Source organism: Lotus japonicus, chromosome 6 (genome assembly GCF_012489685.1).
Source record: "Lotus japonicus ecotype B-129 chromosome 6, LjGifu_v1.2".
NCBI lineage: Eukaryota > Viridiplantae > Streptophyta > Magnoliopsida > Fabales > Fabaceae > Lotus > Lotus japonicus.
In genome coordinates this window covers 52902749-53045414 of record NC_080046.1, presented here as the reverse complement: position 1 = coordinate 53045414, position 142666 = coordinate 52902749, and the positions used below count along the sequence as shown (strand labels likewise).

The 142666-nt window shown below is 34.4% G+C and overlaps 15 protein-coding genes and 1 long non-coding RNA gene across 30 annotated transcripts; 8 read left to right on the top strand and 8 right to left on the bottom strand.

Annotated features, from left to right (window-relative positions):
• Positions 1-5085: 5085 nt before the first annotated feature.
• Positions 5086-5973, top strand: LOC130721856 (auxin-binding protein ABP19a-like). The gene has a single exon (XM_057572437.1). It carries the CDS (start codon positions 5127-5129, stop codon positions 5757-5759), a length of 633 nt encoding a protein of 210 aa, XP_057428420.1. The 5' UTR covers positions 5086-5126; the 3' UTR covers positions 5760-5973.
• Positions 5974-19966: 13993 nt separating this feature from the next.
• Positions 19967-24365, top strand: LOC130724578 (MOB kinase activator-like 1A). The gene is made up of 8 exons (XM_057575846.1): positions 19967-19985; positions 20084-20180; positions 21068-21116; positions 21229-21337; positions 21690-21783; positions 23086-23219; positions 23345-23508; positions 24041-24365. Exons 2-8 carry the CDS (start codon positions 20155-20157, stop codon positions 24110-24112), a joined length of 648 nt encoding a protein of 215 aa, XP_057431829.1. The 5' UTR covers positions 19967-19985; positions 20084-20154; the 3' UTR covers positions 24113-24365.
• A 1707-nt stretch (positions 24366-26072) lies between these two features.
• On the top strand, positions 26073-31115 carry LOC130722188 (uncharacterized). Its single transcript, XM_057572840.1, has 6 exons — positions 26073-27482; positions 28300-28733; positions 29042-29203; positions 29779-29854; positions 30360-30515; positions 30683-31115. The coding sequence occupies exons 1-6, from the start codon at positions 26271-26273 to the stop codon at positions 30827-30829; spliced, it is 2187 nt and encodes a 728-aa protein (XP_057428823.1). The 5' UTR covers positions 26073-26270; the 3' UTR covers positions 30830-31115.
• Positions 31116-31263: 148 nt separating this feature from the next.
• Positions 31264-33787, bottom strand: LOC130722189 (GCN5-related N-acetyltransferase 6, chloroplastic). 4 transcript variants are annotated; one of them, XM_057572842.1, is made up of 9 exons: positions 33470-33786; positions 33143-33383; positions 32905-32957; positions 32541-32577; positions 32388-32453; positions 32178-32282; positions 31940-32093; positions 31768-31844; positions 31264-31690 (listed from the first exon to the last, which is right to left on the bottom strand). In XM_057572842.1, exons 1-9 carry the CDS (start codon positions 33577-33579, stop codon positions 31625-31627), a joined length of 909 nt encoding a protein of 302 aa, XP_057428825.1. In that variant the 5' UTR covers positions 33580-33786; the 3' UTR covers positions 31264-31624. The 4 variants fall into 4 exon arrangements, with proteins under 4 accessions (XP_057428825.1, XP_057428824.1, XP_057428826.1 ...); XM_057572841.1 differs by having other exon boundaries at positions 31768-31847; positions 33470-33785; XM_057572844.1 differs by having other exon boundaries at positions 31617-31690; positions 31768-31833; positions 33470-33787.
• Positions 33788-35575: 1788 nt separating this feature from the next.
• On the top strand, positions 35576-42219 carry LOC130723098 (uncharacterized). Its single transcript, XM_057574031.1, has 15 exons — positions 35576-35925; positions 36029-36265; positions 36494-36618; positions 37182-37398; positions 37707-37832; positions 37936-38192; positions 38503-38610; positions 38950-39091; positions 39198-39363; positions 40024-40181; positions 40438-40761; positions 40902-40976; positions 41105-41174; positions 41298-41455; positions 41780-42219. Exons 1-15 carry the CDS (start codon positions 35638-35640, stop codon positions 41927-41929), a joined length of 2601 nt encoding a protein of 866 aa, XP_057430014.1. The 5' UTR covers positions 35576-35637; the 3' UTR covers positions 41930-42219.
• Positions 42220-42727: 508 nt separating this feature from the next.
• LOC130725550 (uncharacterized) lies at positions 42728-43342 on the bottom strand. The gene has a single exon (XM_057576768.1). It carries the CDS (start codon positions 43340-43342, stop codon positions 42728-42730), a length of 615 nt encoding a protein of 204 aa, XP_057432751.1.
• A 6447-nt stretch (positions 43343-49789) lies between these two features.
• Positions 49790-50456, bottom strand: LOC130725932 (cell wall / vacuolar inhibitor of fructosidase 1-like). The gene has a single exon (XM_057577125.1). The coding sequence runs from the start codon at positions 50391-50393 to the stop codon at positions 49857-49859; it is 537 nt and encodes a 178-aa protein (XP_057433108.1). The 5' UTR covers positions 50394-50456; the 3' UTR covers positions 49790-49856.
• A 9993-nt stretch (positions 50457-60449) lies between these two features.
• On the bottom strand, positions 60450-61053 carry LOC130722082 (cell wall / vacuolar inhibitor of fructosidase 1-like). Its single transcript, XM_057572701.1, has one exon. It carries the CDS (start codon positions 61036-61038, stop codon positions 60478-60480), a length of 561 nt encoding a protein of 186 aa, XP_057428684.1. The 5' UTR covers positions 61039-61053; the 3' UTR covers positions 60450-60477.
• Positions 61054-64522: 3469 nt separating this feature from the next.
• Positions 64523-65842, bottom strand: LOC130724269 (uncharacterized). Its single transcript, XM_057575465.1, has one exon. The coding sequence runs from the start codon at positions 65323-65325 to the stop codon at positions 64711-64713; it is 615 nt and encodes a 204-aa protein (XP_057431448.1). The 5' UTR covers positions 65326-65842; the 3' UTR covers positions 64523-64710.
• Positions 65843-65963: 121 nt separating this feature from the next.
• LOC130724268 (protein FIP1) lies at positions 65964-73306 on the bottom strand. 4 transcript variants are annotated; one of them, XM_057575461.1, is made up of 15 exons: positions 73122-73306; positions 72867-72958; positions 72630-72734; positions 71718-71780; positions 71438-71487; positions 71136-71202; positions 70886-70958; positions 69531-69586; positions 69054-69150; positions 68728-68809; positions 68559-68621; positions 67572-67631; positions 66590-66682; positions 66439-66501; positions 65964-66347 (listed from the first exon to the last, which is right to left on the bottom strand). In XM_057575461.1, the coding sequence occupies exons 1-15, from the start codon at positions 73178-73180 to the stop codon at positions 66234-66236; spliced, it is 1137 nt and encodes a 378-aa protein (XP_057431444.1). In that variant the 5' UTR covers positions 73181-73306; the 3' UTR covers positions 65964-66233. The 4 variants fall into 4 exon arrangements, with proteins under 4 accessions (XP_057431444.1, XP_057431445.1, XP_057431446.1 ...); XM_057575462.1 differs by lacking the exon at positions 71718-71780 and having other exon boundaries at positions 73122-73303; XM_057575463.1 differs by lacking the exon at positions 73122-73306 and having other exon boundaries at positions 72871-72946.
• A 1204-nt stretch (positions 73307-74510) lies between these two features.
• On the top strand, positions 74511-79080 carry LOC130726906 (uncharacterized). 4 transcript variants are annotated; one of them, XR_009015050.1, is made up of 5 exons: positions 74511-74586; positions 74721-74883; positions 76021-77846; positions 78057-78294; positions 78447-79080. It is a non-coding gene; the product is annotated as an uncharacterized LOC130726906 (long non-coding RNA). The 4 variants fall into 4 exon arrangements; XR_009015049.1 differs by lacking the exons at positions 74511-74586; positions 74721-74883 and adding an exon at positions 75317-75715 and having other exon boundaries at positions 76021-76561; positions 76887-77846; XR_009015051.1 differs by lacking the exons at positions 74511-74586; positions 74721-74883 and adding an exon at positions 75320-75715 and having other exon boundaries at positions 76021-76151; positions 76887-77846.
• A 1043-nt stretch (positions 79081-80123) lies between these two features.
• LOC130723337 (pentatricopeptide repeat-containing protein At2g06000-like) lies at positions 80124-84566 on the top strand. Of its 5 annotated transcripts, none has more exons than XM_057574342.1 (3): positions 80124-82251; positions 83952-83962; positions 84049-84566. In XM_057574342.1, exon 1 carries the CDS (start codon positions 80431-80433, stop codon positions 82054-82056), a length of 1626 nt encoding a protein of 541 aa, XP_057430325.1. In that variant the 5' UTR covers positions 80124-80430; the 3' UTR covers positions 82057-82251; positions 83952-83962; positions 84049-84566. The 5 variants fall into 5 exon arrangements, with proteins under 5 accessions (XP_057430325.1, XP_057430324.1, XP_057430322.1 ...); XM_057574341.1 differs by having other exon boundaries at positions 83869-83962; XM_057574339.1 differs by lacking the exon at positions 83952-83962.
• Positions 84567-86798: 2232 nt separating this feature from the next.
• On the bottom strand, positions 86799-89325 carry LOC130723218 (serine/threonine-protein kinase RIPK). The gene is made up of 5 exons (XM_057574186.1): positions 88728-89325; positions 88492-88627; positions 88249-88385; positions 87925-88048; positions 86799-87799 (listed from the first exon to the last, which is right to left on the bottom strand). The coding sequence occupies exons 1-5, from the start codon at positions 89121-89123 to the stop codon at positions 87219-87221; spliced, it is 1374 nt and encodes a 457-aa protein (XP_057430169.1). The 5' UTR covers positions 89124-89325; the 3' UTR covers positions 86799-87218.
• Positions 89326-101823: 12498 nt separating this feature from the next.
• On the top strand, positions 101824-106006 carry LOC130726909 (N-terminal acetyltransferase A complex auxiliary subunit NAA15-like). Of its 2 annotated transcripts, none has more exons than XM_057578231.1 (6): positions 101824-102356; positions 102470-102575; positions 102870-102934; positions 103125-103232; positions 103854-103985; positions 105634-106006. In XM_057578231.1, the coding sequence occupies exons 3-6, from the start codon at positions 102917-102919 to the stop codon at positions 105772-105774; spliced, it is 399 nt and encodes a 132-aa protein (XP_057434214.1). In that variant the 5' UTR covers positions 101824-102356; positions 102470-102575; positions 102870-102916; the 3' UTR covers positions 105775-106006. The 2 variants fall into 2 exon arrangements, with proteins under 2 accessions (XP_057434214.1, XP_057434213.1); XM_057578230.1 differs by having other exon boundaries at positions 101830-102356; positions 102870-103042.
• Positions 106007-127394: 21388 nt separating this feature from the next.
• On the top strand, positions 127395-130422 carry LOC130722367 (subtilisin-like protease SBT1.8). Its single transcript, XM_057573070.1, has 2 exons — positions 127395-129165; positions 129369-130422. Exons 1-2 carry the CDS (start codon positions 127509-127511, stop codon positions 130049-130051), a joined length of 2340 nt encoding a protein of 779 aa, XP_057429053.1. The 5' UTR covers positions 127395-127508; the 3' UTR covers positions 130052-130422.
• Positions 130423-132255: 1833 nt separating this feature from the next.
• LOC130723660 (guanine nucleotide-binding protein subunit gamma 3-like) lies at positions 132256-135075 on the bottom strand. The gene is made up of 5 exons (XM_057574771.1): positions 134580-135075; positions 133552-133604; positions 133388-133432; positions 133255-133299; positions 132256-132778 (listed from the first exon to the last, which is right to left on the bottom strand). Exons 1-5 carry the CDS (start codon positions 134733-134735, stop codon positions 132574-132576), a joined length of 504 nt encoding a protein of 167 aa, XP_057430754.1. The 5' UTR covers positions 134736-135075; the 3' UTR covers positions 132256-132573.
• Between the last annotated feature and the right edge of the window lie 7591 nt (positions 135076-142666).

Sequence of the window (142666 nt, the reverse complement as noted above, 5' to 3'; positions counted from 1 at the left end):
TGCACCTGAAGATGAGTGTTCTTTTTTACCTATGGTTGGGTTAAAGTTGCAGGAAAAATATGATCATGAAGTTTGAATATTCTGGTTCTTAGATGTGCATATTACTTGATGATGTATATTTCATACTCTGAATGGAGAAATCAATTAATCTGGTTGTTATCTTTTTGTATTATGTAGGACCTTTTTTTGTATATGTATTGTGTCATGGTAGTAAGTATTGTATTTAAGCAAGGGTGATATTAGATTTCTTATGTTACAACTACATGTTGTGTGGATACATATTTGGTAGTTTGTAATATTTTGAGAACTGTGATGTTAAAAGCTGCTGTGGAAGTAGCTGTATTATCAATATTGTTAGAGTCTCACATTGGCTAGAGATGTGGCCAATTAAGTGCTTATAAATGGTAGTGCAAACCTAAACTCTTGAGCTAGCTCTTTGGTTGAGTTAGGACTCCCTAATTCTAATATAAGTTGTTATTTTTCTATTTATGGTGATCTTATTTTGTTATTTAAGAAGACGTTTTTTCCCATGTGTATGCTTATTAACATCATTGAATCAATTTGATTGTGATATGTTTTTACATAAAAATAAACTTCTATTTCGTTTTTTTGTTAAATCTAAGGATTGAATCAAGGAACTAAAACGTCTAGAAATAATCCTTATCCTGTTTAAGCAATGTATAATCGGGAGAAGAAAATAACTTCCAAAATCTGTGGTGCTTATTTTCTTTTGTGTATTATATATGATTGTGAACTTTACGAAATTATTTAAAGTCTCATAAATATTATACAGTGCATTATTTATAGATTGTGCAATGAGTTGTGAGTATTTCTTATTCAAAATTTAGTGTATAGTTTATTGTAACAAAATCAAAGTTGTTTCGTATTAATAATTTTTTTCTGATTAATTGTTACTGATAGAGCATTAAATCATATGGTTTGATGGATTAATTGTATATTAAGATTATAATTATTTTATTTGGCTACTACAGTCCCTTAAGTTAGAATAAGGTGTAATATGTAAGATGATGTATACCAATTAAAATAAATTCTTTGATTGAGTTAACATTCCTTTTATAAATTTTTTGTTAAAATGATTATCATTATTGTTCTAAGTAATTCTTAAAACCAGTTTTCAACCATTCTCTTCTCCTTTTAATCATTAATTCTTTGTTTCAAAAGAGAGGTTTAGTAACCTATAGAATTATTTTCGTTCGTTACCCATGATCTTCAAATGTTATTTTCTTGGTTGTCAATGAGTTAGATATCTACACCCTATCACACATGGAAATAATTTACTGAACTACTTAATGTATGTATCACACGTAAAATAATTTATGGGCACTACAGAGTTTAACGTATTTTTGTTGTTGTTTTAATCCATTGAAGGGTGTTTCATTATATTTAATTGACTTAAATATGCTTTTGGTCCCTCTAAAATTAGGGTCTTTTGATTTAGGTCTCTCTAAATTTTTTTTTGGGTATACACCCTTATTTTAAAAATAATATGGACGGATAAGAGCATGTTGTTACATTTACATAACGGACATTGACGTGACATATTTTAGAGGTATCCTATCTTAGGTCCCTCTAAAATCACAATTTTTTTGTTTAGGTCCCTTTAAACGATGTAAGGTGAAGACAGAATAATTTTGTATTCAGTATGATTTTTCATTTAGTGATATATACCTTATTTAGAGGGCCTTAAACAAAAATATCCTAATTTTAGAGGGAGCAAAACATATTTAAGCCTAATTAATTTAATGTTTTAGGGGGTTTATATAAAAAAAAATGTTTGCATTCAATTTTCCCTAATTTATTTTTCTACCATTAAAGAAAGATATTTTTTGTGTAACTTAATAATATGGGTAACGTTGTGCCATTAATTAAAACAATGGTCAATCATTGTCCTAGATAGGCTAGATAGATTGATGTGATGTTGGATATTGTTTTTGTTTTGTTTGACCATTTACAATGGGTGAGTTGAGTGAGGTGTTTAGTGTTGAGTGGGTAGTGTAGTGGTGTTTAGGGGTGTGTTGAGTTTGAGGAGAGAGGAGAGAGGTGTTGAGTTTATTCAACATGTTGAGGGTGGACCCGACAGACCACGTGGCGATTCCTGATTGGGTCGCTGGATTTTTATTTTCTTAATCTTTTGAACTCAATTATTTCATTGGAAAAAAAAATTCTGGAAAATTTTTTTATACCAAAATTCATAATTTTTTTTTCTCTATAAATAGAGACTTGGTTTGTTAGATTTGGATACAGAAAAAAAATCTAAGTTTTTCACCATCTTATTATCTTTCTCACCATCTCATTATCTTTCTATTAGCCTTTGTTTTGAAATGGATCCCAACAATTACCATTTCAAATTCTTCTAACTACTTATTTAGCAACCAAAATCCCAACAATTTTCCAAATCCAAATCAATAAAACAACTGAATATATTATTTTCTATATTTAAAAAAAAATAAATTGTTAAATATTTATTGTTTTAATTTAATTTAAATCGATAATTGTAATTTTATGTAATCATAAAAACAAAAATATAAAATTAAATAAAAATATGAAATAAAAAAGTGGTGGGGTAGGGTGAGTGGTGGGGTAGGGTGTTGAATGAAAAATTATTGGAGTTGATAAAAGTTGAATGAGTATTGAATCGGAGAGAGAAGATGATGTGGAGTGTTGGGAAGAGAAAAAGTAGTGTTGAGTGTTGAAAACCATTATACATGGTCTTAGAGGATCATTGTGTGATCATGCTATTTATAAGAAATATAGATGTGGTCTAAAATAAACCTTCCTCTTATGACATTTTTTTTCCAGATTGGGCTGTCTATGTTTCTTGTTTTGGTGACTATTTCTTATTTACATATTTTTATTTCTTTTATGGTGATTACTTAATTAGTAAATCATATAAAACCAAAAATAATAAAACACTAAGGTTTCTTATTGTTGTATATTTATTATTTCGTATATTTATAACAAAAACTTTAACATTATTGTATATTCAAATATCTTTTAACAATTAACATTGTTGTATATTCAACTATCTCTAGACTTATAATTTTAGCCTTCGTATATTTATAACAAAAACTCTAACACTGTGTTCAAGTATAATTGACAAAGATAAATTAAAATAAAACTTTGTTATATGTTTATAATTAGTTCATTGACCCCTATGTTTCGGTTAACCCATATTTAGGTTGTAATTATTAAAGATTACAATAAATGGTATGTGAGTTAATTAGATGCAGTTAAATAAATTGATTGAATAAATATGATAAATAACAGATCTGCTCGTTCGTGCATTGCACGGAGACGGGCTATAACCCTAGTTTGTACATATGCGGAATATATCTCAATCACAACCTGTGTCTTTTTTCTCGAAATATCAAGATCAAAATATCTTACAATTACAATCCCACAGTCATGCAAGGAGTGACTCAAAGACAACCATCACTATGACAAAGATAGTGATTTCAAATCAAAGACACAGCCTTATGGCTATGTTATGGAACAAGTGGCCAATTGTGATTGGCAACACTGAAAAACTTATCTTTAGCTGCGGAGTTTCGAGCATCCAACCGAAGCGTACGAATTGGGAGCTATGGAGGGACCAATAAGAAGCTAGCGCCAGTGACTGCAAAGAGATATATGCTTAAGACAGAATACAGGACGGTGTTCATGTCAAACATGCAAAAGAACAACAAGACCTTTTACCTTGTTCAGTAAAAATAAGGTTCCCTAAAAGATAGGGAATTTCAGATGACCACAAATCACCAAGACTTTGCAGGAGGGGTCATTCTAGTTGGCAAAACGTCTTCTTATGTTTGTCATTTCTTGCTGAATGTGTGTGCTTGTGGACCATGTTCTTCATTTTGTTTACCTTTTTTCACCATCAAATTCCATGACTAATTTTAGTTGAATGTACACAAACTTGCTCTGATATGTGCACAGAGCATGAAGGAGTTGTAACACTAGGAAAACTATTGGCTTCCTTCTGATTTAAGGGTTCACAGATTGATTACAGGATATCAAACAATCTCATTTCTAATGCTTGAATCATTGATTCTTTGTCACCATGAACTAATTTTTATCTCAATCAATAAAAAAAGTTATTTTCTATGTTTATAATATTTAAGTGCGTTTAAATGTTTATTTACACCACTGTCAACAAATATCAAAATATAGCCTTAGGCACTAACTTGAATTGATAGTGACTAGCTAGCTCAAAAATTGTATTGGTAACGATATTTAGACATCTAAACTAAACAACAAGGCAACGCACACATATATCATACTCATTAGTTCTATCTCACTTCTCTTTTTTTCTTATTCCGGTGTCTTTGCTGCATGTTTGCACTATGTAATTTCTATTAATCATTTTCCAAATCGTATTGTCTAACGAAAAAGGTAGGTTGGGTATAGATATGTCCTCATATGATTTATACCAGCTGTATAAATGTAATACCATAATATATGGTTTCAAATTGTGATACACAATCGTAATTGCAATTGCATCAACTCGCATTTATCTGCAATTTCACAACGTAGCGCAACCGCAAGCACGACCGCAATAATAATTTAAAACCTTGATTACCATATATAATATTGTAACCAAGGTTTTAATATGCCATGATTTATACCAGGATATCTATTGCCATATACCCATATTCATTGGTTTATTTTATCTATTTGCTCACTCCTTCATAACACAAGTTGAGCTTTGTTATTTGTTAGAAAAACTGTAGATAAGGAATGGCATTAGCATGTGTGGTGCAATTTTGACCATCTCTACTATTTTATAGCTACATAATAAGTTACATAAACAATCACTTTTAATGCCTGGGCTTTTTCCTTTTACTGTTAGCATAAAGAGATATCCAGAAGATGATCCGGTTTTTGACAATTCAAACAAAAAGAAGCTTCTTGTCGTTATCGAAGGAAAAAAAGTAGACATGTGAATTGAATCTGTCTTTTCCTCACACAGGTAAGAAAAAATCTCTCCATGTTTAACCACATTGAATCAACTGAGTGTCAATAGTAAAAATAGATCATATCCACACTCCCACTCTCCATATATAGTGGAACTAAACTCCATCCTTACACACTATTATCTACAACAAAAAATGAAGATGGTTCTCACAATCTTATTCATCTTATCTCTTCTCTCCCTCTCCCATGCCTCTGTAGTAGATTTCTGTGTGGGAGATTTAACTTTCCCCAATGGCCCTGCAGGGTACGCATGCAAGAAGCCTTCCAAGGTCACTGCAGACGACTTTGCCTACAGTGGCCTCGGCATTGCAGGCAACACCTCAAACATCATCAAAGCCGCCGTGACCCCTGCATTTGACGCCCAGTTTCCTGGTGTCAACGGCCTCGGCATTTCCCTCGCCCGTTTGGACTTAGCATCCGGCGGAGTCATCCCACTGCACACCCACCCTGGCGCTTCAGAGGCCTTGGTGGTCGTGCAGGGGACAATCTGCGCCGGATTCGTCGCATCCGACAACACTGTCTACCTTAAAACTCTCAAGAAGGGAGATGTCATGGTGTTCCCTCAGGGATTGCTGCATTTCCAAATCAATGATGGTGGCAGTTCTGCGCTTGCGTTTGTGAGCTTCAGCAGTGCGAATCCTGGTCTTCAAATCCTGGACTTTGCTCTGTTCAAGAGTGATTTTCCCACTGACTTGATTGCCGCGACCACTTTCCTTGATGCTGCTCAGATTAAGAAGCTTAAGGGTGTTCTTGGAGGCAGTGGTTAAATTAAGACTGTGAATGTGTCTTTTTTCTTGTGTTAGGTTTGTTGGTGTGGTTTTCATTTTTGGATTTGGCATTCATGTAAACGTGTGGTTTTCTTCTGTTCTTTTTCTTTGTTGGCAGGCTTTGGTTAACCAGATGAATGATCTGGTTTCGTTGTGTGCTTGTGTTATTTCTTGATGTCAAGTTTCTTTTGAAATGGAGACAATGTTTGGCCTATATTAAGGACGTTAAGTATGAACTTATAACAATGAGTAATAATCACTTTTACTCTTACAAAAGTATGGAATTCATATATGGACACATTCAATTATTTCATGTAATTTCGGCTTAAACTAGGGGTTTAAGCGGACGTGGACGGATTAACCCTTGAATTCGGGGGGCAATTACCCCACAAGATTTAACTATTTTCTTGAAATACTAGTATGCATGTGTATGAAATTATTCCAATAAGTTTTTTCATAATATTTAGAGGAATTATGACTCATTCGCACCTCTACTTCTTTTTCATCTATTTATTTTTCTCTTCTTTTTCAACCAAATAATCTATTTTCTCTATTTCTATCATCCTTCCCCCTCTTTCCATTTCAATATGAAGTGTAAACAAACAAAACAATATTCTACTTAAAGTGCACGTAGGCTATGCCAGTACACTCAGGGTCGTGTACAGATAATTTGGGGCCTAAGGCGAAAATGTTAAACAAATTTTTTTTACAAAAATCTTAAAGAGAGACTTAGTATATTATATAAAATATAATTTTTATATTAATGTTTTAGTTTTTGAGCTTCAAAATCATTTATCAAAGTGATCTTAGATATGATTTAAGTAATTTTAATTTTGAAAAATTTCTATAACAATAACGACTGTTATAGGGATGACCAGTAAGTTTATGATAAATGAAATATTTTAAATTGTATTAATGATAATTTTGGATAATTTTAAAAGAGACGATAATATTAATGTAACTTCCCTTTTAAATTTGCTAATTTTTAGGGTCGTGTACATATAATTTGGTAGGGGTTTCCAATGAATCTTCCCCCAATGTCATATACACTAATTTTTTTTTTTTTGTCAATACGTGTGTCATATTCACTGCTTTCTTACCAAATTTGCTAATTTTCACTCTTTAATTTTGTTACTTTTAAAACAGTTCTATGATGAAAAGATTTTAAATATATATATATATATATATATATATATATATATATTGTGCTATCAATTTTGTCACATTTTTTTTCTTCTTCTTCTCAAAATTATCAATTATTAAAGTTGTTTCTTTTCCATATATTTTTTTTAATATGTGGATATCTTTTTATTATACTCATTGATTCATAAAGGAATATATTCTCAATTTACGTTTATAATGAGTGCTTGATTTTAAAACTAGATACTACGGAAATTTTTTATATGATATCAATTGATTTTGAAGCTCTTAATAAAACTAGAATCGAAGGGTAATTGTAGAAACATTTGTATGTGGATGTACTATTTTATTTAGTACATAAATCTTTATTAAATCTTAAAGGATTTTTTTTAATGTGTAAATATTTATGAGATCATGAAGAGAGTATATTTAGGAATAATTCTATGAGTTTGTTATAAAATTATTTTCGTTATTTATGACAAACAAATTTATTTACATGTATTTGAACTTCCTTTTTGTATGATAAAAGAATATTTAAACAAACTTAGTTGTTTGAAATAAACAAAAGAAGACCTTATAGTCTTTTGTCAATACATTATAGTTCCTGAAGAACTATATCGTTATCATTGATCAAGTTGATTGAAAGATATGTATCTATCATGTAAGCTACAGAAGTAGCTATATTAAGGAAGGATTGAGATATTCCCTGAAGTGAATATCTCAACAAACATGACAAAAGTTATGATCATTTATATCAACGCATGGTTAAATGTCCCTGAAGGACATCCAATGACATATATGGTATTGTTTCATGAAATGGAACTTTTGTGGTGGCTCTCTAGAAGAAGCCTATGAAATTTCAAAGCAATATTTTAAAATGGATCATTGACACTCTTGAATAGATCCATAGATCAATAATATTATATTTTTGCAAGAAACAACCCAAATGCGGTTGTAATCATAGAAGTGATATTTGAATCAATGGTTGATGTGACCATGATAATGACTCCTTATATCGGAAGTCTTCCTGACACAATGTGGTGGTCAGTCGACGTGTCCTATTGGCACGGTGATGAAGCAAATTGCAGTGCAATTGCTAATAGCTTGCTGAGGGGGAGCATAATAATGTGTTTGTGACTCACACTTAGGGGGAGAATGTTGAGAATTAAAGTGTGAGTTACAGTCTCACATTGGCGCATGATCTCATGCTTTCTACTCCCCTTATCACCCCCTAAATTGATATCAAAGTATACAAATATGATGAGCATATATAAACATTGTTGCTAGATATTGCTTTGATCGGTAGTAATCCAGAGATGTCAAACCTATTGAGTTTTTTCATGCGATGGATATGCGTTAAAGGAAATTATGAGATGCAATACTCATCTTGTGACACAACTGTCATGTACACAAATTCCTTATTAATTTGAAAGTCTTGAAGGACTTTATTTACATCTAATTGATGTAACGATAAACTATGGGTTGAAAATATCAAAATCCTTAAAGGATTTAAAACGTCAGGAAATTTTACTTCAAACATTGAAGTATTATTTTGAATGAGAAAGTTCTATATATGGAACAAAGTGAATGTGATTGGCATGACCGGTTAGACCATCCCGAGTCTTATGATGCGAAAGTATATGAATTCATATGAGCACTCATCGAAGAACCTGAAGATTCTTCAATATAATGAATTCTTATATCTTGTTCTCATGACCAATTAATAATTGGTAAAATATATGGGTTTGAATCCCGCATACTCTTGAGTATATTAGATGCGATACATGTGCACGTATTCACTCTTTTTATGAGTCATTTAAGTATTTCATAAATTTATCGATGCATCGACTAAATGACCAAATATATGTCATCAACTCTCAATATTGATAGAGTGAAAATTCCAACCTTGATCAAGTTGGTAAATGACATGATTTTGAATATCTAGTTGCACATGTTCGTATTCAAATGATCTAGCTGATTTGTTTAATTAAACGCCTCATATTTATGGCTAGATAATTACATATGAGAACAAATAGCCTTATTTATGGACATGTGATTTTGCAATTAGCAGCATTGACACGCATCAAGCCAACAATTCATTAGAATTCTCCCCATTGTAATTGGTTCATGGTCAGGAACCTAATATCTCTCAACTAAGAATTCTCAATGTGCGTTATATATTTTCAATTGCTCCACCACAACGCACTAAGGTGATACCACAAGGAAAGCTGAGATTATGTAATCAATTTGAGCCATTACCGATAGATATTTCATATCTTACTTGTTGTTTCTCAGCATTAGGGGAGATGAAATTAAGCAGCTCTGAAAATTTGTAAAGAATGCATATGTATACTCGCACTATGAACCAGAAGTTCAAAAGATGCATTCTCTGACCTAAAAGGAATTATTAAATTCCTTATATGCTGCAAATACCCTTCTCTAACTTGATATCCTAGTTGGAAAATTTGTCATTATTATTAGGTTAAGGCATGCCTAAAACTTGGTTCAAAAATATATATCCTAGAGAAGGATGATGGTCTTGTTGAGGAGGCAAACTATCTTGAAAAGTGTAGAGACTACAAAAATGTTTATTCCTCCTGAAGAGGTTCAGATACCTGTAATTATTTATTTAAGAGATCTCATATGATTATGTCTCTACAAGTTAACACAAGGAACCAAGAACATGAAGAATTGTCGACATGGTGAAGTAGCGCTCAATATTAGAAATATGTGCGAGAATCTTGAACCCGAAAATGAATGGGTGTGATTGGCCATAAATAGAAAGAAGCAATTCATTTGCTGAATTTAAGGGTCTTTGGACCTCATATCTATACCCTAAAGGTATAAAAACGATAAGGCTTAAAGAGTCTTTGTTGTAAAGTGAAATAATGTTGTCATATTTAAGTCAAACAAGTGACAATCGTGGTGGATACTTGGAGTTACAACTTATTGGTATGGCTCACTTGAGATTGATATCTCTATAAAACTCCTTGAAGATTGTAAGATTCCTAAAGCACACAATTCATGTTCTCAACAATGAACAAATTACTAGATTGAGACAATCTAGATGATTATTTTCTTAAGGACGGTCACAAAAATGACCCAACAAACTCATGCATATTTATGATGAGATATGAGATTGTTTATGTCATAATTAATGTTTATGACAATGATTTATTGAGACTCTAGAAGAGCTCACAAAAGCTGTAGATTTGCTAAAGAAAGAATTTGAGATAAAAGAGTTGAGAATGAAACTTTTGTCTAACCTTATCAATTGAGTATCTAAAGGATGAGGTATTTATTTACCAAAGGACTTATATTGCAAAGGTACTAAAAGGATTCTATATGGACAAATCATGTCCACTGTGTACTCTATTGATTTTAAGGTCATTAAATGTAAATAAAGATCCTTTTAGACCTTGAGAAAAGAATGAAGAATTACTTGATCCTGAAGTACTAATCTTAGTGCTATCAAAGCATTATTGTATCTTGCTAGTCATACTCGACTTGATATATCATTTGCTGTTAACTTATTAGTAAGATATAGTTCTTCACCTACACAAAGACATTGGAATGGAAAACAAGTGTTTCGTTATCTTAAAGGCACATTAGATATGAGTTTATTTTTTCCCTTTATGTCCAAGCTTAATCTAATTGGTTATGCAGATGCTGGATATTTGTCTAAATATCTCAAACAGGTTACTTGTTTACATGTGGAGGAACAACCATTTCATGGAGATCTGTGAAAGAAACTATGATAACCACCTCAGCTAACCTTGCAGGAATATTAGCATTACATGAGGCAAGACGAGGATACGTTTGGCTGAGATTCGTGATTCAATGCGTACTTGATATTGGTGATTTGTCCTCTTGAAAGATGCCGCCAACAACTATATATGAAGATAATACTACATGCACTACTCAATCAAAAGAAGGATACATCATGGGAGATGGACAAAGCAAATATCACCGGAGCTTTTCTTCACTCATGATCTACAAAATAATGGTGACATAGACATCCAACAAATTCGCTCAAGTGATAATTTGACAGACTTATTTACGAAGACTCTTCCAACTACAACATATGAAAAGCTTGTGCAGAATGTGGGAGTTCGTCGGCCTAAAGATTTCATTTAAAATGCATTGTACTCTTTTTTCCTTAACCATGTTTTTTCCCATTGGGTTTTTTTATGGTAGGGTTTTTAATGAGGCAATGTACAAAGACGAACTATAGAATGATGTACTCTTTTTCCTTCACTAGGTTTTTTATCCCACACTGGGTTTTCCTAGTAAGGTTTTAATGAGACACATTCTTAAGGGATAGTCATCCAAGGGGGAGTGTTATGAATATTTGGATGCCCATCAGAGTTAGGAGTCCATGGGCCAGGCCCACATGTATACTTGTTCAACACTCTAAACCTAATAGTATAAATACAAGGGAGTCTGCACCTAGCAGAGCATCCCCATCACACTATTTCTCTATCTCTTGTTCCTCTATTCTCCTCTTATTTACTTGCTTACTCTTTATTCATAACAGTTTCATTAATAAAGGCCAGTGGGATTGGATAGAATTGACTCTCCCCTCTGATTCTATTTGTTTACATCTGTTTGATTCCCATGTCCATTTCTCGGTATAAACCTTGGGCCGTCCAGAAAAAAACTATATAATTATGGTTTAACAAAAAAACATAATAACAATTTTTTGGGCCTAGTTTTTGTTTGGGGGCCTTAGGAAGCAGCCTTTTTTGGCTAAAGGGCTGCATACACTCTAAACAATCCATCATTTTTACTCTTACAAATTAAGTATGGAGTTCATATATGGACACATCAACTATATTTTATACTACATCAGCTTGAGTTTAATTAGGGGTGTAAACTGGCCGGGACAGATCTACTCTTGAGTTGGTGGGACAATTGCCTCCATAAGATTTAACCATTTTCGTGCCCCAGCATATGCCAGTACATTCAAAGAATCCAACACTCTAATGGACACCTATCTAAAAAAAAGTAAAATTGTTCATAATAGCTATGCCCAAAATGTTTTCATCTGCCCAGTGCACGAAACTCTTTAACAGATCTTTATTTTAGTTATTTTTAGTAGTATGAAATTAGTTAATTATGAATTTTAAGTAGAATCTAGAAATGGAAAATTTTCTAAAAAGAAAATCATCATCAAGTCAATCATCTTCTAAATCTCAAACATTTGATAAATGGTTGAAGGGTTGCTTAGTTATTTTTATAAAGAGAAATATTTAATAAGGTTAAGAATGAAAAAAATTATATACAATGTTTCCAAAATCTAAAAGCTCACATAGATGAATCATGAGGTGTATTCAAATTTTTAATAGTAATATGTGAATTCAAACTTGTAATATGTTAAGTTTTTACCGCTTAAAATTTGTATGAGTATATTGCCCCACAACACAAACTTCCTTAATCCATCTCTGTAGGTGAGTATTGTCTGATCCGCGAACCCAACCAATCCAAATCAAACCAAACACATTTTAGTGGGTTGAAAACATGTTAAATATGTGTAGTCTTTGGATTTTTTACTACTCTCAATCACCGTTGATGGGGATTGAATACTCGCTGAATCCGAACAACCTAATGTTACAAAGAACATTTCTTTACCATTCAACCCAAAAGTTTGAGCCCGTCACTTTCAAGACTTCTCTTTCTCGCTCCCGCTCACGTACTGCATGATGATTCTTAAGTAAAATGAGCAAATAATTTTTATTAATGTATACAACTAAAGAATAATTGTAACTTTTAGTATTGATTATTCAAATTAAAATTGTAATGGTGTTGGTAAAAAAAAATATGAGTTACCAACGAAAATGAAACTGTGAAGGGGATGAAAAAAAGTAATTGATGTCATTGTAAGTACTAAGATAAAACTTTAGAAAATGTTTTGCTTACATCACAACCACCTCCACATTTAGAGAGACATGAATAAAAGATGAGGTATAAAATAAGTGATGTAATGAGAAAATGAAAAATAAATCAAATAAAAGAAAAGAAAATTGAGTGAAAATAAGATGGAAAAAAATGTGTAAAAATAACGATGTGGAAGGAAGAAACCCTTCCAAGAGAAAATAGAAATTAAGGAAAGAAAGGAAAATTGTGAGCAAGCTCGATTTTTCATTAATTTGCAAAAAGGGAAAATTACATACTTATACGACTTACTACTGGCCTCTTCTTTACTAAAGGCCCAATTCTTACTATGAGACTCTTACAACCACAATGTTGTGAACTTTTGTGGGGGCAATACTTATATATGTGTTGTTAATGGCATATAGCTTATCATAGCAACAAGTCCAAAAAATACTATAGCGCTATAGCATGAAGCGTTATGGATGCTACGCTGAAGGAGGATGAAGAAGGAAGGAGGAGATTGGAAGGAGGAGGAGGAAGAAGAAGATGATGACAAAGCTTCATAGAAAAAGGAGATCGCACATAGACTCCAGGTTGAAGAATGAGTGAAACACAATGTTTCATTAAATGGTAAGAAAAATCCAAAATGCCCTAAAAAAGTTTGACCTAATGTTTAAATCTAGGGTAAATTTGGTGTTTTCACTCAAATGAGTATGGTGTTTTATCCCCCCGTCCCCCTCGCACTACAATCGCGGGGCACCAAATTTGATTTTGGGCGCAATTGTGGTCGCTACCACCACTACGCAATTTCTGCGCCGCTACGACCTCCAACATTGTTGTCAACCACCGTGCTATCACGCTCTGTTGCTATTGCGCTGCAACATCGCGCTATTAACAATCTTAACTTATACTAGGTTCTTATTTTAAATCACTCATACTAGGTTACTAATAAAATATCATATTATTATTTATACCATTAATTTAGCTTCCTCTTTTTACAATAAATTTTCACATATTATAGCAAAGAAATATCTAAAAAGGAAGACAAAGAACAAAAAAAGGAAAAGTATATATGCTATAAAAAGAATCAATATCAATATATATTAATATATATTAGAAAAGAACAACTTCTAGAATGACGTGTCGCTCCCACAGACCAAGTTAATGACGTGTCGCTCCCAGATTAATTCTCACTTGATTTTTTACACGTGTCTAAGCAAGGCTCATCCTCCTTGGCCCTACTTGCCACATGTGCCCGGAATTCTCCTTACCTTATTTCTCCTCATATTTCACACGTGATTGAGGTGCATTTCCTCTTCTAAAACTTAAGAAATGTTGTTTTTTGTTGCTCTTTAACTTACTTTAAAGTTTAAATGTCACCCTTAGTTATCTATCTTGGAAGATTTCAATAAACAAATAACATGACTTCCTTAGAAACTAATCCATATTAGCAAAATAATGGATTTTAACAGTTTTCAGCCAAGTATCTGCAATCAACAGCAGGAACTGTATTCTGTAAGTTATACTGAATCACAAGTTGATAAGCTAATGCACCTTACCATTATGTTAAAAAATTCATTATTTTCACTGTCTCTTTAATCATGATAACTTGCATTGTAACATACATTCCTGCATTATTCAGTGCATTATTTATGTTCTCTCCTGTGATATTCTTCTGCTGCTATGGGTCTGATTGCAGCTGGTGCTTTTGTAGCGATTGGGCAGCTTTCTAAGCCATTTACTTCTGTGTTTCTATATGACAAAGAGTTCCATCGTCCCGCTCTTCTGTATGCAGTGTGTTTTGTTAGTTTTCCCATGATTCTCTCTTCCTTTCTTTCTAATTCTTTGAGCTGACTACAAGAAATACTTACAAGCTTCCTTTGTTATATGCAGGTTGCACGACATGAAGAAGAAGAAGAAGAAGCACGAGCATGGCCATGACCATGACAGTAGCAGCAGCAGAGACATCGATTATGTCATGTGTTTCTGCTTTCTTAAAACTTAACCATATAATCATTATGTGACATTTTATTGCTGATTTATAAAAATGGTAATATATTACTTGCATTTTCTGATGTGTTGATTGTTTCTCATGCTACCTGCAGGTTCAGCAGTACTGCATAAACACTGGAGTATCCATGGGCAAGTACTTTTGTGCTACATGCAAATTATTTGATGATGATGTAAGTTCTCTCGCGAGATAGAAATTGAGTTATGTTTCCTTCTTCGTGGATGTTTGAAAATTCACTTACAAATGATTTCGAAGTCAAAATCAATTATGATTTATGAGAGTGGCATATTTTGGAATATTCCTCAATCATCCCATTATCCTATATTTTGGCTGTCAAGAGTAAGAGTCAGTGCATTCCGTAGGTGTCTATGAATGGTTTTTATCATTCTTCTATATATCTTTCTACATAATCTCTATATGTGTATTCTTAATGATATCACCTTTACATTTTTCTACAGTTTCTTCTTTATAAAGTGAATTACTTATATGATATCTCTGTCATGAAGCTATGCATAATTTCTATATTCCATCATAGTCAAATTTTTGTTATTATATATGTGCTCCTAGGATTCTATGGCTTACCTGCACCTTGGGGATGAGAAAGCTCAAAGCTCACACCATCCCTCATTCTGTAATAGCTCCATTGGCAGTTAGTGGCGAGTACTCTCTCTCTCTCTCTCTAAATTATAATCTTTTGTTCAATCTTTCAGATTTCAAAATACCAATACCACTGTGATGAATGTGGCATCTGCAGGTAAAGATCCTCAATCAGTTTTCTAATTGTTATATTTCCTACTCCACATTGCTCATATTTTGGAATATTCGTCAATCATCCCATTATCCTATATTTGGGCTGTCAAGAGTCAGTGCATTCTGTAGGTGTCCATGAATGGTTCTTATCATTCTTCTATATATCTTTCTACATATGCATGGTATTTTGATTTTAACATTTGGGTCTGTTTTTTTTTTTTAGTTCGTTTCACTTATTCACAGCTACTCTTGACAAATGTGATGGGTTGTGCCTGCACATTTTTCCCTCCAACGACTCTGCAGGTGAAGAGTTTTCATTTTCCTGCATCAGTAATTCAGTACCAGTCTTCCATTGCAGCTGGAGGTACAACCTTTATTCTCTCACTTTCTATTCTCATCAGTTGTGCTAAATGTATCTGGTCAAAGGCTGTTATTTGTTTTCATATTATTATTGCAAGGACTATTGTAATCTGAAGGACTGTTTGCATTTTCTAAACTTTATGGCGTATTGTTCCATTGTGATTATTGACAATTTATTTATCCTCTATAATTATGTAATTTATGCTCAACTCAACTTATATCCTATTTATATAGTTAAACATCAATTCTCACTATTTATTAACTACAATTTCTTTGAACTGAGTTCGGGAATAGGAGATTTATAGACATCCTTACTGACATGTGCAGGTTTGATTTGATACCTTTATTCGTGTTCTACAAGAGCCACTCTTAGTCAAATATGGAATTGGTAGAACTAGATTTATGGAGATATGATTTGTTTCCTGTATTCCTGTAACTTGGGTGTAAAAATTGTAGACTTACATATAGTTTTCTTTGATTACATTCTATACTTTATTTTTTGAATTGATATTATTTGGACTTTTAAATTTTCCTTTCATTCCATTTGTCATTGGAATTCTAGAATTTGGCATTTCATTTTAGGTTCAGTGGAAATATATGATGGCAATGAGGATGTTTCAAGCAAAGTGTTTAGTTCATTTCACTCATTTTATGACACCTCACATGGCTGAACTTTCATACCTGAAAAGATCAGTTCTGTATCCAGATGCAATTTAGACTATTTTTGTTTAATCTTGGTTAAAATGTGCCATGCACTGTGTACCAAAGACACTCTTGGAGCACCTGATTAAACTCATACATTTTATTGGACTCGATGGTTTTTTATTATCTTGGATCTTTATTTTATATTCCTGGTGAATTGGTGTGGACGGAGTTTTTCATTAGTTGTGTGTTTAATTTCCATTTATGATTTTCAGCGCTGGTGATATACCTTTCCAAGTATGTGGATCCAGGGATAGAGGAGATGTAATGGGGATTTGTGGTGATGAAAGTGGCTCCCTTGGCTGTGGAATTGGTACTCTTACTGATTGCTGCGATCCTCCATTGCCAGAAGTTCCTGAGGAGGATTGGTTCTGTCCAAAGTGCAGTAGCACCCAAAACTGCTTAAACAATCCAGCTAGAAAGAAAAAGGGTGCACTGTCTTTATCTAAGAGTAAGTGATATTCATTCTCCCGTTTTAATCCGTCACCGCATGCATTTTTGAGATTTGTTTATTTTTTTTCAAAGCATCCCACACCCCAAGGGATGATTCTGTACAATTTTTCTATTCTTTTTGTTCGACCAAGTTGAGAATTAGTTATGATCTTAGCCCACCTATGACAAGTAATTAGGCAGTACTAATCATTTATCACTTGATTCATGAAATATGGTGTTTTCATTTTTGTGTTTTTCAAGTGTTACCATCAGCTGCCATTAGTTACTTTGTATACGAGTTCATGAAGATAGTCCTCAAAGTAGAATCAACATAGATGATTATTCCAACAAATTCAAACGCCATATATAATTTGATCTTTGAAGATGAGAATTTCCTTCTCATTTCGTCTTTCTCACCCATCATTTTGGGCACTGGATGTTGTTAGATGTAGGACAGAATCAAGGATGCCTCAAACGGATAATTTAGTGATGTTTTCAGTTTGATCTGTTACTGACTTTATACGGTTTACTTAAGAATAATCTGAAGAAAGAAAAAATCAGGGGCTGAAATTTAATGCTTTTCCTGTTCAATTGGCGTGATGGTTTGGCCAAATATGTTTCTCTACTTTTGTTTCTTTCTGTCCTACTCTTGAAAAAAGAAATTACAATGATTTCTCCTAATGTATTGTTTATAAAATTTGCATAACTTAAACTGAAGTGTGTCAATTATGATCCAAAGTTAAGGCATGTAACCTAACGAGGTTGATAACTGAACTCTTTAAGTATTAGCTGAACTCCTTAAGTATTAAGTGTAGGGTTTGATCTTTGGAAAGTGTGTATGAATAAAGATTTGTTGGGTGAGACTTACCCATTTAATGTGATCTCTAAGTCTCAGAAGAATTAGTCTCATAATTGTCGGTTGTGGGAATATTTTGGAAAAAAAAAGTTGAGACATGTATCAGTATATACAACATTTGGGCATTGGTTAGAGCATGAAAATTGTAACATCTAGAATTTTTGTATGTGCATTGAACAATGAAATTGACTATACTATGTTAATTTTCTAAGTCAAATTTGCTTATAAACAATTTTTTTTTTAAGAAATCTCAATCATAATCAAATAAGCATGATGACTTTAAAAAATCTTTGATTTACACAACTGAAAACAATATTTGAAGTCAAAGCAGGAAAATTGTGATATGTAGAATTTTTGTCTGTGCGTTGCACGACAGAATTTACTACTATGTTGATTTTCTAAATCAGAATTGCTTATAAACAAATTTAATTTTTTTGAAAGAAATCTCAATCATAATCAAATAATGATGACATTAAAATCTAACTCTGATAAGTCAACTTAAAGAGAATAAAATAAATCGACATTAACATGTTCAATAATTCAATTTATTCCTTTGTAGTTTCCTTTTGAATTTCTCTGCATAATGATGTTGCTTCGCATAGTGCAGAAGGTTTAGAAGGGAGAGGGAGAGGGAGAGTCTACGTTATTCTTTCTCTACTATCACACTTCTCATACAAACAACTTATATAATTTACCCTATATCACACGTATTTCTCTCTACCCATAACATTTTGTTATACTTCTGATTAATATCAACTCTAACAATCAATTCGCCGTGTAAAGGCAATTTACATGCAGAAGATGGTTGATTTTTTTGCCTGGAGCGGGTCTCGGTTCATAGAAAAATAAGATCAGAGTCAACAATAGCAAAAAATGTAAATTTGGGGGTCCAAAAGTGCATTTAAGCCATAAATCTATTGTGTCCCCTACCATTTTCCTTCACAATATAAAAGTCTTTTTAGAAACTCATATAATAATCTCAAATGACATAAATGAAACGATGTACCTAAAAGCGAAACGAAGTTTATGTTTCTCCATTAAATCCATGTAATGAGTTACACATGCATTTTTTTATAGGCACATAGGCGTTTTTTAATAAATAGAAGTTTTCATTAAAAACTGAACCATTTAATTTAAGGATAACCTTAACGCCTTCTGACTCTGGTCTTCCCTTTAAATTCTCTCAAAGGCAATTTCCAGTGACTTTACGCTTCGCAATGACTATAAACAAGAGTTAGGGCTAGTCCCTTTCTCATGTCGGTTTGTACATTCCGAGGCCTGTGTTTACCCATGGACAGTTGTATGTCGCTCTCTCAAGGGTAAAGTCTAGAAAAGGCATGTGTTTCCACGTGCAATGTTGTCTACAAAGAAGTTTTTGAGAACGTGTGAGCGGAAATTGACGCGCATAGCGCTCACTGCGGAGTAACTCAGCTACTGTTTATTAGACACCGTAAAACTGTCCCCTTATATGTTTTGGAGAATTTGAGGTTTTGTTAACTAATCTTCTTATTAGTTAATCAGTCGTTTGCTTCGCATTTCAGACACTTCTATTTCATCTTTGTTTATTAGTTATTCAACTGCATGAATTTCAAACAAGTGATTCAGTTTAAGACTTTTCCGCCACTATGCTCAGCGTATCAGACTCTTCAATTTCATCCGTTGTTTAATATATTTTAAATAATCAACGTATTGACTCACGTATAAAAAAAAACGTATTCATTGATGTATCAAATACGACAAATCTGTCCCCTTATATGTTTTGTAGAATTTGAGATTTCGTTAACCAATCTTTTTATTAGTTAATCAATTGTTTACTTCGCATTTCATACTCTTATATTTCATCTTTATTTATTATATTTTAAAAAATCAAAGTATTGATTTACGTATAAAATACGACATACATATTCCCCGTGCATCGCACGGGTAAAAAACACTAGTAAGATGGAAAATTATGAGAAGGAAAAAGAAACAAAGTATCCAGCAAAGCCAGGTAAGCATAGTGCAGGTTGGCAAATGGAGTTTTTGTCTCTCTCTCTTCCATTGCTGGAACAGAGAGAGAGAGAGAGAGTGACGGAGGCAATGACAGACTGGCAATAAGGAGGTTACGCATTCTCTGTCTCCGTGTCTGCTTCTTCTATATATAAGCTCGTTTTGGACGTTCTTCAATTTTTGGTTTTTGTGATTCTGAATTTCTGATAGAAGAAGAAGAAGGAGTCTCTCAAATTTGGATCTTCAAGAAAGAGAGACGCTTGGTATTGGGATAAACCACCATGAGTCTCTTCGGTCTTGGAAGCAGGTATATCATCTCAAAAAAATTGCTTCATTTTTTTCATCATTGATTCTATTTTTTTTCAAGTTTTTCCTGTGTTTCTCGTTTTACCCTTTTGATTATGAACTGGGATTTTGATTTTTCTAGCTACCCTTTATTTTTTTCCATACAAAGATTTTATTTTTATCTCTTTTATTTGATTTTTGAGTGTTTTCTGAATCTCTTTGCGCCTAGTTATGTTGTGTTCTGTTATGTGGGATGGATTGATCATAGAACTATAATGACATTACAGACTTGATGATTACCCTGTTGAAATATTGCTGTGAAATTTGAATGCTTCAATTTGATGATTATATTACTTTGTGTGGTAGCAAATGGAATTGGGAATTAATTAGGAGGAGATTTGAGGACAGAGGATTCCAAGTAGAAATCTATATGTACATTATACGAAAGTGATATTTCTTAACATTCATAGGCATGCAAGCTGCCTTCATAACCATTTTGAAACTATGGTTGGAATTTTTTGAAGCCCTGTAGAATGAGGATAACATTAGTAGATACAATTACATGTCTCGAATTGCTCCTATCTACAATTTCTTGCCTGAAACTTTTTTATTTAGGAAAATGAGTTGTTTGATTATTCCAATATGGAAAATGATATTTGTTACGGGTATGAAGCACACGACTTGCATATTAAACAGTATGCCTCCCTTTTTCCCGTTAAATAACAAACCTGTATTTGCCACGTCCTCGGTTCCTGCCGTTCGTTTATGCCATTTTCGTAATGTATAGTGATTCTCTTCCAATACTCCTACACTCTCTTCCTATGTAATTTAAAATGTTTAGCTAATAATATGTATATTTGTTTTATTTACAATGACCAATCAAGCATTAACCAACTTTTATCCATGCAGAAACCAAAAAACATTTCGTCCAAAAAAGAGTGCTCCATCTGGAAGCAAGGTTAGCCTTTTTTACTTCTTTGTGGAGTGCTTATTGGATTGTTTTCTACTTTTTCTGTATGGTTTTATTCAATAAAATGAGCCTTGTGTGCATTTTTGTTTTTGAATTTCAGGGTGCTCAACTTCAAAAACACATCGATGCTACATTGGGTAGTGGGAACTTGAGGGAAGCTGTTAAACTCCCTCCTGGGGAAGATATCAATGAGTGGCTAGCTGTGAACAGTAAGAGTCTTTAATCAATTGAGTTTGGCAATTGGTCATGAAGTTTGCAACTATTAAGTGTTGTTCCTCCCCAGTGTTGTCAAATAGCGGATATCGCGGCCCTATAGCATCATAACGTAGCGCTCTGAGGGCCCACCGCTATCCGCTATTTTTCACTGAGGGCTTGACATAGCGGATTTTTGGCTTTCCGCTATTTTCCGCGATCCGCTTTCTATCTCTCCCTTTCTGTGTTCTTGAGTATTATTTTTCTTAAGCCCTTTTTTGTAATTGTTTGGTTATGCATCTAGATTTCGTAATTGTTTTCTTATAATTTCTTTTTTCAGCGGCATTTACTTTTTCTTATTATGTGCAGCTGTTGATTTCTTCAATCAAGTGAATATCCTCTTTGGCACGCTTACAGAATTTTGCACGCCAAGTAACTGTCCTTCAATGACTGCAGGACCAAAGTATAGTTTGATCCTATAACCACACTTTTGCTATTTTAGTTTCATGTTCTTGTTGCAACTAGATCAGATTATTTATTATATATATCTTATTCTTGCTGGCATTTCTGCAATATATTTATAACAGTGGGCTTTAGGAACTTTTAATTTCTCATGATAAGTAATATCAATGATTTGTTTGCTTCTTATACCGGTGTGAATTCCTTCGGCGCTAACACTTGATATATTTTACGTTTGATCTATATGGCGCTGAATTGGCGCAACCGGTTTCCTTTTTATTGTCGAGTGTATCTTTTCCCGACTTTAGACATCGTTGTCTTGGCTTCTGACTTCTCTTGATTTGAATGGCATGCGGCCTTTCTTTTACCGAAATGACCCTCTTTGCTGATTTTCCATTGACATTCCTTACATCTGGCAATAATGCATTTTGCCACCAACAAATGCCCCCTGAAGCTTGGACTTTTGACTGACGAAGGATAAGGTTCGAGCTTCGCTAAAAACGTTTTACCTTCTAGTGTCTTTCACACGGCTTAAGTAGCATCCTTCCCATCAAATCCCCTTTTGTCGGGATATTGCGAAATGACGCATGCATAGCTTCAAATGCCTTAATGGTTTTAATGTACATGATGTCCTGTGTCCTGATATGATAAGTAATTAAGTACCACTTTCCTTCTAAAAGTAAGTGCATATTTAGGTTCTGTTAATAGCTTCAACTTTTTTTTTTGAGGGTTGAGATCAAACAGATATTGCCGTATTGAAGTTTTGGTTCTCTGTTAATTATTTGTTGCCTTCATTGTGTTAGTGTAGACCATGTCTCATAATTACTCCATCCAGATAATCATTGAAGGATGGGCCAATTTCTGTCCTTTTTCCGAGGGTTGGAGGAATGGGTTGTTTCAGAAATTTAACTCCTATTAACCCAAGGCAGAGTCGGTGCAGAGTTATATGGGAGATGCTGGTTTTGAACTTTCTAGGTGCTGGCTATCTGCAATAGTTAGTAGCTCAAGATATTTTCCAGCATCATGAAAAGAGTCAACGCATAGGGAGTGGCAAAAGGAAACTAATTTCTAGGGTGACTTGTTTTGTTGAGAATATTGTGAAGAAGATAGAGCATACCAACTTACCAAGTCCCTTGAGTTTTTTATATCACACTGTTTAATATTTTCTTGCCATGTTCCTTTGTTTTTAAGTGTGCAGATAGTCAATTGTCTTGAGCTTTATGTTCTTCAATGGAAAAGTTTAATCATTATGAACAACATGAAACATATAAATGAGCCAAGTATTTAATGTAATAAGCTCTTACAGGTACGAGTATAGATGGGCTGATGGTGTTACTATCAAGAAACCAATAGAGGTATCTGCTCCAAAGTATGTTGAGTATTTGATGGATTGGATAGAATCTCAGCTAGATGATGAAACAATTTTCCCTCAAAAGTTAGGTATGTTTGTCATATCAAATCGATAAAGCTAGTGGAACACCAGCTGAATTTTCTGGACTCATATTTGCTAAACTATGTGCATCTTAAGACTGTTTTAATTGGTTGCTGTGATTATTTTGCTGCAGGGGCTCCCTTTCCACCCAATTTTCGAGATGTTGTGAAGACAATTTTCAAACGATTATTCCGTGTATATGCTCATATTTATCACTCACATTTTCAGAAGATAGTGAGTTTGAAGGAAGAAGCTCACTTGAATACTTGCTTCAAGCATTTTGTTTTGTTTACTTGGGTAAGTGTTTATAAATAGGAAGTTTTTTTAATGTATAAAGTATTTCTCTTTTGGTTCTATATTGGTTGGTTGTGTGGTTTTGTCTGCCTTTAGAATTGCTCCCATCATCCAAATCCAAAATTTAAATGTTAAATGTTAGAGGTTGGACATTGATTAGAGATATGACTTAAGTAATTCTTATAAAAGCTTAAAGTTTTTCACCCTGTGAGGTAATTTTGGGGTTTAAGTTATACTCGGGGAAAATTTTAAGATGATATCAAAGTGTTTCCTAAATCTGTTATTAGGTCGCCACATCTAGATGTGCAGTCGTGCATATTTTATGCTCCAGATAGGCATAAGGCGGTGTTAAGGTCTCATGTTGATTAGATATATGACTAAATTAGTCCTTGTGAAGACTTTTGGCAATCACCACCCTGCAATCTAACTTTTGGGATTGAGTTAGAGACAACCTAAAACATACTTTTGATTCAATGAGTGCATCTTTTCATTTTCCTGTTGAATTTACTTGCTGAGAAGTCTTTTTGTGTTGCAGGAATTCCGTTTGATCGACAAAGCAGAGTTGGCACCTCTTGAGGACCTCGTTGATTCTATTATACAACTATAGTGTTACTCTTCCCTTCCTTTTTGGGGGAGGTTAAACACTTAAATGTTAAGTGTACATTTTTGTGCTCTTATCTTGCCCTTGTATAATACTTACTGAATGGAAAATTTTTAGCCACCTCTTTGTCTGTCTCCATTGTTGTGATGGTAGCTCAATTATCTTGTCTATCAAGCAAAACCTCCTTATGCGGCAAGCAAACTAATAGATGCATTGACGCTTTGTATTTTTTAGCAGATGTTTCAAAGTTTTCTCCTCATTGCTTTCCCCATTAATAGCCTTATAAGTGATGACTTCTTGAAATGAACAAGCACCTGGACATTTCATCCAATAACTTGCAAGGCAGATATAATGATTATTACATCTAGTACATTTCTTTTCTTTGCACTATTTATGTTAGGGTGTTAGTCCTTTGGGGCTGTTCTCATATTGTCAATAAAATGAACAAAACCCTTCCAAAGTAGGCATGTCTCTAAAATAGGTACGGGTAATCTTGCCTTTTATCATCAAACAGCTCGAGCGAATTCGAGTAAGGCAGCCAAAGTGTATGATGACTTATCATTAGCGAGCAGCAAGGATGACTTATCATTAAGGCCCCTACTCAAAAGAAGCATATTCCTTCACTATGTTTTTCCCAAGGGGGTTTTCCTAATAAGGTTTTAATGTAGCATTCTTTATAAAGTCTTGCCTCAAAGGGGTTCTCTTTTGTATTCTTAGGCGTATTCCTAAGTTCTCTCTATCTCTTTTGTATTAGGTTGAAGTATCTATTTTACTTCACTTCAATAAAATTCTTTGCTTATCAAAAAAAAAAAAAAACTCAGTTCTCCTAGGTAAGAGTGCTGAGTCCGAGTGAGAGTTGTCCATCAACTGTGATTTTTGTACGTAACGGAATTCGAACCCTCGACCTATATGGAGGTGAAAGTTAAACCTTGAACATGTGGGTAGTTGTGTCAAATCAACAATACATGACAATTGTTTGAAATATGTTAATATTGTTTTCATGAAAATAAGATTGTGGTTAATTACGGTCTCATTTTAAAATTATCCTTTAACTTTAATTGATTAATTTTTTCTGAAAGAATTTTAATTAATTAATTGAAATCAAGTAATATGAGTCCTTGGTTAGTTCAAGTGATATGTTTAAATTTTTAATTTTTCGCAGACAATTTGAGTTTAAAGTATAAAAAAACTTTAAGATGAACTTGTTCTAATATTTCGAATTTGGATCATCTAAAACCCCCTCTCGCTTTGTAACACATGATAACTCGCCATAATTAATTATTAAATTTTTTTATTTAATAATATTTCATGCAATAATATTAACCTTCAAAAATATAAATCAATGAGTGAATAGTCGAATTGGCCCCTGAAAGTGTTGGGCGTTGGCTACTTCGTCCCTAGACTTATGAAATTACTCTTGTAGTCCCCGATGTTGTAAAATTTCAGTCAAGTTAAGTCACTGGAGTCAAAAAAAGATAATTGATGGTAAGAAGTTGAGTGATGTGTCACATTAAGTGCCATAAGAAGAGGGGTGAGAAAATGGTGGTGGAGAGGAGAAAGGGGATGGTGGTGTTGAGGGAAGAGAGAAGTTGACCATTTCACTTGCGCGACAAATTCAAGGGCCAAATTGACACTCATCTATAACATTAGGCACTGATGTAACTGGCGTTTTACAACATTAGGAACTACGAGAGCAATTTCTCAAGTCTAGGGTAGAAGTAGTCAACGTTCAACTCTTTTAGGAACTAATTTGACTATTCACTCAAAAACCAGTGGACATGATCATGCAGAGGGAGCCGAAGACAACCTAACTATATAGGATCCATTTTGCAATATTGTTAGCTAAAATATAATTACTTTTTTGTAAAGATACACGTATTAGAAGAAAAAAAAAACCAATTGGACAATCTTCTATTGCTTAGTGTTTTGACTATTGAGTAAGAGATTGATTTCTTCTCATGACTATCGAAGATACCTCAATTAAACCAAAAAAGAAAAAGTTATAATGTGCGTAGGGTGGCGGGAAAATGGGCGGAGACACCTTCGGTGAAGAAAAGTGTACGGAGGAAGTTTCTCCCTAGTCTCCCACTCTATTCTCTCTCACTCAACTAACTGTCTTAATCGCTGCGATCATTACGCTGCCAACCATTCCCATACTCGCCGAATGGGTCGAACCAAAACCACCGCAAAACCCGACCCCCTCACCGAACCCGCTTCTCCCCTTTCCCTTCCTCCGCCGCTTCGCAGACGGAGCCTCCGCCTCTCACCCGCTCCCAATTCCGAACCTCCCGCCGCCACTAGGGTTTCCACCGCCAAGGGGAAGAAAAACCCCAAAACGATGTCGTCTAACGGCGATGAAGATGGTAATAAAATTGGAAAGGGTTTTCTCAACTTGCGTTCTGGCAAGAAGGTTCTCAAGCGAGGAGAAACCACCACCACAACCACCACCGCCGCCGATGATGATGATGATGATTCACTGGGAAGCAGTAAGAAAAGGAAAATCGAAGAAGAGGAACAAACCGATGAAGGGGGAAATGACGAGTTAACCGCCGGGAAGAGTCATGTTGATGATGAAGGTGAAGGAGAAGGAGAAGGAGAATCAAGTCAAAGGAAACCACCACCACTCAGCAGAGAAGAGAAAGGGAAGACTATACTGGTTGTGGAGAACAAAGAAGAAGAAGATGAAGAATCCATAATGGAGGTAAACAACTTTGTTATAAACGATTCACCGGTATCTGTTCCAATTCCAGTTCCTGTGCCAGTTCCAGAACAAGCTAGAAACTCTGCCGCGGCGAGAGAAAACGGTGCCAGGAGGAACGAGGTAATGGAACGCTTCCGTGACATAGCGAGGGAAAATGCGTCTCGTTTCGCGCATTTTGCATCGGACGGAGAAGATGATGATGGTGACCGTTCATCTGTGGAGCCTGAAGAGGAGCTTGAGAATGAGGATTGGCCTGGTCCGTTCTCAACTGCCATTAGGATTATCAGGGATCGAGAGAACAAGGGCGACATTCAGACGGGTTTCGCTGCTTCTTCCCAGGCTAGCTTGATCGATTCAATCAAATGGGTTCCTAGAACAACGAGTTCGGAGGAGCGCGAGGATGCCACCGCGAGGTTTAATGTCCCGTCGTTGCAGGAGATGTGCTTACAAATTCTGTCCAGGAATGTTGATGCCATTGTGTCGCTTGAGAGTGTACCGGATGCTCTGAGGCACAGGCTTAGCCACTTGTTGTGTGACTCCAGAAGGATCAATGACCACTTTCTTGAGCTGCTCGTTGGTGGTGCTCCCACGGAGATTCGGCTGAGAGATTGCTCGTGGCTGTCGGAGGAACATTTTACCAAGTGCTTTCAGACTTGTGACACTACGAATTTGTTGGTGCGTGCTTTCAACTATTTGATGTCATTTTGCTGCACTTGAAACTTGTGTTCTTTGGTTAATAATTGATTCTTCTTTGGTGTTTACCTTATGTCTTAAGCTACTATGGGTCCATGACCATTGTTATGTTATCTGAATGCTAAATATCATTGGGATGTTGGTGGTTGGTTTTGATAGAGATGGTATTAGTTTTCCTTTGGCTTTGTTAATAGTTTTGATGTGATTGTAGCTTTTTCGTGTTTAGCTATACAGCATTTTATTTACTCTATTATCTTTGAAGAGGTTACTTTACTTTTTGTTCATTTGATTTTTGTTGGTGCTTAATTAATGCCTGCCCCTCCCCCATATGAAGCTATAACTTTTGTCCGTGAGGTAGGACAGTTTTAACTTGATTTCACTTGGTTGGACATTGATTGCTATTCAGCAGCTGAAATGACTACTTGTACTAGTGCCCTTGTTTAGCATTCCTATTTTTAAACATGAAGCGTGTGCTTGAGTCTTTCTACATTCATTAGCGATGTTAGCAATCTCTACTTTTACATGGAAGCAGAAACTGGAGATCATGGGGTCTTGCAGCTAATAATTTCTTGTCTTTCTTTGTCTTGGAGAACTACATCAGGACTTGTGTTTTGTTTGTTTAAAAAGTGAAGTTTCTGTTCTACCATTTTTCTTTTAAAAATTCTCATGTGTGTTGCTATGTAATCCTCATTTTTTTTCTCGTTTTTTGGTGGTTTGATTAGCTTATTGTCAGTTTCTTTTATTTTCTTTTGAATCCTAGATTATCTGAGTTCTGCTTATGTATTTACTTGTGAAATAGGTACTGCAACTTGACCAATGTGGGCGCAGTTTGGCAGATTATGTAATAGTTGCTACTCTGGCACAGTCACCGAGGCAGTTGCCTAGATTAGTTAGTCTATCCGTGAGTGGTGCATGCCGTCTTTCAAATGTGGGCTTGCGTGCACTCATTTCTTCTGCTCCAGAACTTAGATCACTCAATCTCAACCTGTGCTCGCTTCTCACATCTGATAGTATTGATATTATAGCTGAATCATTAAAATCTGTTCTGAAAGAGTTGTACCTTGATGATTGCCAAGGCATGAGTGCTGCACTGGTCGTGCCAGCACTGGTGAAGCTTGAACATTTAGAAGTGTTGTCAGTAGCTGGTATTCAAACCTTTAGTGATAAAATTCTCAAGGATTACATTATTGCACGTGGTCACAACCTGAAAGAGCTTGTTCTGAAAGGCTGTATGTAAGTACCATTATAACAGTCTGTTTAATGTCTTGAATCTCCTTATGATGTGATACATTCATAGAAGTATACATCTTGGGTGAATAAATTTCCAATTACAGAAAAATTTAACGTAAATTGGGGTTTATGTGTTATCCAGTTAGTGTTTGGTTAATTGTTGATCATAATTTGAACGTGGATCAATCAACCATTATTTTGTGAATCGTAGTTCATTCAAAATTTCCCCACATTGTAAATCCCTTATTTTCTTTCTTTGTCTAGAAATATTTATCATTTAAGCTTGATGGTATATATTTCTCAATCTGCAGAAACTTGACTGACCGCTCAATCAAAGTCATTGCTGAACACTGCCCTGGATTATGTGTTCTTGATCTTATGAACTTGGGCAAATTAACAGATTTGTCTATAGGATATCTTACTAAAGGTTGTCGCTCACTTCATACACTGAAGCTTTGCCGTAATCCATTCAGGTGTTTGTCTCTCCTGCCCTCTGTATTTTCCTTTGTTTTAAATTATCTCTATATATTGCTTCTTCTCCTGGACATCAACCTTTGTCTATCTTCTTATCTTATAGACACTTCTTATGTTACCCACACTTTGTATTCTGCATTTTTCTGTTAGTCTCTGATTACTCTGCTTTTTTCAAGAGGTGATTTGTAATAGTTTCTAACCTTTTATTGGATGGTTATCTTTGTTCCGATGCACTGTTTCAGTGTTTTGTTTTCCAAATGTCTAAATAATGAAACTTTTTCCCATATTGATGGAAATCGATCTTATATGAAATTTTCAGACACAAAGACCCTAAATAGGATCTGACTAATTTTTGCTTGTAGTGCCATGTTTACTGGGTCTGTGTCTATCTCCACACGTTATCCTATCTTATTATAAACTCATGAGAGATGATTCCTATTGTACTCAGGGTCTGTTCTGTCTGCCTTGTCATATATGTATGATATACTTGATGTGTCTTTCTCACTGCATCTGAGGCTCTGAGCTTGATATCTTCCAATTAATGAATACATTAACTTAACTTTTTGTCTTGCAGTGATGAAGCAATTGGTGCATTTGTGGAGACCTCTGGAGAGTCATTGAAAGAACTGTCGCTTAATAACATTAAGAAGGTACATTGTTTATTTGTCTCCATGATTCTCTCTCCATGGGCTTACATGGGGTATAGATGACATGCTATATAACACATTATATAGACCCGACACACGGGTACCTGTACATTGTGACATGCTGGAAGGGCTGGTCTTTGTTTGTAAAACAATTAACTACTCTGTTTCAAACTTGCTCAGCTTAGCCTTCAAAATATATATCTACATGAATACCATAAAAACACCCTTTCTATTTGCTTCTTGGTCAAAAAATGCCTATTCTCTTGTCTATAAATGTATATCAAGAATCAAAATACTACTATATTAATTGTGGTTTTGGGTGGAATTACATTGATCAAAGCCCTGCCCACGTGTCGGATGAAGCATTTAACATTTAATTTTTAAATTAGCTAATTGAGGTTGTTAAACATTTCTGTCTTTTGGTTCACTTCAGTTGCCGGTTTAGTTGAAGCCTGCTGATTCTTAGTTATATTGTTTCACTTTCTGAGTCACATTTGTTTTAATCCAGGTTGGTTACCACACAGCCATATCACTTGCAAGACATGCAAAAAATTTGCATACTCTTGATCTATCTTGGTGCCGAAATTTGTCAGACAATGCGCTGGGTTTTATAGTAGATAGCTGCTTGTCGCTGAAGTTACTTAAACTTTTTGGATGCACTCAGGTATATATCTAGCATTTAATCTCACCTCAAGAACAATCAATTGATTGTGGCTGTATAAAAATATTTAGTCCACTTATGTTTGTGTTCAATTTGTTTTGGTTGTGTAAACTATGTAGTGTAAGGATATGATTCAATAAGCCTTATAAAGAAATGTTGTCTTTATACAGGTAACAGATGTTTTTGTTAAGGGCCACTCAAATATGCAGATCCAGATAATTGGTTTGAAGATGTCTCCTGTTTTGCAACATGTGAAAGTGCCGGATCCTCATCAAGCTGCTTTGAATTATTCCTCAGTCACAGTTGATTTAGTATAGACTCAGAAAATGGAGCATACGAATAGTAGCATATCCGTTCAAGATATTTTTGACTTTTTGTCATTTTAGGTACTTGTATGCCGAGCATGACGTTACACAGTATCTTGTTAAAAAAGGCCTGTAACGTTTATGTAATATGTACTTAACTTATTGACTCAAATATTTATGTAATCTAAGGGAAGTTATTTTGTCAGTTTAACTCGCAGTCAAGTGCTGTCTGTTGTACAATTGGTCCAGTTGACCTGTTATTCTTATTTTCTCACATGCTGATATTTAAATCAGTATAGCTCTACAGCCTCCGTTTTGATTCTCAGCTTAGTAAAACAGAATGTAGTCTGTTTTCTTCACTTCTCAGTGGTTTTATTTAAGTAACTTGTTTTTTAATATTCAAAGAAATTAATTCCAGTGAAAAATTAAAATCGAGGAATGATCAGTTAGCCACAATAAGACATCACTGCATTATAAATGATAGATATCCTTGTTCAGTTTCATCCATCCTTCAAAATCAAAATCGAAATCCAATACATTATAGTGTTTTCCCCCCAATTTCAATTGGGGAAGAATACAAGACACCTAAACAAATGCTTAAAAAAAGAAAGCACTTTGAGAAGGAAAGCAGAGTAAACAAGGAAACTAATTACACCTTTGGACAAAAAAGATAGATACATACGTGCATTTACACAAACAAATATAGGTTATAACTCTGATGATTATAGGAGCTGGTGAATTTTTGATATTTGCCAACTGTTCAGAAGCTATCCAATTGAAGAACAAATGAAGAATTAATCTTTCGTATTACGTCTGTAAACGCAGCAAGTATGTATCCTCCAGTAATAATCGGGAGTTTGCCGTTTCAACCATCTGAGAAAGATAAGGAAGCTGCCAGAGTTAAGCATGATTGAAAATGAGAAATACAGATGAACTAACAGCTAAATTACCTCAAAGCCCAGCTTTTGGTACAATAATTGTGCAGGCCTATTATTTCTGTCCACATGCACATATACCTGTGTCACACCTGCTATATGAATCCAAGAATATATGATAATACTTTAGTCTTATTTTATGTGTCATAAATTATAGAAGTTCATCTCACTCCAATGTTCATATTACCATTAGACTTTGCTGTTTCAACAGCAAAATACATCATGTTGCTTGCAATACCATGTCTGCGAGCTGATTTGGCAACACACAAGTTTGCAATATAACCATATTTGTTTGGTGCTGTTCTGTTAATGGTGCAAAAAATAGGAGCCTTTACTCGTTCCTGCAGAGATTATGATTAAGATGAGAAAATTATCAACATCATCAGTCTAGGCAGACCAGCAGATGAGAAAGAATGTGTAAATACCCCAGGAAAAGTCTCCCCTTGCAGTAGATATCGGAAATTCAAATCAAGGGTTCCGACAACACTTTTTATAACTGAGTGCTTTAAATTCTTCTGCTCCTTCTTTACCTGATAAACTTGACTACAAAAACCTTAAGTTGAAATAAACACAAGGACACTAGCATACTGTAAGATAATCATATTATAATATAACCCTAAAATCAGTTGATTTACCGTGATAATGCACATGCAGTTATCCCCAGTTTGCACCTTGCACCTCCTTTTTACTGCATTAAATTCCTGAACAACAGGAATTCTTGTTTAGAAATTTCAGCAAAGACATGCCGTACAAAACCAAGAAAAGTAGTTATTAATATCAACTCCTACCTGGTCAGCGAATTTCCTTTTGTAGTTATCAATATATCTGGATAAAACATAATGAGAATCAGTTGGACACTAGTACTCATCTATGGTGAATCAAGTCAAATGAACAAGACTCACCACTAGCAGGGTCATTTTTTCTTCCTTTATTCTATTGTTAATTAAATCAATGTTTGACATTGTTTATCATCTATGCCTAATTCATAGGTCACAACCAGTTCCATGAATGTCCACACAACAACACAATACACCATGCTTCCAAAAAACAACAAATTGTTTCAATTCATTTTTCAGAATCCATATTTACCACAATCAAAACAAGTTCATGAAAAAAAACCCTGACCTTTCTGATGTTTTCTATGTGTCATACCTGTCATATGTTCTATTCTCCCAGTGACTTTCTGCCCTTAACCATGCTGCTGTCTACCACAAAATTCAAAACACACAAACAAATAAATAAGAATTACAGACCAGTAGTCATACACACTCTAACTGAATATTTGAAAAATCTTCTACAATTTGATTCAGACCCAGAATCAATTATTGAAAGAATCTTTGTGTGTAGCTTCTGAGTTCTAGAATTGATTATCCAAAAATTAATGGCATACCCAATATTCTTCATCAAGCACAGCTTCTCTAGCAACAAATTGGCCAAACTCAAACCTATTTTCTCGAACCAATTCATGATCCGATGGCTGCAACCGGTCAAATTGGAGATTGTCTGAGCTCAAGGTCTCCACCTTTGAAACTGGTGGCGTTGAAAGCTGCTGCACTGGGAGTTCTTCCTTCTTCTTCATCTTCTTCATACTGTTACTGTTCATCGTTTGGGAAAATTTGGAATCCAATGTCCTGTTCATGATGAATACAGATTACAGAACAGAAACAAGATTAGATGAATGGTTACAGAGTGAAAAACGTAGAAAATTGAAACTCACATGGTCCATGAAGCTGCGATTCTGGGGAATTTGTGAGGGATTGGAGACCCATTGAAGAATAAGGTGTGGAATTCAGGTCGTGGAATTGGAATAGTTGATGTTGGAGGCATGGTTGTTGAAATTGAAAACCCCAGAATCGAAATTGAAGAGAAAACGAAGAAGATTTGAGAGAGGAAGAAGAAAGAGGTGGTTCTAGTTTGATTCGGCTATGGTGATGACTAGTTCACCCGCCATGGATATTTTATGTTTTCACAGTCAAAGGCAAAATGGATATATGATGATGGGCATAAGATTTTTTTTTTCCATTTATAAATATTGACCTTATGATTTGCATTGCACCAACCGTTTTTATTCTTAGCTTTTTCCTCACACATTGTCATCCTCATCCATGTGGAGATAAGATGAACTTTTTTTGTTTTTGGGGGAAAAAAATAGTATAGTACACTTTCCATCACTACTTCATGGACCAACAAGGCAACAACCTCTTTCACCACTACTATTTGGTAATGTCTTATGTCATCTTCGGTATTTTTCATCGTCGAGGGTGCCAACTCCATCCACAAATGTCATCCCATCGCAATCACCACTCACCCTATCATTGCGACCTAACACCTTCAATTTGATCCCTTACACTCTCTATCACTACCATTGTTTCCATTATTGTACTCTTTTTTTCACTGTCATCGAATATCCTATATTACACCATGTTACTTAACACGCTCTACATTGTCGTTACCGTGCTCCCTTCACCTACCATCATCATTGACTCTACTCTCCACCGTTGTCATTAGCACCAAAGATTACTTACCCCTCACGGTACCATTGCCACCATTTGACACCCACCATCATTGCTCTCGCCACCACCTAACACATACACACTCCACTAGTGTTCCTGCCACAGCCTTACACCATCAAATGTCACCATTTCCTGAAACCTTCCACCACCAAACACCCTATTGTTGTTACCACCCTATACCATCCACCAAAGTCATCATTGCCCAAGACCATCCGCGACGTATAATATGGAGGGTATCACTGGTGTCATTGACAACCGTTGTAGTGGTGGTGATGGCCTGATGGGTGTTATTGGAAGATGCCATGCAGTAGCAACAAGGTTGGAGAGTTATAGTAATTATGGTGGAACGTGGAGGGGTCAAAGTGCCTATAGAGCAGTGAGCATGGTATGCTTGAGACATTTCTTTTCAACGTAACAAATATTCTCATTTACCATTAGAATCTTTTAGTTTTTTTAGCGAATCATTTTCTCTGCACAAAACCTTTCTTCGGTGTATTGCTTTGCGAACTACAACCCTAGGTGGCAAAAAGCTCACATAAGATTGATATTTTCTTAATTTTGAATTTTATAACTTGAAAATGAAACCATCTCGATTAGGGCCTAAGATCCTTAAAACCTTAAGATATACTTCTATAATACCCCATTTGTTTTTAGGCCTCCCCTTAAAAACGACCCTCTACCTTGTTTAGATGGGGCTATTTTCTGTCATTATGAGAGTTTTATCATTTTTATATAGGGGTTCCTTCTTCCAACTCCCTATTAAAATCTCATTTACTCTCCTTCCTCCTACCCTCTTTTCACCTTCAACTCCTTATCTATTATATATTCCCCTTTTCACCCTCATACATCTCTTTTAACCTCAATGTTGGCTCTTCTCCATCCTCTATCTCATATATTGTGGTCTTCATCATCCTCAACCCTACTCGTTCTACTTTATTTAATAATCCAGTACTAGTTTAAATCTAATTAAGATTAGAACATGTTAGCCACCTACTATACCTACCCTATGCCCTTTTTGTCTTTACATGTGAATTACATATTTACATTAACCACAATATGATCAATATAAAATACATATGAATGGCCAGTTGGCCATGTTATGGGGGATGGAGAACTGCATATCATATCATTACTGTTATTAAAAAAAAAAAAACTGAAGAATCTTCATTGCTTATTTTTTTTTGGGCCTTCATCACTACCCAATAAAGGCTTACTTCTACAGACTCAACAGCCCATCAGCAACAACCAATTCGATGAGGCCCAGCCCAATCAACGCTCGCCGCTCCCCACTTCACTTCACTACTTCACTTCACTCCACTTCATCGGAGTGCACCGCACCGCAAATACACAACGCCGCCGCGGAGACAGAAGAATGGTAGCCATGGCCGGCGGCGCCAAGAGAATCCGAACCTACGAAGAGTTCGCCCAAGTCCACGCACTGTTACTCGCGTCGTCAGGACTACCGCAGTCACTTTTCCGCCGCCTCTTCCAAAAGCTCGCCGGCGAGACCTTCGACGGCGGAAACCACTTCCAAATCGAGCCCTGCGAGGACGGACGCATGAGACGCCTCGTTCTCACCTCCGATTCCATGCCCAAGGACTCCGACGTCTTCCTCATCGATCACGCATGGACCTTCCGACTCCCCGACGCTTACAACCAGGTCCTCCTCACCTTCTCCTTCTCCTTCTTCCAATTCCAAATACAGTTTTCTTCGTTTTCATGCTAAACGGTTATTCATTTGTTTGTTTTTGTGGCGGTTTTAGCTGCTTGAAGTTCCGGGATTGGCTGAGAGGATGGGTTCTTTGATGTGTGTGGATATTGATATGAATTTGGAAGGTGAAGGTGAGGTTAGTGAGAAGCCTGATGTATTGGAAGTTCTCGAAAGCGAGGTTCGCGAGACGAAAGAGAAAGGAGATGGTAAATTGAGATGGTTGGAGCTTGAAGGACTTGACATTGATGATGATATGCTTTTGTCTCTTGACTTATCTTCAAAATTTCCTGTTAGTAACACATTATTCTTATTATTATCATTCATAGTGTTGCTAATGCTATCTATATTTTGATAATGTAACATGCTTTATTGAGCACTTAGAAATCATGCTTAATTTGAATACTTAACCTTCAGGAATATGATATTGAAGTATTGAACTATCAGCCATTTTTTATTTTTCATGTCTGTCCTTATGATTTGAATGCTGATGCACTCTCTTCCTGTTTTATTGTTTCAGGATTTAGTGTCGCTTAGCCTATACGGAAACAAGCTCAATAGAGCCGAAGTGGTTGTTCAGGAAGTTAGCAAATTTAAGCATCTTAAAGGACTGTGGCTGAACAATAATCTGGTGCTTAAAGAGTGGTACGTTTTCCGGTATTTGAAATATTCTTAAACCATGTATTCCTGTTATCATGTCACTCATTAGTCCTTATTGTTAGAGGTTTTCAATGAGTTGGATTTATACAATAAACTCCATAAATTGGTTTGATAAGGACAAAACTTAGATACGGTTTGATCCATGCTGTTTGTTTTTATTGTTGTCCAACAATCATGTCACATTTGACAAAAAAATGGAAGTTGAGAGGAGTTATCACATTAATAAATAGTGAGAAAGTGGGTTGCTGGGTTTCTTATTGAGCAACAGCACCAATAGTACCCACGAAATAGTAGGTAAGTAGTGTCTTTTTTATAGTGTAGTTTCATGTAAAATCACTTTCAGAATTGAAACCAACCACCATTGGTTCGGGTATCGGATCCTTATTTTTCGAACCCCAGCTTGATCACCAATTATTATTTAAAAAGTTTCTAAGGTTTAAAATTCATGCATCTTAGACTTTATGCTCAGGTCTAAGACCTCTACTTTTGTCCTTTTCCTTATTTATTTTGATCATGTTTAGTATCTGACAAAATTACTTTACTTCTAGTAATGACAAAATTGCAGGTGCCATTCTTAAGGAGTTACCTGAACTGGAGATATATAATTCAAATTTTACAAGCAATTTTGGGGAATGGGCCTTGGGCTTTTGTGCAGGGATATATGAAAAGGATAACCCAGCAAGTTCTGATCATGCTGATAGCCCGCTGCAGAGTGTGTCCACTCTTGATATTTCTAATAGAAACATTCATAATTTAATCAACAAGGTTGAATTCTTTCTTATTCTTATGTTCTATCTGCTTTATGCATCTTTTTTATAGCCATGTTTCAAAAGTATTGGTTGGAGACTTGAATATATTATTTTACGGAATGAAAGTTGATTACATGAGCTAAAAAATCAGGGAATTCTGTATGTCTCCTTGAGTCCTTGCTCAGGAGATGATACTAATTGGTAAATGAAGCATACTCAATAGAAGATGTTAACGTGTGATATTTCATAGCAACTCATTAGTCCCAAATCTGTCTGTTTTGATCTAAATATTTTGATGAGTCCTCTATTCCCCTATGTTTTCAGGCATTTTCACCCATTTTATTTTCATCTCTATCACACTTGAACATTCATGGAAATCCGTTGGAGCAAAACTCGGTTGGTGACTTGTTAGATTTGCTGAGGAGATTCCCTTGCTTATGTTCATTGGGGGTACTTTGATTTATATTATCAGATTATTCCTAAATTGCCTTTGCTGTTTATTTAAATTTTAATTTCCACTTGTTTTGGCCTATGGAAATTTGATCAATTTTAGGTAGATATTCCTGGTCCTCTTGGAGGAAGTGCCATTGAAATCCTGGAATCTCTTCCGAACATTTCTGAACTAAATGGTATTAGTGCATCCCAAATATTGGAAACTAGTAAGCAGGTCATTGATTCAGCACTTCTTCCTCGTGTTTCTGAATGGACTCCTGATGAGCCTCTTGCTGACCGTATTGTAAATGGAATGTGGAAATATCTAATGACTTATAGACTTGCAGATGAAGAAAAGTTAGATGAGACGTCTGTATGGTATGACCTGCATTTGACTTGTTTTACAGTTTCGTTCTAATGCAGTACTTGCTTTCTTTTGATCAGTGTATGCACTGTTGTAAATTTTTGCATTTCTCATTCAAATGCCAAAAAATCTTAAAGGCAGGCTGATTAATGATTATACTTTACTATATAGTACTAGAATCAACGAGTCAATGTTTGAGCACTCAATTTTTTTGGTTCCGTACATTAAATGGAATGAAACAATATAGAAGTCTCCATTAATCATGAATGATCAATTTGATATTTCCCACCAAGAAACTTAAAGCTTATTTTTTATATCTTTTAGGTATGTGATGGATGAGCTTGGTTCTGCTTTGCGGCACAGTGATGAGCCAAATTTCAGAGTGGCACCTTTTCTTTTCATGCCAGAGGGTAATCTGGCATCAGCTGTGAGGTTATCTTCTATATTTTCTTATTAAGATTTGTACTTTGACTTGGAAGTCAGGTTTTCATGCTATTAGAATATACCTGCTGCTGTACTGTATAATCGTAGTTACATAATGTGTAACATCTTTTATTATGAGTAAATTTTCAATTATGTATTTTACTGTTTCATTCTTGCTCATTAATGTATCCTGACTGCATTAGCTGCAGAACTCATGTTAGAGACTCCTAAGTGTGAAGCCTCCCCCCCTCCCCTCTTTTTTTAGTGAATTACATGTATTTATGCATCTGAATTTTTAATAATTCAAGATTGGTCATCTTATAAGTAATAACTCTCCCATTTCCCCAGCTTTTCTATTCTATGGCCAACTCAAAATTTGCAGAAAGGTGATGAATGCACTCGAGATTTTCTTCTTGGTATCGGGGAGGATAAACAACGTTCTGCTAGACTTACTGCCTGGTTCCACACACCAGAGAACTATTTTATCCAAGTATTTCTTCTACTTGTAAAATTTATCAGATTCTGATTTGTGGTTAAAAATGTATTATATGAAGGTATCAGGAAAGTTTGAAGCTAATTTAGTTTACTGCTTTCAGGAGTTTGAGAAGCACAATCAGAAATTGGGATCCACAAGTTTGATCCCACCCACTGTGCAGTCTTCTGAGACTAGAAGTATTCATCAACCTGATGGGCGTCCTTTACGTGTTTACACAGATATACCTCATGTGGAAGAAAACTTGACGCATCCGGAGTTTGCAATTAGTAAGTTTGATGCATGCCTGGAGTAGATACTAGTTCAAAATATTGAGATTGATAGAAAGAAAGTAAGAAAAATTTATTGTATATCCTCCTCCAACACAGGATGGATGGATGTCAAGAAGAGAAAGGATGAAATACAACAGTGTTTTCAGGAATTCGAGGCCTGTCTCTCTCACCCAAAACTAACAGATCAACTGAACTAATTAAGGGCTTTAATATGTGCCTCTGTCACAGCCTAACTAATTAACACTGACAAATTTCCTTACAAGTTACAAGGCTTGCTTTCAGCTAACAACGCCTAACTAACAGGGCTTGACCCAATTGATTCATTGGTCAAACTGTTGTAAGCTTCCTGATTGGGTCCTGCTCCTAACAGCATGCTTGAACTGTCTTAATTATTTTCCTTGCATCAGTTCATAATTAATAACATGATTATCACGTTATTTGGAACATATTGAATATATGTCAATCTTCAAGTAAAGAGCCTAAATCAAAATCCCTGTTTTTGATTTGAACCTTTTTCTCTTTCTGCATAGAATGGACATCTTTTGGTTATCACAAAATTCCCTTGGATTTGATTTTATGGTTGTCTCTACATTTAAAAAACTTTACATTGTACGGCTGACCTCCTCCCTCTCCTTTTGATTGTTTGTTATCCTACAGCAAAGGAACCAAAAGATGCAGATATAATATGGACATGTATGCAGATAGATGAGGATACAAAGAAGGCCACAGGAATAACAGATCAGCAATACATTAATCAATTTCCTTTTGAGGCTTGTCTTGTCATGAAACATCATTTAGCGGAGACAATTCAGAAGGTGATAATAGTTATCTAGCATTGTATGTTGATGCAGATGACATTATCCTAAGTAACTAAACTGTGTACATCATCCATTTATAGTAAAATACCATCATACTCCTCAAAGAAATATGTACTATTTGTCCTGGCATGCAACAATTTTTATTTTATTTTTTGAAGTCAAACTTACAATTTACAAATGAATTGAAGTGTTGGTGTCTTTTCTCATTTGAGGCTTTTTAGTATCTTATTTTTTTGTTTTTACATTGTTACAGGCACTTGGATCTCCTCAATGGTTGCAGCATACTTATAATCTTGAAACACATCTATCTCAACTTATTGGTGACTATTATTTACGCAAAAGAGAAGGACAAGACAATCTTTGGATCCTAAAACCCTGGAACATGGCCCGAACTATTGATACTACTGTAACTGATAATTTACCTGCGATAATCCGTCTCATGGAAACTGGTCCAAAAATTTGCCAGAAGTATATTGAAAAACCTGCTTTGTTCCAGGGGAAAAAGTTTGATCTCCGTTACATAGTGTTGGTTCGGAGCATGCACCCTTTGGAGATATTCCTGTCAGATTGCTTCTGGGTATACTGATTCTTCTTTTGAGCCCTACCTGTAACTTAATAACTTAATATGACCTTTGAAGAACATTTGCGTCAGCCTCTCTTTATTTTATTTTTATGCCTTAAAAGATCCTAACGGCAATTGGTTAATAATTTTTTCAGGTCAGGATAGCCAACAACCAATATTCTTTGGAAAGACGTAGTTTATTTGAATATGAAACTCATTTCACTGTCATGGTATGTCTCAATTACCATATTATTTAGCAACAAGTTCTTCAGTTGAAAATTTGACTGAGTATTGAATATTTCAGTGCTTTAGTTCCTTTTTGCAACAAGTATTAACATAGTCAATGTCTGGATCTCAGAATTACCGTGGAAAAATAAATCACAAGAATATCAAGGATTTTGTGAAGGAATTTGAGGAAGAACATCAAGGTAATGGGGACCGTCCCCTGTTTATCTTCTGCCACATTTGGGTTTTTTTTAGAATCTTTCATAGCATCATATACATGATAAATTCTTGATTCAAATTCCTGCCACTGCATGTATCTCTTGCAGTTAAATGGTTGGATATACATACAAGAGTAAGGAATATGATTCGATCAGTGTTTGAGGCAGCCGCTGTTGCACATCCAGAGATGCATAGTCCAACATCAAGAGCAATGTACGGTGTAGATGTTATGTTGGACAGCTCTTTCCAACCCAAGTTACTAGAGGTCGGTAACTGAAGCAGCGATCCTCATCTGATGCTCCTTTTAATAACAACAAGTTTTATATTTATAGAATGTTTGAATCAGCTTTTATTGCCTCAGAAATAATTCTGGCATTCAGAAACTACTTACAAAAGTTTATCCCAGATTGATTTTAAGTTTAGAATCAATTGTAGAAGGATTTTCAATCACACACGTAATCTAAACCCCTTAAGTGTTAAGGATGCCAGTTGATGTCCAACTTGTCTTATACTGAGTTATTTGTTCAAGGTGTATTTCCTATTATGAGAATTCTAGAATTATATGTATGACTTATATTTCCTTATGCAGGTGACGTACTGCCCTGATTGTACAAGAGCTTGCAAATATGACATGGATATCGTGGTTGGAGAGGGAGGTGTTTCCAAAGGTTGTGATTTCTTCAACAATGTCTTCAGGTGTCTCTTTTTGGATGAAATTTCGCAAGTTAGCCCATTGTAGTCTAGTGCTTGCCATATTAGTCCACTCATTGTGAATGACAGTGGAAATAAACAATTTAGAGCAACAGTAGGCTGTTTGGCTGGTGACTGAAAATATGCAGCAACCACCACTGTGTTTTCTTCCATTTTTCATGTATTTAACGTTAGGTCATGGGCCTAAGTTTTTGGGTGTGCGAACGGTAAGGTTAGGTTGCTACCAAGGTCACATGCTCAAGCCATGGAATCAACTCTTGCAGAAATGCGAGGTAATGCTGTATACATTAGATCCACAAAGTCAGTATTTACCCTTTATTCGTGTTTGTGTATGTTTTTTTGGTCAACGATAATGTTGTGGATGTTTGTTTGTGATAGCAGCCCCTGACAAAAAGGGTCTATGTTAGAAGGAAGGCCTTTGGCCTAGGACGTAAGGACAGATTAGGCCCAAATACAGTAAATGATTCAAAGTTAGTTAGAGGAAGTTGTTAGGGAGTTAGAGAATTAGTTAGAGCTTAGAGGGCAAGGTAAATTGTATTGGTTAGTCTAGAGTTGTGTAGAAAAGGGGCGGGAAATTAGTTCTAAAGAGAAGGGACCGGAACCCTATAGTCTGGATACACTAAAATTTGAATTTGACACGGATGATTAAATTCAGAATTCAAACTAAAATTATTAATAAAAATAATAATAATTCAATATCAATCTTTGATAAAAAAAAATTAATCTTTGATCAAATAAAAATTGAAAATGTCAATGAGGTCAAGATCGAGTCGTGATATTTGGTAGGAGTTGCTTGGTTGTTGGATTCCAGATGATAGCTTCAACTTCAACAAGCTCCACATGGCTCCCACGTCATCAGAAGATTTCTGGAAATGTCATTGACTTCATCGAGCTTCATCTTGGAAGAAATTGCAACATTAGATTTGTCACCTTCAAGATCCTTTGAATTTGTTATTCCCTGCACTTGTTGGCTTTCCAGATAGCACTCACCTAAAACTCGTTTATTAACTTCTTGTATGATATCACCAAATGCTCTTTCACACACTTCCTTCAACACTTTGGCCACCCCTTGAGTTGCCCAAACCTTATTTTCATACAACATTTTGAGAAAGATATTCTTATCAATTATCTTATGCATAAGAGGAAGATCATCATCGTCTTCAAATGATAAATCGGTTAGGCTTGTATTAATACAGTTAAGGCATGTAACGGCCTCATCTGCAAGTCCATTGATTGAAACGTGGGATATTGAAGAATATATCTTGCCGATCACATTAGAATATCCCCTGCGCTCTAGCCAGAGCCATAAGGCGAGAACTCGCATTGACTCTTTTGGGTCTCGTGAAAGGCCAATCACAAGATATTTAAACAGCTCTCTGTGCATTCTATAAAATTGATGGAACTGTTCTTCAGAGAGGGTAACAGCAAATGTAGGATCCATATTGCAATTTTGACACAATAATGAGGATGGGGAAGAACACAGGAAATAAAAGAAGAATGTGTGGAAGAAGCCGAAATTGATTAAACTCTAGAAAAGAATTAAGAACCTGAACTCTCAGTGAAAGTCTGTAGTATATTTATAATCAATAGTAACTAGAATTCTACACTAAATTTAATCTCAATGAATTACAAATATCTAATCTAATCCCCTAAAGATAATTTTATTTGAAGGCCCTTAAAGATAAACTTAAAAATGTCAAAGTTGATATATCTTAAAATATCGAGAAAATAAGAGATAATACATTTATCTTTATAGTTTAAGTTTTTATTCTTTTAACTTTTTTTAAAATCAAGTTTTTATTGTTGATAATATGGATGTAGTGACGTCAAATTTTTTTTCTCCTGAATCACATTTTTTCTTGATTGTTCGAAAAATCTTCACATGGCCTTTAATTTTGATTTTTTATTCTTATCTTTTTAATTTATTCAAATTCAAATTATCAATTAATTTTCCAATTTTAAATCAATTCTCTATTCATATCTATTATCTCCAAATGTTATTGTATATATCTATATCTAATTTTTTTGGTATATCATCTAATTATGACTGTGGTAGCGTTTTCGGTAACCACGGCAACATTAGAGGAAGGTTGAAGACTTGGGGCTTGGGCACTTTACGGGGAGCAGAGGAAGACCTTATGTTCTTTTTTAATCGTTTTAGCATAAAACTCTCCAATCAAGATAGTAGATTGTTAGTTTTTATCTTTTTTTCCAATCTACCCTCTTACTTCTCAATCATAAAGTCATAAAGTTCTCCAACCAAGATAATAGATTGTTAGTTTTTTTTCCACTCTCTCATATTATTAAACCATTTACCACTCTCACCCAATCATAAAGTCTTATAGCTCTTCATAGTTATTGAGAAAAAAGAACGGAGGGAAGGAGTATGTGGAGTGGAGTGGAGTTATTGAAAAAGTAAGTGTATAATTGATAAATTGTAACCTTAAAACATCAAAATGACAGTTAAATAGAAACAAAAAAATTATTCAAAAAAATAAAGTTAGAATTTGTTACCACTGACAGAACCTGAATGCTATTTTCCCTCCATAAACACATAAGACCACCTGCCGTCCCAACTGACTCGACCTCCGCATGACGCATCTGCAATCCACTCGCCCATGCTTCAACTGTACGTTGGTGTTGCTGATTTAGTTTAGTTTCCTGTATTAATAGAAGTTCCGGTTTCAGATGCTGAATTGCCTTTTTAACCACCTCCCTCTTCGTAGTTCCACCTAGCCCACGAACATTCCAAGTGAGCCAAGGTCCCGACATGTCAATTAAGGTGTGGATGATTTTCACGGAGTTGAGCTTCCAAACCCCGTAGCATCAAGGCTTCTGAACCCCGCGGTTTAAGGCCTAATTGTTGTCCAAGCAACCAAGCTCTCTGGCTGCGTGTTGTCACACCATCTGCTCCTGTCAATGGCTGGAAGAAACCTTCTGGTATAGGTAAGGGTTTATTCTTACTCCCTTTCGGACGTCCCTTCTTGGAGGAGGTTGAATTTGGTGAATTGAAGGGCGTCGGCGTAACCGGTTCTGATTGCACAAGAGGCAGAGGAAATTGTGGTGTCTCAAACTCAACAGATTCACGTTCTGGGGGGATGATGGGGATTGGAGTCGAAATTCTCACAATTTGATGGGGAGAGGTGTGCAAAAAAAATTCACGTTGATCATTATGTTGTTCACGTGTTACGTTCTGTTGTTCCTGCGAGCCAGAAATTCTTGAACTCGGAATAGAATCCTGAAGACTCAATAAGCTGTTATTTCTGAGAGGCCAAGTTGCCAAACACGTCCCATGCAATTGTTGCTGGAGAATATTGTGTGGGTCCCAATAAGTTGAGAATAAAGGCCAAACATATCTCTGATTTAAATCTTTGGGATTTAAATGAAAACCTGAAACAGCAAATTTGTTATTATCATCAATATTCAGATTTTGAAAATTATTATAACAGATTTCTTTTGCATTTATCCTGATTCCTTCTGAATATGATTTATTCCACCCGCCCTCAAGCTCCTGTAACGTGTAACCAGAATTAAGCAAAACCTGTAACTGATCCTTCATCTCCTCCTTGAATTTATTGGCTGCAATAATTCTATCAGAATTCGAATTCAGGTTCCCTGCTGCTGTAACGCCCTTCTCCGGCAACCCCTCCTTGCCGGAAACCGCCTCACAGCCACCTCCCTGTACGTCCAAGACATCATCATCAACAGACCTTTGTGCAACCTCCTCTGCTATGACGTTCAGCCCCTCCAATTTATCATCCCTGTAAACTTCATCTTCTTCATCGGAATCGACGGCACTAGCAGCTTCATGATCGTTCTCAAAATAATGAAACGGGGCATGTGTTTCATCAACAATTCCATCATCATTATTTGCCGAGTCACCAAAAGATTGATCATCTTCCTCTGAATTATATATCTTCACCGGCGTAGATGGTATACGTTCAACCTTACCATGATCATAAACAGAGTCATCTTTCTCGACGAGAATTATACAGGAGGTACCTTCCACATCAACTGCCATTGTGAAGCAGTGAAGCAGAGGATGGTGCATCTTTACCAAGATTCGAGCAAAATCAGCCCGATGACGCAATTTAGTTGATGTATCCATGTTAACAAAACTCCCCACTCTGTTCCCAACCGCAGTAAAGAAGCTCTCTGTCCATAGCCCCATCGGGACTTGCCACAGACGGATCCAGACCAAGTGTGCTAACCCATAGGTAAGCAGAGTACATGGTTTCAGTTCCGTCAATTTCTGTTCCAGAAGAAATCTACATTCCTCTAGAGTTGACTCCATCTCTTCCTTATCCACAAACTCTAACAATACCTCATTTGCACCAAGCGGAATGAAACGAAAATTGTACATACCAATATGGGCTAATTCATCTTGAATCACATGTACTGGCTTCGATTCGAGTGTGCGTGCCCGAGCACATCGTTGGTACCATAAACTATCCAAATCAGAGGTTGATAAACGAAGTTGACACGCCCCTGGGCTACCTGCATTATCCAGTGATTGAGATGAAGCAATTGTCTCAACCGGAACATCTAATTTGATCTGATTGCTTTGCTGTAATTTAGGCCGCCACACTTTGCCTTGCTCCTTTGATTTTTGGCGTCCCTAAGCTGTTCTGTTCTCCTTGAAGGAAGATTGTTTAATAGTTGCTGTTTTCACAACGAGATAATTACCCTCAAAACGAGAACCGCTGAACAACCGAATCGCAGCCATTGCCTCTTCCTCATGTTGATAGCGAACGAAACCATACCGAAATCGCCTCTGAAATTTTTTCCGAAACTGGATGAAAACATCCCTCACCCTTCCAGCCTTCCCAAAAAAGCTCCTCAATTTCATCAAGGTGATTCGGTCGTTCAAGCCATCTACATAAACTGAGTGCAGTTCCCCCTCTTTCTTAACTTCTTTGCGATCCCGTGCCGAAGGCTGATGGTTCCGAGAGCTCACTGGCTTCTGCCGTGGAAATTGCTGAGGTCTCCCAGACCCTTCCCGCAGAAAAGACTGAGAAGGACAACGCTCTTGCTGCTGGCGATGGCGGAATCTGCCGTTTCCTGTCCACTCCTGCTGCTGGTGATGGCTAAATCTGACATTCCCAGTCCGCGACGCTTGCTGATTGTGGTTTCTCGACCACTGGTGATGATGCTGCCCTAGATTCCGTTGAGAAGCCCCATAACCAGATCGGGGATAGAAAGTCTGATCGTGCCTCTCCGTCACTTGCCTCCACCGTGGCTGATGCCACCGGCGCTCCCACCCAGCGTTCATTTGAAAAGGAGAATGAACATCATAACAAAAGCTAGAGTAGTTTTTTCGTAATTAAATGTTTTATATAAGGAAATAGAATAAATTAATCAATTAATTTTGAATAATATTTTCCTCAAATAAATAGTCAATACATTAAAATTTGTTTAATTATTTTAAATTTCCTTATTTATAAAAAAAAATGAAAATAGCATTTATTTCATAAAGCATTTAATGTCTTTTATAATTTTAAATAAGGAAATTAATATAATTGAGTGGTTTATATAAGGAAATTGAAGGAAATAATTAATTAATTTTGAAAAAACTTTCCTAAAATAAATAGTCAAGGAATTAATTTTTTTTTTAAGTATTTTAAATTTCCTTATTAAAAAAAATGAAAATAGCATTTATTTCATAATGCATTTAATGTATTTTATGATTTTAAATAAAGAAATTAATATAATTATGTGGTTTATATAAGGTAATTGAAGGAAATAAATAATTAATTTCAAAAATATTTTCCTTAAATAAATAGTCAATGCATTAAAATTTATTTAATTATTTTAAATTTCCTTATTTAAAAAAAACGAAAATAGCATTTATTTCATAAAGCATTTAATATCTTTTATGATGTTAAATTAGGAAATTAATATAATTAAGTAGTTTATATAAGGAAATTGAAGGAAATAATTAATTAATTTCGAAAATATTTCCTTAAATAAACATCAATGCATTAAAATTTATTTAATTATTTTAAATTTCCTTATTTCAAAAAAAACGAAAATAGCATTTATTTCATAAAGCATTTAATGTTTTTTATGATTTTAAATAAGGAAATTAATATAATTAAGTAATTTATATAAGGAAATTGAAGAAAATAAATAATTATTTTCGAAAATATTTCCTTAAATAAATAGTCAATGCATTAAAATTTATTTAATTATTTTAAATTTCCTTGTTTTAAAAATACGAAAATAGCATTTATTCCATAAGACATTTAATGTCTTTTATGATTTTAAATAAGGAAATTCATATAATTAAGTGGTTTATATAAGGAAATTGAAGGAAATAAATAATTAATTTCGAAAATATTCTTCCTTATGTAAAACTTGACTACCGAATTTAAAAAGTAATTAATTTTTTTTACCTTTTCTTATCATTTTAAAATTTGAAATTATTTTAAAAGCAAGGAAAATGGGATTCTCGTAATTAATTATTTAAACGTTTTTTTTTCATCTTAAAAATGGAACTTATTTCAAAAGGGATTTTTTTTAAAAAATCGTAGGGTGAGCTCAATTTTTTTTTAAAATAATTCTTGAATGTTTTTTATTCTTTTAACTTTTTTTAAAATCAAGTTTTTATTGTTGATAATATGGATGTAGTGACGTCAAATTTTTTTTCTCCTGAATCACATTTTTTCTTGATTGTTCGAAAAATCTTCACATGGCCTTTAATTTTGATTTTTTATTCTTATCTTTTTAATTTATTCAAATTCAAATTATCAATTAATTTTCCAATTTTAAATCAATTCTCTATTCATATCTATTATCTCCAAATGTTATTGTATATATCTATATCTAATTTTTTTGGTATATCATCTAATTATGACTGTGGTAGCGTTTTCTGTAACCACGGCAACATTAGAGGAAGGTTGAAGACTTGGGGCTTGGGCACTTTACGGGGAGCAGAGGAAGACCTTATGTTCTTTTTTAATCGTTTTAGCATAAAACTCTCCAATCAAGATAGTAGATTGTTAGTTTTTATCTTTTTTTCCAATCTACCCTCTTACTTCTCAATCATAAAGTCATAAAGTTCTCCAACCAAGATAATAGATTGTTAGTTTTTTTTCCACTCTCTCATATTATTAAACCATTTACCACTCTCACCCAATCATAAAGTCTTATAGCTCTTCATAGTTATTGAGAAAAAAGAACGGAGGGAAGGAGTATGTGGAGTGGAGTGGAGTTATTGAAAAAGTAAGTGTATAATTGATAAATTGTAACCTTAAAACATCAAAATGACAGTTAAATAGAAACAAAAAAATTATTCTAAAGCGACACTTAAAAAGAACGGAGGGAGGGGAGTATGTGATACCATTATTTGTGTGGCTGATTTTTACAAACACTTTCAGCCCATTACATTACATATTTGGATTATATGAATTATGTCATTATTGAATGTTATGTTCTTTCAAAATATTGAATTTTTCTATATTTTTTTTTATAATTTTTCACGTTTTTAAAATAATTTTCGTGCATATTTTCAAATAATATTTTTTATTTCAAATCCGATCATCCGAACTGAACATGTTTTATTGGTTCAGACATTTAAACACCCTAAATCCGAACCGATCTGGTCCGATTACACCCCTAACTATAACTGCAATTTCACACATTGATCTCTCGTATTTGTTTGAACTCATTCATCGAAAGCTTAACCTTAATTATGCACTGGCCGTTTGACCTTCACCACACTCATATCAAAATTACCATATTAAGTTAGTAATTTTTTAAGTATATTTATATTTGCATAAATATAAATATTTTAAAAATAAAAGAATGAGATTTTTGAACTGAACCTTTGTTTATAAATTTTAAGAACCTTTTATTTAAAATGTCATAAAAATAAAATGCTTAAGGATGATAATTACACTTTTTATTGGATAGACAATATCAAGATAACACTCATCTATTAGATTCTTAACTACTTAAAGCAAATTTCTGATAATAGCCCTTGCCACCTCTGTTGCAATATGCATACCATTATTCTCACTTGTGAGCGGTGATTTCCCAGAAGAGAAACCGCTCTCACAAGTATTGGCCTCAACACCAGCATCAGCAACCCCATCTTCAGCAAACTTGGGATTTCCAGTCTTCAAAGCTTGAGTGGCTTGCGGGATATCAGCTTTCAAAATTGCATTGTATCTGCCCTGACATGAGTTCAATGCTGGCTTATCTCCACCACCCTTAAGAAGTTGACTGATTTTGTTTAACACACCATTTGTTTTGGCTTGGATTACATCCACCATGATTAGTGCCAAGCCTGTGACATCTGCACTAGAGCTTCGAGGGTCTGCTTGAAGGAATTGAAGGCAGGCACTAGGATAAGGTGTATTCTTGCAGGTTTTCGCTACAAGTTGTGCATCGCTTGGTTGCAAAACTCTGCAGTGACCAATTGACATTGAAATTGTAGCTACAACAATAAAAATGTTGCAAATAAGAGATAGACTCTTCAAATTCTCCATCTTTTAGAAACTATGGATAGAAACCTTGAAAGTCAAAGAGAGTGAGAATGTGATGAATTGAAAGGTGAGGAGAAAACTAAACGTGGTCTTGCATTTTATAAGTTAGAAAGTCAGACTAATTTCTTTTCATTAATTACATCATTAATTGATATTTATTGCTAGCTGACGTTACTACTACAATTTATCCTTATCCGACTCAGCACCTACATGGCAAAAATAACCCTAATTTTTGTAAAAATGAAAAATATTTTTTTTGGTAAAATAATTTATTTTAAATATTATTTTAAAAAAATGACGGGGAAGAGAGCTCACTTGGTGAGATAAGGAAAATGAAGTGATTTATAGGGTGAAGACCAGGGTTCAAACCCAACCCTGAAAAAAAAAAAACTAAGTTACTAACAACTACAACTTTTTCCTATAAAAAGAAATTTAAGAAAACAATTAAGAATATTATGGAAAATATTGAACTACACTTATTTATTTATATATATATATATATATATATATATACTTTTTTATATTTGAATTAAAAAATATTTTATGCAAAAATTAGTTAATGACACTTTTTTTTTATGTAATCCATGTTGACACCATAAGAAAAATTCTTATTACTTGACAGTCATAGGTAAACTCAAAAAACTATCGGCAGTGCTTAATTATCAATGGCTAAAAAATCGCCCCAATTTGGCTCGTCGTTAATTTTTTTCAACAACTTTTGAAAAACTGTCAGTAATTACTAGGAGTGTCAAAGCGGGCATGGCTTGCATGCCCAACTCGCAAAAAATGGGGCGGAGCAGACCATAAAAAATGAACCCGCCCCGCCCCACCCCACAAACATGGCGGGCCAAGCCATATTCTTTTTTTTTTCTAATATTATTCTATAAGTCAGAATATCCTATTTTTGAGTTTTTTTTTTTTACATCGAAAATTACCCTATTCTTGAGTTTATGGTTTTCATCTTATTAAGTTTTTTTTTTCGAAAATTTCATGTAATCATATTGATATAGTATGCATTAAGAAAAATAAAACAGGAAAGACCAAACAATAGCTATAGTCAAAATAAAAAATGTAAATAATTAATTTAATTGAAAAAATAATTTAATTAGACATGTCTATTTTTATTTATTTTTGTACAAAATGAAACCAAATATTGAATAGAAAAATATCAATAATACATATAGTGGTTATTTAATATATAACAATATATAATAATCAACTTAATAAAAAAATTATTCATTGATTAATTCATATTTAATATTTATTAAAATTAATATATTTATTATATTAAACATAACATTTAATACTTGGTCCAGTCAATTTTATTTTTTCTATTTACATACAATATTTATATATTACTATATCAAACATAACATAGTTTCAAAAAAAAAAATCAAACATAACATTAATAGCTGGTCCATTATTTTATTTTTATAAGTAATATTTCTTTATAATGTTAATGTTCAATTCAAATAATTGTAGTGTAGAGGCTTTTGTTTTTGGTCAAAATAATTGTAGAGGCTAGCTTGTACTAGTTGTTTGCTTTATGTTTTCTTGGGATTTTAACCCTCTTGATTCGTCAAAAAGATAAAAAAAGTATGTATTCTAAAAAATTTCCATGGAGGATTTTGGGGTGAAAGAAGAGAAAGAGGAAATGAGGAGACTTATTCATTCATTATATTCTCAACAATTTAAAATTTTAATATATATTAAACCAACATAAATCCAACATCACCCTTATGATTTGATGGGTTTAATTTCTACCCAAGACGCTTAACATCGTAGCCCTTTGAGGACTCTTTGTGCTATAAGGAAATAAAATTGTTTGCACCCCACTAACGGTCATTACTTTTGGCGTAGTGGTAAGCGTTTAATTTGATAAGTTGTATTATAAATGAGGAGACTTATTATTTTATTTTGGTGGTGTATGAGTATATTATAATATTTTAATATAATCGATTAAATTCAATTATTGCTCAAATGAATCCAAACTTTGTAAAACCAAATTGACTGAAGTATACGAATCATTTTATATTTAGATATTGATTTATTAAAGTAATAGCACTTTTTATTTCATAGACAATATCAAAGATAACACTCATGGCATAGACGTTGGATTAGATTATCCAGTTTAATTAAAGGCAATTTTGATAATAGTCATTCCTACCTTTGCTGCAATGTGCAAACCATTATTCTCAGGGGTGAGAGGTGATTTCCCAGCAGAGAATTGTTCCTCACAAGCCCTGGCCATAACAGCAACGATACCTTCTCCATAAAATGCCAAAATTAATTCAGCGGCTCTTGGGATGGGAGCTCCCAAAATCAATTGGTAACCTACAAGACATGCACTCAAAGATTTTATATCTTCGCCACTACTTTTCGGAAGAAGTTGATTGATTTTTTTTTACTGCATCAGTTGTTTTGGCTTTGATCACATCCACCATGATTAGAGCTAAGCCTTTGGCATCTGCACTAGAACTTTGAGGGTATGCTTGAAGGGATTGAAGGCAGAAACTAGGATAATGTGTTTGGCTGCAGATTTTCGCTACGAATTCTGCGTGGTTTGGTTGCAAAACTCTACAATCACCAACTGACATTGAAATTATTGTTGTTACAACAAGAATGTTGCAAATAAGAGATAGGCTCTTCAAGACCTCCATCTTTTAAAAACTATGGTATTGGTGGTTATCCTGATAGTGAAAGAAACCTTCAAAATCAGAAGAGTTAGGGTGGGATGAATTGAAAGGCGAGGAAAGAACTAAAAATGATATATTGCATTTTATAAGTTAAAAGAGTGAGGTCTACTTTCCACATTCATTGCATCACTAATTATCAAATTGATGAAAAACAATTAATGGATTTCTAAAAATTAACAACATTAATTGCACTACTTAATATGTGTTTCTTATATTTTTTGACAGTTAAATAAAACGGAGGTAGTAAACTTTTAGACTTTTCATATTATATTATATTATATTATATTATATTATATTATATTATATTATATTATATTATATTATATTATATTATATTATATACCTTTACATTAATAACTTATTAATTATTTATTAAATTTTGTAGACTTTTCATTGATTACTAATTGTATAAAATTTAATTTCTCATTTATAAAATTAAATATGAATGTTACTAAATGTGAATTATTAATCACAACTGGATGAAAAAACCTATAAATAATAGTAAAAATTGAAATTGACTTGAAATTAATTTTAATGATAATATTGACTAGTTATTAATAATATTTTTATTTTATTCCTTATATTAATAATAATAAAAGTATCTCTTTCCCTTAAATAATAAATAAAATTACTCGATTTTTACATAAATAACTATATTATTTAGTAACTAATAACAATGTAGTATATTTATTATTATATATATATAAGTTAATTTACAAAAAAGCTATATATAATTAAATATATTTGACCTTTACATTTTTAAATTAATTTTATCTTTACATTAAAAAATTATTAATTAATTATTTAAATTATTAATTATATAGTTTTTTTTTTGAAATCATTAATTATACAGTTGTAAAAACTTAATTTCTTATTATAAATATAATATTACTAATTATACTAAAATTTGAATTATTAACCACAACTTGAAGAAAAAACTATAAAAAATAGTAAAAAGTAAATTGACTTTACATTAACTTTAATAACAAACTTGACCTTTACATTGATTATCTTTTAATTATTAATATTTTTTATATATTTTTCATCATATTAATTACTAATTGTTTCCATAAAACATAATAATTGTAAAAAAATTATTTTCTCATTTATAAAATTAAATATTAATATTACTTAGATGTGAATTATTAATTACAACTTGAAAAAAAAACTATATACAAGTCTTGAAACCCAACAGAGATATTACGTTCATCCTCAACCCTCATGATTATGGCCTCCGTTGTAACACCGCCAAAAGCTCCTCCCTTCTTCGCCTTAGGATCGTCGTCGCTCCGCCTCAGGTTGAACTGAAAAAAAAAAAAAACAACTTAAAAACTTGTCAAGTCACATAACACTTGGAGTCGTGCCTCAAAATTGATTTCTTAAAAGCACCTAAGAGTTCTGGAAGCGATTTCTAGTATCTAAGAGTTTTTGAATGCGAGCAAAAAACTTGTCAATAGTAAACAAATCATCAGTAAAATCCGAGGAGTAATTTAAAAGAGAAAGTAACTTCATTAAAATTTCTTAGACAACAAGTCAATAGCCAACATAAAGGGAAATGAATAAAAAATGAGATCACAACTACTGCCCTCCGAGCGGCACCAACTTCCCCTAAATAGTACCATTCATAACACATTAAACTGGATCACCCTCCTCAACCTTCAACTCGAGGGTCAAGATAGATACCTGAGCAACGATGTTTTGAAAGTTATATCGGTTAATTGTCAAAAGTTCTCCACTCAAGGTCTTCACCGATGATCTCGTTCACCTTTCCTTTCTTCCTCCACCACTTGTTATCCTTGGCCAAATTTCTCTTTTTACTTGCCCCCACCTCTGTCACCATAACTTTTTATAGGGCCTCCCCTATGCGCTTTGGCTTTGCATTCCCATCAACCATTGGTTTGCATTAGTCGGTCTTCTCTCTCGGATGAGCGAGACCCATCGAGATCAACTAGCTTCGACAATAGCATGCATCGCCTATGTTTGTTGGCAGATTCATTGCAACTTCAATAAGAGACAAAGTCAGAAAACATTAAGAATAACAAAACAAACACACACAAGTATATAAATATAGTTTTCTTCTCGGTAGTCCTTCCGTTCAAAATTAGTCTAAAATCTATTCTAGTATAAAACCCTAAGACCTAGATGGATGAGAAAAATACTTAGAGTATTATTCAAGTGGAAAAAGTTGGGCATACAATGGGTAACTGGAGCCCCTTTAATTAGACACGTCCCGCTAAAAAAAGAGTGAATTGTGGAACCTTCTCTAGATGGACACCTAGTGGCGGATCGAGTTGTTTTCCCAACCTCAAGGGACTCCTCCGCCCGACCCAAAACATGACGGTCCAACCGTGGAATGTATGACTAACATGGTAAGTCGCCCAGTGAAGTAGGCCTTCCGTACATGCAAAATTTAGTCACCAGCTAGTAGGCCAAACTTCTAAAGCTTGTCCATATGATCCACAGATTATGACGGCCCACAGTCCCATCATGGTCTTGTAAAAATGTTGTGTCATATGACCGTAGGTCTGTAGTGTAAGAACACCCTTTTCCCTTGGTTTGCTCGCACACTGCTATTGATGGTGATAGACAATATGGATAGTGTTGGGCCGGTGGGCCAGCAAGCTTCCTGCTAGATAGTGTTTAAGACAGGGCACTGGCTGCTACACTATAAGAAAATAATGTTGCGCCCTCACTAAGACCAATTGGTTTTGACGTAGTGGTGAGCGCGTGATCCAAAAAGTGATATCAGAGCATGTCCCATGTTCGAATCCCACATAAGGCATGTTGTGCAGCTGGGTTGCTGGCATGTGCTGGGTGTAACACCTTAACTTTAAATACTGAAATAATACTTTTTTTTTATAAGGGGCTTACTTTTCTATAGAAAACAGAGTTTATAAAACTTTGTGGAATAAAACCTTTACACGTAAACTCTTATATTTCAAATATTTACATCACTTAAAAACTATGCCCAAATACAATTACAATACAATAAACTCCTTAAAAGCATAAGTACATTGACTCTATAAAGTGTGCAACCCACATTGTGACCATGATCTGACTACTTAACTTGAACTGTGATCTAACCTCCTCTATAGAACCTAGAATGCCCTAAAGCATATTGAGTAAAACTCAGTGACAATAGTAAAAACATTTACAACAATGACATTCCAACATACCCGTGTGGAAGGTATGAAAAATCCTCCTTCAAACACATAGAAGACACACATACACTATTAAAATTAATTACACTACTTAATATGTTTGTTTCTTCTTTGTCTGGACCATTAAATAGGAACGAAGGTAATACAGATTTATAAAACTTAATTTCTCAATTATAAAATTAAAGGCTTAATTACACTTTGGTCTCAGATCTATCATGGTTGTGCAATTTGACTCCCCAATGTTTAAAGTGAGCGATTTTGGTCCCTCTTGTTCCAATTTGTGAAAATTAAATCCCTCCGTTAAAATGACATCCAAATTCTAACGGTGTTTGCTCACTTGGCCTGACTATTTATACCACTTTTACTATTTGCACTACTTTGCTAAATACACCACTTTGAATGACACACTAATAAATTATTTAAAAAAAAGTTTTAGTAAATAAAACAATTGAATTAAAAACAAAATTAAAAAAATTCCAAATCTAAGTCATCTTCTTCCCCTCTCCCTGCGATTTCCCTCTTTTCAACCTCTTCCACCATACACAGCCAATCCGTAGACCATTTTCTCTCTGGCGCTTCTGGAAATTCGAGCGCGGATGCTAGGAGCAGGTCCACCGGGGACTTAAGGAGCATGAGCGGTGGCGGTGCGCGGGTGAAGTCGAGGTCGTCGGAGGATATCTACACGCGGTCGCAGCTGGAGGCTGTAAGATCAAGATTTGATCATATAGTACAACTCTATGTTTTGATGATTACATGTTAACTATTGTGTATGAACAATTATGGTACTCTAACGTTGTTTTCTGAGTGTTTATGTGACAGGCTCTGACTCTGGTCAATACTCACACTTATCAGAAGCACTATGCCCAAAGAGTTACCTATGCAACGTTTTCGCACTCACTATGTTCTTTTGAACAATAGTATATGCTTCAGAAGATCTGAAGTTTTACAAGCTCTGATATGGATTCAGATCACTTGAAGTTCTGAAGACCAGAAGTTCTGAAGATCCAGAAGCTCTGATGGTCCAGAGGCTCTGAAGGATCAGAAGTTCTGAAGGCCCATAAGCTGAAAAGTGAAGACTCTGAAGTCCAAGAATAAGCTAGCTCTGAAGACCAAGTACTTTCTACTCTGAGGTCCAGAAGCAGATGTTATGAAGGTCAGACGATCCAAGCTTCCCTCTGACTTTGATCACCAAGCTTCACAAGTTCCAACATGAAGCATCGCTCTGATCAGAAGTCAACTAGGATAAAGGTCACGTCGTTGTCCAAATACAAAAGCAATTATACTATCCAGACGACCTTACCTAAGATATTCAGCCACAACAAAATCTGGAAGTTACAGATTTGCCCTCGGTAGCAATCCATGCAACGGATACAACCCTAATCCTTGGAGTATATAAAGAGGCTGAAGATGAAAGATGGCACCTAAGAAAATTTGTTCAAGCTCAAGCAATACTTTTATTCTCTTAGCAATCTTTCTTCAAACCGATCTTATTGTGTTTACCTTAGCTTTCTGAGAAGCATTTCATTGTAAACCCAAACATTCAAACAGTTAGTTTGTTTTTCCTTAAGGGACCAAGGTTGGCCAGATCCTTGAGAAGAATAAGAGAGTGAATCTTAGTGTTTACTAGTTCATTGTATTGTTAGTCACTGAGCAGGTTGCTAGTGCAGTTGTAACAAACTCTGAATAGTGGATTGTCTTCATTCTAAGAAGGAAGAAATCACCTTAACGGGTAGACTGGATTAGCTTGAGGGATTTATCAAGTGAACCAGGATAAAATCCTTGTGTGCTTTCCTCAACTCTTATCTCAGCACTTTGCATTCTTTGTTTGAGAGATTTGTTAAAATCTCAAGTGGGAAAAGTTTTATTTGAAAACTCTATTCAAACCCCCCTTTCTATCGTTTTTCATACCTTCAGAGGCTTCGGCGGCGAACAAAGAGGGCTTCTTCGCGAGGAAGGTGGCAGAGAACGAGTCGCGACCCGATGGGGTTCCACTGTCGTCGCAGAGGATCAATCCGCAAAACGACTATTTATATGTCGTTTCACAGGTGGCTGATTTTGTTGTTGAACATTCCTCTGTTTTTGGAAAAAAAAAAAGCTACCCAGATTTTGATTCAGATTATGAGTTTTAGCTTCATCCTCTTACCGTCTTTCTTTTGGTAAAATTCAGATTCTGGGCTAAGCTTCATCATCTTCCCCTCTTTCTTTTAATTGTTTCGAATCTGAATGATTTATAGAAAAATTCAGATTATGGGTTTTAGCTTCATCCCTTTCCCTCTTTCTTTTGATTGTTTCGATTCTTAGGTTTCTAGAAAGATTTCTGAAAAAACTCAGATTTGGGTTTTGGCTTCATCCTATTCTTCCCCTGCGTTCTCCCTCATTTCTGGGTGGACTGGGTTTGATTCAGCAACGAAGGATTTCGCGGTGCAAGATTTGATTTGTAATTCATGGTGGTTGGATGAAGAGGTCAAGATGGAGAAGAAGAAGGGAGCGATGGTGGTGGTGCTGTGGTGGCGGTGGTACGGTGGTGGGATGGTCTTGTGTAATGGAGAGAGATGAAGGAGGCCGGTTGAAGAGAATGAAAACTTAAAAGAAAAAAAAATATAAAATTAAAAGAAACACAATTATTTTAAAAGGAAAAAGAAAATATATGACATGGCCTTTCAGTGGCCCACAACGTCAGAGCCACGTCATTAATAAGTGCCACGTATGCAAACACCGTTAGAAATTGGATGTCATTTTAACGGAGGGATCCAATTTTCAAAAATTGGAACAAGAGGGACCAAAATCGCTCGTTTTAAACATTGGAGAGTCAAATTGCACAACCATGATAGATCAGGGACCAAAAATACAATTAAGCCAAAATTAAATGTTAATATTACTTAAATGTGAATTATTAATCACAACGTGAGGAAAAAAATAATAAATGATAGTAAATATCTAATTGACTTTGCATTAACTCTAATAACAAAGTTGGCCTTTATATTAATAACTTATTAATTAATTAGTTATTAAATTTTAAAGATTTTTATTATATTAATTATGAATTGTAAAAAAAATTAATTTTTCATTTATAAAGTTAAATATTAATATTACTTAAATGTAACCTATTAATCACAACTAGAAGGGAAAATAATATTAGAGATTAATTTCTATGCACTGACAGTGTAAAATGTTTAACACAGTCATTCAATCACATTATTTCATTTTTTTATTTTAAATATTATTAAAATCAAATTTATTTATGAGTTAACAAAATGGATGGATGTGATTGAATGATTGTGTAAAACTTATTTACACCGTTAGTGCATTAAAACTATTCCTATATAGTTGATAGTGAAAAGTGATTAATTGATATTAACTTTAATAACAATATTAACTAGTTATTAATAATATTTTTATATTATTCATCATATTAATTTATAATTATAAAAATTTCAATTTCTCACATATAAAATAAATATTAATATTATTTTATTGACACTATTAATCAAAATTTGAGGAGAAGTTTTAAATATAATATAATGAAAGCAAGTACTTTTTTCTATACATAACAATTAATTAAAGTTAAGAGTGTAATACATTCACTCTTCTCAAGTTTGTTAAAATGACACACAACTTCATTCTTATTCAAAATTTATACTTCGCGCGCACTATAAACTTCTAATAAATTTTTGGCCTTGACAAATTTTAGCATGTTTGAGATACGGTGATAGTCTCTCCCAACAAATAACTTTCCGGGGGTTCGATCTTGTGACCTCGTACTTACGAGAATCTAGTTTGCCTACTATACTAGACCAATATCTTGTTGGTTATCTTCCATCTAATCGAAAAATAATTAAATTTTTGGTAACATTTGACCAAACAAATATTGTCGATGTCTACCCTTAAGCAAGTAGTTACGATTTTAATTTCCAACGCTCTTGAATGAAAAAATATTCATTAATTGGTCAGCTTCTTATTACTTAGAGCGTTGACCGTGAAGTGTAGCGAGAGATTAGTCACACCTCTATGTGATATGAAGATACTTCAGTTAATTTATAGCTAACTTGCAGCCAATTCCACAGCTAATTTACAGCTATAGATCCACATCTAATTTTTTTATACTAATTATTATTATAATTGGTCTTTTTTTGTTAACCACAGCTAAAGTAATAGTACTTTTATTTCATAGACAAAAAGATCAAGATAACACTCATGGCATATGCGACCTATATATTAGATTAGATTAGATTACCCAGTAGTTATATTAAAGGCAATTTTGGTAATAGCCTTTCCCACCTGGGCTGCATTATTCACACCACTATTCTCACTGGTGAGAGGTGATTTCCCAGCAGAGAATCTGGCTTCACAAGATTTGGCCTCACTAAAAATAGTACCTTCTTCATAAAACGCCACGTCGACGTAATCTTCAGAATTCGCAATTGAGTAAACGATTCCTGGGATGAATTCCAAAAGCAATTTGTAAATTTTAAGACATCCACCCAAAGATTTCTTATCTTCGCCACTACTTCCTGGAAGAAGTTGATTGATTTTGTCTACTGCATCAGTTATTTTGGCTTTGATCACATCCACCATGATTAGTGCTAAGCCTTTAGCATCTGCACTAGAACTTTGAGGGTATGCTTGAAGGGATTGAAGGCAGAAACTAGGATAAGGTGTTTGCTTGCACATTTTCGCTATGAATTCCGCATCATTTGGTTGCAAGACACTGCTATCACCTAGAGACATTGAAATTATTGTTATTACAACAAGAATGTTGCAAATAAGAGATAGGCTCTTTAAGTTCTCCATCTTTTAAAAACTATGGTATTGGTGGGTTTTACTGATAGGCGAGGAAAGAACTAAAATGATATATTGCATTTTATAAGCTAAAAAGGTGAGGCCTACTTTCCACCATTAATTAATAATTACATCACTAATTATCAATTTGACTTGACCTTTACATTAATAATTATATTATTTAGTAATTAATAAAATTTTATATTCGTCATCATATATATAGAGTGACTTGACTTTTATATTAGTAACATATTGATTAGTTATTTTTTTAATTTTAATTATATTAATTACTAATTTATAATTTTCCGATGTATCAAAAAAAAAATTACTAATTTATAAAACTTAATTTCTCAGTTATAAAATTGAACGTTAATATTACTTAAATGTGAGTTATTTCACACCTTGAGGAAAAAAAGTGTAAAAATTCAATTGACTTGGCATTAATTCTAATAACAAAGTTGACCTTTCAATTAATAACTTATTAATTTTTTAAGATTTTTCATTAATTATATTAATAAAAAAATTAATTTCTCATTTATAAAGTTAAATACTAATATTACTTAAATGTGACTTATTAATCACAACTTGAGGGGAAATCATAATCAATAGTAAAACTGAAATTGATTGATATTAACTTTAATAACAATATTAATTAGTTCCTGTAAAAAAAAATATTAATTAGTTATTAATAATATTTGTATATATATTATTCATCATATTAATTTTATGAATTTAATGGTAATGCACCGTAAGTGTAAACATTTTTTTACACAGACATCCAATGATATGTTGTCAAATTAGAAAATAAGTTTTTAATTTAATCAAAATAAAAAGGATCATAAATGCATTTGAATATGTGACATTTAGTTATTGGTCGTATGTGTAAAAATATTTTGCACTGACAGTGCACAACCATTAAACTCTTAATTTATAATTATGAAATTTTCAATTTCTCACATATAAAATAAATATTAATATCATTTTAATGACACTATTAATCAAAACTTGAGGAAATTTTTTAAATATAATATAATGAAACTAAGTACTATTTTTTATACATAACAATTATATTAAGTATGTTCCTGAAGTGTAGCTCAAGTAGTAAGAGTTGTGGACATATGGGTTAAGGAGAAGAAGGTCCGTGGATCAATTCCTGAATGATGTAATTTATCTTTCCGATGTAAAAAATAATAATGATATTAAGTATTGATGTTAAGTGTGAAATACATTTACTTTCATCAAGTTTGTTAGAATGACACTCAACTTCATTCTTATTAAAAATCTATACTCCGCCCTACTATGATCTTCTAATAAGTGTTTGGCCCTTGGAGGTTTTATCCTGTTCAGGATACAATGATATTCTCTCCCAACAAATAACTTTTGCATGGTTTGATCTTGTGACCTCACGCTTACATGGACTGGGATCTAGTTTTCCTACTACTACACCCAACAACTTGGTTAACTTCCAATAAGATGGTAATAACTTAACATCATCAAAACATTTAAAAATTAATTAATTTAAATATTTTAATAATAAATAAATTTACAAAAAGTGTTTTTTATTATTTAAATAGAGAAGTATAAGATATTTTATAAATACTTTTACAATATTTTATTTGAAAATATTTTTCTTTTATATTTTTTTCCAATTTTCAAATACTAGTATTTAGACATGAAAGTCTTGTTATAGCTAACACCGAGCATCCTTACCTAGGTCTTGTAATTTTCTTTTAAACTAAGATAATGTTTCCTAATAGAACCGAACATGACATAACATAATTGAATAGAACATAGTAATAAAATTAAACAAGACAATAATGTTATATGTACTGAGTTTTCTAATTTCATATCATTATATCAAAATCATAAATTTAGTTATATATATTAATCTGATGTTTGATATTTGATTGAGCATAAAAAAAAAGAAATTATATATTATATATATAATCGTACAAAAGTTATCATATGAATGCTTAAATAATACTATAATGAATGTTTTAATTTATAATAATAAATTAGCACCATATTTATAAATAAAAAACTGCTAATTTTAAAAAGCGTACATAATTCTTAATTGTTGATATTCTCAAACATGTAATAATTTTGTTACTAATAGTAATTTATAATAACAATTAGATGTAAAATTTAAATTTACTATTTTATTATTTTTCTATATATTACTCTAAATGTGTGGCAGGGACGTCGATTGCTAGCCAGCAGGTTGCGCTGAATATTGCAAGTATGGCCATGGAGCTCGAGGGGTGCTTTGGGGTTTTGAATAACGCCCCTACTCCAGCCCCCAGGTGGGTGGTGTGGAAGCCTACTCTGCATGATTGTGCGGTTCTTAATACTGATGGGAGTGTTCTAGGTAATTCAAGTCGTGGCGGCTTTGGTGGTTGCTTGCGAGAGCACACTAGTAAATGGCTAAGAGGTTATTTTGGGTTCTATAATGCTTCCAATATTCTCCACCAGTCCATCTAGAACTTCTAGCTATTTTTCATGGATTGACGTTAGCCTGGGATTCAAATCTTCGTGTTATTGAATGTCAATCAGATTCGTTGGAGGCGGTATCTCTCGTCAACTCCCCTCTCTTCTGCGGCATGAGTTTGCTAGTTTGATTTGGGATATCAAGGACCTCATTAGCCGGCCTTGGAGGGTAGAGCTGCACCACATCTTGAGATAGGGGAACTTTTGTGCTGAGATTTCCTGGCTAAGGATGGAGCTGCTCAGAACCAAGACTTCTAAGTCGTGAATACCCCTTTGGCGATATGGGCATGTTGCTTTCAGCTGATGCTCAGGGTGTGCCTCACTTGAGGCCTTAGCTGTTTTTCTTTCTTTTCGACATGTACCAAAAAAAATAGAGTTTTGACCTTTAAAGAAAAAACTAAATGTTTTCAAATACAAATTAAGGGTATTATTGCCCGTGTGCTTGATTGGGTTCTAGTTATGGTCTGGGTTGGTCCTTGTGGGCGTTTGGGGGCTTTATCCTTCCACAGCGGTGTTTGGTATTATTTTGGCACTATTAACCTTGCTTATTCTCTGTATTCTTGAGAGTCTGAAACTTATTTTTGCTATATATTAGGGTTTCTTAACATACGGGAATGAGATTTTTAGAAAGAGCCTGTTATCATGTTACACATTTTTTACATGGACATGAAAACCAGTTCAATTTTTTTTTTTTTGAAAGGAAAACCAGTTCAATTAATTTACATATATCTACAGCTTTTGGGTGTAAATGTCAATTGGCTTAAAATTTTTTAATCAAAAAAATCTGATACCTCTCTCCTCCCACCTTGCTTTTGCCCTTTTTCAATTTCTTTCTCCCATCAATTGCTTTCAAGGTTGTTCCAGGTTATTTTCTAAACTCAACCACTGCCCACAACGTTAACGAGGAAAACGTAGCCTCACATATTTACCTTGAAGACATTGCTTCAACCGTGACAGGGACGACGAGTGTTTCTTGGAAGGAGTTAATAAAAGACATTGCTTCCACAATTTAATATTAATAAAAGATAATTCAGAATTCAAACTAAAATTATTCATAAAAAAATTGAAGAAATTAAAATAATTCAATATCAAAGTCTCTCTTTGATCAAATAAAAATTGAAAACGTCAATGTGGTCAAGAGTCGTGATATTTGGTAGGAGTTGCTTGGTTGTTGGATTCCAGATGATATCTTCAACTTCAACAAGCTCCACATGGCTCCCACGTCATCAGAAGATTTCTGAAAATGTCATTGACTTCATCGAGCTTCATATTGGAAGAAATTGCAACATTAGATTTGTCACCTTCAAGATCCTTTGAACTTGTTATTCCCTGCACTTGTTGGCTTTCCAGATCGCACTCACCTAAAACTCGTTTATTAACTTCTTGTATGATGTCACCAAATGCTCTTTCACACACTTCCTTCAACACTTTGGCCACCCCTTGAGTTGCCCAAACCTTATTTCCATACAAGATTTTGAGAGAGATATTCTTATCAATTATCTTATGCATAAGAGGAAGATCATCATCGTCATCAAATGATAAATCTGTTAAGCTTGTATTAATACAGTTAAGGCATGTAACGGCCTCATCTGCAAGTCCATTGATTGAAACGTGGGATATTGAAGAATATATCTTGCCGATCACATTAGAATATCCCCTGCGCTCTAGCCAGAGCCATAAGGCGAGAACTCGCATTGACTCTTTTGGGTCTCGTGAAAGGCCAATCACAAGATATTTAAACAGCTCTCTGTGCATTCTATAAAATTGATGGAACTGTTCTTCAGAGAGGGTAACAGCAAATGTAGGATCCATATTGCAATTTTGACACAATAATGAGGATGCCGAAGAACACAGGAAATAAAAGAAGAATGTGTGGAAGAAGCCGAAATTGATTAAACTCTAGAAAAGAATTAAGAACCTGAACTCTCAGTGAAAGTCTGTAGTATATTTATAATCAATAGTAACTAGAATCCTTTTTTTTCTTTTGAACGGTATAGTAACTAGAATCCTACTCAAATACAAACTGCCAATGTGATAAAGGATATAAGCAGATGACAACTAAAATTAATCTCAATGAAATACAAATATCTAATCTAATCACTTAAAGATAAAATAAAAAATGTCAAAGTTTGAAATATCCTAAAGTATCTGAATGTTGTATAAATAAGATTATACATTTATCTTTATATATTAAGTTTAGGCTTTTTATTGAGGATACAGTGATTGCCATTTTTTTCCCTCGTGAATCACATTTTTAATCTGATATCTTCCCATGGGCTTTTTCATTTTTTATTATTATTTTTTAATTTATTCAAATTAAAATTACCATTTATCTCCCATATCAATCTATGTATTTCAAGTTCAAATCAAATATCCACTGATATCTATTATCTCCAAATGTTTATACGTATCTATATCTACTTCAAAACTATACTAATTATCTCCGGATATCTCTAACTAAAATGATTAATGAATTCAAACTAAATCACAAGATTAGTCAAATGCAAAACTTTTAACGAAACATACACCTATGGAAGATGAAAAAGCACACGATAAGTAGAATCAAACTATAAAATAAACACTATTTCGAACTAATATATGTACATCGCATCTCCCACAACAGTGATGGTGATACTGCTATGGACAGAATGTTCGGTGAAAACGAGGTGAAGTGGTTGCCATGAATTGAGAATATAACATGCATTTGCCTACCAATTGAATTAAGCTCCATGTTCAGTTGCTTCTCTTGACATGTGCGATTGATGTCTTAGCGTTGAAATCTTTCTTTGTAGTTCAATATTTGACATCCGCTCAGTCTCCAGTGCTCGCTCAAGCTTTCATCATATCATCATTAAATAAAAGGTTTCAGCACAATATAAATTAACAAGAACAAAGCCAAAGGGAAAGTATATTTATGCGTACAACCTTGGCAGCTCGGGTGCTCCATTCTCCTAAAATAGCTCTGAGTCTTTCATTCTCTTCTACATACTGTTAAGATTGCAGCAAAAAAACAACATTACGAACCTACTGGTCAAAGGCAATTTACTTTTTAGTAACAGCAAAACCTGTAACATACCTGATTGTTCGTCGAGCGAACATGTTGGATCTCCGAATCCCTTTCAGCAATCAAGGACCGGGCAAGCCTTAGCTCAGATTGCACTTGGTTCATCTGTAACATAAATTTCCAAGAAAGGATCCTTTTAGTTTGATGAAGCCGAGTTGAATGATACCAGATGACTTCCTGAACTTAGTTAAATTCTTTTAGATGTTCAAATAATGAGATGTCAGGGTCACACAAAATAAGAGATGCTATTAAGATTACTGATTCATGGCTTCATTGTTTAAAAATGAATTAATACATACTATTTGTCTCTGATTAATAAATATGTCAATATCTGATTCATCAGAATACTTTTGAATCCCAAATTTGATTCAGTAGCAAGACATCATTTTCTTTGGAAGTTAACATTGGATGTAAATGAAGTTTTGGAAGAAAATTCAAGGTAGTAGGTTTTTTAGGGCTAAATTTTTTCACGCATGAATCTATTTGAAAATATGGGATCTCACAATGCATAGAATCTGATGACAACTGTTGTAACTCGCTAGCATTTTCAGGGTGGGATGATAAAAAAGAAAAAGAAGAACACAAGCTGTGATTTTATATAAACAACTTGATTTATCTGGAATCATATATGGAAAATGTTATTTACACACCTCTTATAGAGGTGGAAGAGGTGGAATGAGGAGAGAGATAGGAAGAAAAGAAAAAGTAAGAGAGAGAAAATATGAGATGTGATAGATGATAAGAGGAGAGAGATAGAAATAAAAATAGGTGGAAATGAAGTGTTTAAAAAATGAGGTGTGTATATATCATTGTTGATCATATATCATGTGAATGATAAAGCGCATGGCTCTACTTCTCACTTAACAGTATAACACACTTTCTAGAGTTATCGTCATGTAAATGTATTATTAATCCACTGAGGAGAGTGTGTTAGGTATTTGAAGTTGTCTACACAGACATTTAAAACTAGAAGTCTAGAACATGCTGTAATTACCTCTGCAGAAAGTGTCCGTAATTCTTGATCACGAACTGCTAGTAAATGAGCAAGGTCAACCTGAAATATAAGCAATTTATTACCCAAAAAAGAAATAAGAGAAAGATGAAGCCGCCAATAGACACTAAAACCAAGAGTTGTTAACATGTTAAGCTGATTCAGAGTTTATGTAAAAGGTATATTTAGTTTGACTAAACTATACAATTGAAGACTATCTCATTGTCATTTAGTCTTACAGGATTGAGTGGAAAAGAAAGCTTGGCTCATTGAGCTTCAAAAGCTCATAAGCTCAAGTTAAGAAATTAGGCTCACTTTTTTATCAAGCTGATCCTGACATGGCATAGTCTAAGTGAGTTGAGCTGTCTGGGCTTAACTAGATTCGGCTCATTGCCATGCCTACGCAAAATAACCTCTAAACTAGGTTATCTATAGAACAGGAGGTCATATAGTTTCAAAGGTAATTGAAAGCTGAAACAAGGTTTACGACATCCCTCAACTATAAATATCCTCCAAAAGTTATTACTTAAATAAGTGAGGTCAAGGTGCAATAGAAGCAATATCTTCCCTAATGAAATTATAAATGGCACGCAGAGCTATAAATGTCTACATAAAAAAAGATGCCAACCAATCCTTCGTCCAAGATCTTAACAGAATAGGCAGTGCCATCAGCTTCAGGTTATTGGAACGAAATTCTTCGAGTCATTCAAATTAGATGCCCTCATGGTAGCGTGGTGTCAACATGTGCTCTGGTTTATGCCACCAGAAGAATTCAAATTGCAGTGCAATCCTACTAACTCAAAAAAGGTATTTGCTATTTCATAATTTGATAACTCCCTAATTAAAAAAATATCACGTTGAATATTCTACCTGGATATAACCATAACAACACATGCTCAGTGTAAGAGACATAAACGTACTAGAATTTAAGATTAAGAGGATGTAGAAAGAAGGCTAGGAAGGGAATAATTTATCTGAGTTCATTATTACCTGTGGTGTGCTCCGGTCATCAGTTCGTTCATATTTGCTTAAACACTCTTGCAATCGAAGAATCTGTAAGACCAAATGTTGATGGAGAACTAATTTAACCAAGTTACCATTAGTGGAATGTCTAAACTATCAAATCAACCGTAAATGAATGCTTCAAATCATCATATACCTCCTCACTCAAAAAATGAAGATTTTCACGCTGGTATTGCAACAAAGCCATTTGCTGATCAGAGAGCCTACCATCATAGTACCTATTGCATAAAAATATACAAATTATAGAGTTCACAATCTTCACAATTCAAGAACCCAGAGGTTCATTTGTGATTGTTGATGTGACTTGCATTTGTGTTTTTGGCATATAACATGAACATGTATACCATCTCAGAAATAGTATATTACGCCAAGCAAAGTTTCTAATTTTTCTGTTTGCAAATTAAACATGAATATTGAGCCATGAATTTAATTAAAAAAGAAACAAAATTACAAAATGTTTGCCTTAGACCCTCCAAAGAACTTGATGGTTGTAGTGGTGAGTATAAGGACTTCAGAACATCAGGATGGGAGTTCAATGAATTGTACTGGTGTATGTAACCTGCTTGCACAAAAAATGCATATAAAAAGGACTGCATAAAAAAATTATTACAACAACTACTATACAAAGATGAAAGACACGAATTTAAACAAAAGATGTCACTATCTAATTAAATTAGTGGAATGCAATACATTTTCCAGCTTCTTCATCCAAAGAGGGATACAGTCCCCGCCCCCCCTCATAACTGTTTAATTTTTTATATAATTTTATCTATTAAACTACATAACAATACAATTCCCAAGTTTTTCATAGCATTTCTTTAAATGTTCTCATTTTTTTATATAAATTGTTTGGCCCCATCAAAAGAAAAAAACCATAACAAGCCTATTAAATTTCTAGCTTTGTCTCCCCTTCCCTCCACAAGGCAGTGTAAAACCTACCAATGTAAAGACTCATAAAGCATCCGGCACACACTGCTTCAACTATCATGATAATCCTGCAGAATTTTGAAACATCCAAAATAAGACAAACATCTTGGTATAACAAAAAAGTGAAAAACGAATTCCCAGTTATGCACTGAAGAAAGATAGTACAGGTACTGCAATAAGCCACATAAAAGAAGAACATGATGTTGAGAACTTGTATCATTCGAGATAACCACACAAACCATGGGAGATTATAAGAAAATCTCTTAAATAATTTTATTGTAAGTAGTGAATATCCAATTTCATTAGATTAAGGCTATGCCAGAAGTAGAACTGTTAACATGCAAAGACAATAGGAAGGGGAAAGGAGATAAAAACACGCTAAATATTGTCAAGTATCTACTAAACCCCATCCCCAACCAAGAGTATATACTGCAGCTAGAAATTCTGTAAATAGTAACATATGGAACATCATTATCAACTAGTAAAGCCACTCTCAATACAACATTATTTTAAAGGTTAACTGATTATAAGAAAACCATGGGAGATTATAAGAAAATCTCTTAAATAATTTTATTGTAAGTAGTGAATATCCAATTTCATTAGATTAAGGCTATGCCAGAAGTAGAACTGTTAACATGCAAAGACAATAGGAAGGGGAAAGGAGATAAAAACACGCTAAATATTGTCAAGTATCTACTAAATCCCATCCCCAACCAAGAGTATATACTGCAGCTAGAAATTCAGTAAATAGTAACATATGGAACATCATTATCAACTAGTAAAGCCACTCTCAATACAACATTATTTTAAAGGTTAACTGATTAAGGCCCCGTTTGGAAAAACAGCTTAATTAAGCGCTTATTCATAAGCTATTTTTAAAAATTTATTGAAATAAATTAAAAATAAGCTGTATATAAGCATAAGCTGTTTTTCATAAGCTATCCTGAGTAGCTTATGAAAATAAGCTGAAAATAGCTTATGGCAGGCCATAAGCTGTTTGCATGAGCCCTCCCAAACACTGGCATAAGAGCTTATGCTGTCAGATAAGCTCAAATATGCTCTTCCAAACTGGGCCTAAGTGTACTCATTCAACCAAACATACAAAAATCCTCACTGACTTCCCTTTCCTGTACTCCATGCCACCATGCACTACCTCCAATAAAATATGGTGAAGAAGTTGTAGCATTAATCATCAACAAATGTCAATAACATCTTTTATCGGAAAGAAGATTCTGATGAAAGATTTAGTCCTTCATATTTAGAAGCAGCATACTCTTGCTCTTGCTCATATTCCATTTTATAATTCAATTTAATCTATCCTTAATAAATGTCTTGAGTAGACAAGTACAACCAAATGATGAATATACCTCAATATTGCAGAGATTGACAGAAAACCAGTGTAAGCTTTCCAGACTATAACAAGTAGCATGGCAGCAGTTCCTGACATTAAATCGAATAGCTGAAATATTCACATCATCAACAACTCGTATAACACTATCTATGTTATGTATTCACCTAACAATTTAATGGGTGTTTAATTGATTCTTGACACATATCAACTAACTTCACATATTAAGTATGACCTGAAAGTTAAAGTCTAAACACTGAAATGCATACCATAAGCTGTAACGGCAAAGGGTATGCGAACAATAAATTTCAACTTCTGGCTGAAACTATAATAGCCCTGAAAATCACATTAGTGATAAAAAAAAAGTTAATTAAACAGTAAAACACCACCAAGCATAACTCAAACCCATTCTTCAGCAACAACAGTATTGGTAATTCAATTATTTTATAGTTCTCACTCTATTGACGAACTCTCCGACACCAAAAAATGCGCAGTTGAACATGCACATGAGGGAGATAGACAAATTCAGAAACTACTATGATAATGAAGTCCTTTCCATTATATGAATTACCTGCAAACGTATCTTCTGCACTTGATAAACCAGATATTGTTGAAAGATTCCTGAAAACAGTCAAAATATGGCCTTTAAACCCAATCAAACTTCGTTCTTTAAATATGAAGTATAAGTAGGAGAAGCTTATATTGTCTAATAAATTAAACTAAGGCTTATTAAGCTACCTACAATATTTGTTTGACAGGAACCAACTCTTCCAGAAGCTTAAGTTGTTAAGTGAAAGTAAATGAATAAATTAATTTATACTTCTAGTTCTAACATAACTCATGCAAGAGACCTTTGGGCTTGAACCTTGAAGTGTGAATTATGAACAGGCCACCTATCTTGTATTGAAATTTGACTGTTTATTAGAAGAATGAAACAACAAGGATCAAACTCTAGAATACTTGATCATAGAAGTTTAGATGCTATGTCATGAACTAACTCCCAAAAGCTTAAGCTGCTCGATGACAACACATGAATGATTTTATATTATATTTATAACATTGTTAGTTTTATACATCAGCATATCTGAACAAAATAAATGTATTCACAAAAAAAAAAATATCTGAACAAAATAATAACGTAAACTCCAAAGCATTGAGTGCGATTGAGTTTGGATTCTATAGTGACTTGTAGATTTTATTTTGGAAGGAAGGGGGGTTTCATGCGGTGCCATTTGTAATTTTGGAAGGCAATTCACCCTCATGTTTGCATGTTTGATTCTTGGATCAAATTGCTACAGTGTTTTATGTTTGAAGAACAAAGACACCCATCACTAGTCTCAAGTGAAGAACAATGCCCAGCAAGTGTCCTTATATCATATTTTTAAAACAAGAAAATTGAAAATTGGGAAAACATTGTTAGTTTTCTGAGATATCCTTAAAAAAATGTTTGCAACTCATTCAACTGAAAGTAGAGGCACTGTCAGATATATGTATTCCAATCTACTGTTCCAAAATGGAACAAAACAACTCTTCAAAAATTTGTAAAAAGCATTTCACCATCAGTGGAAGTTCCTTTCGAGAACAAAAGCAGCAATGCACAGACAATTTTATCCCACTACGCTAAGCCCAAATTCAATGAACTACAACCTAGCATATCAGATACTTTCTTCTGGTGAACACAGTGATCCTAAATGCACATTCAGATACATAAGAATTGAGAAAACCTAATTCATTGAATGTAGTTCCAAATTCCAATACCAAACCTGTCAATAGCAAAAGAAGAACATCGCAACTACAGAGCACCGGAGACATCAACCCTTGCACGGGACGAAAAATCCATGTAGCTCCAATTGCCAAAGTAGCATAACCTGCCTAAAATGGAAGAAACAATAAGCAATTCACATGAATAATCTTAACATGACCGACCACTCTCCAATTCAATAAAATATTCAAAATCATTGCCAAATCAACCATCAACACATGAATCCAGAAAATTCAACTTGCCAAGAGTATGCAATAGAAAACGCTGCCAACAATCCTCGCTGCTTTACGGTGAGCAAACAGAGGAGCCTCATGCAGTATGTCAAGAAAACTGCAACAGCAAAAACAAGATGAAGCATCAGAATACGCCCTAATTGTGCAATGATCGTCACTGCACTTGCGGGATAGTTGAAATTGAAGCTGGGAGGGTGAAATGCGATTCAGAAGTGAATGGAAGAAAATTGAAAAGCGAAATTGGGAGCGGTTTAACTCACAGAGCGTTGTCCTCCGGCGATGTGGTGGCTGGCGGAGAAGCGTATCTCTCCGTTGCCATCTTCTCCTCCGCAACAGAGATTTGGATCGCGGGGTGAAGAAAACGAGTGATGTTATTTGCAACTGAAATGGCAGCTACAACAACATTTCAATACAATTTCGTTCTAATTGTTGCAAAAGTAGAACCAAATTTGACCTTCTAATTACACTCAATTTGCTCACATTAATTCTGTATCTTTGTTTTTGTATAAAAAAAAATTAATTTCTATGCACCGACGGTGTAAATAAGTTTTACACCATCATTCAATCACATTCCTCCATTTTGTTAGTTTATAATTAATTTTAAATTTAAGAATATCTCAAAATAGGAAATGGAAGGTTGTGATTGAATGATGGTATAAAACTTTTTACACCGTCGTCGGTACATAGAAATTAATCACTAAATAAAATGGTCAGTTTAGAAGTAAGTTGGAGGTTAATTTTTCATAAAACTAATTTGATAATACTATATTTTTCGCGATAATTTGATAATCCTTTCATATAATATAGTCAGGAATGGGTTTGTACGGTTCTCAAGTTTTACAAATACATATTGTTGATAATCTTAAGAAATAAATACCTCCCAACCTAACTAATAAAGTGTAGATGTTAGATATTTGAATTCATTAAGCATTTAATTTAAAGTTCGATCTATGAACAGTATGTATGTTTGGAGAAAGATTTGTTGGAAGAAACTTGAACATTTAATACAATCTTGAAACCTCAAGGTGATTAGTTTTATGACAGTCGATGGTGGGAATATCTTGGTATAACAAACAAAATTTGAAATATCTTGCTAATAATTCAGTGCTTTCTGCTGGTTATTAGTCAGGAAAGCTCGTAAGTTTGGAAGAGTACCATGAAGGCCAATGAGTTTGGGTGCTTTTGGGGGATGGAAGTTCTTCGCTAAGGTAGAGGGCTGGTTGAGAATGGGAGAATTTGTAACTGTATACTCTCTTAGCATATTTCTGATGTGAACCTTAGGATTGTTGATTTGTGGGATAATGGGCAATGCAAATTTGCCCAACTCTATACAATTGCACTTTAGCAAATTTTGGATGAAATTCATAACATCATGATACTCTGTGCAATAAAAGGAAATGATGCCTTTACCTGTAAACGAACACAAAATGATTTATATAATATGTCATTGATTTATGATGGACTAACTAATGATGATAATTTTGATCATAGAATGTGAAAATCAATCTAAAAAAGTAGTACACCTAAAAAGGTTCGCTTTTCTTATGGGTGATTGAGAAGAATACTCTACCAACCAACTGTATGAGGCATCAATGTCATCTCGGTGCTATAGCAAATTGCCCAAGTGCGAAGATGTTGTAGAGGATTTGGATTTTTATTCCAACATTGCTTGTGCTCTAGATGTTTGAGTCATTTGTCGAACTTTGTTACCTGCGATTCCATAAGGTAATTAGTTCTTCATATTGTTGCGGTAGTAAAATAGTACTATTGTTGTAGCAGTTGTTTGGTAACTGTGAAAGTGGAGAAACAACTTTATTTTTCAAGGTAAGAACTGACATATTAACTTTATTTTTCATCAGATTTAGCTTGCACTTCAAGACTAGTCGAACTAGACCTCACAACATTCGCCTTCTACTATGACGAGTGTCACGAACCCAATTAGGGTGCACCTCGTAGTGAATGAGAACTGACTTTCTAATGGAAGATGAATTTCATGCTTCTTAGACAGACTTCATGAGAGGGGTTTGTTTCTTGCAAATTTACTGATTGTAGAATTTGGTCTTATACATGCTTGGGAATCAGGGTATCATAGTGCTGTGAGTGTATTTATTGTATGAAAGCAGCAGATGTTCTTATTGATAATACAAACGTTTATATCTACCCGTAAATGGAGAAAATTATCAGCATGCACACTAGATATAGATGAATTTCATGCTTCTTAGACAGACTTCATGAGAGGGGTTTGTTTCGTGGCATATATCAAAGTTTTCTCCTTCTATCGTAATTTCGTTTTTATATTAAGATTTTTCAAAGTGTAAAAAAATATAGATAAAAAATGACCCAACATCTACTACTTCTTATTCTCAAGTTTGCAATTCACTATTCCTACAAAACCTCCAATCAGCTTCCGCCATCTGGCTTTCTTTCCTTTAGTTTTCATTTTTTCCAATGGCCTTTGGGATACGACTAACCAGTCATCATCCCCATCTCAATCGCGTGTTGCCTCTGCTCTCCACCCACTCCGCCGTACACTAGCTAGCAATCGCGTGTTGCCTCTCCCTCTTCACCCACTCCGTTGTACCCTTCGTCATCTTCTTTTTCATTGATTTCTCTTCTGAAATCAACCCTAGCTAGCTTTCCTCTTCTCCAAATCCATCCAAACCCTAGATGTGTTTCCGTGTTTAAGTTGCTCTTTCCATCCACTTCTCACCAATCCATCAACTTCGTCTTTTCGATTGATCTGATGTCGCCTTTGTTTTCGTCGTCGGTTGCTGTTCATCCGTCATTCCCTCTTCTCAGTTGCCGAACTTTTTGGGAAAAATGCATCTTCGAAGGTTGATTTTGTGATCAAATGGTCAGTATCAATCCCAATCTCAATTAATTTTCATACTTCTGCAAGCTTTATGTTTATTATAGAATTTGTTTATTGAGATTTGGATATTTGTTTACACTTTTGTAGTCTGGTTGCCTACATCTGCTAGAGGTGTGGTCCTGTCAGTGTAGTTTTGAATTTTTGCTATAAATACCCCTTGCTGTGAACTTCCGTTCAACACATTTCCCCTCTCCTTCTGTTTGAAATCCCCTTTATTTCCACTAATTTCATTGATTTGTTTGTTCTGTTTGAATTCTCATATTCTCTTATTTCTCCTTTATATGCAGATTCCATTCAAAGCTTATGCCCTGGAAGAGAAGCATGAAAGATCAGAGCAAGGTTGATCAGAAAGGGAGCTCCATAGTTGCAAATTGGTGTATTTGGCTGTGTAGGAAATGATCATTGCTTCTGTATCTAGGTGATTTTGTGTAGAAAAACCCTTTGTATCTTGCTGTTATCATAGGAGATGCTAAGTTATTGTGGCATAACAAGCCTTGGTCAATGAATATGTTCCTAGACGTTGTGGTCATGAAATGCACAGGTTATTTTATTGGCTTTGGTTACCCTTGGTGTTGGCTTATGTTATTGAATTCTTGGGTCCTAGCTTATGCTGTCAAGAAAGCTTTTTGGCCAAATCAGAATGGAAATGACAGATTTTTTGTAAAGCCAATTTGTTTGTGATCATGTGTTTTTGGGATTCTATTCTATCTAATAGCCCACTAGAGAAGATATGTTATAGGCTCAGCAGGAATGAGAAAAATCTAAGGCTAAACAAGGAGGAAATTAAAGTGGAACCACTGCTAATCTATGTGTTTATATAAGTCTAAGGTGAGTTTATTTTGTAAGATTGTTTTTTAATCTCATTTTTCAGCTGTTCAAAAGATAGGACCTTTCCTAAAGGTGAGGTTGTTCTGCTGCTTCATTTGTTTTATGATGTTTTTCATGTGACTGGTTTCACTTTAAATCAAAGAAAGGATACACTTGAAGCTGAATTTATTTTCCCCTGCAAAATTCTCATCGTTTTCTTCTTGATTAAACTCTAAAATCCCATTTCACTTAGAGAAATTTTGATTTTTCATTCTTGATTTTTCAAACAATGCAAGAACAGTATTATTGACTCTGTTGTGATGGGAAGTTAACTTTTATACTTCAGAAGTACAAGGAGGGGAAGATGGCACAAGTTGTCCCGGCATCTCCACTCTGTTTTCCTATTGGTATGTTTGTCTATTTCTTAGTCATACTAACAAGAGTTAGTTGGTGTTAGTGTGTAAGACAAACTGCTTTTTATGTTTTGTAGTTGAAAGTGTTGTTATTTCCCTGTTGCATTATTTTTTCCAAATGTGTGTAAGATGAGTAATTGACTGATTAGGAGAAGTTACACCTCATGTCATGTACCATTTTATTCCATGTCTATATAAGATCATTACTTTAGAGAACGTGAATACACTTGCTAAACATTTTGTTTGCCCACTATGGTTACTAATATTTTGAGGTTTAACTTTTATTGGTTGAAAATATTAAAAAAAGGGAGGGAAGAAGGGTAGGTAGGAAAAAATTATGTAAAGACTGATTTTAGGTTAGTCATTCCTAAGGGTTGACTTCTCTCACTTGAAGAAAGTGTTATTTGCTGGTCTTTGCTGCTTTTCACATTGAAATTAGAATGAGTAAAGTTTTAATTGGTGTTTACCAATTTATTAATTTTCATCCACTTGATTTTAAATTATATTTAGTTCTTTTACTTCACCTTCTATGTACTTGATCATTTTATTTTTCTTAATGGGCAATTATGATTTATGATTTATTTGTTTACTTCAAGTTCTGAATTGTTCAAATTGAATATATTTGGATCTTAGCTTTTATTCCTTATAGCTGTATATGACTCTAAAATCTATTTCTAATGGATATCTCAACTTAACAACTCCACTATTTGGAGAAGCGGTGACTTCTCCTTGGTTGCTGCTCGGTACACAGGGCATCTCCTTAACAACCTATAGTATTAATCAAACTCCCCAAAAGTCAATCTCATCTAGCTAACTGCTTTCCTTTATGCTTGACTGTGTTTTTTTGGGTTCCAAAGTTACCAGGTTATACAGGTTGAGCTAACAGATGACAGGTATTTATAGTCCACCTTCACTCATTGGGTCTTTTCTCTAATTTTCTAAAAGTTCTGATTCATCTTTCTCTTAACTATCAGCATCAAACATTTAATATGGATTGTTCATATGTGGCTGGGTCATTTAATTTTTATATTAGAACATTCTCTAATTAGTAATGATAGTGAACTTTGCTTTCTTTTTATGTATATTTGTTTGCACCTTTTCAGGAGATACCTCAAAAAGGTTGGAAGAGGAAATATGCTAAAGTTTGCAAAGTAGAGCTTTTGGTGGTGACTAAACGTCGAGGTGTCGATCATGAATTCAGGAACCGGAAGAATTGATTTTTAGAATTATACATCTGTTCAATATATTCATAAGGATGGAGGGATTATTGTTCACAAGATTTGGTAAATGTAACAGGGATGTGGGAAGTGTCCTTATATTCATGATCCCTAAAATATTTCGGTATGTATTAAGTTCTTGAATGGTTTAAGTTCTACTCCCAACTTCTAATTGACCCATAAGGTTTTGTTATATATGGGTTCAAAACGAATTGAATGTGTCTGCTGAATTACCTTCTTGCTTTAAAGTTTGAGTTCAATTTATTTGTTATGCAGGTCATTCTTGAGTCGACACCGAATACTTCTTATTTTTTTGCAAGCTTATGCTCAAGCGAAATTTGCCCATATAGACATGTCTATTTGAAGCAATGTGAATCTGTGTTCAGCGAACCAAATTAATGAAAGATTCACCACCCCATAACCCAAGTAAGGGAAAGACAAGAAAGAGATATTGAGATCAGATGTTTCTAAACCTGGGATGATGATGGCTTCTTCAAGTCAACAGAATCTTGACCTTGAGAAATAACTTCTATACTATATCAGTCTCGGTGTGAATGAATAAGTTGCAGACATGGTGATTCATTAATTTGAGCAATTAACATTTTGTGACAATGGTTCTTTAGATTTATACTTGGATACTCTTGATGAACTTAAAACCAGCTCTTAAGGTTGGATGCATTTGACTACAACACTTAAGGGCACTCTTGGCTACCTTGTACCAGATCATGCTATATATGATCCTTATATGTGTATGATTTTTCAAGCTATGTATCTAAGCTCTATATCCTCTAAATATTTTTTAAGCATAGATTGTTCAATACATTTGTTAGACACCTTGAGTATGTTTGGATTCAAATCCAAAAGTTTCCTGCAAGCTTCTTGAAATAGATTTGATTTTCGTATACTTTTCAGTGCTTATGCATGTATCATTTTTTTGTGTTGGAAATCTTACTTGATTTTAATCAAACTGTTTCCTATTTACTTAAATGATGTTTAGGTATTGGCTGAACAAGTTTGGAAGAAAGTGTGGCTAGATGAAAAAGTTTACTCTAATGGAAAAGAAATTCTGCAAAGTTGAGAATGTAACAACTAACAAGTGTTTATCTTGAAGCTATTTAATTCCATTTTTGCCTCCACGTTGTACTAAAGTATTAACCATTACAACATTAAAGCTATATTTTTGAATAATTTTTCTATACTATTTTTTTTATTCGCCTTGATATGCGCCAAAGAACAAGTCAAGAGGGGTCAAACACAATGAACATTTGAAACTCATCTAATTCATATCTATAAGAAAGATAAACATTTAAACATAAACATAAGATAATAACGACATATAAGTGTTTGACTAATTAAAATTGTATGTCTTAGTAAATACATCATTGTATTATTCCACATATATCAAATACTCAATAATAGTAATTAACAGTGGAGTTCGTAAAAAATTATCCGTGCATCGCACGGACTAATGGGTGTATGTCTTAGTAAATACAACATTATATTGTTCACATATACCCCCTCCGTTCCTATTTAACTGTCCATTTTGAAGAAATTTTTTTGTTCATATTTAACTGTCCACTTAGCATTTCAAGAAAGCATTAAATGATGCTTTTACATATAATGCCCTTAACAGAACAATAAATGAGGAGAGATAACACACACTTTAAAGGGTAAACTAGGAAAACAATCCTCACTTTTTCTAAAAAACAACAAAATTAATTACACCCTTAATATGTGTGCTTCCACCCAAAGTGGACAGTTAAATAAGAACAGAGGGAGTCTAAAATACTCAATAATTGTGATTAACAGTAGAATTCATAAAAAAATTATCACGGACAAACGGGTATAATACTAGTTTAGTTTATGGAGACCAAAAACATATTTAACCAAATAAAATCTAAATTATGTTGCAAAATGAAAGGCATCTTATTATATAAGTTCACATCTATGTCCATTTCAAACAAAAAAAATAGTTCACATCTATGTCTGTGTCACACTCACAGGTGATACTGCTAAAACCCTAGAAACTGAGCAAGCAAGCAGTTAGAACTCACTTCAGGATCCATTTCGTGTAGAAAAAACGCAGTCATTCCTCTCATTCTCCACTATCTTCACTGATTTCGATCTCTCCACTCATTCATCTCCGTAAGATGCTCCTCGACCTTCATGCACTCGTTCACCTCCATGGAGAACAACAACAACCGTGACCGCCGCACGTGCTCCAATCAGCGAAGGTCACGTGACCGATGGTGCCAACCACATGACCGTCGCCTTCATCACCACCCTCTGTTCAAGCGCTCCACCCTCCGATGCCGCCGGCACCATCCGCGACGGCGCCGACCACCACATGGGTTCCATCAGAAGGCCTGAAGCCTGGTTCGTCAAGATCGTTTGCACCGTTTTCGCTCGCTCCAGCTCCCTTGATCGTTTCGTAGGCTATTTCAGTAAGCATCTAACCCCTTCTATAGTCTCTGAGGTTGTTCATAGATTCACCATTGTTCCTGCATTGGGATTCAAGGTTGTTGAATTCACTAAGGATAAGTTGAAAATGAAGCATTCTAGTTGGACTTACAATTTTCTGTTGCGGTCGCTTTGCGAATCGGATCTCCATGGTTCTGCGAAATTGGTGTATGATTGGATGAAATTTGATGGGCAGTTTCCTGATAGTTACCTATTGGGGTTTTTGGTTTCCTCGTATGCACAAGCTGGCAGGTTCGATATTTCGAAGGAATTGCTTGCTGATTCTCAGTGCAATTATGTTGGAGTCAATGATAGTTTGTACCATCATTTGTTTGACATTTTGATAAGGCAGAATAAAGTGGGTGATGCTGTTGTTCTGTTTAGGGAGCTTGTCATGTCGCGGTATTGTCCGAAGATCCATACGGTCAATCTTTTGATGCGGGGTTTGTGCAGGGCTGGGGTAATTAATGAGGCCTTTAAGCTTCTCGGTGATTTAAGGAGTTTTGGTTGTTTACCTAATATAATTACGTATAACACTCTTATTCACGGTTTGTGCCAAATTAGTGAGGTTTGTAGAGCTAGGAGCTTAATGAAGGAAGTTTGGTTGAAAGGGGAGTTGGCCCCTGATGTTTATAGTTATACAACGATAATATCAGGTTATTGCAAGTTGGGTGAGACGGGGGAGGGGGTTAAGCTTTTCGATGAAATGACTAGGTCTGGAATTAGACCTAATAGGTGTACTTTTAATGCTCTTATTGATGGCTTTGTCAAGTCGGGTAAAATGGATTCCGCGCTAGCCATGTATGCAAAGATGTCTGTTGAGGGTTGTCCTCCTGATGTTGTCACTTTCACTTCCCTAATTTATGGCTATTTTGGAGTTGGACAGGTGAAACGCGCCTTGGAAATATGGCGTAAAATGAATGATAGACATGTTTCTGCAAATATATATACATTCTCTGCTCTTGTCAGTGGTCTTTGCAAGATGAACAGACTGCACGAAGCTCGTAACATTTTGAGACTAATGAATCAGAGTGGCATTGTTCCGAAGCCGTTTGTCTACAATCATGTTATTGATGTATATTGTAAATCAGGGAATGTAGATGAGGCTAATAGAATTGTAGCTGAAATGGAGGAGAAGAGGTGTAAACCTGATAAGGTGACATATACCAGTCTTATTATTGGGCATTGTACGAAAGGGAGGATGCTTGAAGCAATTGGTATCTTTGATAGGATGTTGGTGGTTGGTTGCACCCCGGATGAAATCACTGTAAATGACTTGACATCACGTCTTTTGAAAGCTGGAATGCCTAGTGAAGCTGCCCGCATTAAGAAAGCTCTATGGCAGAACCATACATTGGGTACTTCATTGAAGAAGAAATCTTATCATCAAAGTACTAATGCAGATATGCCCATTGCTGTTTATTAAAGTTCTGTTGCAAACCAGTGGTTAGACATTGCCTTCCACCATTTTGACTTGGGTGCTGGATCCATGTTTCCAGCTTGTAAAACAAAGGAAACTATCATCAGCAGAGGGTCTCTTTTTTGTGGAGACTATCAACATTTAAGTTTGCATTGCCATTTGCTCCAACATTCTGCTGATTGTTTCTGAACCTGAAGTTAGGTATATTCTCCTCTAGTTAATCTTCTTGAGCAGATTTTTCATTATTCTACTGAAATTAAAATTTGTTTCTTTTACAATCTAGTGTTAGTAATTTGATTTTCTTACTCATTTAAAAATGTATTTACTCAAGAGTATACTGAATTCTACATGATAGGAATTGGAAAGAAAAATGAAATGTTTGATTGATTTTTGGAAATTTTATGGAAAATAAGCTATGTCTTAAGAAGATAGAAAGATTATTAGTGAAGATTTGCAGAGGAAAAAACATTTGAAAAGGGACCAGAAGGAAATTCCAATGTTTTAGGGCTCATAAGTTGGTAGAATACATGATGGCAGATGGATTTCTCATGGAAGTCTTTAACATTTCCATAGATTCTGTAGGAAGATTTAGGTCAAAATGCAAGGAGCCGTCTTTAACTAGAGGTCAATTGCGGAAACCCCCTTAGTTTAAAATTCAGCAACTCCTTAAACTTCACAAACAGTGCATATTTACTCCTTAATCACAGTTTGCTGCACATTCATGTGGGTTGGTAAGCTCAGGTAGTTAAGTTGCTTAGTTTTGAACCATAGGGGAGTTTTCTGAAACCTAAATAGTTTGAAGGGGTTTATATCCATTTCTGTGAAGATTTACCATCTATTTGGTGAATTATCTTTTTCTTTGGTATACTTTGTCAAAATTTGTAATTGTTTTATCAGCATCTGCTCCACTCCTTTTTCTTTAGAGACTGGAGTAACCACTTATACAAATACCAAGAAACAAACTTTTCTTGAATTTTCTCTTTCTCTCTTGAAATAAGATTATATTGTATGCCTTAGAAATCATTTTCTGTTTGGACTTAAGGCGAAGGGAAATGTATATTTGAACTCATTTCATTTTGTTTATCACTTTAAGAGAGAGCATACAGCGATATTCTAAGAATTCTCAGAATGTTTACTTCCTTAAAATCGAGAACATGACTCTTCTTCCTTTTCCCATTCAAAATTGTGCACGGTAAGATCCTTGGAATGAAGCATACAGGGGCCAGGATATTATCGGACATTTGTGCCTATGCAAGAAATTCAAATTATTTCCTTAGGTTTGAACTAAGAAGAAATGCTATTCACACTCACTTTGACACTCTCTTTACTCCTTGAACTTCACAAACTGTGTATTTAGTGGGACTAACATGGATTTCAACCACTAAATGAGAGTGTTGAAAAGTGAGTGTTGCAAGCCCTCTTATTGAAATTAATAACTCATGTTCTATGTAGTTTGACTCCTCTAAACTGAGAGATACACTTGAGATGGTAAAGTGTGAGTTATGAATTAAAATAGGTTGATAGTAATAAAATACACGTTCATGTATAATAGTAAAATATGAAGTTGTTAAAATCCCAACAATTGATTTGTCAATCAACTCACGTTAGATAGGCTAAATCCATTCTATGCATGTGCACCTGGAGTTATGGTGAGCTATACAGGTGCACCTGAAGTACAAATTAATTTTTCTGGCAACATGGAGGAAGAACTTTCTCAAATTTTCGGTTTTAAACCCCAAATCATATTGACACACTATAAGAAAATAAGTTCAAATTTTCTCTAGTTTAATGTTAATCAAGTTCATAGCTTCATTACAGATCCTGGGTAATCTACGAATCTAACAGAAGGCCATCAAAATTTGATGTTACTTATATGTAGAATTGGCTATTTATTTTGGCAGGTCTAGCTTGGGTGAGTTACAACAAACTCCCATATCCAAATCCTATGGGGGAAGAGATGCTGTAAATCACTGAAGTCTTGATTTTATGGCATTGCAGGTTCAGAGACAATACATATCTTAGGTTTATGCAGCACTTGGAGAGCCCCAAGTTTTATGCTTCACCAATCCTCCGACCTCAGATATATGACACACATGTGGATGAGTCAGTGAGTATATCAGGTTGAACGAGATTTCATGCCAAAACTTTGGGTTCAAATATGGGTTGAATAAGGTTTTCTTTTACTCTTTTTCGGCTCACATAACAGTAATGTTATCAGATGTTACAAAGGGTGAGGTGTGATCACAAGGAGTTTTGACCATGTGATCAAATTGTTGATTCTTTTTAGACTGTATAAAATAAGAAAAGCAGAGACTCACAGAACAGTTTCCTGCACAAGAGAAGAGGAAAGAATGTAAAGTCTCGTTGTAGTTGAATGCTAGTCTTGCTGGTTAATTTTGTTAAATTTAATTTATTTAGCCATTTAGTTTACACCTTTCACAAGATTATCTTTTGTGGAGTAATTTTACACCTTTTGATAGCAGTTTTTGAATAAAATCTTCTGTCTCATTGTTCTATTGCTAATGTGTGATTAACTGCAACACTTCTAAGCGTAGGCTAAAAAGCTCAGGTCATGAAATTTTTTATTCACATCCTAAATTCAACTCTACTTTGAGAGAGATATGAATATAAAAATTGTAATGAGATATGATATGTATGATATGAAAGAAAAACAGTAGAAAAATTAGTAGGGCAAATATATGAAAATGATATGATAGAGTGAGTATTAACTTAGAATTGCTGTTTATCTTCTTTTTTATTTCCTGATGATGTAGTTCAATATAAAAACATTCAACCTACCAGAAGTTACTATTTTTATAAATAAAAATGATCTGTACCACCGGGAAATCCACTTAGTAATTGATATTGCTAAAAGACATGGAGAGTGATGGGAGAACTTAAATTGCTTTTCTGAAATGATATGACCCTTAGTTAAAATGTCACGTCTCAGTTATATAAAATCGGCCAAGCACCAAAAGAAACCAAAGAATACACCATTTAGGAGTATAATTTACAAACCATGTCAAATGCTGCAGCCTGAAATTTCCTCCCGAACCAAAAAATGCTGCAGCCTGCAAGTACTCTCTCAATTCAATAACTACACTTTCACCCTAAAACTTTCAATCATTGGCTTAATTTGGTTGCTTTTTTTTACAACATGAAAGGTTTATAATTATATGACAGTCCCACCTAAACTCCTAAAGTGTCCAAATATTCACTGAATCGACATTGAGTTTAAAAAACAAATGCTACTACATGAATGCAATCAAAGTATTACACGATGCAAATAACATCAGAGCCACCATTAATTTTAAAGGAAGAACATTTCAGGTATCTCCAACTAGCAACTTCACACACTTTAAAAAGGATGCTGATGTATTAAAACTCATGTTGATTGGTACTTATATAATTTCAACGCTTGATTATGATGAGTTTAATGGTTAAGCACTATTGACAACCAATGACATCATGCCACGTAGGTCGAATAATAACTTTCACCTTAAATTTTAATTAAAACAATAATATATTTGCTGATGTGACGGAATTTAATTGGGTGACGGGGAAACAAAGTTTACATTGACGGTGCATAACACACGCATTAAATTCTTTTATGATTTACCAAAATATTATATGGGGCCAGTGTATGACCGAGGCTTAACACTACTTTCAGCATTTACTTCTCTTCAACCAAACGATCTTATGATTTGATCCTGTCACGATTCTCGTACTATACAACTTTCCCACGAACCGGTTTTTATGAAGACAACAAAGTTTTCATTATGTGCTTATGTTTAGGAAAATGATTTGTAGACATTGCATAATGCAAACACCAAATAGATATATGATAGATGTAATAAGAAAAGAGATATGTAGAAGAAATGAAGTATCTGTTAGGAATCTACATTGTTGTATGTCAAAGTATCTGGTAGAAGATTAATTGCCAGCTCCCACAAATAAACTCATTTAGGTCGACGATCATGCTGAAGTGATCTTATTAATTAATAGAAGTTTTACTTCTATTTGGGCTTCTGTTCATTGGGACAAATATTTCTATTACATTTTATTTCAGATCTTATTATTTTAGTTAATATTTCCAGCATGTTATTAGCTCATGTTCTAGAAGCTAGGATTATACTATACTTTTGCTAATGAATAAAAAATAACCAGGTGAACTTTTATCTTTCTTCTTTATTTCTTCATATCAGTATCATTGTACAGTAGTTGAAAATTTATTTGGAGCCCCTTCAAGTTAGATGATTATTCATTTTCTTTGTTGTTCTTACAGCAGGACATATACTAATTATGTGTGTATATGTACATATATGCTGAGTTACTCCTTATGCTATTTCTTGTTCTTTGGTCAAATCTCGTATAATATTGTGTGTATGTGTATAAATAGCAAGTTACTCCCTATTCTATTACATGTTGTTTGGTCAAAAATATTATATACATGTGTGTTAGTGTGTAGTGTATGTATATATATATATATAGCAAGTTGCTCCCTATTCTATATATTACGTGTTGTCTGGTCAAATCTTGTAGGCTTGTAGCTGTAATCCTTGGTATGAAAACACTTCAAAAATTTGTTCAACAAATCGTAGCTGGTAATTGTCCACTAATTGGACCAGTCTTTTGATTCATCAAGAAGCATAATCTACAATCGTGTGTATACACTATACAAAAATTATAATCACTGACTATCTCCCTTCATTGAAGAGTATCAAATCATAGCCGGTAATTGCCACTAATTGTAATTCATCAACAAGCAAAATCTATAATCGTATGTATACACAAATTATACTAAAAATTAACCTCCTTCTTCAATTGAAGAGTATCCAAAAACAAAAATAAAACAAAAGAGGACCATCACACTTGCACGCCTACCCTCCTTTTTCTTTTGTCTCTGTCTGTTTTTTCCTTTTGCTTGATGGCTCAAGCCTCATTCCACTCACCTAGGCTAGCTAGTAGTTGGTACACTAAATAAAAAAACCATGCATTTTATAGCAAATATCTATGTACAGTACTATGTATGTGTCCTATCAAACTTATCAGCAGCCGTTCTTTTCCTCATAATCAATTCTGGTACACTTAGAAGCTATTCAGCGAAGTTTCTCCCCTGCATTGATCTTGACTTTCGAATCAATTACAGAAAGATTTCCAAACATGTTCTACCTTTCCTTGCCTTTCTGATGATCAGGAGGAGAATTTGATCCACTTCCTCTCCCATTTCTATGTCTATCAGTTTGTGACTGTGGCCTTGGTGATGGCCTTGGTGATGGCTTTGGTGATGACTTTGGGGATTTAAGTGGATGAGGCCTATGTCCTCTGTTTGGATGGGGACTCCTCTTCCTGTCCCTAGGTGATTCAAAATCCTTCCCTTCTTTAAGCACTTCACTTTTATCAGCTGGAACTGTGTACACAAAGGGTCCCATTGGAATGTCATCAAAATCCTGAAGGGGTTCAAGAGCCTTAACCACTGTGCTCATTGTGGGCCTACTCTTGGGCCTATGGCTGAGGCAGTCATAAGCCAGTGCTGCTGCTTTTTTAGCTCCCATCTCAGAGTATTGCCCTTCAAGCCTAGGGTCCATGATCCTGCTAAGCTTCCTTGAATCATGCAACATGGGCCTTGCCCAATCCACAAGGTTCTGCTCCCTTGCAGGACGGTTCTTGTCCACTGACCTTCTTCCTGTTAACAGCTCCAACAGCACTACTCCGAAGCTATACACGTCACTCATTGCTGTCAAATGACCTGTGAGAAGAAAAAATATTAAAGATTGGTTAAAGTGATCTAGTTGCAATGATTTTTTGTTAAATCATTTTCTGTGGTTGTTGAGATTGTTAGTATAATCAGAGATTTAGAAAGATTGAATTTACCTGTCATGACATATTCTGGGGCACAATAGCCTTGGGTGCCCATGACCCTGGTTGAAACGTGGGTGTCATCTCCTTCTGGACCATCTTTTGCCAACCCAAAATCTGATAGTTTTGCATTGAAATCCTGGAAGAACAACAACAAATGAGAAAAAGTCAGTATAAGTAGTAAGTTAATTACACATATTTAAACATGTTAGACACCCCACAACACGTCAGGTTATATATCACATTCATTACTTCTCACGCGAATAATTTTCCTTAAATGAATGATGTTTTTAATTTTGAATGGAACAGTAGAGGAGGAAGGTGAGATCAGATACATACAGAGTCTAACAAGATGTTGGAAGCTTTGAAATCTCTGTAGATGACTGGTTTCTCTGCATCATGAAGAAAAGCTAGACCCTTTGCAGCTCCAACAGCAATTTTCATTCTTGTTGACCAAGGCAGAGATGCTGAGTATCCTGGAATTCCAACAAAAAGGTGATCAGTTTTAATTCATGTTCCAATTAAGCAGATTGGTAAAACACAATTAATCATTGATTACTATTATTATAACAGAATTCTTACTTCTAAATAATTGATTCTCTAAGCTCCCTCTTGGCAAATACTCATACACTAGAAGCCTGTGTTCATCTTCAATGCAGTATCCAATTAGCTTCACAAGGTGTGGATGCCTGAATTGCCCCAGAAAAACAACTTCAGCCTGTTCACACAAGAAAAATCAAAAGAGAGTTAGAATTCAAAGGCTCTCATTACCAAAAAAAAAAAGTTCCATTAAGAGAATCATTGGAAAAAGTAAGTACCAGCCACTCTTTATGGCCTTGTTTGCCATCCAAGTCCAAGAGCTTTACAGCAACTGGTTGAGCCTTGATGAGACCAGGCCTAAGCTTGTCATCAATGAAACCCTTATGCACTGGTCCAAATCCACCTTCTCCTAGGAAATTGCTAGAAGAAAAGTGCTGTGTGATAACTTTGAGCTCAGCCACAGTGAAAGCATGAATGTTAGTTCCTGCTAGAGAAATTGAGAGATCCTCTGTAAAAGTGGTGCTTCCAGGGTTGCTCAAATCAGTTACAGAAATCCTGCTGTGAGATGAACTTGGTGGCTTTGTGGCCACCACTTTCTTGGGCTTGGTTGAGGGATAACCACCCTTGTAACAACCTGGGAAGATCGCTTTCCATATAACTTTCATGATTGCCATTGTTGAAACAAATCCAAACTTGTTCTGGTTTTGCAGCTATGGTCCTTGTATTAATATATATATACTTGAGAAAGCTTGGAAAACTTGGTGAGACTATGTAGGTATTAGGTAGGAAGAGAGAGAGAGAGAGGTTCGAGGAAATGAAAATGGGTTTAAGACTTTCAAAAGTGAAGGTAGAGAACTGATATTCAAAATCTTCAACTGCTTACAAAGAAAAGAGATATTCAGCACCTTTTATATCAGCCCCACGTTGAATTTTCCACCCATTTTCTTTTTCATTACTAGTTATCTATTTCCTAAAAACCGTGTAGTTCTTGTACTTAATTGATTAAGCGGTTTACTCAAATGGTACATGCTTAATTCATGTAATGTTTTAGATTCATATATGAAAAACTTCCACGAAAGTTAATAATCTCAGACAATGATGTGAATATTCATGACTCGAATAAGATTGTCTCAGTTTTATATATTAGATGAAAGAAAATATATATAAATGAAGCTTGTCAAGTTGTTGTTTGGCAAGCAAGAAATTAAATTAGCAAAGATCTGAACCATTTTGTTTAATCATATTTGATAAATGGGGAACTGGGGTGCCACAAGTCTAACATGTTGGTTAAGGAAAATGACAAAGCTACCCCCTCCTTGACTTTAATGCATTTATGAGGTGATGAATTGTCATATTTGGAACTTTTCTACTGCTAAAGCACCTACATGAATATTTCTCTTTCATTTTCAAATTGATAATTGCCCTGTTGCACGGAACCAAAAAGGGGCTCTTAATTTCACACTGCTCTATAATTATTGCATGTACCCTATTTAATTTCCTTTAGCTTCTTAGTTTTGTTGGGTTTCCGTTGACATTTTTGTAACTCAGGAGGTTTAGGATATGCGCCATCAACAAACTTTCTTTATTTAACAAGAGTTCTAGTAGAATCTACAACCTCCAAGAATCAACAAAAAACATGGAGACTCGTGTTCATGTTCAAGTTCATTTACTTTTACAGATAGTACAAAAAGGATACACCTATCTCCCATTTACTAGTTGATATAATATCAGAGGGCAATTCTGTAAACGGTTGTTTGGATAGTTGTAATATTTGTTTGGGTAATTTAATTAGTATAGTCGCACTTGGCCTGTTTTTTCAACGTGTTCGTTCTTCAGAGTATTGAAATTGGAATACTCGGTTGGTAAGCTTGCAAGAAGCTTAGTTGGATTGATTTCTAGAAGATGTGTCTCAAATATAGATTAATTAACTCAACTTGTTTGTGGATTAATGGACAAGCCAACAGCTAAACAAATATTTTAAGCATAATACTATCAAGTATCAACTATTAAAGCAAGTATGATAACTTGTGTTGGTCTCTAATTAGTGGAAGAGTCTGAGTTCCTTTAAATGTTTAATCAGTTTTTATGTGTATAGAGAAAATATTGTGCAGAGAACTCCACTTTAACGCATGATCCAATAAGTCACATATTACAACTAAAAACTGTTAACACAAGGACTTATATTCATCTATGGATAATTAATAAAGAAAAAAGGCTAACATACATAGGTTGTTATCTATGACACAACACACATACATTTAGGGCAATTGAATTATACAACAATGGTATATGTTCTTCAAAAATAAGATCTAGCTAGGTGGTGCTCTTGATTCTTTACATTGGTACAGGGTTCTATGATGATCTTTCTACACGCGCATTGGTATGGTGTTGACACGGCAGGAGAGGTACGTGCAAAAGCACTTCGACGCTTAAGTTGATGAGATAACAAATGAGAGAAAAATTCAAAATCATTTAAGAACAATGAGATAATAAAATGAGTAATGTTTATGTAAAAAATACAATCTAACATATGTTATTATGCGTGGTTAATTAGAGTCATACCTAAGGCGTTATGCCTTAAATAATAAGGTTTCCGAGATATGGTTGCATATGAGCAACCTTGCAGTAATGACATTATAAATGCGTTGGCTTGAATGTGCTTGACTATGAGTTGGACGAGATAAAACTCGCTTCTTGTTGTCTTGACTGACAATATTTGTGGAGTTCACTTTAGTTGTGGATCCTTTTTGCCGCTTTGTACGATATTGGACGACCTAATTACCCTTTGGCCCGGCCAGAATATATGTTACAAGACTAAAGATATGACTAAATAAATTCTTAATTTTATATATATATATATGGTAGAGCAGCCTTCACCCCTAAGCTAATTTAGGGATAGATTAGACCTAACCCAAATTCTATAGCATATTATAGTAGATCAATTTATTGGAGACTGCCCATAATTAAATGAGTCGCTCGTGTATATTCATTCTTGCAAATTTCACACGCTCCATATATCCAGATCTAAGTGTGATTTTGTGGTGTGTTAAAGAGTATCACATCAACTAAAGATATAACTTATAAAAAGTCTTTACATAAAATTGAATAACTCTCAATTCTAAACTAGCTCTTAAGGTTGAGTCGGACCGAATTGAAATTCAAATTCTGATAAAAGTTATAAAAAAATGCAAGAAATATTAATGTGTTAACACTAACTATGCTATTTGGTGGAAATGTTGAGGTTGTGGAGATAGTTTTCACTTCTAGTGTTTTATATTTTTAGTACTTTTGTTGGAATGAAAATGTTAGGGGAGCCGACGGAGAAAACAAGGCAAATAAAACAGAAAAGAAGTTTCCATTTAAGAAGTATCTATCATACTTACTTGTCATAATTTAGAAAAGAAGTTGAGGAATTTTCAAAACTTCTGGGACAATCCTTGCGTGTTTCTATTTTTGGTTGGTGGTGTAGAACACAAGAGATTCAATTCCGTCCAAGAAAAAAAAAAACAACCATACCTTTTCACAGCTCCTATAAATATTTGATAAATTAAAGCTTTAATATGTAGTATAATCTTTCCCTCACAATATATGGTCGGAATGGAAACTATACAAATAAGTCAAAGAACATATAAGTATGAAGGGAAATATTCAAGTAATAAAGTTTAACACTAAGAATGTTGGTGTGGCCAATCATAAGCATAAAAAAACAGAGATAGAATGAACTTGGATATGATCGATGTCGCAGGAAGTGGAGATTATAATTAGATTAGAGTGGGACATGTGTTTGGTGAATTGGTGGTTCATGGCTATGTTCTTTCTTGCGTGGGCACAAAAGTGGTTTTGGGTGCATGCACTGACCCTGGTATAGTGGTATCTTAGTCACAATATTGAATTGAATATTATAACTAACTAATTAATTAATTAATCACCTAAATTGTGGAATCTAGCTATTGTCTTCATGAGAAAAATAATTAACGTTGGTTACTTGGTAATTGGTATGTTCCAAATAATTTGGACTCAAATATTGTGTGCGATATATGATAGTGAACTGAAAACCGCGGTGAATACCGTTGGGCCAGTCCACGTGGCATGGTACTCTGTCATAGTCAACAAAAATGATGTTGACTTGGTTGCATAAAACGAGATTTTAAGGACCTAGTCAAGAGTCAACTGTGAGGGCGAAAACTGACAATTCCTTCCATCACTTCACACGCACGGAAAATTAAAGCCAAGTGGATGGCGTAATCAGAGTAACGCTATATTTAAAACGGATGATGAAAGCTCAATGTCATACATGCAATAAATTATTTATAGTCTAAGTTTTATAAGAAGAATCATTTCATCATGTTATTCTTCATGATATTGTTTATGAATATATGAAATGAGAAATGTTCATCGTGATTATTTATCTAAGGATTTTCCCAAGCTCTAGATAGGGGAATAAGGCCCAGTTTGGAAGAGCTTATTTGAGCTTATCTGACAGCATAAGCTCTTATGCCAGTGTTTGGGAGAGCTTATGCAAACAGCTTATGGTCTGCCATAAGCTATTTTCATAAGCTACTCAGGATAGCTTATGAAAAACAGCTTATACTTATACACAGCTTATTTTTAATTTATTTCAATAAATTTTTAAAAATAGCTTATGAATAAGCGCTTATGTCATAAGCGCTTATGACCATAAGCGCTTAATTAAGCTGTTTATCCAAACGGGGCCTAAGTCATTTCATGTCAATTTTCCTTATATTTGCTGATGCTGAATTTTTTATGTTTGTCTCTCTTTTTCTAAGATTGGGTTCTTACTGGATTTGTTTTGCTTGTTCTTTTTTGTTGTTCCCCTATTTCATGAGAGGATTGTTCTCTTGTTTTTCTCTCTTTCAATAAAATATTTTTTGCTGTAAAAAAAGACTTATTAATACATGCATGCATATAAAGATAAGAATAGACTTTCATCAAAAAAAAAATAAGAATAGACACAAAAAAAAATTAGGTGATATATGTGGTATCTAGATTTTTTTGGGTGTGATGCCTCATGTAGTATTTTAAATTATGATTTTATTATTTTATTAAGAAAGACGGAAGATTTATTGTTGTAATTTTTAAAAATTAAATGTTAATGAATTAATACCATATTATTCTTAAGTTTGTTTATGTTATTCGATGCACGATTTGAAAACTAGGGTTTTAGGTTCAACTTGCTATTTTGGGAGATCATTTAAGTTCATTTTTTGACATGATCTTCTTCCTCCATGCATCACCCAAATTGAACCTCCAAATCTTCCACATCCTCTTGCACTAAGTTCAAAAAATTGTTTGTTTTCCATTGGTTTATGTCATTTTAAGTACTATATTTTAATCTGGTTTAAGGTACCATAGCAAGCACAAAAAATTTAGTATGAGAAGTATGATGAGAAAAATTTGACATGAGGTTATCAATTCCCCTATAATAGGAGATACGAGTTATCTTGTGGTGGTTTTCCTCATGTTAATAATATTTTTGTTCATGCGTGCAATAAGGGTGTCTTCAACGAATCAACGCGATTGCTTACCCCGATTGTTTGTATTAAGAATCGTTGCTTATTTTAGAGTGTCGTTAGAGTAAAGTGAAGTGTCTTTGTTTGTTGCTTAAAACGTAGCGATGTTGCTTAAATAAGCGACAGTTGTTAAGCAGGTTCTAAAATTAAAAAAGATTATGTTAAGTTCAAAACGCTAGATATATCATTTATCATATTTTGAATGATAATAATTTTCAAAAGTATAAGTGAAGTGGTTAAATATTTCATGTAAATTTTATTGCACAAATTACTTATGTGTTGCTTATATTCTATGTGTCACTTTAGACCCACAAAAAATGTTGAGCAACCATGAATGTAATGTCCTAAGTAATAGTTATCATCAATTATAATTAGTTGTAATGGGGTTTCAATCAACTACAAGTTTTTTAGTCTTTTTCATTTTGTCAATGTTGTTGATAAAGGTTTTCCCTCTAAATTGTTCTATTTTATACATAAACTTTTATGATTCAATCATAATAAAGTAAATATAGGTTTGACGTTCTCGGAGATTGTGTGAACGTTCAGAGTCGTGTAATACACAAAGCCAAATAGATACTTGCCTTAGGCCCCAATATAATTAGTGTCTAATAATATGTACTTCTGAGACTTGAGAGATGTAATTAAACAATTAAAAATTAAGTTATATTAATTGCAATGTGTGCAATGCAAAGTGAGAATAGAGAAGTGTGACTTTGGCAGTTATTATTAGTGGTAATGTTTTGTATTGCCAAATTTACATTTTCCAAAAAAAATAATAAATAAAATATTTGTTACTTTTAAATTTTCAAAATTAAAAAATTAATTTATATATCTATAGTATTGTACAAGTTTTCTCTTCTCTCAAATATGGTTTCTTCTCTAAAAAAGAATTATTGTTTCCTCTTGAAGTGAATTATCAAATTAAATTAAATGACACTATATTCGTGATATCAAAATGTGGTAAAATCTCTAATGGTTTCATTTATTCCTTGCGTTCGAAGTTCTAATGTTCATAAATTTTAATTTATTTTACGGTATTATTTTATTTATATTTCTTTATCTTTGACAATTAATCCTTGTAAGGATGTTACTGCTGAAAGACGTTTTCTTAAATTAAAACTGCTTAAATCATATCTAAGGTCAACAATACTACAAGATAGATTGAATGAGTTAGCTATCTTATCTATTGGAAGCGAAATATTAGAATTGCGCTATACTAAAAAACTGAAAAATGATTTCACGGCTCAAAAAGCTAGAAGGTTAATATAAAAAAATTGATAATCTATATGATATATTAAGTCTACTTAAGTTTTTTGTCAAAAGAGAGTTAACATTTTCATCTTATGCATGCTCAAAAATGTCTATACACGGCCATATAAACATTAGTTCTACTAGCTAAATATTTATCTAAGCGGATAAAAATATATTTGAGAAATTATTGTTCTAATTTTTAAATACAAATGAAAGCAGTAAAAAAATGTTTACGATGATAACAAAGAAAAACACGTGTTCAAAAATGCATTCACTTAATCCTCTGATTATTTTTAACTCAAACACTTTTGTACATGTTCATTTCATTTATAACACCGAAGCTATCCACCTAACTATCCCTGCTTAGGTGAATCTATCAATTGAAACTCCTAAACGTAATCTCTTACAATCTAGAAAACTAAAAAAAGGAACATTTCAGGTCAAGTTTTCGCTCCCAAAGACATTCCCAGTGACTATTCTATCTTAAGACAAGGTACGTATCCTAGACTTGCGAATCCCCGATGTCACCTCCGAAACTCCTAATTAACTCAAAACATGAAATCCACTAGTGTTTCTACTAAATATATTCTCACGCTAAGAAACCTAGTTCATTGAGTGGTCTCTATGTTGAACCATACCCACACAGACCCAATGCTAGTCTATTGAAATTTAACATTGTAGTATAACATCTCGATCTAACGACTGACATCATAGTAGCAACATGAATTTTTTCAGCGTGTTTTATCTTCACTCAAATGCTTCCTAAAAAACCTTCTCAAGAGGTCACTCATCTCAAATTTTTCTGAGGCAAGCATTGTTAACCTTAAAGTTTTCATGAGTTGAGCTCCATAAAAGAAGATGCACATTGTTGTTATGAATAGTACTACCTCTGTTCCTTATGAACTGTCCACTTTGTAGATTTTTTTTTTATGTTTTTATTTATCTGTCCATACTGATAATTTCAAGATAACATTAATTGGTGTTTTTTCAAGTAATGCCCTAGTGTGAGTAATAAATGATGAAAGATAAAATACATTTAAACGGTAAAAAAGGAAAATAAATACTAATATTTTTGTGAAAATCAACAAAATTAATTGCACTCCTTAATATATGTGTTTATTATTTTTTGGACAGTTAATTAGGAACAGATGTAGTGTCTATCAAATCTTACAAGGCTTCATCAAATGTATAATCTCATACATACAGTCTTAAAATATCTCTTATTCTAGTGTGAGATCGATTCAATTATCTGTCCCTTCAGCAAAAACCTTATCAAGAATCGCTCATTGTCCATGTCTTTTCATTAGTTACACCAACGATCACTCCTCAACCTCATCAACCCCAAGTGTACGTGCAATACAATAGCAAGGGGTTGTCGTCTTAGTTAATTCTTAGATTTACATTATTATTCTTGGTACTCCACCAGTTTCAAAATAACTGTTTAGAAAGAGAAGATGCACATATATTAAGAAATTCAATTAATATCGTAAACTTTTTAAGACATACTCCCTCCGTTCCAAAATGTAAGTTGTTTTAGAATTTATACTATATTTTAAAATATAAGTTGTTTTGCAAAATCAATGCACTTTTTCTCTCTTTCTTCCTTATATACCTCATTTAATATTATATCTCTTAATTACCACCTTCAATTTTCACCTATCACAACTCTCACTATCTACTTAACCAATAATAACATTTCTCTATCCTTAATATAACACAACTTTAAATAGGAGTATTTTAATCAAAAAACTTATTAATTAATCAGCTTTTAAACAATGTGCACAACCTAAAACAACCTACATTTTGGAACGGAGGGAGTATCATTTGTTTATCTATTTATTATTCTCATAGGGGCATTATATCTGAAAACATCAATTAATGCTTTATTAGAATTGTAAGTGAACAGATATTGTAAAACAAACTTTTTCTCTCTAAATGGACAATTATTATGAAACGAAGGGAGTACTAACTTAAATAGTTCAACTTTAATTTTAACTTTTCTTTTCATCATCTCAGTTAATTCTTGGAATCTAGAACAAATTTAGTTTTTCGTTATTGAGTTTAGGGGATTGTAATTATTCTTTTGACCACAAGTACCATCAAATACATGGTTCAAGAAATTAAGAAGACAAAATCAATCAACCTACATCCAACTTGTTGTCTCAACACATTTCTGTGGAATTTTTCCAAACATTTAGTCTCCAATATCTAGAAAATAATTAAATTGTGCAAGATTGAATTATATACTAACCTTTGCCTTGGAAATTTCTCACGCCGCGTCATTCTCCATTCTTCCTCAGCAAGCATACAAATGTCATGTTATATGAGACAAAATAACTAAACGAAAAAAAAAACCAAATGCAATTATTTTGGCATTCTAGTAAGATCAGAAAAAGTCTTAAAAAACAAGTATGGCTAATTAATTCTAAATAATACGCACATTAAATTTTTGAATTAATAACATAATAACATATTCTTGATAAGTGACGAAGGCTAACTGGTTAGACGTATACAGTGCAGGTCACATCTGGGCTCTAGTTCTTCTAGACCATAGTGATACTGATAAGCGATATATAATTATATATAATAAATTATTGAGGGCAAAGAGACATAGACCTGCATGTTTTTTTCTTTTTCAATGAAAAAAGTTAGGATGATTTAACTTCCGGTCATTTTTACGGATTACGGATTAGAACATGTCTTTGAGATTATAAAAAATTATTTACAAATATAATTTTAGATTGCTCACCAATACGATGCTCACATTTTTTTTTGATAAGCAATCACTTTATTAAAGCACAAGTAGTGCTAAAAAGGAACCGATACAAAAAGAACGGGAAAAAAGAAAAGAAAAGGAAATTCAATGAGCAGGCTCATGAAAGTTCAAGTAAGGAGAGTGAAGAGAACCCATTTAATGACCAATTTGTTCCAAACATGCTCTAGGCTCCAGGGACCATTCAAAGAACGAGCTGTGAAAATCCTTTTCCAAGGAAGAAAGCCATTTCCAAGACTTCCATTTGATAGTATCCAAGGCATTGTTCCAATCCAGCACCTCATTTTTGAAAATCTTCAAATTTCTCCACTGCCAGAGGGACCAAACAGCAGCACTCCAAACCGTCCACCAAGCAAATTTCTGTTTCTGATTCCAACATCTAAAAGGGTGCTGAAAGAAGTGAGCTCTGATTTCATTGGGTAGAACGGTACACTCACCCAGCCATTTGTATAACTGACACCAAATGTTGTAAGCAAAACGACAAGAGAGTAGGAGATGCTCAATGGATTCAGGTTCAGCCAAACAGAATGGGCACAAAACCTCATTTTCATAGCATAGCACCTTCCTGGAGAATAAGTTCTTTCTAGTCGGAATTCGATCCCACAAAACACGCCAGACAAAAGCCTTGATATTTGAAGGTACCACCATCTTCCAGATTGAAACAAAAGCCACATCTGAAACGATAAAACCGTTACCTGTGATGATAGAGTAAGCCGACTTGACAGTAAATCCTGCAACTATATCTGGTTTCCAAATCCATCGATCCGGGACACCTCTCCTTATCTGAATTGCACTCGCATCGGTCAAGAGGGTTCCCACCCAAACCCGCTCTCTGTCATTAAGATCCCTTCGCCATGAAAGATTCCAAACCCAATTATCCTGCTGCCATCCCCCCATATCCATGATCCGCGCATTCTGCTGGGTAGATAAGCGAAAAAGACGGGGAAATTTAGAGGCTAGAGTCACAGAGCCCGTCCATCCATCATGCCAAAAACTCGTTCCATTCCCTTCACCTACTAAACGAGGGATCGCATCGGTTAACCAATCGCCGTTTGGAGCATCAAAACACAGCGATTGAACATCTCTCCACCAAGGTGAGGCGTGCCTAGATACTGGAGGGAGGGGTCTACCAAACCTTAATTTGTATTTAGCATGAATTATCCTGGCCCATAAACTACTGCAATCAGAATGCAAACGCCAACGCCACTTGCTGAGCAGTGCAATACGATGCTCACATTAATAACAGAAATTAAATACATAACATTTTAAGTGAAAGTGATTTATCTTTACCACTTAAACCACTTAAACTAATCACACTAATCCATATTAAATGATATATTGCATGGTCATGGTAGAAAATCTAATTATATCCAGATAGATTGCAGTCCAAATTCTGCAGCAATCCCAGCTCTACGGTCAACTCGTTTACATGTTGCACACGTTTAAGAGTGAAATTAAGAGTTGCACTTATGATCACTGGTTAAGCCTTATCTGGCACGAATTAATGAACATATGAATGCAGCATTACCATATATGGCAGCTAGTTTCCCATATCGTTGAAATTGTGCTCCACAAAAACAGGAGAATAAGAACATGATGACAATCAAAGATTAAATTACCATGTGATTATGTGAAGTGGGATTTTGTTCAACAACTTACGCCAAATATATGTAGTACTTATCACATAATGTAGAGCCAATCTGTTGTATCTTAAAATTGACATACATGCGAGTTCATGTCTATATATTTAAATTTTTTTATATTGATTGATTCGTCACGTGTAAAACGATGATCTCCATTTTGTTTCATTTTTGAATTTTGAGACATAAAACATCTAGAATATTTGAAAAACAAATTAAATGTGTGTGGGGCTTGGCCCCTCCATGTTAAAAAATAAAAACAAATGTGTGAATTGCTGTCATAAAATGAAATCATATATTGTAACCACTACAAAATGAAATATTATGTATTCTCAATTAACTATAGTATTTTAATGATTATAGTCCTGTGCAATACACGACTTTACATCTAGTTAGGTATTTTTTCCTTCCTAACCTGCAGAATGCAATTGCTTAATTTGAAATGAAATGTTAATACTATAATATAGTGGCTTTCAGCCTACTGATGATATGATTGAAGGTATTAGGAGGTGGCTTAATTCCAACCTTATCATTTTGTTCTGGAAGACAATCCAACTTGCAAGGGGCCCATGCATGCATGCTCTTTTTTTTTTTTTTTGAACGTTGCTCTTTCTCAATTGCTAATGTTTTGTTCTCTAATTGCCTGAATTAATGCATGCAAGTAAAAGTTTCCAATAAATTTTTTATGGTTTGATAGACACATGGGAAATTGATCCTCATATTCTTGCCAATGTCTTTTTTTTTTTTTATGGGAAGTAGGACTTTCATTTAAATAAGCTAGGACAGAAAATACATCAACTAATAGAGTTGTAGTAATTGAAGCAGGAAAATTATCCCACCAAACAAAATTTGGGTTTATATAAGCCTCAGCTGCTAGTAGGTGTGCCACATTATTTTCCTTTCTCCTAACATGCCCTATCTCAAAGCTATCTATACAGGAAAGCCATACGTCTACAATCAATAATAATTGGTGCAATGGACGGGTTATCTGCACGACACGACCCATGAAAGCATCAACTACACCTTTTGCATCCGTCATCTTAAAGTATGTATTTTTTTTATAAATATACTGACAAAATCTCATCTATTTAAAGATATATATATATATAATATATATAGATAAAATAAGAAATTTTTGGTCCAAAATGAAAATTAAAATAATTATGATATATATATATATATATAATTCCTTTATATATTGGGTTCTTTGATTGACTAGCAGCTTCCAAAATTGCTACTTAATGTATTCAAACTTTTCGGTCAAAAAAAATAATAATATATTAACTATTAAGCCCAGCTATCAGATTACCCAGAAAAACGAAAACAAAATGATTTTTTGACACGTTAGTTTGTACTACAGATTTAAGGCGTTTTTTGGTTTTTGGTGTCGTACAGTCTATCCCATGATGGGCCTTGTCTTAATTGTTGTATGTAACCCAGTCTTTTGGATAGATCTTTGCGCATTTGGGCTTCGGCCTTTATTAATCTAGTTTGATCTCTTTGCCAAGAGAAAAAAGGTAGAGTTTTGATCCAAAAAAGAAGGGTAGAGTTTGGTAAAAAAACAAAGAATTCAGATGTAGCGTAGGTAAAACACATTCTCATTGCAATTCTAAAGATATGATGAAAGGGGTGAAATGGAATAAAATGGTAGGATTACTGTTATTTTGGTATTTGACATTCTAGATAATTTACAACCGAGTGAATGTTGTGTTGACCAGCTACAAAGATAAAGTGAGATTTATCTCGTCCAATAGCTTGTCAAGCGAAACAAAGCTAGTACAACCGTAAAACAAATAAAGACAACTTAAGCCAATATCTCGAAAATCTTTCACAAAGGAGGCTCGTGTTATATAAATACATGTTTGATCATTTAATTATATAAGCATTACTTATTTTGCTCATTGAATATTCTTCTAAGGCTTTTAATTTCTCTTTCCGATTAAAAAGATTACTTGAGCATCATAGTGCATTTTTTAGGTACATCTTATGTCGTGCTCTGTGGTGGATATTGCACACGTCAACGTGTGTTTCAGCCTTCATCCAGCAGGCAAGGTGATCTTAGTTCTATTTCTGGTAAAATCATTTTGTATTTTGTTTTATAGTTCACATATCACATTTCATTATTTAATATGAAATTTCTTACCTATTTCTTAAAGTATTTTTCTAGTCATATTTAATGTACTTTTTTTTTTTTACTTTTAGTGCATAATGCCCAAGCTACTCCCTCACATGGAGGGTATTACAAGAATCAAAGAGGAAGGGAACAAGACAATACAGAGGAATATTGTCATAAACGCTCCTCGGCATTGGAAGGGATAAACCTTACTTGGCAAGAGAATTTGCAATAACATTGATTTCTGTAGATATGCTTCATCACGACTTGTTCATCTTGAGCCATCATTCTTTTAATCTCCCTAACCAGACAGCAGTCGTGTGAGTATCTGCAACCCCTTTCTCCAGATTGCATAGATGCATAGCCTTAGATTTTTCTCTCTCTACCAAATCATCTTCCCGATTCAAGCTTCAGAGAGGGAACCAGGAAGATGATTAACCAAAACCGCTTCCTGATTTTATTCCGGATCATCGTAGGCCCTCATGCTTTTGATTAACCTAGCGGCGGCGGCGGCGAGAAGAGGAACGAAGTTGAGTGGTTAAAGCACCTCAGCCATTTTTCTTCAATGTTCTGTGGCTGATTCTCTGCCTCTTTCACAGGTTACAATTAGTTCTCACAATGTTTCATTCTAATTAAGATTGTGCACACAACATGTTCGATAGTTTGCTTCAATGAAATTCAATTTGTCAACTGTGTTTTTTTTTCCTTTCAGGGATCAGATCATGTTTTCATTCACCACTCTTCACTCCAAATGAGCAGCTCAAGGGAAAACTCGCCAGATTGGTTGTGTTCTTTTCTGAAACATATGGAAACATAAGGTATGCTGCCTTTAACTATGTTAGCTGGCTGTTTGATATCCTCAATCTATTGTTTCACAGTTGGGCTTTTGTTCATGCTACTATAATTACTCACCAAGAGTGATAATGTCATGTTTGGGTTTTTGCTGGAAAGGTTGTGTGCATTGGCCATGCAAATTGATTTCTATCATCTACAGATGCATGCTTTACACATCATAAACTCTTAATGAGTAATTGTTTTGTATTTATTATTACTTTGGCAGTGGCTTAATCTCAAATAAATCTAATGATATTCTTACTCTTTCAAAAAAAAAGGGGGATGGCTAGAGTGTGCTGGTTTGGAAAGCTTACTGCTTCCTATCATGTGCTTCTCTTTGCTGGTGAGTGGTGATGGTGTCAAAGTAGATGAGGAGATGTCAAAGTTACTCCCTTCTCAGAAAAAGAAAATGAGACAAAAACAAAGAAAGGCAGAAGCAAGAGCTAAGAAAGTATTGTACTCATTTCTATAGCTTCTTCTGAACTTGGTGCAGGAAGGACATTCATTCATCCTATTGTTTTATTTTTTTTCAGGGGGCAGAGGAAAAGAATGAAGAGTTAAGTGCCAGTGAGGTATCCAAGTCTAGAAAACGGCATGTAAAACCTGTGAATCCTGATCCACATGGGGAGAAGTTATTGCAGGTTAAATTTTAGTGCCTTCAACTTCAGTAACCATTGCGATTCTCTTTAGCATGTGTTTTATATTTTATAATTTAATGGATAAAATAGAAGTTTTCTCCTTGATTCTTACTACCGGTTACCATTATGGTCATTTTCACCAATCACCATGCATATTGACATTTTAGATCTTGGTAGAAAACACTAAATATTTAAGATAATCAAAGGGTGTTATATTTGACTTAGAGATAGAGAATATGGGTCTTAAAAAGTGATAAGATTTAGAAATGAACAAAAGAAAATCACTGCTCATTATTATAAAGGATGGTGTTGCAAGGGCCTATGCATTTGCATATCTTTTGTTGCATATGGGAAGATAGGATTTAGATTCATTAGGTGAATGTGAATATTTTTATTTCAAATAAAACTATTATATGGAATTGAGTCACTGACTAATTAAAGTTGATGAAAAAGAAACATACTTTCATTATTTGTGTACTTGACACATTTATCAAACTATTAAAACGTTTGTAAGTTGTCATGTTTATCAAAAACTGATATAATTCCAAAATATTTTTTTACTGTAGTCATTTTGATTGTTAGGACTGATATAGTCCGGTTATGCATGTGATTTTCCCTTCTTAGGTTGATGCTCCACTGTCGGAAGCTACTAAATACTTGAAGTTGCTGCAGAAGAATTCACCTGATTCATTAGAGACACTCTTGCTCTTTTTTGAATTATATACAAGGAAGCAGAAAGTTTTGCTTACCTTTCAGGTAAGTGGAGACCAAACTTTATCTACCAATATATTTTTCTTAAATTTAAGTAATGTTGTCAAGCTATTACTTCTTCCTTTATCTTTTAAGCACATTAGAAATCTATAGTGTTTGGGAGAGCTCTATTTTGTGACGACTAAACGATTAATGTCAGTTATAGTATTTTAGCAATTTTATTAGCAGTGGACAAGTCTTATTTCTGAGAGTTACACTGATACCCAATGACCAGTTCCCACCAAACCACTAACTTGAATTTTATTAGCAATTTTACCCATTATTACATATCAGATTACATAATGTAGTTGTGAAGAAACTTGAATTTTTGATTGACCGATAGTGTGTGAACGTATTGTACTTATTTTTTGTATATCCATTATTTAGAGGTCTTCTTAGACTGTACGTTTGCTATGATATACATTTCGTAAGCTTTTTCTGCTGTGATGTGGAACCAATTTTTTTTTGGATAGAATGTTGGTTTATCCCACTTTTTTATGTCACCATATGGTCACATGCTCATCAGTATAGTTAAATTTACTATACTGAGTATTGGATTAGAAGTGGATTAGAGTTCTACATTTTACTGTAATGTAAACAATATTCAACTAAATCAATTGAAGCAAGACATATTGACAAACTCAGGAAACTGACTTTGACATGAGAACTGTGGAAGCACTCAACCTCAATAAAAATGAGTAAGCTCCCTCACACACACATGAATGATGGTATAAGCATTTAAAGCTGAGGAAGAATATGCACCAGTACTCCCTAAGGATTCTACTGACTATTCTGTTCCATAAGAAGCCAAGTCATTCAGAGCTATATTCATTTTTGGTCTTTCACAAGTCACAACAATCTCATCATCATGCCTGAACTCTCTAAAGTGTGCCATTTTTCCCAATTCTTCAACTTCAGCTATATTTATTTTCGACAATCACATAATGCTCTCCCAAATCCTTTAACATATCAATTATTACTTAATTTCAACCTTTCTCTTTGGAGGTACATGGATTCACAATTTCTGGTCTTCTATTATTTTAATATATATTTGGTATTCAAAATGATGTTTTTAAAAGTTTACACTATCAGCTGTGACGAGGAATCAGTGTGAAGAACCGTGAATTTCTGCTTAACTGATAGGGTTCCCACTTATTGAACCTATTTTTTCATTTTCTTTTATTTTGATGTCATTTGTATCTTAACGTTTGGGTTTGAACTGCATTTCCCCTTCTGTTACTACTGTGATATGGAACTAATTATCCCTTTGCTAGACATTTGGTTTATATACACTGATCTCTATTTCTGCAGGTATGATAGATACTATCTCTTTGTTTAAGTTCACCAATTGCTTTCATGTACCTCAATATTGACATTTTCATTGGGTTGTTCTTGAAATTGTAATTGAAATTGTCTGTGTATGTATTATGAGCATGTTCTAATAGATCTAAGGAGGGTTCTTAACCAATCAGTGTAACTCTTATAGTTTTACTGTCATTCAATCCCAGGGGTGTTATTTGTTGATTTGTTTATATAATAGATAATTTAAGTTACTTTCTCATATATAAATAGCACTAAATCATTGAATCTATTTGTTGTGATGTGGTTTGATCTATTATATAGCTTACAACATGTCATTTTCGTTAATCTACAGGGCCAGCGGATTAAGGAAACAATCAGGAAATCATCAATCTACTGCAATAATTTTCATATATGGATGGTGGAAAGAATGAAAAAAAAAAGCATTTTTGAGTGGAATTTGGCACCAAGCGAAAGTTGTTTATGTGTTGATTGATGTAAGGTACGAGAAAGACACATAGAGGGCAGAGGCATCAGTGGAACTGGGTTTGTGATTGAAGACCCTTTGTGATCCACTCAATAGGTTATAAAGATAGGTTAGAACTAATGTATGTGTCCTTCAATAGTAGACATGTATTGTCTATGCTTTAAGTAACACTTGAAGTCCTGAATCAAAACCCCACCACTTTTATATCACATCAGGCATCTACGGTATGATCTTAATTAAATTTACCCTGTTTGAGTGTGTATGTCTGTGTGAGATATACTTTCACATATAATACAACTCTTAAAAAAATTCATCCTAATTAGTAAATAACACCTTAATACTTTTCTAAAAAAAATATAGGTGTTTACGTTGCTGTCCATTTTATCTATTGCAACTAATGTTTACTGTAACACCCCACTTTTCGTTATTAGGTTATTTATTATTTTATCTTAATTATTATTATGCTATATGGTATTTTGATCATTTATGCGATTTAATTAGATGATTATGTGATTTAATTAGATGATAAGGTCATTAAGTGATTTTATTAAATAATTATGTGATATAGATAAATAAGATTTTTGGATTTTATTGTGATATATGGAGTGGAGCCCGCTAATATTACTAGTTTAGGGTTAGGAGTGATATAAGTAGAAGGAAAGAAAGAAAATTAGGATTAGAGAAGCAGCAGAACAGAGAAACACGTGAAAGGTGAAGGAGAGGAGAAAAGATGGAGAAAACCTAGAATTTGATCTTCAAGAAGAAAATGGTCTATGAGGCTTTGTACCGGTGTCATAGAAGGTAAGGGTTTGAATTTACCTTGTATAATTGTAGAATAACAGAGGTTGAGTTTAACATGAAGGAACCCCCATCTTCTTTGAAAATTCAGAACTGAGAGACTGTGTTGAGTGTTAACATGTGGTGAGCAAAATTGATTTTGAGCGAAATTGAGGTTCCGGGGAAAATTGGGTTCTGTTCTGTTTTGCCCGCAGATACCCTAACAGTCTGTGTTGTAGAGAACATAACTCTCTCTACAGAATTCCAAATTGAGTGAAACCAATTTTGTATGAAATCTAACTCATAGGGCTATGTTGGGTAATATTTTCATAATTTTTCGATTGCTGGTTCAATACCAGAATCATTTGCAAGTTCATTTTGTTTCTGCCCGCAGACATCCTAGCAGCCTGTGTTGTAGAGAGCATAACTCTCTCTAAAGAATTCCGAATTGAGTGAAACTAATTTTGTATGAAAGCTAACTCATAGGGTTATATTGGGTAATATTTTCGTAATTTTTGGGTTTCTGGTTGAATACCAGAATTATCTGCAAGTTCACTCTGTTTCTGCTCGCTGACACCCTAACAGCCTGTGCTGTAGAGAGCATAACTCTATCTACAGAATTCCAAATTGGATGAAACCAATTTTGTATGAAAGCTAATGTATAAGGCTATGTTTGGTAAAATTTTCATAATTTTTGGAGTGCTCGTTTCGTACCAGAATTATCTGCAAGTTTGCTATGTTCCTGCTTATTTCTGTGATTGATTCTGGAACTGCTGGTAATTGATATGAGACATTTGATGATTTTGTGTTGCTAGTTTGTCGGTGGAATAGTGAATGATTTGATAATTATATTGAAGTGTTATTTTGTGCAATTTTGGTGTGATTTCCGTTATGGAATTTGGTGAGAAAATATGTTATATATTTGGGGCTGGAGTGGTCTCAAATTGCATGTTTTAATTTATGAGTTTTTGCACGAAATACACTTCATTTAGTCAAGAGGCAACGTGTCGGTTTTCATCGGAAAACTGAGGTTTGTCCCAGAACTGGCGTGGTTCTGAAAGTCTGGAGTGGACTTCATTGGTGGTTAACTGTCTGGAGTGGACGCGGTGATACCGCTAAGGTTAACAATTGGTACCACATGCATACATTAGAGTCTCACACACTAAGTTTCACGTTTTCAGTGGTTTTATGTGTTTGGTGAATTGTTGGTGAATTATTTTGCTGTTGTGGTAAAATCGAATTATTATTCTTCTTAAAGCTTATAATTTTCCGAAACATTAATAAGAATTGTGAAACTGTTTTGAGAGAAAATATTATAATCATTCAGATTTTAAAGAAAAGGTAAAGAGTTTATAGAGTAGAATCTGAATTGTTTACTTGCTCTTTGTTATGCTATATTTTATACAATGTAAGTTCTTACCCTTCTGTTGGAATGATGTTCTATGCGACATCGCTCAGGTACTGGAGGTAGAGATGTGGCTCATGAGGAGTAGCTTCGGAGAGTGTTAGCTTATGTTATCATTATTATTATTATTATAAAATAAGTGTCTTGCTCTGTAATGTAACACTGGGTAGATATTTTACGTTACTTTTACACTTCTGTTGAGAGGATTTTATAACCTCTCCTTATGGAAGTTGTTGAATAATTTTCTAAATTATGGCGATGTCGTACTGTTGATGACCGAAGTGCCTATGAAATTCAGTTTTGAGTATGATGAATTTTATTAGAATATCAAGGAAGATAAACCTATTTAAATAAGTGATTTTATGCATCATAGAATTATCTGGCTGGTTTAGAAATTTTATTGGCAGGAATAATTTATTCTTTGAAAACCATATGAACTTATAAATTTTCAAACACAATCAGTGTTAATTTTAATGAGTTTTCGTGAAGAAGTGTAATACACTCTTAGATATGTTTCTAAACTCTGATAAACGTTTTTAAATAAAACAATGGGAAAAATGGGGTGTTACATTTACCCTAATCCCACATCGCTCACCAATTGATTACCTCCATTGCTTAATGCTTTTAGTAGAATTATTCTATGCTTTGGTATACATGTAATGTAATGTAATTTAAAATGGATGATATCAGTATAGAATACTTGATCTTTTTGCACAGTGCAACGTCATGCTTTAGAAAGCTTATGGTATTAATAGAAAGATTTCCGGTCGGTCTTCATCTTGGCATGATCAGAAAGCAAATTTCCACTACTTGGTCAATTTTTTTGCCTTCTTCAAATCCCTCATTAACGATCAAACTTTACTTTGTTATAATTTTGATACACTCCTTTAATGCTCTCACCAATTTCACTATTTTCTCCTAAATTACTTAATTGTAACCGATTTTCCCTAAAATATCTGCACCCTTAATTTTCGGCCACCCCTTTTCTCCAATCTTTACAAGTTTAATTGCAACTGAATAACAAACACTAATCCAATTACAGATTTTTCGCTAATTGATTGATTTTCTCTTTATTTAGTTGTCGACAAGAGTTGGTTATGTAGCATCAAATAAATACGGATGGAGTTGGAGGATGATTTTTTTATGTAGATCAATGCTCACTAATATTCACTAGAATCACCTAATAGTATAAAAAAAGAATATTCTATTAACATATTTTAATATAGGGTTAATTTGTTTGATGAGTTGGGGGTGAAGTGTAGATTTTAAGTAAGAATAGATTAAGTGTTATTATCAAAAACCTTGAGGGAGGGGAGTGTATTTTAGTATGTTCTTAGCATACAAATGTATTTTACTTTTGAAATTGGTTTTAAATATTAATTGAATCTAATTTTAAATTTTTTTTGACAGAATTATATTCTTATAAATATTAATAATACTAATTTTCAGTTGGAGTATTGATTTAATATTAAATTTTAAATTTAGAAAAAATAATATAATGTTATGAATATTTGGATGCCCATCAGAGTTAGGAGTCCATGGGCCAGACCCACATGTATACTTGTTCAACACTCTAAACCTAATAGTATAAATACAAGGGAGTCTGCACCTAGCAGAGCATCCTCATCACACTATTTCTCTATCTCTTGTTCCTCTCTTCTGCTACCTCATTCACTTGCTTACTCTTTCTTAATTCCTAATCTCTCCATAAAATTCTTAATTCCTAAGTTAAAGAGTAAGTACCAATTCCAGAGTAAGTACCACATCCATGTGGAAGGTTATAATTTGTTTTTATTTTCTCTCTTCTTTCTTCTTCTTCGAATCAATTTTTTTTTCTTTTATATTGATTCATAACTATGAGTCTAAAAGTACCAATTTTTGCATGAATCCTGAAGATTCATAGCCTTACAGTCCAGAAGTACTGTAATTGAATTATTATGCATGAATCAGGAAGATTCATAGCCTTACAGTCCAGAAGCACTGTAATTGAATTATTTTGCATGAATCAGGAAGATTCATAGCTTTACAGTCCAGAAGTACTATAATTGAATTATTTTGCATGAATCAAGAAGATTCATAGCCTTACAGTCTAGAAGTACTGTAATTGAATTATTTTGCATGAATTTTAGAAGATTCATAGCAATTGATTTATTTTGAATGAATCCTGAAAATTCATAGAAAAAATATATGAATCTTGAAGATTCATAACTTACGAGTCTGGAAGTACCGTAGTTGATTTTCTAAAATATGAATCCTAAAGATTCATAAAGATTATATCTGAATTGTATTGATATATATTCTTTTTGAGCTATGAGTTCAGAAGTATCATAGCATGAATACACAAATATTGACATGAATGGAATATTGATCATTCTTGCCACCAGAAGTGAAAGAGATAAAGAAAGGTCAAGTGATATATCATAACGGAAAGAGATCAAGAAAAGAGTTATAAAATATACTATATTTAAATTATTTAATTTGAATTGATCTCTTTATTGAATTTACTACTTTTATATTTGTTAGATAAATCCTTTTATGATAATTGATTAAGTTAAATTGTGATATTTTATCTTTTAAATTGAATGACCAATATATGTTGTTATGCAAAGTTTGTAACAAATCTAAAACCTTTTGATCTATTTTTTTTAAGTCGTTAATATACTTTTGATAAAGAAAAAGGTTGAGAATTAGTCTATAACAAAAAAATATTGTTTAAAGATGTAATTATTAAATTACATAGAAAAAAAAAATCTTCTTACGATTTTTGAAAAAAATAAATAAATACTAATGCTGATTTTCAGGTTATTTGTTTTTTTTTCTTTATCTACACATATTAAGATATATACCAATCTTTTCAATGTAACAATATATTCTATGTTTATTCATAATAGTGAATATAATTTCAATTTGCATTTAGAATCAGTGTTTGATTAAGTGGCTACTAATATTATGGGGAAGATTTAATATGATATCAAATGATTTTGTTACTATTAATAAAAAACATAATTGAAAGATAATTATTGATTTTGAATACATGTAGAAACATTTGTATTTAGATGTACTATATTTTAATTAGTACATAATTTTTTTATTAAATCTTAGATGATTTTTTTAATATGTGTAAATATTTATGAGATCATGAACAGAGTATTTTATGATTAATTCTATGAGTTTGTGATAAAATTATTTTAGTTATTTATGATAAACAAATTTATTTACATGTATTTGAACTTCCTTCTTGTATCATAAAGGAATAGTTAAACAAACTTAGCATTTTGAAATAAACAAAAGAAGAAGACCCCACAGTCTTTTGTCAATATTTATATTATAGTTCCTGAAGAACTATATTGTTACCATTATAAATGATCAAGTTGATTGAAAGAGATGTGGCTATCATGTATGCTACTGAAGTAGCTATATTAAGGAAGGATTGAGATATTCCCTGAAGTGAATATTTCAACAAACATGACAAAAGTTGTGATCATTTAGATCAACGCATGGTTAAATGTCCCTGAAGGACATCCAATGACATATATGGTATTGTTTCATGAAATGAAACTTTTGTGGTGACTCTCTAGAAGAAGCCTATGAAATTTCAAAGCAATATCTTAAAATTGATCATGGACACCATTGAAAAGATCTATTGATCAATAATCTTATATTTTCTATTGAAGAAACAACCCCAGATGCGGTTGCAATCCTAAAAATGGTATTTGAATTAATGGTTGATGTGACCATGATAATGACTCCTCATATCGAAAGTCTTCTTGACACAATGTGGTGGTCAGACAACATGTCCTATTGACACGGTGATGAAGCGAATTGCAGTGCAATTGCTAATTGTTTGTTGAGGGGGAGCATAATAATATGATTGTGACTCACACTTAGGGGGAGAATGTTGAGAATTGAAGTGTGAGTTAGAGTCTCACATTGGCGCATGATCTCATGCTTTCTGCTCCCTTTATCTTCCCCTAAATTGGTATCAAAGTATAGAAAGATAAGGAGGAATATAAAAACTGTTGTTAGATATTGCTTGGATCGGTAGTAATCCAGACATGTAAATATGTCAAACCTATTGCGTTTTCCATACGATGGATATGAGTTAAAGGAAATTATGAGATGTAATACTCATCTTGTGACACAATTGTCATGTACACATATTTCTTATTAATTTGAAAGTCTTGAAGGACTTTATTTACATCTAATTGATGTAACGATAAATTATGGGTTGAAAATATCAAAATCCTTGAAGGATTTAAAATGCCAGAAAATTTTACTTCAAACATTGAAGTATTATTTTGAATGATAAAGTTCTATTTATGGAACAAATTGAATGTGATTGGCATGCATGACCGGTTAGACCATCCCGAGTCTTATGATGCGAAAGTATATGAATTCATATGAGTACTCATCGAAGAACCTAAAGATTCTTCAATATAATGAATTCTTATATCTTGTTCTCATTACCAATTAATAATTGGTAAAATATATGAGTTTTGAATCCCGCATACTCTTGAGTATATTTGATGCGATACATGTGCACGTATTCACTCGTTTTATGGGTCATTTAAGTATTTCATAAATTTATCGATGCATCGACTGAATGGCTAAATATGCCATCAACTCTCAATATTGATAGAGTGAAAATTTCAACCTTGATCAAGTTGGTAAATGACCTGATTTTGAATATCTAGTTGCACATGTTCGTATTCAAATGATCTAGCTGAGTTATTAAGTTAAATGCCTCCTATTTATAGCTAGACAGTTACATATGAGAACAAATATCCTTATTTATGGATATGTGATTATGCAATTAGCAGCATTGACACGCATCAAGCCAACAATTCATTAGAATTCTCCCCATTGTAATCGGTTCATGGTCAGGAACCTAATATCTCCCATCTAAGAATTTTCTATGTGCGTTATATATTTTGAATTGCTCCACCACAACGCACTAAGGTGGGATCACAAGGAAAGCTGAGATTATGTAATCAATTTGAGCCATTACCGATAGATATTTCATATCTTCCTTGTTGTTTCTCAGCATTAGGGGGAGAGGAAATTAAGCAGCTCTGAAAATTTGTAAAGAATGCATATGTATACTCGCACTATGAACCATAAGTTCAAAAGATGCATTCTCTGACCTAAAAGGAATTATTAAATTCCTTATTTGCTGCAAATACCCTTCTCTAACTTAATATCCCAGTTGAAAAATTTATTATTAGACTAAGGCATGTCTAAAACTTGGTTCAAAAAGATATATCCTAGAGAAGGAAGATGGTCTTGTTGAGGAGGCAAACTATCTTGAAAAGTGTAGAGACTACAAAAATGTTTATTCCTCCTGAAGAGGTCAGGTACCTGTAATTAATTATTTAAGAGATCTCATATGATCATGTCTCTACAAGTTAAAACAAGGAACCAAGAACATGAAAAATTGTCGACATCATGAAGTAGCGCTCAATATTAGAAATATGTGCGAGAATCTTGAACCCGAAAATGAATGGGTGTGATTGGCCATAAATAGAAAGAAGCAATTCATTTGCTGAATTTAAGGGTCTTTGGACCTCATGTCTATACCCTAAAGGTAGAAAGACAATAAGGCTAAAAAGTCTTTGTTGTAAAGTGAAATAATGTTGTCATATTTAAGGCACATGTAACAATTGTGGTGGATACTTGGAGTTACAACTTATTGGTATGGCTCACTTGAGATTTATATCTCTATAAAACTCCTTGAAGATTGTAAGATGCCTAAAGCACATAATTCATGTTCTCAACAATGAACAAATTACTAAATTGAGACAATCTAGATGATTACTTACTTAAGGACGGTCACAAAATGACCCAACAAACTCATGCATATTTATGATGAGATATGAGATTGTTTATGTCATAATTAATGTTTATAACAATGATTTATTGAGACTCTAGAAGAGCTCACAAAAGCTGTAGATTTGCTAAAGAAAGAATTTGAGATAAAAGAGTTGAGAATGAAACTTTTGTCTAGCCTTATCAATTGAGTGTCTAAAGGATGAGGTATTTATGTACCAAAGGACTTATATTGCAAAGGTACTAAAAGGATTATATATGGACAAATCATGTCCACTATGTACTCTATTGATTTTAAGGTCATTAAATGTAAATAGAGATCCTTTTAGACCTTGAGAAAAGAATGAAGAATTACTTGATCCTGAAGTACCATATCTTAGTGCTATCAAAGCATTATTGTATCTTGCTAGTCATACTCGACTTGATATATCATTTGCTATTAACTTATTAGCAAGATATAGTTCTTCACCTACACAAAGACATTGGAATGGAAAACAAGTGTTTTGTTATCTTAAAGGCACATTAGATATGAGTTTATTTTTTCCCTTTTTGTCCAAGCTTGATCTAATTGGTTATGCAGATGCTGGATATTTGTCTAAATATCTCAAACAGGTTACTTGTTTACATGTGGAGGAACAATCATTTCATGGAGATCTGTGAAAGAAACTATGATAGCCACCTCAGCTAACCTTGCATGAATATTAGCATTACATGAGGCAAGACGAGAATACGTTTGGCTGAGATTCGTGATTCAATGCGTACTTGATATTGGTGATTTGTCCTCTTGAAAGATGCCGCCAACAACTATATATGAAGATAATACTACATGCACTACTCAATCAAAAGAAGGATACATCATGGGAGATGGACAAAGCAAATATCACCGAGGCTCTTCTTCAATCATGATCTACAAAAGAATGGTGACATAGACATCCAACAAGTTCGTTCAAGAGATAATTTGGAAAACTTATTTACGAAGGCTCTTCCAACTACAACATTTGAAAAGCTTGTGCGGAATATGAGAGTTCGTCGACTCAAAGATCTCAATTAAAATGCATTGTACTCTTTTTTCCTTAACCATGGTTTTTTCCCATTGGGTTTTTCATGGTAGGGTTTTTAATGAGGCAATGTACAAAGACGAACTATAGAATGATGTACTCTTTTTCCTTCACTAGGTTTTTATCCCACACTGGGTTTTTCCTAGTAAGGTTTTAATGAGGCACATTCTTAAGGGATGGTCATCCAAGGGGGAGTGTTATGAATATTTGGATGCCCATCAGAGTTAGGAGTCCATGGGCCAGGCCCACATGTATACTTGTTCAACACTCTAAACCTAATAGTATAAATACAAGGGAGTCTGCACCTAGCAGAGCATCCTCATCACACTATTTCTCTATCTCTTGTTCCTCTCTTTTGCTACCTCATTCACTTGCTTACTCTTTATTCATAACATATAAATATATGTGGTATGGTGATATATGAGTAATAGTAAAATAAGGAAGCATGATTGGATTTAATTAATCTTAATTATATTCTGTGATATATTTAATATAATTTTTTAATGAAATCAATGACTTAGTCTCCGTGCATCGCACTGTGTGATACATTCTATTATATATGTTTTATTTCCTGTGTGTACTTAGTTTTGACCATCGAGATCTGATTTTGCTTCTCTTTTGTATCTTTTTGTCCGGATTTAAATATTAACTAAATCTATATCTAAATCCTATTGTTACAAATATTAATTAAATAAATTGTAGTTGGATCATTGTTTTAATTTTAAATTTAAAAAATAAATAATATAAATATATAAGGTATGTTGGGATCCAAGAAATAATAATAATAAAATAATTAATCATTGTTGGATTAAATTAATCGTAATTTTTTCAACGAAATCAATGATTTAGATCCCGTGCATCGCACGGGTATAATCACTAGTTTCTACCATTCAATACGGCTATTTTGTAGCCAAAAGTGACGGAATACACTTCACTCAATTTAATTTGCCCAGTACTGCTTGTTTTCAATACTCAATAATGAACCCAGGCTCTGTTTCCTTCAGGCCTGGTTTTCAATTATATAATGAAGCAAAGCATAAGCATTAAATTCAGATACACCGTTGAAGATTCAGCATCTTTGACTATAATCTGAACTCTGCTGCACAAGCATGCAGAATTAATACCATCACAACACCAATCTAAGTTCCAGGTCTTTATTTATTTATTTTTCTTCAAGCGATTGACCTGGAGCTGTAGTTTTCCTTGTGACACACGTCCATCATTCTCTCAAAAACACATGACCCCAGCTTGGCCAAATCAATCTGATCATTAATTCTTATGACTTTGCTCACATGTAACAATGTGACGCTTTTATGCTTGTCAAAGGATAATGTGACATATAATGATTGATTACAGAACCCTTTATTAAACTTGACTAAATTAATATCATTGAGTCATGTTATAAATCTGCTGTGAGATAATAACATGCTGCCATGCTCTAAATTGCTTAAACATCAATAGTGCCATAGAATGGGATCAAAGACAAAGTAGTGATGACTGATGAGGAAGGTCACACCAAAAACAATGCCACCTGTAAATAAATCTAATTAAGTTCCCGAAATCCTCTATCTTTAAATAGTGTTTTCATTCCTAGTCTCAACAATTCAGATTATATATGTCATACTATTAATTAAAAATATATATGGATATGATTATTATAATCGATTTTTAATTAACATGATATAATTTTAGTAGTGAGATAATGAATTAGACATTATCTCGATGACATACAATCTTTATCACACAAACCCATGCTTATTATAAAATGCATGCAAATTTTATTTTAATTACTTTCATCGGTTTTCTCGTATCATCAATTCATTATTAAGTTTTGTTTTTCTTGCTGTCTCGTGAAAATGGATTTTACTATATATTTAGCATTATTGTTCCATTAAAATCGAGTTGGATTCACCTAGAGCTCAATGGGGTAAAATATTGCTCTTATAACTCATGTTAAAGCAGCATAGCAAATTATAACTCATCCGTTGATATCTTAAAGAGTAGTGATATATATATATATATAGTGCGTGAAGCTAGCAAAGCACACACAAAATAGATGCGTATATTTTGTATCCAATCAAATTGCTTTCTAGAAACATGACAAGGGCAACAATGTAACACTGAACTAATGATAATTGATTGTCATTCTTCATTGGCGTGTCTTGTGTTGCGATTAACTATTCGAGCTAAATTTCATTTTCCTGCTTTAAAACGTGAAATCAATGAAAAATGTGAAAACAAACATATTATATGATCATCAACCATGGTGATTGGTGAATTACATGTGGATTAGCCAGTAACTTTTTACAAAAATATTTACTAGTATTTACTCTTATTAATTTATAGGTGACGAATTGTCTTCATAATTATTATGAAAAGGGGCTGTCTTCATATATGATCATCAACACGGTTATAATAAAATGTTGTAGGCTTATACCTTTAATTGGAATTGTGGAGTGTAGTCAGGGTCAGGGTGGGTCACCTAAGATAACCGCAGATTGTGGCGCCATTCATTCTAGCCTACTAATTTGATGAGAATCACGAGATAATTGATAGAGCTATATATGATTCACTTTTATTATTTTGCACTTTTTATTTATCCAATTTTTTTCCATATTCTAAAAAGCCTTTTTCCAATGAGTATTGTTTGGTTTAAAATAGTTATTTGAACCCCTAAAATTAAGAACTAATCCATAGGAGCAATATTTTTAGAGATCCATCTTTAATCTTCACTATACTTGGGTCGTACAAGAATACGTTAAAGAGAATACCTGAACCAAAAAAGATATTCTAAAAGCATCAATAATTAACATTTATTTCAAAGTAGATAAAGGAAAAAAAGAAAAAAACTTATTAATAATAGAGTTTGGATGGAGATGCCACTCTTTTATTTTCAGCATATAGTTTTGTATAGTGTTTTTTTTCTTAAGCAAATATAATAATATATATTATCACAATATGATATACACATTAAGCGGTAAAGATTTATTAAATAATTTTTTTTTTTTTTGCTAAAAAGCACTTTTGGCCCCTGATGTTTTAAGTTTGTGCAAATTCTGCTCCTACTCTATTTTTGTCGATGTTTCTACACCTCAAGTTTTCAAACAGTGCACTTTTACCCCTCCGTCAGTTAGACGTTAAAAAACTAACGGAATGAGCTGATTTGGCTAATTTTTTTATATTTTTTGGACCTGCCACGTGGAAATTACAAGTGAAATTGAAAAAATGAGGCATGAGAGATTCAAACTCAAGACCTGTAAGTAGCAAAACATGCATTTAACCAGTTCAGTTGCATACATAATTGATATATACATCAGGCAAATTTAATTTATAACATTTCCTTGATCATCATCAACTTCATATACTCATTTTCATCTCTCCAATCCACTCAGGAACCTCTCCTGAGAAAGCCTGACTGACGGAGGGGTAAACGGTGCACTGTTGGAAAACATGAGGGGTAGAAACGTCGACAAAAATATATTAGGGGTAGAATTTGCACAAACTTGAAACATCAGGGGGCAAAAATGCCTTTTAACCTAATTTTTCATTTATAAAAGTTATGAGTCCAGCCTCAAACCACTTGCTTGAAGAAACACTGAACCACCAAGTTAATCCACTTGGTTTCATATATATTTTTTTTTTGATATTTAAGGGGGCAAAGCCCACAAAAACAAGATTACTCAACTAGACTAGTATGGGTAGAGCAAGAAACAAGATTACTCAACTAGACTAGTCTGAGTATAGCAACCCCAATTACATCATCCCTTAAAAGGGTATTCGGAAAACTAGGAACATGATCAAAATCAAAGTTCTCTCCAGGGGAGGAGTGTCCAAGGCGTGTCAGATGATCCGCACATCAATTAGCTAGCTTCGTGATAAATATGATGAAAGGAAACAATCCAATTCAAAGAAGCTAGGAATTGGTTGCCCATGACCAGGTCTATACAAGGGTGAGAGTAGGAACACCTTACAGTAATGAGATCATGTGCAGTTTTTAAGTCCATTTCAACCAGAACCAGGGGCGTATCTAGGGAGGGGCAGGCAGGGGTCATCGCCCCCCCCCCAAGATTTTTGAAATGGTCACTGACTATAGGTATTTTTCCAAGCCTGAAAGAAGGAATTTGACGTTCCAATTGAGACATTATCATTCACATGTTTCTCAAGATCCTAATTTAGGAAAAATGTCTAGTTTATCCGGGTTTTACCAGAAGTTAGTTGAAACAGGAAAAACAACAATGTTTCAACTTATTAATAGATTGATAGGTCTTGTTTCGACACTCCCTTTTCAACAACATCTACAAAGCGATCTTTTTCTGTAATGAAAGTTGTTAGGACTCAGCTTCGCAACAAAATTGAAAATGATATTCTCATAAATTTATTAGTTGTTTATATTGGGATACCATAATAAATAAATTTAGTACTGTGAAAGAACGAAGAGTTGTATTTAAATATTTTTTTACTATTTAAAGTTTATATAACTTTCAATGGAGATTTTTTTAGTCTTATATTTCGCCCCCCAACAAGAAAATCCTGGATACGCCCCTGACCAGAACCTCACTCAACCGGCAAGAAGACGCTAAACGCAGGCCTTTAAGGATACCACAGAGCTCAGCCCTAATAGAGGAGCAGATGCCAAGAGGGGAGAAGAAACCTGCAAGCGGCTTACTAGTATGATCGCGAATTAGTCCACCACAAGCAGCTCTAGAATCATACTAGATTATAGTGTTTGAGCTACTTAATTAAATTAATTATGTAGTATTTTTTTTATTGTAATTAATTCAGTAGTTTTTTTTAAATGATAATTAATTCAGTCCTCTTAATAAAAATATAATACAAACCTAAAATAAATTATATACATAAATATTTACACAACTTCAGAATCACGGGTGTCGGGTTCTATCCTAAAATCTAAAAAATCTATAGTGCCGCTTCTCCACTATGTGTCTATGTTCTATTGATTATTGTTTGCATTCTCTTACCTTTCGTGAACATCAATTGATGGGTTAATAACAACATACAAAACAAATTAAATAATAATCGATCTCAATCCACGATGGAGATTTTGATATTAAATGGAAAAAAATATAGTTGAAATTCCATATATAAGTTTATAATAATAAATAGGATCAGTACTATCCCAACGAAAACAAAACAATTGCTTTAATTTTAGCACATGGAATTTTAAAACATTGTCCCCAAACAATTGTTTTTCTACTAAATGTAACAGCTAACAAGAGGTGTAATCGTTTGTCATGATTTGAGAAGCTTAATTGATTGTAAAGAAGAAGAAGAAAGCCCACTCGCAAAATAATGCAGCCAACTTTCAACATCTATATGTCGTCTAATGATTCTGTTCATTCACTCCCAACATAAAATAATTTCTGTTATCCATTATGCTTTCTGATATCTAAAATATTTTAAGACTCATACATATATATTAATTAATTTATCTGTGAAAAAACAACAACAACATAATAGGGAAAATGGACTAGAGAGGCACTTGTTGCACTTAGATAAGCAGAACAGAACAAATAATTAAAGTTGGCAAAAACAAAATACTAGTAGCATTTTCTAGCACTGGGTAGTGCGCAGTGCCCATGCTCATATCAGAAACATTTTATTGCATCCGCAAAAAGAGGAAGCAAGGATCCTCAATTAACCATTATGCGCATCCAGCTGTTTATTTTATTTTCTATTGATGAATCTCATATTATTCTCTCATAAATTGACCCCATAATCTCAATTACTAGCACCGAAAAAAGACTAAAAGAGTGACACAAATAATATAATATTAGATCTAATAAAGTAAGAATTGTTCTCTTTCATGGATGTTCGGTCGAGTTATACTTAAATAAAAATGTTTTTAGTTTATTTGTAAACAAACTAATTTTCATAAGGGTGAAAAGACTCAAATTTTGGGAAGCGTGTTTTTTACGAAAGATAATTACAAATTTTTAAACAGGTTTACACATAAAAAATATGATTATAATTGAGAAAAAAAAACTATTTAAGATAGCAGCAAATCAACAATTTAATAGCAAATCAATGATTTGATATTGATAACACACCCCTCGAGATGGGATGATGTGTAAGTGGGATAGTCTATCTTGCGCTTTAACGTATGAGTTGATCTTCCTTCAAGGACTAATTTGTAATTGTATGGTGAGGAAGAAAAGGTTAATGATATTTATGTATAAGAAGCTGATATATAAAGTGTTCCCGAATAAAAACCTAGAGTTAGAGTCGGCTGAGTAAGAAAGCTTAGAGTACTATTTCAGTAGAAGAATGAACATACAATGGGTAACGATAGTCCCTTTAGATAGGAGGTGACTAATATGCGAGATATGGGGTAGTCGGGCGAGAATCACGAGATCATCACCATTGGGTGCTTAACTACAAGATGTTTGGTCGAGTTGTTGGGTTCCCCTACATAGCGAGAGTTTCGTGCCTGCGATGTCCCAATCCACTAATTTAGTAGATTCAGCTCCTTGAGACTCATCCGTTCGGCCCAAATTCTGTGATGGTCCATGAAAAATGCTATCTTGATTATTTGGTACGATACGTGAGTATATGTGTATACACCGAGGTAGCTTAGGTTAAAATACAAAAGCCCGTAGGTTAAAATGTTGTTGCAACCACTCCAATTAAAGAAATTGAGGCTATTTGATATGAACTAAATTAGAGCAATTATAGTCGTTTTGTATGATCTTATTAGAAAAATTTGTGATTGTTCGGTATGAAATTTATTAGAGAAATTAGAGTTGTTTGATACAAACTCAATTAGATAAACTGGGACCGTTTGGTATGAACCATATTAGAGAAATTGAGGTTATTGATACAATCCAATCACAAAATCTTAGGATAAACCTTAGTAGAGAAATTGAAACTGGTTTGTACAAAATTGAGTTTTTTTTGTTCTGGTTTGAGAATGGTGCCATCAAAATATCTAAGTTGTTTTGATGCTTTCATTGTTACGGTTATCACCCGGCTTCAAGTGGGTGATTATCTTCCACATACGGCGTTTGGTAGAAGGGAACTTTAAACATTCCCGGGTAAGTAAGGTTGGGAATGTAACATTCCCATGTTTGGTACAAGTTTCAGAAAAATTATTCCCGGGTATTAAAGATTCCCAGGCATGCTATTTACATTATTTTTCTCCAAACTTCATCCCCAAGTTCAAGGATGGGTATCTTACATTCCCATGGGAATGGAAGTTATTTCCCACTAACTTTTCTTTTTACTTCAAATTTTATATTTTTAAATATTTTAATTAAGAAATTATTAAGAACGTACCCGGGAATGAAATTTATTAACCAAACACTTTTTTAAGAAGATGCCCGGGAATAACATTCCCATCAAAATATTCCTAGGATTAAGATTCCTGGGTATCATTTTCTAAAACCTCTAACAAACGCCCCCTTAATAGTATGTAAGAAAGAATATTCCTCTATGTATTAATGTGTATTTGCAGAAACACGAGACTCTTCACAATTTGCATAAGTGATTTTGGACATCATTCTCATACATTCGCCATAGAACCTTACAATGAGTAAGTGAATCTTTCCACTTATAAACTGCTCTACCCTTTCTTATCATTCAATTATGAGATTAATTCGCACTTGTAAATTTCAACTCTTCCTTCATTGTGAATCCATTTTTTCTATCTTTTACTCTTGATGACGAGTTACACTTAAGTAAGATTACCATGCAGAAAATAAATACTAGATTAAGGCCAATTAAAAAAATTAAAGCAATTAAATCCTATTGATTTTCTAATATCTTATTAATTATAAAGTAATTTAAAAATTAATTTATCAATGATAGCTCAAATGGTAAGAGTTTGAGAACATATGAGTTTAGGAGATAGAGGTTCAGAATCACTGAAAAATGCAATTTATCTTTTCAATGTAAGAAAAAAAAGAAACAATTTTGTGTGTAGAGTTTCAAAGATAGAAAGTGCACTTACATATTAATTGCAAATTTGCTCCCTCGTCTTTCATCATTGTGCAATTTTCCTCCCCCAAGTTTAAAACGAGCGAATTCACTCCCTCATGTATCAATTTGTGAAAATTGACCCCTTCCGTTAGTAAACCGTTAAAGTTTGACGGAGTTGACGTGGCTTGCTATTTACACCCCATATTTCCTATTTACACCTACACTCTCTATTTTTTACAGATGACCGAGGTTGTATCATGCCACAAAGGTAATTTTTTATTAAAACATTATTTTGTGAATTAAAAAAATTCCAACCTCTTCTTCATCATTTTTATCTTCCTGGCTCTATTTGAATCTTCATCTACCACCTAATACTCATCTTCATCTTGTGAAAAAAACCCAGGAACCATAAACTGAAAAATCCTACCCAAACACAACCCAGAAAAATCTCTCTCTTCCCCAAACCCAGAAGCCCTGCAAAAATCACCCCCAAACCCATTACCACTTGAATCAGCTTCAAACTCCATTTGATCTGTAAGGAGAGTAAGAAGACAATGCCACTTGAATCAGCTTCAAACCCACCCAACCCACACTCCACAACCTCCACTGCTCTCACCACCAATTCGTCACCCGCCCCCACCTCCACTTCATCGTTAGCCTCCACTTCTCCAACCTCAATCTCTCCAGTACCATCGACCTCGACGCCTCGCCGAGATTCACCGACATCCCCCTGCTTCACCACTTCCTCCTCCTCCTGCCGGTGATGCTGATGCGGGTGGTGGTGGTGATCCTCGTCTTCCAAATCGGGGATCCCCTCTTCTTCTGTCACGCTCTTGGAGTCGCGACTGGGGGTGGGCGTGTAGTGAGGGTGCGGGCCTGCTAATCTTCATGAAATTCATGTGAAAGTTAGAGGGACTTGTGAGGTGATGGAGATGATGGTGAAGAGGAAGAGGGAGAAGAAGGTTTAGCATTAGAATAGGCGAAATGGCCAATGGGTATGATTGTTGTTGTTCTTGATGAAGCTGTTGATTTGTTAAATTAAATATTCAATTTTTCTGTTTGTGGAATTGTTGTTGCTTTGAAGCATGGAGAAAATTGTTGTTGGGTGGTTTGGATTTGATTCATCAATGGTGGGTTTTGTGGTGGGTTTGGGTAAGATAAGACTTGTTCAATTAAGCCATTTGTATTCAATTTTTATTTCATTTATTTTTTCCTTTATTTTTGTTTCTGATTGAGGGGTGTGGTTAGTAAAAAGAGGATGTGAAAATAGCAATCGCCGTTAGAAATTGGACGGAAGGCTAACGGAAGGGGTCAATTTTCACAAATTGATACATGAGGGAGTAAATTCGCTCGTTTTAAACATGGGGGAGGCAAATTGCACAATGATGAAAGATGAGGGAGCAAATGTGCAATTAAGCCTAGTTTTTTTTTATAAGCCATGAAATATATATATTGAAGTGAAGTATAATGGGTACTTCAACTCAATACAAGTATATAGTACAAGAGAAAAGAACTAAAGACAAAAAAAAATTATATCAATTTAAAACCCTTCTACTGGCTAGTACTATTCCACTAGCAAAGACTTATTCACTCCCATCCAATTAAACTCCACCTCTTTGGATAAAAAAGGTTTTAGAAAATTGTCTCATTAGAACCTTACTTGGAAAAACCCATTTATGATATAAATTTAGTGAAAGAAAAAAATACAATTTTCTAAAGTCTACAAGTGACCTCCAAGAGGACCCAGAAAGCAAAACAGGGGATTCATATGCCATAAGCCAACACTCCATCATTCAACCCAAATCTGCCAAAAAAAAAATTCCCCAATTGCCTACAAGCCTTCCTTTAGATTTTGAGCACCTCCAAATAAGTTCCCATTGATGTCCATTCAACACATTGAATCAAGCACACATGAAATATGCAAAGATTTCATGAATTTTTGTCACTTTTTTTAGAAGCAAATTGTTTCTGTCAATCATTATCATTCTTTTGATTTCACTATATATAATTAAATGAATGTAAAAAATCTTCCCTAAAATAAGTAAGTACATATAATTCTTTCTAAAAGAGTTAGGAACCAAGATGTACGCCTGCAGGATTCATACCTTAATTGGAGCAACAATTACAGTTTACCAATTTAACTACTAACCTAATACTGCTAAAATCATTATAAAGATCTCAAGGGCTGCAACAAATAAAATTGATTTTTCACTAACAAACAAACCAACCTAATTTTGATGTTACAGTACTTTTCCGTAGCAACTGTTCATTCCTCTTCCACAAATCATACACTGGATTGAATAAAATAATTGCAATTAGCATTGAAAATTAACCCAATCTTTGATGTTCTACTAACTAACCATTGCAAATGCCAAATGGTCTTATTTTAAAAAATGTTTGTGGTGAAAGTACAACAACACAGGCGATGAAAGGCAATGATTTTTCCAATGGAGTCGCACTGTGTGGGAACTAATGAAAGTCAAAAAAGTGGAGCAACGGCACCGACGACCACAAGGACCACATGGAAACAAAACAAAACAAATGATGGTAGGAACGTAAATTAACAAATAGAAAAATAGGAGTTAGTTAAATTGATTTTTAAATGTGTTGAACGGTGACAAAAAAAATCATTTATTTGTTGAAGAAGATAATACTTCACCCGTTCATTTTCTTATAAAATGTCAGTCAGGTTAGGTTTTTTATTGAGATTAACTTCTTTCGACAATTTATATAATTAGAGTTCATAAGAGTTGTTTTTCTCTTAAATGAACTATCAATAAATTAAGAAGAAGCTGACACAAAGGTTAAAATATCAGCCCGTACAAAAGATATGGTCTTTGCAGTACTATCTTCTACTTAAACAGAAAACATGGAAGCGTTCTGAGATAAGAAATCAGCAGAAGAGTTACCACTTTTACGAACTTGCATATATTAAGCAGAAGAAGATAAGACTATTACAATAAGATGAACTAGTGAATAATCGCGTTCGAGACCTCCTCAATTCATACCCTAAAAAGAAAAGATAAAAAAAGTTTTCCCGACTATCAACAACACTATTACCACTACAACGCACAAACGAAAAACTAGAAGAATCAAAAATTAAAAGTATAACATTCGCAAATAATAGAGTCAATGTTAAATGCTCTCCTAGATGTTCACATCAATCTCTCAAACAATTGGAGAAAGTCTGTTTCAAAATAAACAGAACGAAACTCCAACAATATGGACATGCTAATAGCCCATCGCAAGCCAAACGCTGAAGAAAGATCCTCAATCGAAGAAGAGGTTGCAAACTAGGGGTGAGCAAAAAAACCGGCCCGACCCAAAACCGACGAAACCGAACAAAAAAACATGCTATCGGTTGGGTCGGGTTGGTCGTTCGGGTAAGGAAAAGCACTGAAACAGTTTGGGACGGGTGAATTCGGTCGGGTGCGGGTTGGGAATTTAAAACCCATCGGTACCCGACCCCACCCGACATTATCTTTCTGCCCAAAATTTCCTCGATTTGTGCACTTTCAAACTTTTAATATATATTTAATTATATTTTTGTCATGTAACTCTGTCACCTAATACTAGTAGCACTGCAGGAACACAGCTAGTCAGCTACTATTTCCAATCCATCACGCAATGTCACATTATGTCTACTTTTTTTTATCTTTTTTAATTAATGTAAAACTTTAAACTTTAAAGGGAAAGAAGAACAACTAAAGTTACTGAAGCATAAATTGGTGGTCAGGAACATCCATACTTGAAACTTCCAAAGAAATATCCTAAACTTGCAGGTCTAAGCATCACCTTTGCTGCACCACGGTGGCTCATAATCTCCATCAAATCCTAAACTTGCAGGAACATTTAGCTATGTTATTTTGCATGCTCATAATCTCCATCAGATCATTTCCAGAAAGGGTAAAAGTATCCCACGGTGGCTTCCTTCCATCTTCATCTACTGCACCTTCAACCTTCCATTACACTAGCTTCTTCCTTCATATCAACAACTCTTCCCCTCCACACTCTCGTTTCTCTCATTCTCTCAAGCCTCCCTTTTACATTTCTTCTCCTGCATGTTACAACTTACAAGTCGCCTCACCATTTCTCTCTTGAATTGAAGGTTGTCTCCATCGCCGCTCCTCTGTTTTTTTTTTCTGGTTAACCACCCGCCCCAACCCACCCGAACCGCCCGCTAACCCGTGCCACCCGAACCCGACGTAACCGATCAATCCCACGGTCGGAATCGGTTATGAAAAATTGAGATTTTCACCCGCTCAAACCCGCCACTGTTCACCCGAACCCGAACCGACCCACCCGATGCTCACCCCTATTGCAAACGCTAAAACCAAACAATTACTATCACGTGCAACAAACTTTAGGTCTACCATCCTTATAGAGGAAAATTCGGCGTCAAAATTAACCTTCACCACATCCCTATCTAGTCGAGAACACCGAAAGAAACAACAACTGGACTCCGATATAATTTTTAAAGACTAATTTAACTATTCATTATGGCTTTCCAATTTTTTTTAAAAAAAGCCTATTCACCCAAATAACCCCGTTAAGCAATCCAAAAGCTCTTTTCAAATAAATAAATAAAAATCCAAAAGCTCATTATAAACCTGACACCGCATGCGCTTTTCTCTCTCTTTCTTTTTCTTCGATTCTCATCATTCTCATTATTTAACCATTAAACACACACACTCTTCTCTTCACTTCACTCATTTCCTTTCCTTTCTCTTCTCTTCTCCAAAATGGCTTCCATTCCAATTTCAACTCTCTCCTTCACCTTCATCCTCCTCCTCCTACAATGCCTCTCTGCATCATGCTCTTCCCCCAAGAAGACATACATTGTCCACATGAACCACCACACCAAACCCCAGATCTACCCCACCCGCCGCGACTGGTACACCGCCAGCCTCCGATCTCTTTCTCTCACAACTGACTCAGAAACCTCCGATGACCCACTTCTCTACGCCTACGACACCGCCTACAACGGTTTCGCCGCTTCCCTTGACGAACAACAAGCCCAGACCCTGCTCGGATCTGATTCCGTTCTGGGTCTCTATGAAGACACTCTCTACCATCTTCACACCACGCGTACTCCCCAGTTTCTGGGGCTTGACACACAAACGGGGTTGTGGGAAGGACATAGAACTCTGGAACTTGACCAGGCTTCTCGTGATGTTATCATTGGAGTGCTTGACACCGGAGTGTGGCCGGAGTCTCCTAGCTTCAACGACGCCGGAATGCCAGAGATCCCATCACGGTGGCGCGGTGAGTGTGAGAACGCCACTGATTTCTCATCCTCGCTTTGCAACAGGAAACTCATCGGAGCCAGAAGCTTCTCCAGAGGCTTCCACATGGCTGCCGGTAACGACGGCGGTTTCGGAAAAGAGAGAGAGCCACCGTCGCCGCGTGACAGCGACGGTCACGGCACCCACACTGCCAGCACCGCCGCGGGATCCCACGTCGGGAACGCTAGTCTCCTCGGTTACGCTAGCGGAACCGCTAGAGGCATGGCTCCACAGGCGCGTGTTGCCACGTACAAGGTTTGCTGGAGCGACGGTTGCTTCGCGTCCGACATTCTCGCCGGAATGGACCGCGCCATCAGGGACGGCGTTGATGTTCTCTCACTCTCCCTCGGTGGTGGGTCTGGTCCTTACTTCCGTGACACCATTGCCATCGGAGCGTTTGCAGCGATGGAGCGTGGGATCTTCGTGTCCTGCTCCGCCGGGAACAGCGGTCCAAGCAAAGCCTCACTCGCCAACGTCGCGCCGTGGTTGATGACCGTCGGCGCCGGAACGCTCGACCGGGATTTCCCCGCCTCGGCCTTGCTCGGGAACAAGAAGCGGTTCGCCGGGGTTTCTCTCTACAGCGGAAAAGGAATGGGGGCTGAACCGGTTGGTTTGGTTTACAGCAAGGGGTCGAACCAGTCCGGTATCTTATGCCTACCCGGTTCACTCGACCCGGCGGTGGTTCGTGGAAAAGTGGTTCTCTGCGACCGTGGGTTGAACGCGCGGGTGGAGAAGGGTAAAGTCGTGAAAGAAGCCGGCGGAATTGGGATGATTCTGACCAACACCGCCGCGAACGGGGAAGAGCTTGTGGCGGATAGTCACCTGCTACCGGCTGTTGCGGTTGGGAGAATCGTGGGGGACCAGATCAGAGAATACGTGACGTCTGATCCTAATCCAACGGCAGTTTTGAGTTTCAGTGGGACCGTTTTGAACGTTAGACCCTCCCCTGTGGTTGCAGCTTTCAGTTCTCGTGGTCCCAACATGATCACCAAGCAGATCCTGAAACCTGATGTGATTGGGCCTGGTGTTAACATCTTAGCAGGATGGTCAGAAGCTATTGGGCCCTCTGGGCTTCCTCAGGACTCTCGCAAATCACAGTTCAACATCATGTCAGGTATAATATTTTTGCGATACATAAAGTTTCTGGATCGGTCACTAGTAACATTCAATTAAGTTTCTGAATCCGTTAACATAAAGTTTATGGATCGGTCATTGTAATGCTCATTAAGTTTTTGAATCGGTTGATGTGACATAAAGTTTCTGGATCCGTTACTGCGCGTATATTTTGGATTGAGGTTATTTGTTTTGTGATTATAGGTACTTCAATGTCATGTCCACACATAAGTGGATTGGGCGCGTTGCTGAAAGCAGCACATCCAGATTGGAGTCCGAGTGCGATTAAATCAGCACTAATGACAACAGCTTATGTTCATGACAACACCAATTCACCGCTTCGCGATGCAGCTGGAGGGGAGTTTTCTACTCCATGGGCTCACGGTGCCGGCCATGTGAATCCGCAGAAAGCGCTATCTCCTGGACTTGTGTATGATGCTAAAGCAAGGGACTACATTGCGTTTTTGTGCTCGTTGGATTACTCACCTGACCACCTTCAGCTTATTGTGAAGCGGGCTGGAGTTAATTGTTCTAGGAAGTTGTCTGATCCTGGTCAGTTGAACTACCCGTCTTTCTCGGTGGTGTTTGACTCGGTGGTGTTTGACGCGAAGAAGGTTGTGAGGTACACGAGGACCGTTACCAATGTTGGCGAGGCGGGTTCTGTCTATGATGTTGTCGTTGATGGGCCTTCCATGGTTGGGATCACGGTGTATCCGACGAAGCTTGAGTTTGGGAAAGTAGGGGAGAGGAAAAGGTACACTGTGACCTTTGTGTCAAAGAAGGGTGCTTCTGATGATTTGGTTAGGTCTGCATTTGGTAGCATTACATGGAAAAATGAACAGCACCAAGTTAGAAGCCCTGTTGCTTTTGCTTGGACAGAGTTGTGAGCTTGTGGGTTACACTTTCACACTATTTCAAGCCCAGCAAGCCCTTTGCCTTGAGCCTATAGTGAAAAAAAAGAAAATGAAACAAAGGAGGTGCTTTGATATAACACCTTGAGGCTTGGTTGATCTTGCAATTAACATTATTACTTGTATGTTTAGAAGGTTGTGCTTTTTTCTTTTTTTCTTTCTTGTTGGGGATATTTGATGAACAAAGTTGAGATTGAAAAGAGGGGGTGAAGAAGGGAATGGAAAAATGATTGCTTGCTCTCTTTGTTTGTGTAGTTAGTTTTGTGTACCCAGTAAAATTGATGTTACAAACAGAGGATGTTGATGTTATTATATTAACGAGCTGGCTATACCATTTGATTAACAAACTTGACCCTTTGTTGTGTGCAAGTGCAAGAGACTCGATTCCACGAATCCATCTTCATTTACTTTGCCCCTTCAACTCATTTAAAATTGCAGTTGAATATCGTTGTTGTCTATATATAATATTCATGAATCTAGAGTCAAAAAGATTAATCTCTTTACCTTTTAGCCAATTCTCATGGCCTATTTATCAACATGTTTCCGCAGTTGCTGAAAATTCATTATACCATCTTTCTACCAAATAACTTCTCAACAAGCAAGAGAATTAGTAATTAGATATGGATTTTGATATTTTCCTGATAGGAACTGAGGACTTCTAAGGGGTGACCATGACAAAGAAAGGTTCAACTCAGTATTTTAATATAATGAAGTGAACTTCATAATGTCTATTTGATCCAGAATTGTCTTTTCATAAAAAAAAGGTTTTTTCCTCTCTTTGTTTTCCTGATCTAACCAAATAAAATTAGAGAACTTCACCTCCTTATTACTCATTTCCTCAATAATTCTCTCCTCTCTTGTCACTTTTTATCTTCTCAATTTCTTTCTTAAATCAAATTAAAACTGGAAGAATTAAGAATGTTCACATAAGTCCATATCACATCTTTAACTAAGATGGTAAAGTTCAGAAATAGGGAAACACACCATGGGCATTTTTGTGGGCTAACCCTGTGCCTACTTCTTCTCTTTTATCATGCACATGAATGCAATTAATTAGGCAAGTGAATGTATCATCTACTTCTTCGACCAAAGTACAAATTGTGTCCTTTCTAGTTAATCTCATGTCTCTATCCAACGATATTCGGTTCCTGAGCTAAGAAATCTGAGTGCAGAAAGGAAAAGACATTTCATGTGTCCTGTGTCAGTTATGAAGAGATGTTATCAATATCATAGCGATCCCATCACACACTTCCCTTCCATTCCATTTCATTGATCACCAACTTTTTTAGCAGGGATTAAGACCATGGGGTAAAATTCATAGGGGAAATATTCCTGCTTGATTTAAAAGAGTGTTGACATAAAAAATCTCCTTGACTCCAAAGAATCAAGATCAAACCAGACAATGATCTCAAGATATTTTGGGGCACTAATTGGTTTTCAACGCTTAGTTCTTTCTATCAGACAACACGTTTGTTAATTGAGATATCGAGATACTTAGGCTGAGGAGTCCAAACTATTTCCCAACGTATTTCCCGCTTGAATTCCTGAAGGTCGGTCAACAAGACACTGCCCTAGGTCGAACTTCTCGCTTGAAGTTAAGCATAGTAGTAGCAGAAGTAAGATCCGTCGCCCATTAACCTGCTGCACGGACAGTTCATTCAGAGAATCCAAGGGCCAGCCTCGAGGCACGCCATGCCTAGGAACTCTAATGTGGTTCACACAAACTCGGACTCTTCGGCTTTTGTCCATATGAAGGATCATCAAATAACCATCAAATAGACACACTACCCTATCCTAAGCTAGTTGATCATTGGTAAAACTTAGTAACTTGAGCGCTGGAATGTCTTCACAAGTAACACCGGAGGAGGAACCAACACTTACGACGAAGGAGGAATTACGAAGGAGGAGCACCATCCACCTTGTCTGCATCGAACCACCTTCACCACTGTACCAGGAGAGTCCAATCAATTGATTGTTGGTCTCTATCGGATCAGCTTCTTTCACGTTCTCGCCATGGGAATGTGCAATTAAAAATTTCTAGGTACCAATAGTAATTTACAAGGTAAAAACAAAAGACAATAAGCTGATCAAACCATGGATACTCAACTTTACAACTACAAGGTAAAAACAAAAGACAATAAGCTGATCATATTTTGATCGAGTATCGACATGGTCAAGAATTTAACAGAACATTTATAAACCTTTATATTCCCAACTTTATAATCTAGCCATAAGCTATCATAAATACAAATTTTTAAGACAATAGCTTTAGACTATTTCCCCCCCTTTTTTCTAAGATAGATGTAAGATAGCTTTAGACTATACTAGCAACAGGATATGCAAGGGTTCCAACAACAGGACTTTGTACAACAGCAACATGGGCAAACTTTTGGACTGCTTGGCCAAGAGCAAGAGCCTTTGCAAATGCAGCAAGAGGGAAAATGCCACTGAAAATTGCGACTTGTCATAATTCAACAATTTTGCAATCACATTTCTCTTCACAGCAATGTGATTGATTTTTTATCTGAGCAACAATGCCACTTTGGTAGGGAGCAATTGATAGATGGAAGACAGCTACAGCTGCAATTGCATGGCTTGCACTGGCAGCAGCAGGAGCAGCTTGGCAATTTTAGAGGAGCAAAGCATCCATCACAGCAACAGCACCAACAGCAGATACAAGACAAGTTAAAGCACCGCATCCGACTGCGCATAGAAAGTTACTCATGTTATTTAAGAATCAAGATAGTTAGAGTGCATGTTTGGAAATCTTTCTACAATTGATTCTAAAGTTAAAATCAATCATGGGAAAAACTAATGTGAGTAGCTTCTAGAAAGAAGACATAATGTGGAAAAGTTGCTACTTTGAGAAGTGAAATTAAACCAGCTTATGATTCATTGTCTGGGTATTCTCAAGCATACATGGAGTGTGTCTCAGATTGATGGACACAATATTGTATGTTAGACTAAATAACAAGCTTGTATGAGAGAAAGGATCAAAGGGACTAGAAAACATGCCATAACTTTTAATGTATCTATTTGGTATAGCTAGGAACATCCTGCACATTCATTAGGACTACCATTGTTATAGGAACCAAGACACTTTATAAACATCTAATTAAAAGTAGTTCGACACAAGCCTTATTATAAATCAAGTAACAAAGTTTTCAAAAAGATTGTACCAGAGCCACTTCCAGAAGCGACATGATCGACGGTTCTTCTTGCTCCTGCTTGAAACAGAAAGGCATGATTAAGAATCATAGTTTCCAATAAACAAGCCAAGGAATAAGGAAGTTTGACGAGATATTTTCTTACGTAGGTAACAGAGGATCTGAGTTTGCAATCACAAAATCATCAATCCTGCAATATTGTAGCATTCAGTAAACAAAATTGACATAGCCAGTAGAAATTCTTTTTGGAAATTTCTCTAGCTCCACAATCTAAATGAGGGCACACAAGCAATTCCACAAAAGACATACTCTTTGCAGCATCTTGAAGCTGGTTGAAGGCCTTCAGAAGATTTTAACTCTTCCTGCAAGATGCGAATTTGTCAGTAAAACTTGTTTTACAACAGAAGAGGCAGAGGTATTTAACTAGGCTGAAAAGTGCCTGTGCACCAACTTAATGCAAAATGGTAAGTTTGACAGTAGTACCTCACCCTTCTATGCAATGCTTTCTTAGTAATTTTTTTAATTTTCTGCTACTCCATAACTACTTAAGAATTTAAAACCAATGACAGATTGACAGTGAGTCCCTCAATCAGCATCCAAGAAGTAAAGTTCAAAGATTCCCCAGGGCTTAAACATTTCACTCTCTAGAATTAATAAATGCTAGTGGTTGGCTACATCTTCATATTGACAAGTGACAACTTTAATAGTACAACTACAAATTATTGAAAAATGATGAAAATTTAACAAAAAATCCTCAATCCAGAAAATCACTGAAATAGGTAACCAATTAGTTAACAGTGACAAAATCTTCACTAAAAAATTGAAGAATACCTTGGATTCATGTACCTACAAGTTGAAAGCCTGCTTCTCATGAATCTCATATTATCCCCAATGAAAAAAATGTGTACTCACCCCTCTGCTTCAAACTCAAAAAGGTGGGTCTTGATCATGAATGAAACCTCACAAACACTGACAAACTTGCCAATTTGTATAATCACAATGAAGAAAGATTTAAAAAAGCTGAAGTCTAACATCTCAATCAGAATTCATTCAGGAGAGGAGGGACCTATCTCAACCCAAAAAGTTAGCATTGGGGTGACGGTTGCTCTACTATTTATAAACACTTACTTGATTATATCACTAGTCTATGTGTGAGACTTTGAACAATCTCACATCTCCTCCTCCTAGAAATTTGTAATCAACACTTTTTTTTTTGAACTTTAATCAACACTTAACAGTAAACACCATTTAAGTTTTTCAGTCTCATTTTTCAGCTACTAAACCAGTGAATGAAAGCATTGAAAGAAGGATGAATGAGTACATAAACAAAAACCCACCTCAAGAAAACTTATCTCTCTTTCCAGCATCTGAATTTTTGCTGTCTGACGCCGTTTCCCATACAAATCAGGGCACCCCAGTGGCGCCTTAGGAGAAGGCAGAGGCATAGAAGAAGGTTCCCTTGAAGAAGTGTTCATCATCATCATCATCATCATCACCACTATTCACTTTTGCTAATTGAACTATGCAAATGACCCAAGAAATGTGAGAACCAACAAGGTAGTAGTAGTAGTAGTAATGGCAACAACAGTCATTGTTGATGCAGAAATAACAAAGAGAGAGAGGGACATGGGTTTTAAGTGCAAATGCCACATGAAGGGAGCGTGGCAGAGACAGTAAATAGAGTTTCTGACAAGGGATAATAAAGACTTTGATGAAAACATGGAAAAAAAGGAGAGGAAAAACTGAACATGCACACACAAGAGAACAAAAAAGGAAGAAAATGTATGTGGGGGGTTTTGGTTTGCAGAAGAAAGAAACAGCACCCCAACGTTACAAAGTCTTTATTGCAGACAGGGCGGGGCTGATATCTGCTGGAAATAAGGAAAATGTGTGTGAGAGAGCAGAGCAGGGAGAATCTCATGATGTTGGGGAGATGTGAAAGAAGAAAATAAATTCATAAAATAAAAAAGTTTCTCCAAATCATTCATTACTGGTGCACACGGGTTAGGTCGGATGAATTTTTGGCATAAACAGAATCCAAACCAATCAAAACTGTATAGGTTTAGTTGGATTGGAGTTTGTGAATTTTCACCGTCAGACACGAACCAAACCAATCCGACGAAGTTCTAGTTGGATTAGGTGAGTCGGTTTGTTATTAAAATAATTATAATAAATTTGGAATATAAACAAAAGAAAAACATTATTAAAAGTTCAAAACTTTAGGTTGGTTCAGATGGATTCACATACGCGAATATGAAATTCAAACCAAATTTGGCGGATAGAACGCAAGTCCATCCGATTAGACCTATTTATCCAATACAATCCAATTTTTTGCTATCGGGTTAGTTCAGGTCGAGCGGGTTGATTGAATTTACCCAACCCATGCACGCCTATCCACTAGTGATAAAGAAATTTCATAATTTATTTTTATAAACATCTTATTGATCTATTATGATGAACTAGTATTTTTTACCTGTGCGTTGCACGGGGCCTTCTATTTTATTTTGTATTGTGTTTTTTTTTTTATGTTTTTTTAAAATTATTTATTTGTATGAAAATGTGAAAAAATAATATTTTTTTGATAAATAGGTTTTTTTGTCGAAGTGTTAATTTATGTTTTTTTTGTCGTAGATTTTTTTATGAGTGTATTTATTTTTTAATTTGTGTTGTTTGTCCTTGTTTATCTAATTGATACTTTTGATTTATTCTTTTGATATAACAATTTTATTGTACTTTATAGATACAAGTAGTATTTTTTTTGTAAGATCTTATTTAATATTAAGTTTGTCTTTTTGAGGTTCATAACTCATACGAAATAAATAATAATAAATTTATTTAAAATAATTTGAAGTTAACAGTATAAGTCTATATTAAATTATCCCTATAAACCTTGATCTCTTCAGAGATGATCGATTACATGAAAATGATGTCAACTATAATAAATTGTACAAAATCATATTTTGCAGTAGAGTAGTGTCACCTGTAACCTCTTCAGTTTTTGAGATGCTCATTCAAGTAGTCTTATATTTGTCTCTTTGTGACTCTATATTTAATAGCAGATGCTTGAACCATAAAATGTTGAATCACATAAACTTGTCATACATAAAGTGTGTCACTAAACTGTAGCATTTGAAAAACTATAATTTTAAAAATTCACTTAATTATGATAACAATAAATAGTTTGGTTTAGGTACCATGAAAGTGGGGGAAACAAAGAAATTTAATACATTTTCAACGATTAAGAGCAGTTCAATACTATTAACAATTTGAGATTTTTTGAAATCTCTTGTTTTCCACACATGAAGTACACAAATTGTTTTTTTTTTTTTTGGTTACATACGGAAAATTAAACAAAACTAAGCAAGAACATCCTGACAAAGCAGGGGAACAATAGCCGCAGGTGGGTTCTTCCAAACCGTCCATTGACAACGCACTCTCGTAGCTAGTTTAGCCAACGCATCAGCAACCGTATTCCGTTCCCGAGGTAGAGAGCAAACTGTAACTTGCCAACCACGACGAAGGAAATCACGCACTCTCCGAATATCATCACGCTGCCAATACTGGTCCACTGACTCAGAACCGAGAACCACTTCGACCAGCTCCATACAGTCAGAGCGACAAACCAATTTGTTTGAGTCATCCTACAAAATAAAAAGTTGAGAAAATTAAAAAGAAAATAATTTTTTAGGTGTTTCAATTTGACATGATGAAATCAAGTTGAAGATCATCATAAAATAAAAACCTTGTTAGAACACACGTAAATATTATAGGCTAGTCCATCAATAGTTAGTCGTTGGATATATGTACCTTAAAAAATGTCTTGAAGCATGAGCCTTTGAAAATAAAAGGCAAATACCTCAACAAAGCTTATGTGAAGTGCATATGTTAAATGAGTATTGACACTTATTACTTTAGATAGTTGTAGAAAAAAGGGTTAGAGATAGTCTTTTTTTCTTTTGGTAAGATCTTATTTAATATTAAGCATAATTTTTTGAATTTCATAACTCATATAAAATAAATAATAATAACTTTTTAAAAGTAATTTTCAATTAATAGTAGAAGTTATTTTCTAAAAAATTTAATAGTAGAAGTGTATAAAATGACATTGATGAATGAAGTTCAAGAGGAAGAGATAGGAGTTTTTTTTATTGAGTGACCTTTAACTTTCAAGATTTATTATTAATATTAATTATTAGTTGATTAATACTTCAACAAACTTAAGCTAATAATGTGTGTCTTATGAAATTCATAACTTATATCATATTTAATATTAATTTTGACCTATGACATTCCATAACTCATATAAATTAAATAATAATAAATTTACTTAACATAATTTTGAGCTTAATAGTAGAAAGTTATATACTTACATTGATGGAGGAAATTCAAGAGGAATATCAAACGGCTGAGATTAAAAGTCTGCTGAATATCGAACGGTTTTAAAAATCACATATGAAATAATATGTATAATTACTTAAAAGTTCATAGATAAAAATAAATGTATGAAATATTGTTTATTGATAGACTATTTTACCCTCGAAGTTGCTAAACTTCTCCTTTATATTATATATAAATAAATAAATATAAATAACTTTTCGAATTTCATAACTCATATGAAATAAATAAAATGATATAAATTGAGTTAAACTTAAGGTAGACGATGAAGATGACAACACCACACCAAGTTGTAAAATAAAATAAAGGTGACTCTCATTTAGTCGATTAAGTTCATAATGAAACAATAAAGATTACGAAAAAATGCAAGAAACTTACATGTTTTCAAGATGTAACATTGGAAGAATGGAAAACAACATTGAAAAACCTGAAAGAAAAAACAAATTGAATCTAAATCAATGAAATGTAAAAGGAGAAAAAAAGTTTCATTGTACCATATTAGAAGAAAAGATTATCATTTGGTCAACTAAGTTCATAAAAAATTAATAAAAAAAAAGCAAGAAACTTACATTTGTTGAAGATTAAATTGTAAAAAAAATGGAAGCAAACATCATAAAATTGTTCAAGAAAAATAATGAAACACAATTAGAGAAATAACCAAGAAGATGAATTTAACGGTTTATGTAGAAAAAATATTTTTGAAACGAAATAGAAGTTATGAACATATAATAATATTGATAATCAATAGCAAAGAACAAAAACATGCATAAATTACAAAAGTAAAATAAAATGTGTAACTTTCATCTATTGAATAAGTGATAACAAAATGCATATTGCGAATAAAGACTAAATCTTACAGGAGTGGGGGATGAAGAATGAGAAAAAAATAAGACTGTTTGGGAAGAACCGTAGCATGAGAATAAAATCTGAAGAAGAAATGATGGCGAAATCAGAACAAATAAATCAAAAGGGATAAATAAGGCGAAGAAAGAAGGGCACTTACCGGATGGAAGATGATGAATAAGTAAAACTCAATGCCTGAGAATGAAAAGTGATTAAGAAGAAGTGACCGGTGGAGAGGAAAAAGATGCACAAGAAAATTTTCTAACCTGATGGAAGATATTCTTGTGCTGAAATGATGCTGTTAGAGAATCCAAATTAGAGAGATTTCCTGCACATGAATGGAGATGTTGAATATCAAAATGAGAGAGATGAAAATAAGTTGAAAGAGGAATGGAAAGATGTTTTATACATGGGAGAAGAAGGAAGAAACTCTTGGTGATTTTGTAACCATAATCCATGATCATGAGTTACAAAAGCAACAAATAAAACGGCCAAGAATATGAAAAGGTTGTACAAAGAATTTCATAAGAAAAAGATCAACGGTTAGGATTAGAATAAATGAATGGTCAAGATTGATTTCCTATTAAATTACTCACAAATTTACCTATTTGACCATGGAAAGTTTTCCAATCATATGCATTAAAATATTAAATTACAATTTTACCCTCAAGGTTGTAAAAACTCTCCCTTTATATAGTTTATAGATAGATAGATAGATAGATAGATTAAATTACACACATAAATGATTTAGTTAATGTTTGTATTCTTCTTGAATTAGGGATTTTTGCTCTCACGGTATTCATTGGTGTAGCTTCGTCGCAATTGGTTTGTGAAGCGGTGATGCTGACATCGAGCGTAGGGGAGAGTACCTGCATAAGACAGTCTAATGCTCAAGTCAATGAACAAGCAATAAAGAGAATTCACGAGTCTTAGAAGAACTGAAGAAAGACTAAGAATAAATAGCATGTTACGTAAATGAAGAACCTGTATTTACAGACTTATTGTCCGTGTTCGTAGCGAGTCTCTACAAGTGTGTGATAACTCCTTCAAATGGAGCTTCCGGGCGGGTGATTGACTTGATGTTGTCGTGCTTAAGCAGTTCGTCTCAGCTCTTCATGAGGCTGCTCAAACACTTTGCTAATTAAGTCGGGGTTGTCTGTTCCTGTACCAGGTCGTGCAAACTTCCATTATGGATTGGTATCTGTTTAAGAGGAAACCTTTTTGGGTCGACCGCAACGCCATCAAGTCCCATGGCTTAAGAGCCGGCTGAAATAGTTTGAATATACGGTAGAAAATTACAATGAAAACAAAATTATAGTGAATTGCTAAATGAGTTAAGAAAAATTGCTTTTGTTAACGGTTAACCGAGTCTTATGTGTTTATCGTAGTCGCAGAGAGTAGAACAAGTAAAGGTTTTGCAAACAAATAATATTGTGGCTGCCGTGAGAGCCCTTTCAAGCATTTTTTTGAAGTATTTTGTAGATGATGACGGTAAAAAATTATCGATTGAAAGTCAACCCACTCCATATGTATACCGACATCATCAAAGTATTGAGTACATGATATATATCACCAGATGAGACTAACTATACATCTATACGTGGGAAATTTTTCTATATCAAATGCTCAAATCTAAAAATTTAAGTAAGAAGAACCAAAACATTACTTGAACTAACCGCCAATGGTCCAAAAGCACCTCCTGTGTTTTTTTTAACAAGCACCTAAGAACTAAGAAATACTAATACTAATGATATATAATTTGGTAGAATGTATGAATGAATGAATTGAAAATAGTAATGACGGCTGACAGAAAGTGTAAACTGAAAGTGTGGGTGTACGAACCCATTTAGCAAAGTTGAGGGGATTTGACAGAAACGTTGATCGAGAGAGTAATGGCTGGCTGGGGATTGAAGGTCCCTGTCAGTCATTTCCCTCTCTCTCACTTTGTTTTATGAACACATGCAACAGGTGCATGGCCCGGAGTTATGTGCAGAGGAGAGAAGCAGCGAAGAACATGATGGAAATACCTCAGACCGCACGTGACCACTGCCCATGAAAGAGATACATGACGGATTAGCCCTGATTTTGAGGGAAAAAAGTTTTTTTTTTTACAGTTTCCACCCACCCCAAACAATGTATAATAGTTCCATAGAATTAGGTTTTATTTTCTGATGAATAAAAATTAAATAAAATTAGGTTTTGTTTGATTGATGAAAGAAAGTAGGTGTGTGTGTGAATGAACCGGTGGCCCGGGCCGAACTCGAGCTACCCTATACAACTTTCATCTCATTGGATTAGGTCCTATTATAGGTCAAAATAGTGAAAAAAAGCAACTTGGACGGCCTGAATCTTTTAGATTAGAATTTTTTTTACGCCTGAGTCTGATCTAGCTGAGGTACCTTTATACATATTACTTGTCTCATGCACGACCCAACACAATATATGAGTTATAGGGGAGGCGCCCAAAAACTCCTCTAGCTATTAATCTCACTTTTAGTCCCCAAGTTCCGCACACAATGCAACCCTCCACTTCTCGACTAGCGCCTCATTCCCCACCAAGGCCTAGCCTCTCCCTTTACCTTTTACTCTCACTTCCCCTCACCACACCAATGCCCCCCCCCCCCCTCAAGACATGTGTTCAGAAAGAACTTGTGCCACTTGGTGAATCGACTTGAAGTCTTCGTCTTTGTTTGTGTTCTTAACCGTGCCTAGGATAATTAGCAACAACATCGTGGAGTCGAAGCACCGCAACACTGTGATGGAGAAATTTTCCTCTATTTTGATATGTAACTTTCCTTTGTTTCTCACTGTCTCCTTTTCTTTTGCAAAATTTATGGATCTAGAATAAGGTTGCAAAACGAGTTGGACTCGTCAGGTCAACACGCCAAACAAGGGACAAGTTGGTCATTTTTTTCACTTTTTAAGATCAGTATTTTTTTCATCATTATTATTACTTTTGAATACATTTTATTTTTTAAGCTATTTTCGGTGGTTCAACTTGCCAATCTATCCATTTTTAGGCAGATTAACTCGTCAAATTGCTCTATTTTGAGTGTAATAGCTCACAATGTTTTTTGCAGGTCAACCTAACAACGTGGTGTAAAACAAGGCATGTGCATTATCCAACATATTTCTGCATGCGGGATGAGGAGGGTTGACTCGTTTAAGGCGAGTTAAAAGACAAGTCCTAACCTGTCCCACAAACAATCCTAACCCACAAGCTTCAAAACAAAGTTTTTTATATTTTCATTAGTTGTCAAGTTTCAAGTCAACAAAATTTGTATTCTTTTCTCTAATTTTATATTTTAATATGAAAAGCTTCAGTTCCATGATGTTAATTTCGATTAGAAATTAGTTTTTTTAGTGAAGCATTCAATTTGTCCTTCAGGCCAACTCAAACCGTCCTTTTGCATCCCAGTTTATGTCAAACCTTCACCTTATCAAGTTTCTTCAGGTCTAGGGACAGATTTAGGTTTAAAAACTGCCCCGATCAGTATTTAGGGCAGAGTGAAAATTAAGTCAAATCCGTCATAACCATCCTATCCTATGAGCACCCCTAATATTAATTGGTAATCACTTCACCCTCAATATATAAAACTATCATGTTTCCAACAAACACATGACATATTTATGTCTCCACTTTGCCATGAGTTTCATCTCTATCCATCAAACATATATACTATGTGTAGAGCTTAATATGTGAGTTTAACATTAAGATTTGTTTTATCACGAGTATTCTCTATAGTGGCAATAATTTTTGAAGTATTTTAGGCGAATATATATTTTTGAAGAACTTTATACATGTATTATCTACCAAAAATAATTTTATTCGAGTTGAACATCTTGGTGAGGTTAGCTTTTCTAAAACTTGAACCTAAAATCTTATTGAAGAAAATTTAAGTATATATCACTTAAACTAACAATTTATGACGGAAAAATCTTTTGGCTTAATCAACATGCAGCTGATTATATTTTATCTTCATATTTGGCCTATAAATGTCTAATAAAACTTTGACGTGGGAGAATATTATCTAGTCATCTAGCTAGGTTTCCAAAACGTGCTTGTATTCTATCTACCAAAGCACAAGAAGTCAAGAATCGTATATTTCAATTATTCCCTCTTTGAAAGTATAGGTTTGATTAGCTAGCCCTACCGAATTTCAAAAGCTTTTTGAAAACAACAATC

Excerpts from the sequence above, each read along its gene's own strand:
- LOC130722188 (XM_057572840.1), top strand. The coding sequence starts at position 26,271 with ATGGGTCGAACCAAAACCACCGCAAAACCCGACCCCCTCACCGAACCC. Across the intron at positions 28,734-29,041 it reads CTTGTTCTGAAAGGCTGTAT|AAACTTGACTGACCGCTCAA; the intron begins GTAAGTACCATT and ends CTCAATCTGCAG. Across the intron at positions 30,516-30,682 it reads AACTTTTTGGATGCACTCAG|GTAACAGATGTTTTTGTTAA; the intron begins GTATATATCTAG and ends GTCTTTATACAG.
- LOC130723218 (XM_057574186.1), bottom strand. The coding sequence starts at position 89,123 with ATGGCAATCATGAAAGTTATATGGAAAGCGATCTTCCCAGGTTGTTAC. Across the intron at positions 88,628-88,727 it reads AAGGCCATAAAGAGTGGCTG|GCTGAAGTTGTTTTTCTGGG; the intron begins GTACTTACTTTT and ends TTGTGTGAACAG. Across the intron at positions 88,049-88,248 it reads CCAACATCTTGTTAGACTCT|GATTTCAATGCAAAACTATC; the intron begins GTATGTATCTGA and ends TTGTTCTTCCAG.
- LOC130723337 (XM_057574339.1), top strand. The coding sequence starts at position 80,431 with ATGACCGTCGCCTTCATCACCACCCTCTGTTCAAGCGCTCCACCCTCC.
- LOC130721856 (XM_057572437.1), top strand. The coding sequence starts at position 5,127 with ATGAAGATGGTTCTCACAATCTTATTCATCTTATCTCTTCTCTCCCTC.
- LOC130725550 (XM_057576768.1), bottom strand. The coding sequence starts at position 43,342 with ATGGATCCTACATTTGCTGTTACCCTCTCTGAAGAACAGTTCCATCAA.
- LOC130722367 (XM_057573070.1), top strand. The coding sequence starts at position 127,509 with ATGGCTTCCATTCCAATTTCAACTCTCTCCTTCACCTTCATCCTCCTC. Across the intron at positions 129,166-129,368 it reads ACAGTTCAACATCATGTCAG|GTACTTCAATGTCATGTCCA; the intron begins GTATAATATTTT and ends TTGTGATTATAG.
- LOC130724578 (XM_057575846.1), top strand. The coding sequence starts at position 20,155 with ATGAGTCTCTTCGGTCTTGGAAGCAG. Across the intron at positions 21,117-21,228 it reads GTGCTCCATCTGGAAGCAAG|GGTGCTCAACTTCAAAAACA; the intron begins GTTAGCCTTTTT and ends TTTGAATTTCAG. Across the intron at positions 21,784-23,085 it reads TCAATGACTGCAGGACCAAA|GTACGAGTATAGATGGGCTG; the intron begins GTATAGTTTGAT and ends AAGCTCTTACAG.
- LOC130723098 (XM_057574031.1), top strand. The coding sequence starts at position 35,638 with ATGGTAGCCATGGCCGGCGGCGCCAAGAGAATCCGAACCTACGAAGAG. Across the intron at positions 36,619-37,181 it reads AATCTGGTGCTTAAAGAGTG|TAATGACAAAATTGCAGGTG; the intron begins GTACGTTTTCCG and ends CTTTACTTCTAG. Across the intron at positions 38,193-38,502 it reads TTAGATGAGACGTCTGTATG|GTATGTGATGGATGAGCTTG; the intron begins GTATGACCTGCA and ends TATATCTTTTAG.
- LOC130724269 (XM_057575465.1), bottom strand. The coding sequence starts at position 65,325 with ATGGATCCTACATTTGCTGTTACCCTCTCTGAAGAACAGTTCCATCAA.
- LOC130723660 (XM_057574771.1), bottom strand. The coding sequence starts at position 134,735 with ATGATGATGATGATGATGATGAACACTTCTTCAAGGGAACCTTCTTCT. Across the intron at positions 133,605-134,579 it reads GAGAGATAAGTTTTCTTGAG|GAAGAGTTAAAATCTTCTGA; the intron begins GTGGGTTTTTGT and ends CGCATCTTGCAG. Across the intron at positions 133,300-133,387 it reads TCAGATCCTCTGTTACCTAC|GAGCAAGAAGAACCGTCGAT; the intron begins GTAAGAAAATAT and ends TGTTTCAAGCAG.
- LOC130724268 (XM_057575461.1), bottom strand. The coding sequence starts at position 73,180 with ATGGCAACGGAGAGATACGCTTCTCCGCCAGCCACCACATCGCCGGAG. Across the intron at positions 67,632-68,558 it reads ATGACCGGAGCACACCACAG|GTTGACCTTGCTCATTTACT; the intron begins GTAATAATGAAC and ends CTTATATTTCAG. Across the intron at positions 66,348-66,438 it reads GGAGCACCCGAGCTGCCAAG|CTTGAGCGAGCACTGGAGAC; the intron begins GTTGTACGCATA and ends ATATGATGAAAG.
- LOC130722082 (XM_057572701.1), bottom strand. The coding sequence starts at position 61,038 with ATGGAGAACTTAAAGAGCCTATCTCTTATTTGCAACATTCTTGTTGTA.
- LOC130722189 (XM_057572841.1), bottom strand. The coding sequence starts at position 33,579 with ATGCCTCCAACATCAACTATTCCAATTCCACGACCTGAATTCCACACC. Across the intron at positions 32,454-32,540 it reads AAAGGAAATTCGCTGACCAG|GAATTTAATGCAGTAAAAAG; the intron begins GTAGGAGTTGAT and ends CCTGTTGTTCAG. Across the intron at positions 32,094-32,177 it reads AAGGGGAGACTTTTCCTGGG|GAACGAGTAAAGGCTCCTAT; the intron begins GTATTTACACAT and ends TAATCTCTGCAG.
- LOC130725932 (XM_057577125.1), bottom strand. The coding sequence starts at position 50,393 with ATGGAGAATTTGAAGAGTCTATCTCTTATTTGCAACATTTTTATTGTT.
- LOC130726909 (XM_057578230.1), top strand. The coding sequence starts at position 102,917 with ATGTGCTTCTCTTTGCTGGTGAGTGGTGATGGTGTCAAAGTAGATGAG. Across the intron at positions 103,233-103,853 it reads ATGGGGAGAAGTTATTGCAG|GTTGATGCTCCACTGTCGGA; the intron begins GTTAAATTTTAG and ends TTCCCTTCTTAG. Across the intron at positions 103,986-105,633 it reads AAGTTTTGCTTACCTTTCAG|GGCCAGCGGATTAAGGAAAC; the intron begins GTAAGTGGAGAC and ends GTTAATCTACAG.